The 144,179-nt window shown below is 42.0% G+C and overlaps 1 long non-coding RNA gene and 1 pseudogene across 1 annotated transcript; one reads left to right on the top strand and one right to left on the bottom strand.

The window, feature by feature from the left end:
* The first annotated feature begins 63,614 nt into the window (after window positions 1-63,614).
* On the top strand, window positions 63,615-66,972 carry LOC109433779 (eukaryotic translation initiation factor 2A pseudogene; annotated as a pseudogene).
* An 18,856-nt stretch (window positions 66,973-85,828) lies between these two features.
* LOC141572647 (uncharacterized) lies at window positions 85,829-128,710 on the bottom strand. Its single transcript, XR_012497952.2, has 3 exons — window positions 128,510-128,710; window positions 100,363-100,407; window positions 85,829-88,745 (listed from the first exon to the last, which is right to left on the bottom strand). It is a non-coding gene; the product is annotated as an uncharacterized LOC141572647 (long non-coding RNA).
* Between the last annotated feature and the right edge of the window lie 15,469 nt (window positions 128,711-144,179).

Genomic DNA, 144,179 nt, shown 5'->3' with positions numbered 1-144,179 from the left:
GGCTAGACTTACTAAGATAAAAAGAGAGAAGACACTGATTAACAAAATCAGAAACGTAAAAGGGGAAGTTATCACGGACACCACAGAAATACAAAGGATCATCCAAGAATACTATGAAGGACTATATGCCACCAAATTCAATAACCTAGAAGAAATGGACAAGTTCTTAGAAACATATAGCCTTCCAAGGCTGAACCATGAAGAACTGGAAAATCTAAACAGACCGATCACCAGTAATGAAATTGAATCAGTCATCCAAAACCTTCCCAAAAGCAAAAGTCCCGGACCAGATGGCTTCACTAGTGAATTCTACCAAACCTTCAAAGAGGATCTAATACCAATCCTGCACAAACTCTTCACAAAAATTGAAGAAGAGACAGTCCTCCCTAACTCATTCTATGAGTCCAACATCACCCTGATACCAAAACCTGGTAAGGACAGCACAAAAAAAGAAAACTACAGACCAATATCTCTGATGAATACCGATGCAAAAATCCTAAATAAAATTCTAGCAAATCGAATACAACAATGCATTAAAAAGATTATTCATCACGACCAAGTGGGGTTCATCCCCGGGGCACAAGGATGGTTCAACATACGCAAATCCATCAATGTGATACATCACATAAACAAAATAAAGGACAAAAATCATATGATTATATCAATTGATGCAGAAAAAGCATTTGACAAGATGCAACATCCATTTATGATTAAAACATTTAATAAAATGGGTATAGAAGGAAAATACCTTAACATAATAAAGGCCATATATGACAAGCCCTCTGCTAATCTCACAATTAATGGAGAAAAACTGAAGCCCTTTGCTCTACGTTCAGGAACACGACAGGGATGAACCCTATCACCTCTGCTTTTCAACATAGTGTTGGAAGTCCTTGCCAGAGCAATCAGGCAAGAGAAAGAAATAAAAGGCATCCAAATTGGGAATGAAGAAGTTAAATTATCACTCTTTGCAGATGACATGATGCTATATATAGAAAACCCTAAAGACTCCACCAAAAAGCTATTAGAAACAATCAACGAATACAGTAAAGTTGCCGGCTACAAAATCAACGCACGAAAGTCCATTGCCTTCCTATATACTAACAATGAAATCTCAGAAAAAGAAATACAAAAAACAATTCCTTTTGCAATTGCAGCAAAAAGAATAAAATACCTAGGAATAAACTTAACCAAGGATGTGAAAGACCTATATGCTGAAAACTATAAGACATTTTTGAAAGAAATTGAAGAAGACACAAAGAAATGGAAAGACATTCCGTGCTCATGGATTGGAAGAATCAACATAGTTAAAATGGCCATATTACCCAAAGCAATATACAGATTCAATGCAATCCCCATCAAAATCCCAATGGCATATTTTAAAGAAATAGAACAAAAAATCATCAGATTTGTTTGGAACCACAAAAGACCCCGAATAGCCAAAGCAATCTTAAGGAAAAAGAACAATAATGGAGGTATCACACTTCCTGACTTTGGCTTGTACTACAGGGCTACAATAATCAAAACAGCATGGTATTGGCAGAAAAACAGACACATAGACCAATGGAATAGAATTGAGAACCCAGAAATAAAACCACATAAATATGGACAGATAATTTTTGACAAAGAAGCTAAAAACATACAATGGAGCAAAGACAGCCTCTTCAATAAATGGTGCTGGGAGAATTGGAGAGCCACGTGCAAAAGAATGAAACTGGACTGCTATTTGTCACCATGTACCAAAGTTAATTCAAAATGGATCAAAGACTTAAGCATAAGACCTGACACAATAAACTGCATAGAAGAAAACATAGGTACTAAACTTATGGACCTTGGGTTCAAAGAGCATTTTATGAACTTGACTCCAAAGACAATGGAAGTAAAAGCTAAAATAAACAAATGGGACTATATGAAACTTAAAAGCTTCTGCACAGCAAAAGAAACCATTGACAAAATAAAGAGGCCACCAACTGAATGGGAGAAGATTTTTGCAAACAGTGCCTCCGATAAGGGGCTAGTATCCAGAATATACAAGGAACTCATGCAACTCAACAACAAAAAAACAAACAACCCAATTGAAAAATGGGCAGAGGACTTGAAGAGACATTTCTCCAAAGAGGACATACAAATGGCAAATAGACATATGAAAAAATGCTCAACATCACTAATCATCAGAGAAATGCAAATCAAAACCACAATGAGATATCACCTCACCCCGGTCAGAATGGCTATCATCAACAAGACAGACAATAACAAATGTTGGAGAGGCTGTGGAGAAAGAGGAACCCTCATACACTGTTGGTGGGAATGCAGACTGGTGCAGCCGTTATGGAAGGCAGTGTGGAGGTTTCTCAAAGAATTACGAATAGAATTGCCATATGACCCAGCAATCCCTCTTCTGGGTATCTACCCAAAAAATCTGAAAACATTTAGAGATAAAGACACGTGTGCTCCAATGTTCATTGCAGCTTTGTTTACGGTGGCCAAGACATGGAAACAACCAAAATGTCCTTCGATAGATGAATGGATAAAGAAGTTGTGGTATATATACACAATGGAATACTATTCGGCAGTAAGAAAAGATGATATAGGAACATTTGTGACAACATGGATGGATCTTGAGAGAGTAATGCTGAGCGAAACAAGTCAGACAGAAAAAGAAGAGAACCATGTGATTTCACTGATATGTGGTATATAAACCAAAAACAACAAAAGAACAAGACAAACAAATGAGAAACAGAAACTCATAGACACAGACAATAGTTTAGTGGTTGCCAGAGGGTAACGGGGGCGGGGGGTGGGGGGTGGGAGATGAGGGTAAGGGGGATCGAATATATGGTGATGGAAGGAGAACTGACTCTGGGTGGTGAACACACAATGGGATTTATAGATGATGTAATACAGAATTGTACACCTGAAATCTATGTAATTTTACTAACAATTGTCACCCCAATAAATTTAATTAAAAAAAAAAAAAAAAAAAAACCACAATGAAATATCACCTCACCCCAGTCAGAATGGCTATCATCAACAAGACAAATAGTAACAAATGTTGGAGAGGCTGAGGAGAAAAAGGAACCCTCATACACTGTTGGTGGGAATGCAGACTGGTGCAGCCCTTATGGAAGGCAGTGTGGAGGTTCCTCAAAGAATTACGAATAGAATTGCCATATGACCTAGCAATCCCTCTCCTGGGTATCTACCCAAAAAATCTGAAAACATTTAGAGATAAAGACATGTGTGCTCCAATATTCATTGCAGCTTTGTTTACTGTGGCCAAGACATGGAAACAACCAAAATGTCCTTCGATAGATGAATGGATAAAGAAGTTGTGGTATATATACACAATGGAATACTATTCAGCAGTAAGAAAAGATGATATTGGAACATTTGTGACAACATGGATGGATCTTGAGAGAGTAATGCTGAGCGAAACAAGTCAGACAGAAAAAGAAGAGAACCATGTGATTTCACTGATATGTGGTATATAAACCAAAAACAACAAAAGAACAAGACAAACAAATGAGAAACAGAAACTCATAGACACAGACAATAGTTTAGTGGTTGCCAGAGGGTAAGGGGGGCGGGGGGTGGGGGGTGGGAGATGAGGGTAAGGGGGATCGAATATATGGTGATGGTTGGAGAACTGACTCTGGGTGATGAACACACAATGGGATTTATAGATGATGTAATACAGAATTGTACACCTGAAATCTATGTAATTTTACTAACAATTGTCACCCCAATAAATTTAATTTTAAAAAAAAACACCTGCAGCTATTTTTATACCTAAAAAAAAAAAAAAAGGAAGAAATATTGGTGTAAAATTAGCTGTAGACTAACAAAATGTAAAGGCAAATCTCTAAAGGATCAAAATGTTTCCACATAACTGCATCCCAGGACAAAGCTCAAAGGAATTTTAATGAACTTCTTGTTTTGAAAAAATATAGATTCACGTACAGTTGTAAGAAATCAGATGAGAACCCTGGCACCTTCCCCCTGCAGTGCAGTATACTGACACAGCATATTGATAGCTGGAGCGTTGGCACTGATGGGAGCTACTGATCGCACTCTGAGGCTCGTTGTACTTGTATTCATTTCTCCACTTGTGTGTGTGTACTGAGTCCTGTGCAATTTTATCACAAGTATAGGTTTGTGTACTCACAACAGTTTACATATAAAACATTTATATCTCTACGAGAATCCCTTCGTGCACTTTTATAACAACATCAGCCTCCCTCCTGCTCTCTCCCTTCTCATTCCAAACTTCTGGCACACGCGAATTTGTTCTCCTTTTCTCTAATTTTGTCATTTCAAAATGTTACATAAATAGAACCATACAATATGGAATGTTTGGGATCAGCTTTCCTGTTCAGCATAGTTTCCTGGAGATTCATCCAAGTTGTAGCATGTACCAACAGCTTGCACGTGTATGTGTGTGCATGCATGTATGTGTGTGCATGCATGCATGTGTTTGGGGTGGTTTTTTGTTTTTTGTTTTTTTGCTTTAACTGACAAGTTATGTTGAGTGCTGTTTTCTTAGTCATCTTAGATGCTGTTTTCCCCTCTGTGAGTCAATACATAGTCCTGTTATGTGTGCATATTTGGTGTGTGTATTTGCTAATTTTTATTAAGTCTAGTTTTTCATTAAATGAATTTGATGTTCTTTTAGGTAATTCAAGCTTTTCCTCACTTTTTTTTTTGTAACTTTTTAAAGTTAGTGTCTTTTTGATATGCATAATTGTTTATGGTCATGTTTATATGTATGTATTTAATACGTATTTTCTTTTCCCCCATTAATCAGTTCATTAGAAATATTTTAAATTCAGCTATTTTGTGAAGATACGAGTTTCAGAAAGAAAGGTACCTTCGAAGTATTTTCAGAAGCTATTTAAAGCAGCTATAAGATTCTGTCTGTCTCTTCCTCTCTCTCCCTCTGTCTCTGTCTCTCCAGTTGTCATGCCTTCAAATTTATTTTTTGAAAGGTTAGAGATTATTGATTTCTTCAATACTGAAAAAAAATTAGACTTGTTTTTTACAAGTATCTTGGATGAATCACATATGTTTTAAATTTGTTATTGTATTAATTGGTTTTTCAAAAAAGGCATCATCTGACACAATATTTGTAATTGAAAGCAAATAATTTATTTTTAAAATGACTATTTGCAAAAAAAAGTGGTTTTGATGTCATAATTATCAATATTCTCTCTTATTGTTGAGGAGTACTCTATGGTATGGATATACCAATTTGTTTAACCATTCACCTATTGAAAGACATCCAGGTTGTTTCCAATTTATGAATAAAGCTGTTATGACTATTCCTGTAGAGTGCTTTTTGTGAGAACATAAATTTTCATATACCTGAGAGTCAATTGCTGCTGGGTTACATGTCAACTGGAGTTTTAATTTTATAAGAAACTGAGAAACTGTTTTCCAAAACCATTTCACATCCCTCCCAGCAATGTTAGGGTGATGCAGACACCCCTTATCCTTACCATCATTGGCTGTGCCACTACTTTTATTTTAGCTATTCTGTGGGTGTGTAGTGATATCTCACTGCGGTGATAATTTGCATATCCCTGATGGCCAAGTATGTTGAATCTTTTATTGTGTGCTTATTTGCCATCTGTGTATAAAAGATTATTCGGTGAAATCCATCTTTTCTCATTAGATTCTTTGATTTTTGTACTGTTTAATTTGAGAGTTCTTTATATATCCTAGATAATAATCCTTTGATGAATACATAGTTAACAAGTATTTTCTTCCATTCTGTAGCTTGCCTTTTCATCTTATTATCAGATTTTTGCGGAGCAAAGTTTTGAATTTTGATAAGGTCAAATATTCAACTTTTTCTTGCATGGATTGTGCTTCTAATCCCTACTCCCAAATCCCAAAGATTTTCTCCTGCATTTAATTTTTTAAATTTCATAGCTTTACATGTTTGATTTATGATCTATTTTGAGTTAATTTACTGTAAAAGATGTGAGCTTCAGGTCAAGATTCATTTTCTTTGCCTGTGAATGTCCAACTACTTCAGCACCCTTTATTGACAAAGTTATTCTTTGTGCATCGAATTGTTTTTTAATCTTTATCAAAAATCAGTTGGGCATATTTTTGTGGGGCTATTTCTGAGATCTGTATTCTGTTCCATTGATCTGTTCCCATCCCTCTGCTGATACCATTACCTTGATTACCGTAGCTACCCAGTAAGCCTGATTGAGATTTATACCTCAATCCTACATCTTTCTTGCTATTGTATTGATTTTTTAAAAATTCAAATTCCAATTGTTTGTTGCTATTCAAGAATTTTTGTCATAAATGAGTTTGAGATTTTGTTAAATGCTTTTCCTCAGTTAATTCATATAATTACATATTTTTTTTCTTAGGCTGTTGATATGGTGGATTACTGTGAATGAACTTTGAATGTTGTATACCTAGACTAAATCCCATTTGTTTGTGGTGTATACATTTTTATACATTGTTGTATTCAATATACCAGTAGTTTGTTGAAGATTTCTGCATTTATGTTAATGATAGATATTTGCCTGTAGTTTTCATCTCATATAGTATCTTAATTTCTTTTAGTATTATAGTAATGCTCATAGAATTAGTTAGGAAAGGCTCATTCTGATTATATTTTCTGGAAGAAATTGTGGAAAATTGGAACTGGTGCTTTGGCGGAAGGTTTTCGATAATTAATATGACTTATTTAATAGATACAGAGATATTCAAGTTACTTATTTCCCCTTACATGAGTTTTGGTAGTTACTCTTTATAAGGAATCAGTCCATTCCATCTAGGTTATCAAATTTGTGGGCACAGAGTTGTGTATAGTATTCCCATGCAATCAAAGGTTCTCTTTTCATTTCTAACACTGGCAATTTCTAACTTCTATCATCTTCATTAGCCTGCCTAGAAATTTATTAATTTCATTGATTTTTTGAGAATCAGAATTTGTTTTTGTGATTTTCTCTATTGTTTTCCTATTTTCAACTTCATTGAATTCTGTTCTAAGCTTTATTTTCTTCCTTCTGCTTACTTTAACCTTAAGTTGCTCTTCTTTCTCAGTTTCCTAAGATGGAAGCTTAGGTTATTAATTTTAGATCGTTCTTCTTTTGTATTTAATATTTGCTTTTAATACTATATATTTCCATTTAAACACTGCTTTAACTGCGTCCCATACATTTGATAAGTTTTATTGTCATTTTCATGTAGTTCAAAATACGTAGTGGATTTTAGGGCAATGAAACTAATTTTGCGTAAGTGTGGAAACATGCCTTTATACATTTATCAAAACCCATAACCAACAGTAAACCCCAATTTAAACTATGGACTTTAGTTAATAATTATGTATCAATGTTGGTTCCTCAGTTATAATTAATGTGTCACTCTGTGCGGATATTGATGGTGACAGAGGCTGTTTTTTGTGTGTGTGAGGAGGGGGATTTATTCGACAGCTCACTGTACTTTCTGCTCTATTTTACTGTGAACCTAAAACTGCTCTAAAAAATAAAGTATATTAGCTTTTAAAGGGTATAGAGAGAAAGCATTCCATCCACTTTTTTAAAAAAAGTCAAGAAATAACACAGCAGAAGCTACCTTATATACTCTTGACTCAACTCACTGAATTAACTGATGCTTCTCACTCCCTCTTTAAACATATTGACATATATGGCTGTACAGAATGCCTGGGACTAGCAAGCTATTCTTTAGCCTAAATTCAAATTTCTGCACTTTCTAAAACTGTTTATATCACTTATATTTGTTTTAAACTATAATCAAATATTATGAAACTGATACGCGTGAGTATGAAGAAAGAGCCACTGAGTATAATAAAATTAACTGGATATTTTTGAAGAACTCCCAAAAGTCATTTTAAAAAATTGCGAATGGGAGAAACAATTGCAAAGCACTGGAAATTTTTCATTTAAAAAAGTCTAGTGAAATTCTTCACTGAGATTGCTTTGCAAAACCTCTACTTAAATATCTGTAAATAATTACAGACATGGTTTATGTAAGAAAGGTGATAAGACACAGCTTGGTCCCATTCATGTGCTTGAAGTTGAAATAAAATAGTTAAAGTTAATGTCTGGAATCTTTAGAATTCCTGCATTACCAGTATGTTCTGACTAACCAGTCCTAGTCATGCTAACTATATGAGTTTGTACTTGGCACCCTCTACACAGTTCAGACAGATGAGAAGTATAATTGTGCTGAAATGTGGGTATGCCACACCCACAGAGGATGGATTTGGAAATCTGTCAAACTTGTATAAAGACATTGTTGAGAGAATCTGGAAAATGTCAGATGAACTTTGGGTAATTTACAGTCTATAAATTACAGACTATTTTTAGTTTAGTGGTTCCAAGAGAAAAGGAAGCATCAGGCAGGCCTCAAAATCATCTGTGAGATGGGTCCTATGGGATTTAACCCCATCTGCAGCACACAATTGAAAGATAAGATGGCATGTGCCTGTGCGTACATACATATGGAAGGGGTAGTCATCGAGGGGAGATAAAGGTTTATTTCATGGCATTATAACTAAGTCTTTTCAACAAAATCCTTACAGTTTTCAGAGCCATGGAAAAATTATCCATTGTTCTTTACAATGTGTTTTCCAAGGACTTTTTGTACTTCATCCACAACAGCAGGGTATGTGTTTTAAAGAGCTGGTAAAAAAAACAAACAAACAAACAAACAAAAACAACAACAACAACAACAACAAAATATATATATATATATATCATGTAACTTGTCCTTGCAGTTGGAGTTGAAAGCTGCTGTCAAAGAAAATGTTTAGATGACTCAGCCAAAGAGGTGGTTTATTGGTTTTGGCAACAGACAACAGGTGAATATTTCATGGAAGAGAGAGGTTTTAGTAGTTATTTATACAATCTGCCCGGCCACGGCCACAGTTATTTAGGTTGGTGAATTGGGCAATATTTCATTTCTCATGAGCCTGAGTTCTGTTGATGGGTTAATGTTGCCACTAATTGCTTAACATGATTGCAGTGAAGTTCTCACTTCACCAATATCTTTCCAGCTCCCCTGAGGAGCACCTCGGGTTTGGGCATCTGTATCAGACAAGCTCCTCTAGTCCTGTGCCAATTTGGCAGGAGCCTGCAGAAAATCCCTGCTGCACCTTTTTAATGAGCGTGGCAGTCTAAATGGGTGCAGGAACTCTGGCTGTAGAGTGCATTTTATGACCAGAGCTGGCCTGTGTTGTGAGTATATTGTAGCATGGCGAATGCCCAGGCTCTCAGGGATGCTAGACATGCTACATACGCATGCTAAGTAGGTCCATGTGCATTCTGACAGGACAGACAGGTGTGTCTGCATAACATGTACCCTTATGGTATGCAAAACACGCTCACATGCACACAAACACAGAACAAACCACGGGCCTGTTGCAGAAGCCATGAGGTACATTTAAAAGGCAATTCCATGAGACATGGACCATCTGGGTTCTGCTATCAATATTCACTAGCTTTGTGACTTTCAGTCTCCCCTTCCTATCCCTCTCCATGCCCCGTCTTTGTTCCTACAGCCATTCTCTAATATTTTCTAGTTTGCATTTATCTCTTCATCAATTTTAAAACATGAAAATATTTCCATTTCTTATTTTTCAACACTAGGCTAGTGTTCACAATGAATGTGATAAGTCACCTCCCCTAATACACACCTACTAACCTCTGCTCCCATCAGCCTTTTCCAGAACATGGTTTATTTACCAAGTACTTATGTCATACCTGCTATTGCCAGACACTGTCTAAGCACTTTACAAATATTAGCTCATTCCATCTTCATAACAATCTTGAGATAGACACTATTGTTAATTACATTTTACAGAAGAGGAAGAAAAGGTACAAAGAGCTTCACTAATTTTCTCAAGGTAATGAGGCAACTAGTGCCAGAGATGAGGTTTGAACCTAGGCTGGCTAACACCAGGATACAGACTTGAAACCACTCTTCCATACTGCCTGTCTTTGTTGGTATGTCTCTTCATTTGTTCATTTAAATGCCATGTGTATTTTTATTGCTTATCCTGGGTTTTCCTAATAAAATATCAAAATATTAGTTTTAGTCTCTCTCTCTCTCTCTCTCTCTCTCTCTCTCTCTCTCTCTCTCTCTCTCTCTCTCTCTCCCTCTTTCTCTCTCTCTCTCCTCTCCTCTCTCTCTCTCTCTCTCTCATTTCTACATTCTACCTTCTATCAATTTTATTTTTATATTGTCAAGGTTTTAACAATCTTAGTATGTTTTGTAATCATAATTATGTCTTCCATATTTTGTCTGTGGTTGAATGCAAAAGTTTAAAAGTTAAGGAATAATACTAACATTGTTATTTCTAAAAATATTGTGCATTTCATGGTAAAATGGACTGCAAGAATTATATCTCTGTATGGTTTCATGATATGATCCCTGGGCAGCAAATTTTCATAGATAGCATCAAGATAAGATATATTTGGTTTCCTATTTCTGCGTCAATTGCTTAAAACATGGCACATTTGACTTTGTTTCACATTTGGGCCGTAGTTTTCAGAGCTTTCTGATTTTTTTAGAGTTTCTAATTGTCTTTCTTATTTCTTTTGTAAGAAGAATAATGTGCCTTCAACATATCTTAAAGTTCATCCGACTCCTAAATTACAATGGCTATGGCATTGAATACTCTATTTTTCCCCCAGAGACATCCTTCCTGGAGTTTTCTGATTTTCTCCCACGATCTCAAAGGTTGTTCTCTTGGTAAGCTGCAGCTGTCATCCTGAGACTTCCATTTACTGTATCTCTGGGCCTCCAGCCCCTGTTCTCAGGATTTCATTTATTTTGTTTGCTTGTTTGTTTGTTTGTTTGCTTGTTGGTTTGTTTGTTTCCGGTTACCTATTTTGCTGCAGTATATCTTCAAGCAGTATTAGTGACCAAGTGTTTCCTCACCACTCTCTGTATGTGACTGTTGTTCAGATATTTTCCCTGTCTCATGCACTTTATCCATCTTTTCATCTTTTTTACTCTATATCTTGCAGTTAATTTACTTTATCTTCCATCACTATTTACATTTTTAAAAAAACTTTATTATTTTTGGATCATTGTAGATTCCCATGTAGTTGTAAGAAATAATAAGAGAGATACTGTGTACACTTTACCCAATTTCTCATGATGGTACTTTCGTGCATAATTATAGCATAACATCATAACGAGGAAATTGGCATTGATAGAAGCTATCAACCTCGTATAGATTTCACCAGTTAGATATTTACTCATTAGTATGTGAGTGCATGCAGTAGTTCTATACAGTTTTACTGCATGTGTTGGTTTACGTGACCACCACCACAGTCAAGATAACAAACAGTTCCATCCTAAAGATCCTTGGTTCTATCCCTTGCAGACACCTTCCCCTCCCCAATCAGCACCTGACATCCACTGATCTGTTCTCCATCACTACAATTTTCAATAGAGCATTTGAAGAAATGATACAGTATTTTTAAAATGCTATGTAACCTATGGTTGTCTTTTTCACTTAAGATCCATCCAAGTTGTGTGTATCAATAATAGTTCTTTCCTTTTTATTGCTTTTTTGCCCATAATATGGATGTACCACAGTTTGTTTAACTATGCATCCATTGAAGGACATTTGGGTTATTTCCAGTTTGGGGTATTACTAATAAAGTTTCTAAGAATATTCACAGACAGATTTTTGTTTGAGTATGTTTTCATTTCTTTGGGATAAATGCCTAAAAGGAAATTGCTAGGTCATGTGGTAGGTGCATTTTTTACTTTTGTTATAAACGTCCATATTTTTTCTCTATTTCATTTTATACCACCAGCAATGTGTGAGTGATCCAGTTTCTCTATATCCTCACCAGCATTTGTCATAGTCACTTTTCATTTTAGCTATTCTGATAGGTGTGTGGTGACATCTCATTGTGATTTTAATATACATTTCCCTTGTGGCTAATGATGTTAAACATTATTTCATGTGCTTATTTGTCATCTGTATATTCTTTGCAGTGAAATGTCTGTTTATGTCTTCTGCCTATTTTCTAATTTGATCTTTTTAAAAATTTTACTGGTGAGTTTTTGAGTTCTTTATACATTCTAGATATATCTTTGTTGGATATGTGGTTTTCAAGTACTTTCTCCCAGTTTTCAGCTTATCTTTCCATCCTCTTAACAGAGTCACAGAGCAAAAAGATTTTAGTTTTGATGAAGTCTAGTTTACCAGTTTTTCCTTTTATGGGTCATGCTTATGTTAAATCTAAAAATTCTTCAACTAGCCCTATGTCCATTCACCCAATGAAAGACATTTGGGTTGCTTCCAGTTCAGGGATATTACTAATAAAGCTTTATTAAAGCATTTTACATATAAATCAGTGATGCATTATGAGTTAATTTTTGCACAAGGTATGAGATTTAAGCCAAGTTAATTTTCTTGAGGGGGCCTGTGGTTCCCCAATTGCTCCCACATCATTTATGCATTTATTGAAAAGGCTATCCTTCCTATATTGAATTGCTTTTTCATCTTGGTCAGAAATCAATTGGGAATCTTTGCATGGGTTCTCTATTCTGTTTTACTGGTCTGTTTCATAGAGTGTATCTTCACTCATTGTCTGTGTTAGTCCCTCATATCAAGGTAAGGCAGGTGTTATGGTTCCAATTTCACTGACATAGTCACTGAGGCTCAGACAGTTTCAGTGATGTGTCCTTGACCACATGGCCAGTAAACAAAGGAAATTCTTTACTCATGCTCATTCTGCAGCCTGCAATCCCTGCTAGTCTCTGAAATTTCACTAAATCTTTCCTTTAATAATGATGGAATATTTCCAAACTGGTTTTATAATTTCAGCCTTACCTGTTACTAAACTCAGACAAGGACACTACAAGGAAAGAAAATTACAGCCCAATATCCCTTTTGTATATAGATGCAAAAATCCTCAGTAAAATACTAACAAACCAAATTCAACAGCAGATTAAAAGGACCATACACCATGATCAAGTGAGATTTATCTCTGGGATATTTTTCATATATGCAAATCAATAAATGTGATACAACACATTAATAGAATAAAGGATAAAATCATATGATAATCTCAACAGATGCAAAATTTTTTTAAAAACTCAACATCCTTTCATGATTAAACTCTCAACAGATTAGGTTAAAAAGAATGTACCTCAACATAATAGATGACAAGCCCACAGCTAACATCATACAAATGATGACAAGTTTTGAAAGCTTTTCCTCTAAGATTAAGAACACGACAAGGATGCCCATTTTCATACTATAGGATCTCATTTATATGTGGTATCTTAAAAAGTGAAACTCATAGAACCAGAGAGTAGAACAGTGGTTGTCATGGGCTGGGGGAAGTGGAAACGAGGAGATGTTGACCAAAGAGTACAAACTTAGTTGTATGATGACGAATTTCTGCGTATCTAATGTACAGCATGGCAATTATAGTTAATAATTCTACATTGTATAGTTAAAATTTGTTAAGAGAGTAGATCTTAAGTGTTCTCACTACAAAAATAGGGTAACTATGTAAGGTGATATATGTGTTGATTAACTTGATAGTGGTAGTCATTTCACGATGTATATGTATATTAAATCATTACACACTGTGCAACTTTTAAAAAATCACATCATATAACTGAAGTACAAAGGGTGCCAAAAAAATGTATACATATTTTAAGAAAGGAAAAAACTGTATTAATTGTAATACTTGACATATACCGATAACAAAAGATGAATACAATCACGTGTGACTTCTGCAATTACAAGAGGTGCTCAAAGTGGTTACCATCAGTGTCCAGACACTTCTGATTATGTGTGTGCATTTTTTTGGCACCCCCAGTATATACAATTTTTATTTGTTAGTCATACCTCACTAAAGCTGAGGAAAACGTAATGAGCTCATGACATCAAAAACTAGAACAAAAAATATAAACAAACAGACAAAGATAAGTTCACACAGTCAGCTTTGAACACTGAACCAGGAATGACTGCATATTTTTGCTACACTGTGTTTAAGCAGCAACAGCCACACAATTCTCAGACTGATTGCTGGTGACTCATCCAAAACATATTCAGCTATTTTGACTGAATCAGAGACCTCAGCATCCTCATTTTCACAAGCCTATATATTATCCAGGCTGCTCTTGTAAGCAGGCGCCTGTCGGTAAGTGGTGTAGAGGGGAAAAAGCACAATGTGCTCAGCCAGAGATCCTTTCCCAAGTTCCCAAGGAGAAGCTCTGGGAATCAAGGGAACTGTTCCAGCGACCACAGGTGCTATGTGGATAAGTCAACATGAACCACAGCTATTTCAGTGGTGATCAATACGGACTATGCAGACAGTTGGAAGGAAGAGGTCCTTTGGCTGTGATTTACTTTCTACTGTGTCTCCTTTGGTAAAGTCTAAAAACAAAGCATGGGGTATTTTCACTGCAGGGAAGAACAGTGAACACAGGAGAGCATTTTCTTTTTCATTGCTCAATTCCAGTGGCAGTTGGTTTAAATCATACTTTTCCTTTGATTAATGTTATTTTTCCATTTGAAAGTATTGGTTTAACTTTGTTCTCTTGATTAAATAGAAGATATGATTTAAACAATTACTAACATAGCTTTGAAATTATTTTATTAATAGGTACAGAATCTAAAACCAATAAACTTACTGCTAAGAAAAGAAACCTTGTCTTTTACCTGAATTATGGAAAAACAATCAGTGACTTACGGATTGTTTTACTCTAGACATTAGCCAGTGTTCTCTGGCTTATCTACACTTTTAAGTTTCTTGAAGCTGGACAAGAGAAATGAATGCTAGTCACATATTATGCATTCTAACCTTGGAATGTTTGTAAATTTGTGCAGAATGAAAGCCTTACATGTTTATTTTTGCAATCAGGAAAGGGTTAATATGTGAATTGTTTAATGCTAGTCTATATAGGAATCATGTAGGTATTACAATTCAGAGATTCCTGCAAGATTTCTTCTTGAATTACCTGACAGTCCCTAATTTATCCCCTGAGGCCAGATGCTTTCAAGCTGGGCAGGGGGGTGAATCTAGTGAATCCATCTCACTGTCATAAACAGCCAACCATGAGCTGTGGCTCAATATGATTCCTAAACTCTAGACCTTGATTTCTCATGCCACTTTGAAATTTTCTGCAAGTTTGACTTTATGATGAGAGATATAGTCCAGATTTTTGGTTTTGAAGTAAACTTCCTTGTAGATTTACAAAGAACATTGCCAAGAAACTGAGCTCTAATGAAATGTCATCCTTAGGGGCCAGTCTTGCTTTGGGAAATGTCCACTGAAAGGATGTGCTCAGAGGAATTCAGACATCTTTCGATCTCTGGATCCTATCCAACCTGTGCACAGGCCCATTTGGCACTGGTCACACTCCAGCTTTCCCACAAGGCTCTGGAAATGCTCCAGGAGCTCATTTAGGCTCTACCTCTACATATGGAGCTGACACCAGAGAGGAGTCATGGAGGAAACCAATTCAGGCACCCGGGTTGCAGAAGAGACCGCGAGTAGGTATAAGGGAAAAGTGTGTTTGCTGTGGAGTTTAACCAGCGATCTGAGTAGTCAAACCCACGGCAGGGACCTCTGTTCTGGATCCCAAGGAGGGACAGGTGTTCCAGAGCCAGGTGTTCTGCAGGGTCTCCCAGGTGCTGAAGTTCAGGGACCTCTGGCTGCTGGAGTGCTCCACAAACTGAACACAATTGCCAAAGAAAATGAGAGATAAAATGTGTGCATATATGTGCACATAACACAAAAAGAAATTCATAAAAAGAGGGTGTAATTGTCCTCCAAGAGTCTGTGAGGTAATGAGTGGGAGGAAACCTGTGTTCTGATTCTCTGATACCAAACTGTGGTTATGGCCTTTAACAAGTTTCTTACATGCCTCAATTTTCCCACCTGTACAATGAGGACACTGGATGAGATACTCCCTTAGGTCACTTCTACTTCTTTTTATATGGGCTTAAGAACAATGGGAGAGGGTCACACTTCCAATTTTCATTCCAACTAAAAGTTATCAAAGATGCAAATGGCCAATAAACATGTAAATATTTAATCTTAATAGCTATTGTGTAAATGCAAATTAATAAAATATTATATTCTTATTTGTCAGTGAAATTAATCAGCCAAATACCAGTAGGACTGTAAATGAATTGTTTTCTTTATTTTGAGAAAGAAATGGGCAATATAAAGCAAGAACTTTAAATGTAGTAAGTCCTTTGATTCAGAAATTCTGTTTCTCAAAATATATTCTGAGGAAGTAATCAGAAGTGTGCATAAAATCTAGGTAGTAATGTTCATTGCAGCACTGTTTACAATAATAAAATATTAAAAACAATTTAAATTGCTAAATTTATTTGACATAATTAAGGAGAACTGAATGGGTGGTGAACACACAGTGCAATATAATGATATATTATAGAACTGTACACTTGAAACCTATATAATTTTACTAACCAATGCCAATCCAATAAACTTAATATAATTTTTTTAAAAAGAAAGCACATCAGAAAAAGAAACCATTTAAAAATATTTAAAATGCTACAATGTAAACTGAAAACAGAAGAATATATAGCATGGTCCCAATTATAATTATAGAAATAAAGACTAATATATAGTTTCAGTTCCTTTTACTTTACTCTTTTTTCCAAATTTCCAACAATGGATATGCATAACTTTTATTATCATAAAAGTAAGTATCATTTAAAAATAAAACAACATTGAAAATCCCTTTGGTAATATCTACGCTATCTTAATATGCACCTACTCGACGACTGAGCAATTCCACTCCTAGGCATGTGCTCAAGAAAAATGCATACATGTGTTTGCCAAATTTCATATTCTAAATATTCCTACAGCACTATTTGTAAAAACCCAAAGCTGGAATCTGTCCAAATGCTCATTAGTAATAAAGTAAGAAATTGTGGTATTTTCCCACAACAGAGTACCATAAGCAATGAGAATGAATGATGCACAACTGCATATAATACAGATGAATCTCACAAATATTATGTTAAATTAAACAAAAGAAACCAGACAGTAAAGAGCACATGTTTTATGATTCCATTAAATGAAAAACAAAAACTGGCCAAATTAACTAAGCTGTTAGATACTCTAGGGAGATGTTTAAGGAAGAGAGTGGGAGGACGTCTGTGGTACTGTCATGTTTAGTGTCTCTGTCTGAATGTGTGCAGTTTATGAAAACCCATCCAGATGTGCATTCGTGTGTCCTTTCCTGTATATTTATTATGCTTCAGTAAAATTTTTAAAAATAGATTCATAAAATGTTCAGCTAATATGATGGGAAAGTGGTAAAGATGGGAGGAAGAATAAAGGAGAAAGATGAGACTCACACCCCTCCACTAGTCCCTGATCGCCCTTTATTGGACCTCATAAGACGTATCGCTATGTGTAATTAGAGTATACACACACACACACACACACACACACACACACACAAAATGTAGAGAAAATATACAGATAGATACAGATGTATAGGTTTAGGTGTAGGTATAGATGCAGATATAGACATTTGCTTGTTCCACTAGAATGGAAGCTTCATACAGACAGGCAGTTTATCTTATTCCATTTTTCTTTCTCTAATGCCTTGAATAGTTCCTGAAACATCAAAGTACTCAATAAATACATGTTGAAGGAATATGGTTCCCTTCAGTCTCATTTCTCATACAATGTGACCACACAGATAAATGTGCCAATGGCCCATAAATGGAAATGCCCCTTCTCAGTGATGGCTCCGTGTCTTTCTCTCCACAGCAGCCCAACAGTGTCCTGAGCAAAGGGTGAAACCAGGGTGCAGCTTCCCAGGATAATTGGAAACAGACTCAACACCTGCACACATTAAAGTTAGGAAACTGGTTGTGTGGAGAATAGTTGAGTACTAAGTACCTTTGTATTTCTGTTGAGCAATCTGAGCTGCTGGGCACATTTCATGCAAAGGGTCAACTCTACGCTTTCTGAGAAACCCACTTGGGAAATAGCAGATGAACAAAGGTCAAGACAATCTGAGTCCATACGGACGTCTTTAGCATAGAGAACTGGTGTAAAATGTGAAGTGTTCTCACAGGCTTGTGTGAAGTCAGTATTCAAAAATTCCCACAGTGTTCAGTTCACATATGATTTTCTTACTTTCATATTGAGTTACAGCGCTCAGAGGCAGCAATCTGAGGTCTTTTTTGCAGCTGGCTGAGCTCAACTGGTCTGTCCTAGTTTGGGGAGATAATCTTAAAAAATTTACCTATAGGCTGATTTTGTGGTTCGAGGCAGGCTTTATAACCATCACTTTGGGGATTAGACTTCAACATATGAATTTGGGGTGGGGGTCACAAACAGTCCACACCACATGATTTCCATTCCAGGCACTGGATGCTCCTCTAGGGTGTCAATAGGTCCTAGAAAACCACATCGGGGTAAGACTGCTGATCTAGCCATGTGGTCAGGGTGTCTCAGGTGGCTGAGTCCAGAAAACATTTACCACACACCTTGCTCTGCACCCATTTCTCACTGGGTCCTGGGAACACAGAAACGTATCTCACATGGTATCACAGTGACTGTAGGACACATAAGTAACACACCAGGATTCAATAGATGCAAAAATCGAGGAGGAACCTGGGTGGGAGGTGTTCGGGGCAGAAAGGAAGAACATTTAGCCCAGCCTGGAAGTTTGGGAATATTTTCTGAAAGAAGTCACACCAGAAGTGGGATTTTGCAGGTTGCTTAAAAGTTAAACAGAGAAACAAAAGTGAGAGGCACCCTGTAAGAAAAAAAGTTTCCAGGGTGTTACGGGTTGAATTGTGCTGTCAAAAAAAAGACAGGGAGTCCTAACCTAGTAGGTCAGAATGTGGCTGTGTGCAGAGATCCTGTCTTTACAAAGTAACCAAGTTGAAATGAGGTCATTAGGGTGGGCTCTAATCAGATATGACTAGTGTCCTTATAAGAAGAGGGAATTTGGGCACAGACAGCCATACACAAGGAGAATGCCATGTGAAACCTGAAAGTGCCCATCTTTTAGCCAAGGAGACCAGCCTGAAACACTGTCCCTCACAGCCTTCAGAAGGGACCAACCCCACCCTGCAGAGTTCTAGCCTCCAGAACTGAGAGACACTGCATTTTCATTGTTTAAGCCACTCCATTTCTGGCACCAGCAAACTAATGCACAGTGTGAGCAAAGCGGGATGACTACCAAAATTCAGCGCCTGATTCTAGGTCCCACATGTTTGGCCAGGCCCTGCTTGCCCCCTCATGCCAGTCAGCTTTGTTGCTCACCAGCCCCACCTCGGTCTGCGAGAGCCTCCTCTTCACCACTCTGCTCCTCTGAGGCTGTGTCCACGGCCTGCTCCAGGTGGCTTGGCCCTCCCCGTCTAACACACTGCCAGCTTGGTGTGGCCTGGTTCGGGCACATCCCCATTTGGATTCCATCTTGCCTCAGCCACTCTCTGCCTTCTACTGCTCTTTGTCCCAGGTCTTCTTCACCACAGCCTTATCTGTGTTTGCAGCACTCCGTAGTATAGTGCAGGGAGTCATGCAGACTGAGTACTTGTGGAAAAGTCACTGGGCTGAGCTGAATAATCAGTGGACACTGTCACACATGCAGCATTCAGTCATTCTTAATCAGAGTTTTTTCCTCATTATCATTTTTTTACTTGCATACATTGCAGCAGAGCAGTGAAAAGCACTTAGCACCTTGTACAAAATATTCTAATGAAGAATATACAGCTTCTAATGTTATTCTCTGAGGCCAGATCCTGTTCTTGAGAAAGACAATGAATTCAGGATGCTGTTATCTCTGGGTTTGGCTCACTAAGTCTGATGTTATCTTCAGGAAGCTGTAAATGAGTAAACAAACACGTCTGTTCCTCCTTAGAGCTGGATGGTTGGTCTCTATAAAACAGCTCATCAGCAATCGTCCTTCTACTTTGCAGTACTTAGGAAGCAGTGAGGCATTTCTCCATCATTAAATCCAATTGCCTGATTCCTCCCACTGGGTCTTCAGGGCACAACAATAGGGGCTCTTAAGAGAAGTCTCCTTTGGCCTGATTGTGTGCTTGATCCATCTCCACTGTGCTCATCAACAATTTGTCAACAAAGGACATAGTCTCTTGATGAAAAGGATGGACCTAAGGGATGCAACACATTTAAGTAAGTGCAATAAAAACAATGTCCATTTTGCCTCTGGGTGCTTTAGCCAGCATAGCTCATCCTCAAATTGAAACAGCCATGGGCTTTCAAGCAAGAAGATACCATTGGTGCACCGTGTGCCTCTGTTCTCCCAGCCCTCAACACTGGCTCACAGAGACTAGCCGAGTTACTTTGAGTTCCTGACCCTGCCTCACCCTTCTTACCATAAAGTTTCCAACTCTACCCCCACTCTTTCATTTAGCGGCTGACATAGGTCATTCCAGTTCAGGCGTAAGTCCTCAGAAGCATCTGCCCCTTCTGTTCTGCCCACCCAGAATGGGACCTCACCTCAGTGGCAACACCAGCCCTCTTTGGCCATGCCTTTTTCTAGGTAGGGTTGACCAATTGGCCACACTCTTATATTTCCAGGGGCATAAAATTACTAAGGAAATGCTGTTCAACCGGTAATTTTTTTTCAACAGATTTTGTACATCTTTTGTGAAGTGATTTTGCTCTTTAAACATTACTTTTCCAATAAAACAAGTAATACATATGCTGGTCTGCTGCATTTTAACACTGGAATACAATCCTCCATCAATGATTTATCATGCATACATGGGAATCTTTAGCTGTGTTGTCCAATATGGGAGCCATTAGGCACATACAGCTTTTAAATTTAAATGATTTAAAATTAAATAAAATTTGAAATTCAGCTCCTTAGTCACAGTTGTCATATTTCACATGTTCAAAGCCATATGTGACTAGTGACTACCATATTAGGAAGCAAAAATTATAGGAAATTTCCACCATAATAGAAAGTTTTATTGGGCAGTACTGATTTATAGAAATATACATCTCTGTGCTCATATGATATGTGACTCTTGTTTTAGATAAATTTACTAGACTGCACATATTGTGTTGTAACTTTTTTGTCACAAAGTAATATGTCTTGCAGATCTTATAATGCCACTGCATGTGTATCCCCATGTCTTTTAAGCACCTACCATTTCCAGACTGATGGAGTTTAAGTTGTTTCCATTTTCATATTATTTTATGTTTGCTATTACCAATTATGTTATAATTAACATCCCTGTACATTCCCTCTATCTGCCCGTTAACCAACCTGTGTGATTCCTTTTCTAGGAGAGTTAGCAAGAAGTAGAAGTTCTAAACCAAAGTGTATGTAGAGTTGCTGTAAAGTTGCCCTTGAAAGCAGGTATGCCAGTGTACAGTCCCAATAAACTTATCACCCTATCACCAATTTTATCAAACTTTAAAAATTTCACCATGCTTATGGTTTAAAATGATATCATTGCTGTTTTAAATGGCATTTTTTGGATGAGAACTTTATTGTCAGTCAATACAAATAACTGGCAATTTGTACTTCTTTTACTGTGAAAACCTCTTCAAATATTTTGATCATTTTTGTGTGTGTGTTTGTCCTTTATTAAATAAAAAAGGTCTTCATACATTTAGCATATTGGTCTTATGTCTATTACCTATGTTATTTAAACTTTTTTTTTTTTTAAGTGTGGTTTTCCAGAACCCATCAGCTCCAAGTCAAGCAGTTGTTTCAATCTAGTTGTGGAGGGCACAGCTCACACTGGTGCATGTGGGCATCAAAACAGCAACCTTGTTGTTAAGAGCACCCCCGCTCTAACCAACTGAGCTAACTGGCCGCCCCTATTGCATATGTTATTGATATTTACTTATTTGTTTTTTTTATTTTAAAGTAATGCCTATTACTTTTTTAACCTTTTAAAAATGTGTTTGATTTTATACTTTTAAATGTTGATATCTTATTTGTCATAAGCATTCTCCCTTCTACTATGTTTTAGTTATTATTATTATCATCATAATCATCATCATCATCATCATCATTATCATCATCATCAAACTCTGTAACTCATCTAAAACCTATTATTAAGAATGGTATGTAAGGTAGAGATCTAACTTTTATTTTTTTCAAAGTTTATAGCTAAAGTTCCACACAATTATATTAGATAGTCTATTTCTCCCCATTAATTTTAAAAACTATCATCATTTATTGACTACCCACATAAACTTTCTATTCCTTGATATATGTGTCTATTCTTGAACATTGTTTTACATTTCTTGTCTTTATAATAAATGATAATAGTCAATAAAGAAAACGGTTGCTTATTTTTTTTCAACTTGTCTTAGACATATGATTTTCCAAGTTAGAATTTTACACTCCACAAATAGCATTGTAATATTCTAATGAATATTGAATGAAAATTATAGATTACTTTATATCCAATCAGGATGACAGGGTAGGTAAATGCTGTACTTAGCTCCTCTCATGACCACATCAAAATTATAGCTAAACTACAGAACAACCATTATTGAGAATCACCTGAAGTCTTGATGAGCCAAAGTCCTACAACTAAGGACATACAGAAGAAACCACCTTGAGACTGGTAGGAGAGGCAGAGATGAGGAACGGGCTGGTCCCAAACCCACATTAAAAATTGGGAGGGATATCTTGGCTGCAGAGCCCCCCAGAGAGGAGCAAGGGGTTCCAGCCCCATACCAAGCTCCCCATCCCAGGGTTTCAGTGCAGGGAGAGAAGTCCCCATAACTTCTGGCTGTGAAAACCAGCAGAGATTGTGGCTGAGGGAGGCTAGGTTGGCTACAGTGCCAGGCGCTCCCCTTAAATGGCCACATACAGACTTATTCGCTGAAGGACTTACTCACTCTTAGCTTCAGCACTTGGGCTGCAGCTCAAAAGGTGCCAGGGACATACAGGGAGAAACTGAATTGTCTGGCGTCAGGGAGAGGGCTGAAGGGGCAACTTTCTCTCAGAGGCAGGAGTTGGCATGCCGTTGTTTCTTTGATTAATCCTCCCCTTCGCAGTGTGCAAACACAGACTGCCACCATATCTGAGTCTCCATCAAGCTGGCTAACACTGTTCCCCCACCCCTGGTGATTTCCTATAACCCTGCCCCATCCAACTTTCAGGCCCACCCAAACCTGTTCCATTGGCTTTTTAGTATAAATGGCCTGCCTTGTCTCATAATGCAGACTTCCCTAAAATCTCCCAAAGGTTCACAAAACCCAAAAAAGCAGCATCAGGCTTTGGTATGTCTCATGCTTCTGGCTGAGCATCCCTAAACATGGCACTAGTGACAGCTAGCCTTGGTTAGTGGCTTTGCCTCTCAAGGCACCTCCAAACCCAGCACAGGCAGCAACTATCTATGGATTGCTTTATGGCTTATGCCAGGTACTCCCAGGCTAGCATGCCTGATGGTCATCATTAAACACAGCCGAGGAATCACCTAGATGCCTCCCAGGATGACTCACCCAAAGGACACACTGGACAGGCACCAGATCCTTCTAAAGTGAACCCTCCTCTGTGGGTCCGTCCATGTACAACAGCTTGTCCACTGTAGTGGAGGCCAGTCCTCACAACCAATTAACATGTGGATCAGTATTTCCATTGATGAGAAAAGAGCAACCAAGTCTCAACTACAAAAGGAAGGCACACACAACCTACACAATGAACATACCTGGAGTACCCAGCTCAGGTGACCAGGAAGACTATGCAACTGAGCCCCACACACACCTACTACATAAGGACACTCTACTAAGACCAGAAGACATAGAAATCCTACCTAATACATAGAAAAAAAATACAGGGAGACAGTTAAAATGTAAAGACAAAAAAAAGTCACAAATAAAAGAACAGAACAAAACAAAGCTCCAGAAAAAGAACTAAACAAAATGGAGACAAGCAATCTACCAAACGCAGAGTTCAAAACACTGGTTATAAGGATACTCAATGATCTCAGGGAGGACTACAATAAAGAGATAGGAAACATAAAAATAGAGATAGAGAACATAACAAAGAACCAGTCACAAATGAGGAATACAATAACTAAACAACTAAACACAATAACTGAATAACTAAAATAAAGAATACATTAGATTAGGTGTAATGTATGGTTGGATAAATCAGTGAATAAAAAGTACAATGGGTAGACCATTTTCCAAAGTCCTCAAAAAAATAAATACATTAGAGAGAATCAAAAGTAGAATAGATGAAACAGAGAATCAAATCAGCAATTTAGAAGATAAGGCAGCATAAAACACCTAAACAGAATAGCAAAAAGAAAAAAAAAATGAGGATAATTTAAGGGGCCCCAGGGCAACATCAAGTGTACCAACGTTCACATCATAGGGGTACCAGAAGGAAAAGAGAGAGAACAAGGAATTGAAAACCTATTTGAAGAACTAATAATGGAAAACTTCACTAACCTAGTGAAGGAAATAAATGTACAAGCCCAGGAAGATAGACAGTCCCAAACAAGATGAATCCAAAGATATCCACACCAAGACACATCATAAATAAAATGTCAAAGGTTAAAAACAAAGAAAGAATCTTAAAAAGCAGCAAGAGAAAAGCAGTTATTTACCTACAAGGGAGCTCCCATAAGACTATCAGCTGATTTCTCAACAGAAACTTTGCAGGCCAGAAGGGATTGGCACAAAATATTCAACGTGATGAAAAGCAAGGATCTACAACCAAAACTACTCTACTGAGCAAGTCTATCATTTAAAATTGAAGGACAGATAAAGAGCTTTCAGACAAGGCAAAGGTAAAGGATTTCATCACCACCAAACCCGTATTACATGGAATCTTAGAGGGACTTCTTTAAGATGAAAAAATAAATAAATAAAACTATGAATAGTAAAATGGCAATAACTACATACCTATCAAAAATTGCTTTTAATGGAAATGGATTTAATGCTCCAATCAAAAGATAGGGGAACTGAATGGATAAGAAAACAAGGCCCTTATATATGTTGCCTAGAAGAGACTCCCTTAAGATCAAGACACACACAAACTGAAAGTAAAGGGATGGGGAAATGATATTTCATGAAAATGGAAACAAACAAAAAAAACTAGAGTAGCAATACTTATACCAGACAAAATGGACTTTAAAACAGACTATAACAAGAGACAAAGAAGGACATAGTAATCCCTCTTCCAGGTATTTATCCAAAGAAACCCAAAATACTATTTCTAGCAGGCATGCTCATCATCCATATGTTCATTGCAGCATTATTTACATAAGCCAAGATATGAATGCAACCTAGGTGTCCCTGAATGGATGAATAGGTAAAAAAGAGTAATACAATGGAATATTACTCAGCCATAAAAAGAACAAAATTTTGCCATCTTCAACAACATGGATGGACCTAGAGGGTATTGTGCTAAGTGTAATAAGTCAGACATCAAAAGACAAATGTCATATATGATTTCACTTATAAATAGAATCTAAACATTACATTTTAAAGAACAAAATAAACAAACAAAGCAGAAATAAGCTCAACGATACAGAGAACACTTTGATGGTTGCTAGATGGGAGGGGGATTGAGAGTAGGTGAAAAGGGGAAAAGATTAAGAATTACAAATTGGTTGTTACACAGTACTCATGGTGATGTAGTGTATAACATAAGGAATATAGTCAATAATAGGGCAATAACTATGAACAGTGTCAGATGGGTACTAGATCTACCAGGGTGGTAGATGGGAGGGAGGCTAAGGACAGGTTAAAAAGAGTGAAGGCATTAAGAAATACAAATTGGTAGTTACAAAATAGTCGTGGGGATGTAAGTATAGGGAATGTAATCAATAATATGGTAATAACTATGTATAGTGCCCAGTGGGTACCAGTTAGGGGGATCACTTCCTAAATTATATAAATGTCTAACCACTATGCTGTACACCTGAAACTAATATAAAATTATATTGAATGTCAACTCTAATTGAAAAATTAAAAAGGATGGGAAAGATAAAGAAGAATAAGAGGTTTAAATTTCCAGATATAAAAAGAAATTAGTTTGGGGGATGTAATATACAGCATATAAATACAGTCAATAATATTGTGATAGTGTGGTACAGTGCCAGATGTTCCTGGACTAATCATGGTGGTCACTTCTTTAGTATAGGTAATATAACAAATAATGTGGTAATAGCTCTGCATAGTGCCAGGTGGGCACTATTGAATAACTATGATATATACCTGAAACTAGTATAATATTGTATGTTAGCTATATTTTAATAAAAAATCTTTTTTAAAAAAGAAGACATAAAAAGAAAGTTTAAAAAAAAAGTTCCAAGAAAATGGACATACATAAGGAATCAAAAATATTGATGTAGTAAATACATTGATGCAATCCTCAAAGATATTAATAAGTAGTTTTAATGGTTCAAGCCAATTGTATTGTGTTGTGAAATGAAAGGAGGTTAAATTTCTCCTTTAGGAACTATATTTCTCTTTCTGGGAACTATACGAGTGTATATATGTAAGAGAAGAAGAGAAGTTATACAGCTAAATGAAATATTGTGGACAGGCTTAAATGAGTTCTAAAATATAGTTTAAGTATGGGAAATTATGAGTAAGCCCACTGGTTGACAAGAAGTATAAATTTTGTTATTTATTAAATTTATTGGGGTGACATTTGTTAGTACAATAACATAGGTTTCAAGTGTACATTTCCAAATATGTTATCTATATATATCACATTGTGTGTTCACCACCCAGAGTCAGTTCTCCTTCCATCACCATATATTTTAACCCTTTTTCCCTCTTCTAAGACCCCTCTCCCGCCCTAACTTCTCTGGTAACCACTAAACTGTTGTCTGTGTCTATGACTTTGTGTTTCTTTGTTTGTTTGTTGCTTTCAGTTTTATATCCCACATATGAGTGACATCCTATGGTTCTTGACTTTCTCTGATTTATGTCACTTAACATGATAATCTCAAGATCCACCCATGTTGTCACAAATTGCAGTGTTTCATCTTTTCTTACGGCCGAGTAATATTCCATTGTATATATGTACCACATCTTCTTTATCCAACCATCTATTGAAGGACACTTGTGTTGTTTCCATATCTTGGCCACCATGAATTATGCTGCAATGAACATATAGGTCTATCTCAGGAAACAAGAAAAATCCCAAATAAAAAACTTAGCATTACATTTAAAAAAACGAGAAAAAGAATAAATGAAGTATAAAATTTTAAAGTTTGCATTTAAAATTCATTTTCAATTCATTTCCTATTGTGAATTTAACTCTTGTAGTGAAATGGAATTCAAAGGAAATTTGGATTTTTTCCACATAAATTTGATAAGAACATTCTATACCTAATCTGTTTCTTAAAAGATCTCCATTTAAGCTAATTATAATAATAATTTTATAGCAATAATTATAATAATGCTAACATTTATTAAGCACTTGCTATATGTCAGCACTATGTTTAATACTTTTTCTTTTTTTAATTAAAATTTATTGGAGTGACAATGGTTAGTAAAATTACATAGGTTTCAAGTTTTATTTCATTATTTGACATAAATTAAGGAACTTGCAGAATGAAAGAGATACAATAGAACAAACAATTACCTCAGAACTGGCTTGACTATAAAGAGAAAATTTACTTCTGTAGCACTCAAATGAGTGGGAGATTAGAATAAGAACTCCATTAGAAAGCACAAATCGCATCTAGTAACGAGACCTTCTTAAGACCCGTGTACCCTGTAAGGCTGATTTCTTTCCATGTATGATATTAAGTACAGCTTTCCCTTTCAAAGAGGCCATGCAGGGAATCTGTACACATGAAATTTCTGTTTCCCTGTCCGCCTATTACAAGTAGTGCCTTAGGAAAACAGCCAGATTTCCTGATATGGGAAGGTATATGTCAGATGGTGTACCTAAATTTCACGTTAGCTTGCACAAATGAAATTCACTCTGAGGGGCTCTGGGTGCATTTCTAAAAGCTCAGTCAGCCATCAGAGCAACAAAAACAAAAGTAGAAGGGATCAAATATATGATGAAAGAAGGAGAACTGACTCTGGGTGGTCAACACACAATATGATATATAGATGATGTATTACAGAATTGTGCACCTGAAACCTATGCAACTTTACTAACCATTGTCACCCCAATAAACTTTAATTTAAAAAAAATAAAAAAGATCTGCAACAATAAAAAAAAAAAAGTACAAGGAGAAAACAGTGCAGAAGGGTGAGTAGCATAGTTTTCTCAATATTCGCTAATGCATGTCTTGAGCAATGCTAGGTAAACCAGTATTTGGGACACACAATTCTGGAATTATATTCCCATCTTGCTCTGTTCCTTCAAAATAAAGGAACTTTCAACTCCTGGAGAGAGTAAGATAAAGAAGCAATTTTCATACAACCCATCTTACATTGCTGCTGCCTAATTGGATGACAGAAATGCGGGTCTCTCTTTATTGGAGGTGGGCCATTTCAAAAAAGCCACGGAGCCACCTGGGGTTAAAAGCAAACTGAAAGACAACTGCATGCTGTGAGTTTTGGAATCCAAAAAGGAAATCAGTTAGAAGGAACATGATTCTGCAGCAAACAGAGGGAAATCTTTCACATTGGTAAGCAGAGCATGTGGGAGACCAGCCTGAACTGAAGGGTGACAGCGGTTCTATCTTACCTGTATTATATTTCTATGGCTTCCATAACAAATCACCACAACCTGGGTGGCTTCAAACAACATCAATGTGTGATCTTACAGTTCTGTAGATTGGAAGTCTGACATGTGCATCACTGGACGAAAATCAAGGTGTCAGCAGAGCTACATTCCTTCTGGAGGCTCTAGGGGAAGATCTGTTCCTTTGCTCAAATCCATTTTTCAGTTTCTAGAGGATTCCCTGGGCTGGTGGCCTTTCCTCTACCTTCAAAACTTGTAATGTTTCACCTTTGTCCCTGTTCCCCTGACACTGCTGCCATTGTCACATCTCTCTCTGTGACCACAGCCAGGAGCTACTCCCATTTTAGGAACCATGCGATGACCTTGGGTCCACCTAGGTAATCCAATTAATCTCCCCATCTCACCATTCTTAATTACTACAGGAAAGTCCCTTTGCCATGAAGACAATATATTTACAGGTTCCAAGGATTAGGACATAGACATCTTTGGGGAGTATAATTGTGCCTACCACATCACCTAATAGGATACTATAAGGAGTTAATGGTGAGAATTAAAAGTGATTTAATTATATCTTAGAACAAATAACTATGGGGCCTTGCTTTTGTTTACACTTGAACTAAAGGCATTTTCTGAGTGGTGGGGGTTCATGTAATATAGCTCTATAGCAGTACACTATCTAGATCCATCTGCCCATATGTTTCTCCTACAAGTGGGCCACTTAGAAATTGGGCAAAGTGGGAGCTGCAGCAAGAAGGAGAAAGGAGGGAGTGTCCTGAGGAGAGTGTTGGGTACGTTGGGGAACTTTAGCAGCATAAGATCCTGCTCATGGTGTGCACTAAGAGAGGGCAAGCAAGGCTGAGGAATCCTTGAGCAGTTCTGAGGCAGAGAAAAAGGCAAAGGAGATAGAGGGTGAGAAAGCTGGTGGATTTTTAGGACAGGTTTGTCTGAAAGATCTGAAGTATTAACCTTCTCTGAGGTGCTCTGAGATGAGGTTACTTTGATATGCCAGTTGCAAACAGAACAAAATGTGCCCACGTTGTTTTCTGTTAAAGTCTTTTTTACAAGCTATTTCTCCAATGAATGAAGAATTTGGGGCTGACTTGTCAGGGGTCACTTTGTCAGAGATAAGCCTTCTGGGTGATAGCCAAGGCCCACTGAGAACATGTCAACCCTTGCTGCTCGGTCAAGCAGTTTCTTGTTTGTGGTGCCTAGCTGACTGCAGGGATGAAAGCAAGGAATCATTTTACCTAAAGGCAAAATTGGAAGAGACACAAACAGATACCACTCAACTGAGCTGGACCACAGGAAGTGTGATTCTGTGATTGACACCTTCCACAAAAACAGTCCCCAAAGTACAAATTATGTTCAGAGTCTGCAAGTCTGTCTGAGGCTGGTGTTTCTGGGCCTTTGTGTAATTCTTTCCATGCCAAGATCTCATTAATCTGCCACAATGGTGAGTAGAGAGAAGTGAAGACGAGGAGGAAAACCAGATCCTAAGGACAGGCAAGTGAGCTCAGCTTCAGGGAAGAGAGCCTGTCTGCCCATAGATGGTGTCCTCTGAGCTCCAGGCTCCTCACAAGTAAGAGATAAAGGAGAATTATGACCAGAAAGGCCATGTTCCCCTGAGGGCACAAATCACAGAGAGGAACTACAGTAGGATGCAGGAAGTATATCAGAATAGAGCAGCTCTATTCTGCTCTATACTTCTCAGATGCCTGGGAAGGATGGGGCCAGACCCACCTATCCTGGCTCACTCCTGCCAAATTTCGTTAGTGTCTCTGGTGTGGGGCACAAGAAGAAGAGGAATTTGGACTGCTAAAGGCTGAGGCAACAGCTTGGAAGGGAAAGAACTTGGGCTTGGAATCAGTAGATGGGGTAATTGGAATCCCTCTCATCTCCAGCTGAAGGTCTTAGGTGCAGGCCACTGACTCTTCTAAGCTCTAGCTTCTTGTCTGCCTGCCCCATGGGGATACAATCAGCTTCAGTCAGCTGCCTGGGACTATAATGGCCACACTATAAATCTAGGTCCTCACCATGGGATGCAGTTCCAGAGGGGTCGGTGAACATCCCAGATTCCTTTTTTGGCCTTATCTTTCCCTGTGCCTCAACCCCAAGGATACACATGCACATACACATACATATCACATGCACACAGTTTACCTATGTTTGACTATCTCAGGGCATTTTGTAAAAGTGAAAAATGCAAACATTATGTCTAGTTGTGAATGAAAAATCAACATGTGTGTAGATATAAAGATAAGAAAGATGTTTTACAAAATAAGAAGGTAGTCAGAAGTAAATACTTTGGGCATGCATAACAAAAAAAATATAGTGCCAAAGTTTATTTTAATTGAATATATGTAACTCATTTCCCACTGGCAAAAAATGCCACAAATAAAGATATGAAAGGTAAAGAAAGCATGACTTTCCACTGGAATTGGATGACACCCACAAAATCTGTTTCTTATATACTCTCAAGCTATGATATTTAAGATCTCTACTTTTTGTTCTTGACATGTGGAAATGAATTGTCTATATATATGAAGGTTTGAAATGTTCATCATTTGAATTAATAACATGTGTTCCTTTTCAGAAGCGTCTCCACTGCTCCTCCATGATGGGCTTTGACTGAAAGTTTTCTCTGAGAGCCAACTAAGACCAAAGAGACAATATTTTCAATACTGACATTAACAAATAATTAAATGAAGGTATACTGAGATAGTACTAAATCCTGATAGCAGAATATAAGTTGGTCTAATCTTCTAGAAAATAACCTGAAATATACATAAAGAGCTTTAAAATCTCCATTCTTTTAACATATTACCCTACTTCTAGGAAACTTGGTCAAATATACGTGAATAATGCATTACATACTCATAGGATACAATACTAACCAGCTCATTAAAATCATGAATTATAGCTATACTTATTCAAAGAGATTGTGTCTGTGACATTTCAAAAAGGTGAAATAAACAAAAACAATTTAAATACTGCAAATACTGTACTCCTTATACCATACATAGGTATACGTGTGGATTTGTCTTTATAAGTAATCTCATTCATCTGTATGAGTACAATTAAAGAAAATTGTAATGATAAACAAAATCCGACTGAACGTGTATTGAAATTGCAGTGATTCCACTTATTTTGAGTGTTTCAATTATTTGATATTTGAGCATTTATTACAGTTACCTTTAGAACAAAACAAAGCTATTTTTATTTGACTGCACTAATTGAAAATTCAGAAAATAAATGAGAAATATAAAAAAAATCACCACTAGAGGGCCAAATTAGAGATAATATCTGTGTGGAGGATTCTAAGATCTTGGAATAGGTAAACGCTATGCCTGCTGCCTCCCATGAACACATTAAAAGTACAACTAAATTACAGAATAGTCAATCTCAAGAACCATCTGAACACTAGCTGAACAGAATCCCTAGGCTAAGACTATAAAGAGAAGGACAAGTTGAGACTGGTGGGAGGGGTGGAGATGCAAAATGGGCTGACACCACACCCACGGGTGGTGGTTGAACATTGGAAGGGATCTCTCAATACTGGAGGTCTCCCTTGAGGAGTAAATGGTCCCAGCCTCACACCAGGATCCCCAGCCCAGGGGGTCCAGTGCTAGGAGGAGGAGTCCACATATCTGGCTGTGAAAATCAGTGAGGATTCTGCCTGTCCTGGTGAGATGGAGGGTGGATGGAAACACACACATCCTCTTAAAGGGTCCATGCACAGACTCACTAGCTCTAAGGCACACTCACACTTGGGCTCCAGTGGAGGGGCAGCAACTCGAGAGTCACCAGAGACATACAGGGTGGGACTAACTTGTGTGGCTTTAGGGTCAGGGCTGGAGGGATAGCCTCCATTATCCCTGTATAGTGCCTGCATCACATGTAGCCTAAAGCTGGGCACCATCTTTCCTGTGTTGAGCCCTACCCCACACAGCCAAATCTGAGATCACATTTGCCTGGTGAACTCTGCATGCCCTATCCCAGTGATTGCTTGGGTCCCCACCCCGCCCAACTCACATGGCATTACCTGGGGCACTCTCAGTGCCTGGGTAGCCATCCCTACCCCTCACACTGTGGGAGACTTTTCCAGTAGCAGATTGCCTACAGTGGCTTGTTGCCACCTGGGACAGTGGTGGGCAGTCGGGCCCAGATTATGCTGTAGTCTTTATTGAACAGCTCAGAGTGGGGAGTGGGAATCTGTGGACCCAAGGTGAGAAATGGCTGGCCTTGGTGTCCTCTGAGCATTTTGCAAAGTGACCACAGGTTTGGCACTGGCACAAGAACTGAATCTGTATTAACATCATGAACACGACCCACCTCAGTGATTCCCTGGGACTCCTACCCCACCAAACTCTCACAGCACAACTACAGGCACTTTCAACAGTGGGACAACTAGCCTGGCCCCAAACACCTAAGGAGGCTCTTTCAGTGGCTGAGCCTTATGGACAGCCAGCAGGTGACAACAGGCTTAGGGGTTCCCTGAACATTTTGCTAAGCTTCCCCAGGCCTGATACTGGTGGCAGCCAACCACAGTTCTCAGCATGGCCACCCCCATATCCCTCCAGGTCCAGCACAGAAGTGACCAACCATATACAGCTTTGTAGGTCCTACAAGGTAGCCCTGAGCAGACACAGACAACAATTGAACTTTGCTTACATGGGAGCTCCTTCCAAGAGGCACCAAAAACAATACACTCAGAGGGCGGCTTCAGACCACAACAGAACCCTACCGCAATACCACACCAAAAGAGTAATCTTAACAGGCACAGGAGCCTGCTGGGACAAATCCCCCTCTGAGAGTTCAGCCCCCACACAGCAGCTCATGCACTGTGGACATGGCCAATCCTCACAGCTTGAGAGTCAATCCCATGCACTGACTTTCCATAAGCAATCAAGACTTAACTACAACAGGAGGGCACACAAGGGACACTCCTGGAACACACTGTGCACGTGATAAGGGAGAGGGTGCCACAGGACCACACAGGACACCTACTACATAAGGCCAGCCAGCAAAGACTGAGAGATATAGGAGATCAACCTAATGCATAGAAATGAACACAGAGAGGCAGACAAAATGAGGAAACAAAGAAACATGATAAAAGAACAGGAGAAAACTATAGAAAAAAATAACTAAATGAAATGGAGGTAACCAATCTACAAGAAACATAGTTCAAAACACTGGTAATAAGGATGCTTAAAGAACTTAGATTTTCAACAAAGAAGCATAAAGAAGGACTTAGAAAAATTAAAAAGAAACAATCAGGAATAAAGACTATAATAACTAAAATGAAGATATACGCTAGAAGGAGATATCAGATTAGATGAAGCAGAAGATTGAAATAATGATTTGGAAGATAAGGTAGCAGAAAACACCCAGGCAGAACAAAAAAGAAAGAAAGAAAGAAAGAAAGAAAGAAAGAAAGAAAGAAAGAAAGAAAGAAAGAAAGAAAGAAAGAAAGAAAGAAAGAAAGAAAGAAAGAAAGAAAGAAAGAAAGAAAGAAAGAAAGAAAAGGAAGAAAGGAAGGAAGGAAGAAAGAAAGATGAAGGAAGGAAGGAAGGAAGATGAAACAAAAAAGGAAGATAGATTAAGGAACTCCCTGGCCAAGGAAATAGACATATAAGGCCAGGAGTGAAGAGTCCCAAACAAGATCAATGCCAAGAGGCCCACGTCAAACACATCATAATTAAAATGCCAGAGGTTAAAGACAGAAAAAGAATCCTAAAAGTAGCAAGAGAAAGACAAGTAGTTACTTAGAAGGGAGCTCCCATTAGATTGTCAGCTGATTTCTCAACAGAAATTCTGCAGGCCCGAGGAAGTAACATGAAATATGCAAAGTGATGAAAAGCAAGGATTCGAAAACCATTACCTTGATTTCAAACCAGACAAAGACATTACAAAACAACAACAACAATAACAACTTAGGCTGATATCTCTGATGAACATAGATGCAAAACTCCTCAACAAAATATTAGCAAACCAAATTCAGCAATAAATTAAATAGATCCTACACCACGATCACTGAGGTGCGAGGTTGGTTCAATATCTGCAAATCAATTAATGTGATGCACCAAATAAACAAAATGAAAGCTAAAAATCATATGATCATATCAATAGATGCAGAAATAGTGTTTGAAAAACTCCAGCATCCATTTATGATAAAAACTCTCAACAAAGTGGGAATAGAGGGAACATACTTTAACATAATAAAGGCCATGACAAACCCACAGCTATCAACATACTCAATGGGGAAAAGCTAAAAAGCATTTTCCTTAAGATCAGAACAAGACAAGGATGTCTACTTTCACCACTTTGATGCAACATAGTATTGGAAGATTTAGCCATAGCAATCAGACAAAAAAAAAATAATAATAAATGAAAGGCATCCAAATTGGAACAGAAGAAGCAAACTGTCACTATTTGCATATGACATGATACTACATAGATACAAGCCCAAAGATTCCACCACCCCCTCACCCAAACCAAAACAAAAACAAAAACTATTAGAACAGGTAAATGAATTCAGTAAAGTAGCAGGCTACAAAATTAATATTCAGAAATCTGTTGTATTTTTATACACCAATAATGAACAATATAAAAGAGAAATTAAGAAAACAATCTCATTCACAGTTGCATCAAAAAAATAAAATACCTAGGAATAAATTTACCCAAGGAGGTAAAAGACGTGTACTCAGAAAATTATAAGACATTGAAGAAAGAAAGTGAAGAGGGCACAAATAAATGGAAGTACATATTGTGCTCATGGATAGGAAGAACTTACATTGTTAAAATGTCTAACTAAAGCAATCTATAGATTCAATGAAATCCTTATCAAAGCACCAATGGCATTTTTCACAGAACTAGAACAAATAATCCTAAAATTTATATGGAGCTATAAAAGACCATGTATAGCCACAGCAATCTTAAGAAGAAAAATGAAGTTGGAGGTGTCATGCTACTTGATATCAAGTTATACTACAAGGCCTTAGTAACCAAAACAAAATGGTATTGGCATAAAAACAAACATATAGATCAATGGAACAGAATAGAGAGCCCAGAAATAGACCCACACCTATGTAGTCATTTTATCTATGAGAAAAGGAATATAAAGTGAGATAAAGACAGTCTATTCAATAAATGGTGCTAGGAAAAATTGGACAGATGCATGCAAAAAAATGAAACGCGACCACCTTCTTAGTCCATATACAAGAATAAACTAAAAATGAATTAAAGACTTAAATTTAAGACCCAAACCCATGAAACTTCTAGAAGAAAACATCGTCAGTAAACTCTCTGTCATTGCTCTTAGCAATATTTTTTTTTTTTCTGATACATCACCTTGGGCAAGGGAAACAAAAGAAAAAAATAAACAAATGGGACTATGTCAAACTAAAAAGTTTTTGCACAGAAATGGAAACCATCAACACAATGAAAAGACATCCCACTGAATAAGAGAATATATTTGCCAATGATACATCTGATAAGGACTTAATATTCAACATTTATAAATAACTCATACAACTCAACACTAAAAAACACACAAACAATCCAATTTTTTTTTTAATTAAATTTATTGGGGTGACAATTGTTAGTAAAATTACATAGATTTCAGGTGTACAATTCTGTATTACATCATCTATAAATCCCATTGTGTGTTCATCACCCAGAGTCAGTTCTTCCATCACCATATATTCGATCCCCCTTACCCTCACCTCCCCCCCCACCCCCCTTAAACCAAAAACAACAAAAGAACAAGACAAACAAATGAGAAACAGAAACTCATACACACGGACAATAGTTTAGTGGTTGCCAAACAATCCAATTTTAAAAAATGGGCAGAGGATCTGAATAGACATTCCACCAAAGAGGACATACACATGACCGATACACATATGAAAAGATTCTCAATCATCAGAGAAATGCAAATTAAAACCACAATGAGATATCACCTCAGTGCTTTCAGAATGGCTATCATCAATAAATCAACAAATAATAAGTGTTCGCAAGAATGTGGAGAAAATGGAAACCTTGTGCACTGTTGGTGGGACTGTAAATTGGTATAGACACTATGGAAAATGGTTTGGAAGTTCCTCAATAAATTAAAATTATAACTACCTTAAGACACAGCAATTCCACCTCTGGGTATTTATCTGAAGAAATCCAAAACACTAATTCAAAAAGATATATGCACCCCTATGTTCACTGCAGTGCTTTTTATAATAGTCAAGATATGGAAACAACAAAAATTCCCATCAATAGAAAATTAGATAAAGAAGATGCGGTACACATATACAATAAAATATTATTCAGTCACACACACAAAACAAAGAAATCTTACCATTTGCGACAACATGGACAAATCTACAGGTTATTATGTTAAATGAAATAAGTCCAACAGAGAAAGACAAATACCATAAGATCTCACTTATATGTTGAATATATAGAACAAAATAAATGAACAAGCAAAACAGAAACAGGCTCACAGATACAGAGAACAAACTGATGGTTACCAAATGAGAGAGGGCTGGGGGACTTTGTGAAAAAGGTGAAAGGTTTAGAAGTACAAATTGGTAGTTACAAAATAGTCACAGGGATGTAAAGTACAGTATAGGGTATATAGACAATAACATCGTAATAACTAGTTATAGTGCCAGATGGGTACTAGTCTTATCAGGGGAATCACTGCATAACTTACATTAATGTCTAACCATTACACTTTATACCTGAAACTAAAATAAAATAATATTGAATGTCAACTATAATTGAAAATTTTTAAAAAGTCAAATAAATGAAAGAGATAATATGTGTGTATTTTCTGTTTTTCATTCCAGATGTAGATGGATTAGAAATAAAAACACACAATGTGATATATAGATGGTTTATTATAGAATTGTACACCTGAAACATATGTAATTTTACTGACCACTGTCACCGCAATAAATTTAATTTAAAAATAAATAAACAAATGTACATGAACATGTAGATAGATACAGATACATTTAAGGGTATATAATACTGTGATTTTCCATTTTTATTTTTATTTTTATTTTTTTATTTATTTTATTTTTTTGTCACCTTAGCATACCCTGGAGTTGCAGCTGGGCTCTGCATAGAGCAGATGCTGCATTTCCCATAGGTAGAAGAAAGCAGCTGGGGCCCATTGTGACTGACCAGTCCTCTCCTTGGCGATGTTTATTTCCAAGTTGACCTTCTCTCCGTTTCCTACATTCTTTGCACATTTGTTTCATATCATTTTCCCTTCACTGATCTATTTCAAATGAAAAAAAAAAAATACAGCCCATTTTGTTTTATACCAGTATCCCTATCATGTCTAGATTCTTTATTGTTATTTGTGAGTTCCCAGGAATACCCCACTAAGTGACCTAGAATGTACAGATGTTTTTAGAATTAGGTGTAGTGCTTTAGAAAAACAGTTTCTCTTGAAAATAGAATGAGAGGCTGATCCTAGATGGAGGAGTAGGTAAACACTGCATCTGCTTCCTTCAGTAAACACATTAAGATTACAACTAAATTATATAACAATCAACCTGGAGAACTATTTGAAGTCTAGCTGAACAAAAGTCCTATAACTAAAAACATAAAGAAGAAGCTATGTTGCGATTGGTAGGAGGGGCAGAGACACAGAATGGGTCCCAAACCTCCCTGAGGTGGTTGAGAATCAGGAAGAATATCTCATCCACGGTGGTTTTCCCAGAGTAGCGAGGTACCCCAGCCTCCCACACCAGGCTCCCCAGCCTGCACTACTGGTGCCAGGAAGAGGAAGCCTGCACAACATCTGACTGTGAAAAACAGTGGGGATTCTGACCATTTGGGTGGGACAGAAGGCTACGGGAAACCTAGCCGTCCTCTTAAACAGCCCTTGCACAGACTCACTCACTCACAGGCACTCACCTTGGACTCCACTGAAGGGATGATGACTCAGGGGGCCTCAGAGACATACAGGGGACAGGCTGAGGTGTGTGGCTTCAGAGGGAGAACTGGAGGACAGTTGGCAATTTACTGATAAGGGGTCCTTCTCACATCAACCAGCAAATGCCATATTTCCTATGCTGAGCCTGCCCCCCATAGGCCAAATCTGAATCTGATTCCCCTGGTGAGCTCTGCAGCTTCACTCTGCTGACTCAGCTGGAACCCTGCCCCACCCAATTCCCCCACTTCCAGATGCATTTTCTCTGTGAGCACCAGCCCCTCCCACTTTGTACACTTTTTTGGAAAACTATCAGAGTCCATGGGCCCCAGGCGGGCAGCAATTGGCCTCGGTGTGCTCTGAGACTTTTGCTGAGCCACTCCAGTCTCAGCAATGGCACCAAACCAGAGTCTATATTAACCTGGTGTACACAACTCTTCCCACTCTAGTGACTCCCTGAAACCCTACATCACTAACTCACATACTGCATGAGGCTTTATCAATGGCTGAACCTTAAGGGAGCTGGTAGGTGTCAGGTCTCGAGGTGTTCTGTTTTTTTGCAGAGTTACCCCAGGCCTGGTACTGATGGCAACTGTCCTCAGATTGTAGCGTGGCCTCTCCCACACAACTCCAAGTTTCACACAGGCAGCAAACAACTGCAGATCACTTTGTAGCTCCTACCAGGTAGCCCCCAGGCAGTCACAGGCAGTGGTTGACCTGGGCCAGCACCAGAGCACCTCCCAAGTGGCCCCAGAATCCATATACTTGGAGGTTGCCTTCAGACCAGAGCAGAGCACTACCCAATTAGTGGCACACACAAAGGGTGGTCTCAGTAGGCACTAGAGCTTGCTGGGGCAAATCCCACTCAGTGGGGTAAGCCTCAAACACAGGAGCCTATAAGCTGTAGATGAAGCTACACCTCACAGCCGGTCATCCTGAGGGTCAATTCCACCCACTGATGTGCCAATAGCAACCAAGTCTCAAAAATAACAGGAGGGCACACACTGCCCACACAATGGACACTCCTGGAGCACCTGGCTCAGGTGACCAGGAAGACTGTGCCACTGGGCCCCACAGGACACCTACTACATAAGGCCACCTGGTCAAGACTGGGAGATATAGCAGATCTACCTAATACATAGAAACAAATACAGAGGGGCAGCCAAAATGAGGAAACAAAGAAATGCATCCCAAATGAAAGAACAGGAGAAAAATCCAGAAAAAGAACTAAATAAAATGGAGGCAAACAACCTACCAGAGACAGAGTTCAAAACAATGGTTATAAGGATGCTCAAGGAACTTAGTGAGAACTTCAACAAAGAGAGCGCAAGCATTAAAAAGGACATAGAATCCATAAAAAAGAACCAATCAGAAGTGAAGAATGCAATAACTGAAATGAAGAATGCACTAGAAGGAATCACCAGCACATTTGATGAAGCAGAGGATCAAATCAGCTATGTGGAAGACAAGGTAGGAGAAAACACCCAATTAGAACAGCAAAAAGAAAAGAGAATTTTAAAAATGAGGATAGTTTAAGAGACCTCTGGGACAACATCCAGTGTAACAATATTCACATAATAGGGGTATCAGAAGGAAAAGAGAGAACCAAAGGATTGAGAAACCTCTTTGAAGAAATAATGACTGAAAACTTTCTTAACCTGGTGAAACAAATAGACATACAAGTCCAGGAAGTGCCAAGATTCCAAAACAGAATAAAACCAAACAGGACCACCCCTAGACACATTATAATTGAAATGGCAAAGGTTAAAGAACAAGAGAGAATCCCAAAAGCAGCAAGAGAAAGGCAACTAGTAACTTATAAGGGAGCACCCATAAGATGGTCAGCTGATTTCTCAACAGAAATTTTGCAGACCAGAAGGGAGAGGCAGGAAATATTCAAAGTGATGAAAAGCAAGGACCAACAACCAAGATTACTCTACCCAGCAAGTCTGTCATTTAAAGTCAAAGGACAGATAAACTGCTTCCTAGACAGAAAAGCTAAAGAAGTTCATCACCACCAAACCAGTATTACAAGGAATGTTAGAGGGATTTCTTTAAGATGGGAAAAAAAAATCAAAATTATAAATAATAAAATGGCAATAGCTCCATATCTATCAATAATTACTTTTAAATGTAAATGATTAAATATTCCAACCAAAATACATAGGAGGGCTAAATGGATAGAGGGAAATAAAGCGCTTGCAAATGCTCCCTACAAGGGACTCACTTCAGATTGAAAGACACGCAGACAGAAAGTAAAGGAATGGAAAAAAGTTATTTCATGAAAATGGAAACAAAGAAACAAACAAAAAAGCTGGGGTAGCAAGACCAGGGCAGTGAGTGGGTGGACAGAAGCATGGGGTGGAGAAGCTGAGAACAGAGGTGGGTGGAGCATCCTGCAGATGAGCCTGGAGAAAGTCATTGGATCAGAAACTAGTGGAGCTCCCATCACATCATTTATTCTTTGTGACTTCCAGGGTGCCTGGAGTCACCTTGCCCTGTTCCTCAGTTCTCTATTAGTCCAGAGCCTCTGAACTTTTCACAAACAGAGTCACTCTCTCTCTGGTCCAGTGCACTATTATGCTTGCTTGTGTGGTTATTTCAGAGATGTCAGTCTCTCTCACAGGACTCAGAGTTGCACGAGCAAAGAGACGGTGTCTGTACTGACTTACCACCGTATCCCAGTGTAGACCACACAGTAGGTACTTAATCACTATTTGTTAAATTAATGTCTAAGAGAGGAAAAATCAATTTAATATCTTATACTCCATCCTCACAAGTCAGGGAGGTAGTCATTACTGCGCCCGGCTCACACTTGAGAAATCTCACACTAACAAAGTGATGTCACTGACCCAAGGGCATGTGAACTTGACCCAGATCTGTCCTCACGTATTCTACAGCCTCTTGCCAGCCTGTGCACCGAGATGGAACGCAATGCCAGGACTTGTAGTACCACCATTTTCTACCCCTTTGACTTTGAGGAAGTCACTCTCCCTCTCTTGTTCTAATCTACAGCCGAGAAATTCAGGCTGAAGCAAGGGTGAGGCTGGTGGCAGGTGCTGCCCACAGGCCTATTTTGTCTGACCAGCACATTGTTTTAATTGAATTTGAATGCCCTTGGGCAAGAGCTCAACAGTTTTCAAGTTGTTTATCCCACCCAACCCTTCATTTTTAATTCTCAGAACACAATTCAAGCCTTATTGTTAACCTGCTTGGAGTTTGTAAGCTTTTGAGCCATGAACTCCTGGACTAGCTGCCTCTGCACTCTAATTACTCTCAGCTCCACAGATGGTCTTGTCCCTTCCCTCCTCCATGCACATTTCTTGATGTACCCAGGGGTCTGCTAGGATCTGGGCCCCCAGGCCTATGGAAAAGACAATGTTACCCGTGCATCTGTCTCCTTCACTCTGTTGTCAGTATATCTAAAGAATATTTTTAGTATTTTTAGGATAAGCACTCAAAGATGTGTTGAGACCTTCAGAAAGAAAAAAGACATCTACAAAAGTACCTCATATTATTCAGAGGAATTTAAACCATATGTTTCTTCTTCTTTTATTGATTCTTTTACAAGTAAACCATTAAAAAGCACTCCTCTAAGAGCTGTTTGATGTCCCAAGAGCTCCCAAACATTTTACAAGCTGTTTTCCTTAGAACAAAAGGATATGTTCAACTTACCTAAAAGATGTGGAAGGCACCCAAATCTGAATGATTCTTTCACAAGCTTTAAATTGGATGCAATAAATTGCCTGCCTCTAACTCTCCATGATGGGTGAAATTTGTAATTGTCCTTGTGAAACCAGTCTGATTTGGTTTCTAGTGCACTGGAAAGAATGTCCGTGGAGGGTGCCAGGACCTTAGGAGACCTGTGAAGCTCCTAAATGTGGCTTTTCTGATATTGGGTCCCATTCGCTCAGCTGGAAGTTGCTATGGAGTAGGAAGAAAACAAACGAAGACCAACGTTAATAGGTTGTTCATCCCAAGGATCACACTCTCATATTTTCCTTTACAAGTTTGTTTTCACAAACAAATGACATTTCTTTTTCTGTTCTAATCAGCAGGGAATAATCATCTTGTCTCACCGAGTGGATTTATGGCCAGCAGAGAGCAAAGGCATTTTATGTCTTCATTAGCCTGCTCTATCTTGTTGAGCCTCAATGCATGACTTCAGCTTGGCTCCTGAAAAGAGCTTGTGAGTCTCCCACCTCCAGTTTCTGGGGCTCCTAATAGGCATGTTTCCCTCCTAAATATTATTTTTTATTCGGTAAAGAGACAAACGTAGCTTAAACATCTCAATTTGTACAGAGGATTAGTCTTTGCAAATTCCCCATGAATTCTCACTTTTTCAATGTTTATTGAGGTATAATTTACATATAACATTACATTAGTTTCAGGTGTACAACATAATGATTTCATGTATGTATATATTGTGAAATGATCCCACAATAAGCCTAGTTAACATCCATCACCAACATAGTTACAAATTTTGTTTCTTTCTAATGAGAACTTTTAAGACCTATTCTCAGCAACTTTCAAATATACGATACAGTGTTCTTAAATATAGTCACCATGCTGTGCATTACATCCCTATGACTTATTTATTTTATAATAGAAACTCATGAATTCTCTTGTCTTATTATTATTACAATAGCCCTAGAACAACCTTCTCCCCATCCCATCATCCAGAGAAGGTAAATGATGCCCCAGGTGAGAAGTTAGTAAGGACAAAGCCAAGACTCAGTTTCCTCAATTTAAAAAATCATTGCACTCTCTGTGGTTTTCAACCACGAAATACTTAGTGGGGCACCGCAGCCCAGTGACTCTACCCCATGAATATCCGTCTTTGATTCAGTGGATGAATGAGCGTGCCTCCAGCACTAAGGAAGCCGAGATGAGGTGGGGGCTACCTGAGAGCTGGGCATCCACCAGCCTATTGAAAGGTGAGTCCGACGGGAGAACTACCTTTCCGGTGAATTGATAAGAACGCATAAGGCTGAAGGGAGAATACAGGTAAGGCTGATTGGGTTTGTTATACTTCAAAAAAATACAAACTAGTCAAATTAGGAGATTTCTAGAACTGTTAAATGTGTACAGTAAAAATAGCCTAGGGCACCTGGTTCTTTGCACAGTGAAAGAACTGTTTAGAGAGGAGCCAGTGTTTTACAGTAATTACTGGTTATCCAACACTTTGTGAAAGTTTCCGTGTTTGCAGTGCCAGGGTGATTCAGAGTGGAATATAATAGGTGGAACTTCGGTGCAGGATGACAAGGAACACTAACGCTCACTCTGGCTCGGCAACACTCCTGCCCTCCTCGTGTCCAAGGTGCAGGAAGAGGGCGACTCCGTGGACTCAGGTCCTCCTGGGCCCAGGGACAAACATTTCCAGAGGCCAACACTGAGACCTTTCACAGAGCTCCACCAGCTTGAGCTTTAGTTTAATACTCATCTCGCCCTTTTCAGCCTAATGTCTCCTGACAAAGGAGAAGCACTACAGGAGGTGAACAGTTCTGCTTTCTGTCTGTTCTCTATTAAAATTGCCCTCTTCACCTCCAGCAACAGGCCTATACTTTTCTTGAAATTCTTATGTGAAACGTCACTTTAAAAAAATGAAAAGGCATTCTAACTGGTGTGAGGTGATATCTCATTGTGGTTTTTATTTGTATTTTTCTGATGATTAGAGATGTTGAGCATCTTTTCATACGTCTATTGGCCATTTGTATGTCCTCTTTGGAGAAATGTCTCTTCAGGTCCTCTGCCCATTTTTCAATTGGGTTGTTTGTTTTTTTGTTGTTGAGTTTCATGAGTTCCTTGTATATTTTGGATATTAGCCCCTTATCAGAGGCGTTATTTGCCAATATCTTCTCCCATTTGGTTGGTTGCCTCTTTATTTTGTTTATTGTTTCTTTTGCTGTGCAGAAGCTTTTTAGTTTGATATAGTCCCATTCACTTATTTTAGATTTTATTTCCCTTGCCTTTGAAGTCAAATTCATAAAACCCTCTTTGAACCCGAGATCCATAAGTTTAGCACCTATGTTTTCTTCTATGAAGTTTATTGTTTCAGGTCTTATGTTTAGGTCTTTGATCCATTTTGAGTTAATGTTGGTACATGGTGACAGATAGCAGTCCAGTTTCATTCTTTTGCACGTGGCTATCCAATTTTCCCAGCACCATTTATTGAAGAGGCTGTCTTTTCTCCACTGTATTTTTTTTGGCTTCTTTGTAAAACATTATCACCTCACATCAGTTAGAATGGCTATCATCAAAAAGACAAATAATAACAAGTATTGGAGAGGCTGTGCAGAAAAAGGAACTGTTGATGGGAATGCAGACTGGTGCAGCCATTATGGAAGGCAGTGGGAAGTTCCTCAAAAAATTAAGAATAGAATTACCATATGACCCAGCAATCCCCCTCCTGGGTATCTATCCAAAAAAATCTGAAAACATTTATCCGTAAAGTTATATGTGCTCCAATGTTTATTGCAGCTTTATTTTCGGTGACAGAGACATGGAAACAACCAAAGTGTCCTCCAATAGATGAATGGATAAAGAAGATGTGGTATATATACATAATGAAATACTATTCTGCCATAAGAAAATGTGAAATAGTGCCACATGGATGGATCTTGAGATTATAATGCTAAGCGAAATAAGTCAGACAGAAAAAGTAGAGAACCATATGATTTCACTGATGTGTGGGATATAAAACTGAAAACAACAAAGGAACAAGACAAACAAACAAATAAAGAAACAAAAACTCATAGACATAGACAATAGTTTAGTGGTTACCAGAGGGTAAGGGGAGTGGGGGGTGATAAGTGAGGGTAAAGGGGATCAAATATACGGTAATGGAAAGAGAACTGACTCTGGGTGGTGAACAAATAATGTGATATATAGATGATGTAATACAGAATTGTACACCTGAAATCTATGTAACTTTACTAACCATTGTCACCCCAATAAACTTTAATTTAGAAAATGAAAAGGACTTTATGACATCCTTAACATGGTCACAGTCTCAGATTATCAGAGTTTCAGTATTGCCCATGCCATTCTGGTGGGTCATCCACTTAATGGTCAGCTTCTTATGTAAGACAGTTTCAGAAGCTCTTTTTTTGTCCACAGCCTCAGCTTTAAGTTCCCAGCCTACTGCATCTGACACCATACTTCTCAACCAGCTCCCATTCACTTATTTCTCTTATCATTCGGCCTTATCATAATTTTCTTGTGTAAAACCTTACTTTTTCCTTCCGACCTGACACCCCCTACACACAGACACATACACACAGAGACAGAGACAGAGACAGAAACAGAGAGATGCATGCACACACATGCTTTTGTGGATCCATGCTTTGTGTATTTTATGGTGATGCTTGTTGCTCAGACAAAGCTGTCACTATTTCATCCTAGTATCAGAAACAAACTTTTTGCGAAGGCCTCTTTATTTCAGGTGGTGCTCTGAGTTGTGTTTTCCCACCTGTGACTAGAGAGTCCTAAACTCTCCAGCATTGCACACTATTCACGAGCACAGGTTTAGGAGTCAGAGAAGCCTGTCTCCCATCATGTCTGCACTGCATCATGTCTGTGAGACCTTAGACAATGTCCTGTCCTCTGGCCCAATTTTTATTTCACACAGAGACCGTTGCTTATCTCTAAGGTGGTTGACAGGGTTAAAGGAAATTATCCATGCCAGAACCTGATGTTTTTGTACATACTGAGCATAGGTTTTTGTTGTTTTTGTCCTGTAATCGTGGACTTGGCTTCCTATCTCACTAGAAGGCATTTCAAATATCAGGACTGTGGCTTCTCTGGATTCTCACAGACAAGGCAATTACTTGTAATGTTGAACACACCCCTTTTAGAGCTCTGTCCTGCAGAACCAAGGACAAACACCCCTTGTCATATCTGAGGCACAAGGAACCAGGTAGGGCTTCCTCAGCCTGACTGGCTGGACATGAGGGCTCCTTGACCGCTTAGGGCAGGTTACCTCTCCTGTGTCAGTTCTCCCAATCCACCCTCCACTCTCCACCCAGTGCTGTCAGTCTTAACTATTACATTTGGGGATACAGAAAGTATCATCTCCTGAGTGGCTGAAAAAGAGGCTCAAATTAATGGTATGCAGGACAAGCAAAATATATGAGTGAATCCTCTCGTTTTATTCAACTCTATATCCTCTAAGAAACCAGGGGGAGGGAGCCTGCATTTTCGTTACCAAATTTGTTACTGTCCCCCAATCCTCACCTGTTTGTATTCATATTCTAGTACTGCAGATGGGGCAACTTAAGCAACAGAAATGTATTGTTTTAGTTCAGGAGGCTGGAAGTCTACAATCAAGGTGTTGGCCGGGTGGAGTCCTTCTGAGGCCTTTCTCCTTGGCCTACAGGTGGTCATCTTATCTCTGTGTCCTCACATGGTCTTCCATCTGTGTTTGTCTGTGTCCAAATTTCATCTTCTTATAAGGACACCAGTCCTATTAGATTAGGACCCACCCTAATGACCTCATTTTAACTTGAGTTCCTCTGTAACGATCCTGTTTTCAAATAAGGCCACACTGTGTGGTCCTCGGGTTTAGGACTCCAGCGTATCTGTATCAGCGATGTGATTCTACTCATGACACCGTCCTTCACAGTGGTAAGCCTCTACCACACTTGATCCTCACTTCATCACTTATACATTGTTCCTAATCCCTATCCCATTTCCTACTCCCACCTTTTATATTTCTTCAGAATGTCTCCTAATCCAAAATTTTAATTCTCCAAGTAACCTGTTTAACCTTTCATGGGCTGAAACAAATCCTTGCCGTACCAGTCTGAGGCACAGCAGTACTAGGGTCTGGTCTCTGCGCTAGGTACTCACACCCCATGTGACTGAGAAGGAAGGGCCAGGGGCAAGCCTTTAGCTGGTACTGTTGGTCAAAGCATGGATGTGGACAGCAGCAGCAGGCACTAAATTGGAAGAACCCCCCTGGGGCACTGAGCTTGACAGATGCAGGGTGTGTCCCTTAAAAGGTCTGAAGGTTTGTGGCTGGTAACCAGGAAATACAGGATGAGGAGAGATGTGACACTGCAGTGTGTTGGCCCCTCTACTCCCTTTGCTGTGAAACATCACGGTGTATCACACACGACCCATGTAGACTACAGTCTTCTGCACATTTTTTCTGTCATGTGAGGACAAGGCATCAGAACTATTGCCTCTTTATCTTAGCAAAATCCTAAATGCCCAGAACCAAGCAAGCACACAGAAAGGCCGCCTATCTAAGAGAACTGAATTCGCAGGGCCCTTCCAAAGTCAGCAATGGCTTTCCTCCTGATGATTGTGTAAACCACAGGCTTGGGCCCTCTCTAATACTTCTCCCCTTGCTTTTGAATGCTGCCTTCTTCTCCTGATCTGCAGAGAATATTGGAGCCCTTGAGAGGGAATATGGATATCTTATTTATCTATAACAATGAGCCTTTCAACCTCTGTGCCCATCTATGGCCCCCTTCCACCTGACTAAAGCCTCCCTCACCCCAACTTGCAATCCCTTCCCTACATTTCCTCAGAAACAATTCCTTAATAATTATCCTTTCTATCACTTAACTTAAACTTCTGCTCAACTAAATCCTTCCAATTAATTGGCTATTAAACATTCTCATATCTATCCCTAAACAAACTACAACCAGAACCCCCCAACAATTACCCTAAACCCTCCGACTACCCCTCTCCATTTTTCTCTTTCCAGTCAAACATCTGCAGGGTGTCCATCCTTTCTTTCTCCCTGTGGCTGTCCCCTCACTTCTTACTAACAGGCCCATTCCAGTTTGGTTTCTCGCCTCATTCATTCATTCAAATATCACCTGCCATGTCCCACCGCTTTTCTAGGCACTAAGGGTACATCGATAATAAAACAGACAAACCTCCCACCCTTGAGGAATTTACATTCTAGTGATGACAGAGCAACAAAAAAATGAGAAAATGTCATAGTTTATCAGAAGGTGAAAGGCTATGACAAGCATTAGCAGAGCCAGGCAGACCAGGAGTGCTGAGGAGAAGTATGTGGGTTACAGTGGCCAATAGAATGGTCAGGGAAGGCTCCTCAGAGAAGGTGACATCCGAACCAGGCTTGCTGTCAAAGATTGTCAAATGACCTTGGCCTTGTGTCTCTCTCTGGGTCTTCTCTACTTTCTTCTGTGCAGTCTCAGCCTCCTCTGCCCACAGTCAACGTGGGAACTCCTCACAATGTGGGAACTGCTCACAATCAATGTGTACTTACCCTTCTCACTCTTGTCATGATTGATGCCATCCAACCACACCTGTCACTTACAACCCACAACCAGATGATGCTCAGATGTGTCCCTCCAGCCAGGCCCCTTCACTGAGCACTGGATCTGGACCTCTCACTGTCTCCTTGATATCTCCTCTTCGATGACCAGGAACTCTCAAGTCAACAGTTCAAAGATTGAAAGTGCCACCCACTCCCACCAACCTGCTCATCTTTCTCTCCATGAATGGCAGCACCACGCACCCACTTCTTCAAGGCACAACCCTTACCACATCCTCTGCTTCACTCACTACCTCTACAGACACAGCTGTCACCAACAACTGCCACCTACCTGCAACAGTGAAGGGAATCCTCATGCCCTGTAGTGGCATCCAGCTGCCCATGTTTTTATTGATTTATTGATTCACTTCATTCACTCATTCTTTCGATAAATATTTGAGTGCTTACTAGTACACTGTTTTTTTAAAAGAAGTGCAGTTGTGTTTTTGTCATGTTGATTCTAAGTAATTTTAAACACTTAATTTAAACACAAAGTATATTTAGATAACATTTTATTGTCTCCAAAGACTTTTCTCATTTCTTATAACAACATGGTGGAGTAGAAAAGCAAGGATTAATATAATCATTTTTCACATGAGTCAGTTGAATCCCACTTACCAAAGTTGCACCACAAATTCCCTTCAGAGCCGGGAGGAAACTCGGATGGCAGGTCTCTATGTTCACTGTTCTTTCAGCTCCACTGTGCTCCCTCCACCAACTCACTAAGTCTCAAGTTAATTGATCCTTCCTCCGTAACAGAGTGCTGGGTCTGTCTGCGTAGTTTCTGACTCAGCAGGTCTGGTGTGGGCCCCAAAACCTGCATTTCTAACAAGTTCCTTGTGATCAAGGGACCACATTAAAAACTATTGATGTAGGCTAACCCTTTCACCAGTGCTCTTGTCCCCAGTTCTTTTCACCTCCTTTGAGGAGAAACTTGACCCTCCCGATGCTTTTTCCCTTGACTTACCTTTGAGCAGAGGGGGGCACCTTTCTTCCCTACAAGGGCTGTCATTCATATCCTGGATGTTGGTGATAAGCAATTGTGCCCACAAAGATGCTGCTTGGTTCTCAGTTTCTACTGACCAACCAGAAAGTCTTGTTGCATTGGGCACATGTCAAATCCCACTGCCATAACCACACTACCTCTCAGACTTGCTCAAAATGTGACTGAGGTAAACAAAGTTTATGGCAATTCAGAGACTCTTGTCCATCCATTTCTCCAGATACCCTAAAAGATTAATTCCTGGATTGAGCCGAACCAGCTGAGAGCCCCCACCTGATCCCCGTCTTCACTGTGTGTCTTCCTCTGCACAAGGCTCTAGGAGGCACTGGTTTAGCGACCTGAGCATTGGGCTGGGCCATCAGTGCCTACAGGGGGCCTGAGCGGAAACCACCTCCGAGAACCCTGCTGTACATGCTGATGGATGCGCCCATCACACAACATGGCAGCCTTATCACTAGTACCACAGGGAAAGTCTCTCCTGATTGGTGCTCAGCATTGGTGTGCTTTCCTGGTGAAGATGCCTTGGCTTTGCCTCATGGACACTGCAGCTCTTGTCACCAGTTGTGATTGTCCCTCCTCTTTGGTCAGTGGGGACCTCGGCACCACCTCTATGTCCTTCCCTGAGGTCTGTGGCTGTGAAGACTCTAAATGGTCCTGACCCTCCTACCTTTATTGTTCCCTCGTTTCATTAATACACTTACTTGGAATGTGTGGTGTTTCATTATGCTATATGACAGCACTCAGCCATTCACAAAGCATGAGAGATATGTGGAAATAGGTGGCAAGGTTGACAGACAGTTGAATGGGCCGAGATGAGTACACTGGCGGGTGCTGTGGTAGCCAGTGGCAGATATTCTCCCAGCACACAAGCTGCAGCTCAGCACAGTGACAATGAGGGTCCATGGTCCACCCTCTGATTCTGTTTCTGACCTTAAGATGTCATGTTGGATGTCCAATGTTACAGACACCGGATGTGCGATTTTTTCTAGTTAAATTAACTTAATAAGTGAATTCATTTAAAAAAAATTCCAAACAAGCTACGAGCTTTGTATAGTCATATTTCTTGGCAGTCTTGTACTTGGTACAATCTTTTTGCAAAGAAATTTGTCAATATACAGTAAAGTAAATATAAGTGTCTTTACTGGTCTTCATATCTATAGTAAATAGAAAACCTCAAATTCTCATGATGCTGCTCATCATAGCAGCATTATCGTTACACAATGAAAAAGCTGGGTAAATAATGACACATACTTATACGTAATGTTACAAAGTAATTAAAAGTATTGGTCAACAAAACTATAGAGCTACATGGAAAACATAATTTAATATTAGATAAAATCAAGTACATAAAAATAATTGTGTGACATGAGAACAACTATGATAAGAAAAATGACTGGAAGAAGTAATAATAGTGTTTATGTGGTGCTGAGATTTGCAATAATTATTTCATCTTGCGTTTTTTTCAAAAACATTTTATCACATGGTCACATTATTTTACTGTGGAAAAGCACATTAAATAGATTTTAAAATGTTGCCATTGAGAGCATGAACTCAAACTATCCGACAGGATTAGTAGGCAGTCCCCAGGCCCGGGGTCAGGGCAGGTGCAGAGAGGCCAGAGGCAGAGAGAAGGAAACAAGAGCACAACCCCGGCTCCTGCGTGGGCACTTCCTGCTGGGTCCACAGGGGTCGGGAAAATGAATGTCCTGTGTGCTGGAATCTCCATGTGTCCATAGGTTAAATCTGACACACCAGCTGCAGGTCTGAAGCTTATTGAACACGTGGCCCTGTCCTCTAGGCTGCAGTCTGGACTTTTCAAGCAATCACAGAAACCAGCCGGCAAATACAGCTGAATCATATATTTGAAAATAGGGTGCAACACGTGTCAATCCAGGTGGCTTTGATTTTCAGAATCTGGGGAAATAAATATGACTGCATAGGAAACATTGTCTGTGTGAAGATCACAGAGAGACTGTAGAGAACCACCCCAACCTTCAGGCCCAGGTCCAGGGAGATGGGCAGCGAGCATCTTTCCCCCTTAGTTTCTTCTGAATGTGACATTGTGAGACCCAGTGGCCCTGAGAGGATTCTATACTACGTGGAACACAGACATGCTTAGGTTCTTTGTGAGGTTCAGGGCCTCTCTCTGAATATTTTCTCCTACTCCTTACCAGTGGGGTAGCTTCTGATATGTCTTGTTTTAAAGGGAAGCTTTCTGCTTCTGGAACTCAAAGTTGTCAACTGGCTTTCCTGGACAATCCTAAGTAGGCTGGATGCTGCAGAATCGCCTGGCCCCAGCAAAATGAATCATGGTGAGGAGCATCAGAGACTTGGGAGCTCTAGGAAGCCCAGGCCAAAGATGAGCTCTTAGCAGTGGCTGCATTTTCCAAGGGGAGCTCCATCCTCTGAGAAAAGAATTAGAGGCTCCCTCAATAAACATGGTCCTGGTGCTGCCTGACCTTGAGAAGGAATGGAGAGAATATAGCCACCATGACCTTTGCAGCCACGACCAGGCCCCATGAACCTATTTAATTCAGTATTTACTCAAGTCCTTTGCAACCAGAGTCTTATGCTCCAAGGGGCTTCTGAAAGCAAATGTCACAAACATTTGGCATCGCCTTCTTTTCCCAACTGTGCTCCTTAAACCGCCACCCCCCAAAGTCAGGCATCAGCTACCCTGTCAGGCGGGAGACCCTGCTCGGTGCGCCATTTGTCATGCAGGGAAGCCTGTGAGGCCTCTGCTCCCGCTCCCCATACAAGAACGCAGGACATGGTGAGGCCAAAAAGGAACACCCACGGAGCCATAGGTAGGGGAGTCATACCACTATATTCTCTCTGGCGGCACTATACTCTCATTGGAGGCTGGATCCACACTGTCCGCAAACCGCCATCCATGCTTGCCAGCCCAGCCGCCATCTTCTTGCTAGCCCCCATTCTTTCTCTCTTCTTCTCTCTGCTAGCACAGCCACAGCAGTTACATTGTGGCCAATGGCTCACTGGTTACAGCTGATGGCCAACTAGCCACAGCTGATGGCCATGCAATCACAGTTGGCCATTTACTACCTGAGCCAGCACCTGTCTATGTGAGGCCGAGAGCCTGGAAACTACTTTCTGGGGCTCTGCCCCCACATACCCACATTGCCCCTAAGTGGCCAATACTTACACCAGGTTAAAGGATGGATGTCGGCCCTGGCTTTAACAACCTGCAGGATTTGACCTGACATCCTGCCTGCTTGCCAAGGTTTCCTACATCTCCAACCAAACCACCAAACCACGCCGCTCTTAATGAAATCTCTGGACAGCAGGAACACTTGTTGTAACTCTGAATTTCCTTGAGGGCAGAAGATGACTTTCCTCACTGTCCCCAGTTAAGTCCTCCAAACTTTCTTGCCTTTTTTTCCCCTAGGTTCAATCTTTTCAGCCTCTTAATCATTTCTGGGACCATTCCCAAGACTTTCTCTAGTTTTCTAAATCTCTCCTAAAAGCCTTCCTTTCATACTAAATAAAATCAAGCTGAAACATTCCTTGGACCCAGAAGTCTCTAGCTTTGCATGGCCTGCAATCTTTCAAAAACAAAACAAAACAAAAAAATCCTTTGAGGAATGAGTCAGAGGCATTAAAGTAACTCACTGGGCAGTGGATTGTCTCCACAGGCTTGATTCCTTGGCCCTGCTCTAGACATTTCACATACTGGGGAAAGGGCTGAAATGTTAATGCCTTGGGAACCTGCCACAGTTTACAGAAAGCACCTTCACCTTCAAAAGCTTCTGTGTTAATCGGAAGTGATTAAAACCAGGTCCTCGCCAAAGGCGTTCTTTCACAGCTCTGAACAAGTAAGGAAAAGCAGAGATAATTATCTAGCCAGCTCAGCTGAGATTTGCTTCTTTCTATAAAAATATACATGCTGACAAAACAACAGCTGTAGATTTACAATTTGTCTGATTTGATCACCTTTCAACACATGAAAACCTGGCTTATATACTCCATTAGAAGGGATGCTATGGGAATTGTCATTGAAGACCAGACCCAGCCTGGGATCAAGATCAGAAACCAAGCTTGGATGTCACCTTGAACACCACCGCCAAGATTCACCTTGAATGTTCTAGCCCCCAGGCAGAAGCAGCCCCCTAGTCTCTGCATTCCCGCAACCCCTTGGTTGACTCTTTCACAGCACATCGTGGAGTATGTTGCGATGTGTGAATCTGTGTACTTCACCCAATCATCCATGATTTTCTTGTATTTCAGTGAGAGTTCATTAAACCTTCCTGAATCACTAAGGGCTTCTCCTTGGAAAACCAGGAGAGATTCTCTTTCTTTTAAAGAGACACGCAAAAGGAAGAGTTGGCCACTTCTTTTCCATCTAGACACAGCAGTGCTCATCCAGGCAACTGACAAGGCAAGTAATTGTAAGACAGATCAAAAGGCAACTCTCTTCATGGGCAGAGTTCAACCCAAGAAGTCCCAACTTCTTTATGCCAGATGAAGTGAGAAGATGCTCCTGACCAGTACCTTCAGTCATCCAGTAGCACCCACCCTCTTTCCAGACAGACTTTAGGAAAGGACATTTTCAACCTTATTAGAAATTTAAAAACAAACAAACAAAAGAAAAAGCAGAATAAAAGTCAAAGTCATTACAGTTTCCTATACAGTTGACATGACCAGCCTGCCCTTGCCACTTCCCTCCCAAGCTCCCATCCCATCACCTCTCTCCTTCATTTCCTAACACTCTGCTCCTTGCACACTTTGCTCTACTCATGGTGGTCTCCTTGCTGACATCCCAGCTCAGCGAGATGGTGCATGCTGTTTCTCCTGCCAGAGATACTCTGCCCTGCTATCCATAGGATGTCCCCCCTCATCTCCTTCAGTTCTTTGTTTAAATGTTGGCTTTCTCCACGAGGACTTCTCTCAGCAACTTATTTAAAACTGCATCTCTCCCCCGACCCTTCCCAGCTCCCCTCATCTCCTTTCCCTGATTTATTTTTCTCCATAACACTTATCACCACCTGACTTACTTTGTACTTTCCTTTCTTTGTATGTCTCCCAAAACGAGAATGCAAGGCTTCAGGGGAAAAAAAAAAAAGAATTTTTGTCTGTGTTGTTATTGCTTCATTTCCAGCATAAATACATATTTGTGGAAGAGAGGGAGGAGAATAAATGAGCAAATTTTCAACAAAGGTGGTTTGAATCACTAAATGAGAACTCATAAAGTGGTGCAAAGAATAAAGTTCTGGTCATAGACAAAGCATATTGTGAGACAGCTCAAAGGGAAAGAAACAGGAGAGGGAAAATGGCACTTTTCTTGGTATGAAACAGCCCTGTTCTCATCCCTCCATGTGAGTGTCCCCTGCCACAGCTCTGTGATGAGCTGAGTAGCACCAAAAGGCCAGTGATCTGAGCGTGGAGGAAAGCACTCTGGGCAGGGCCAGGATCTAAGATTTTCCTACTGTGAAATAAGAGGGCTGATACCATTAAGATTTCAAACGTTTTCAGGAACTGAGTTTTATATGTACAAGTATGATATTTTTATTTGGAAAAGGGACTTCATGAATATTAAATAGTTTAATTGTGTTTAAGACACACCTCAGTAGCACTCTCTTGTGTATTAGCATACAACAGGAGAATGATCACCATGTCGGATTAGGACAGATTCATGAATCCTTTGTTGATTCTGGGATACATTTCCGTGTAATTTCTTAGCTAACCAGGGATTGCTGACAACAAATTCTCGAGGGGGTCATGGAAGCACAGAAAGGCTAAGCAAGTGTTCAGAGTCAGATGGGGAAAACACACAGTTAGTATTCAATCTCCTGTATCCTGATCTAACTTGAGTAAATACTTGGACTTGTAAAGCATAGCCTTTCAGGAAGTGATGTTGCTTCAGAAAAAAACAAAATAAAATGAAAATTGCCACAACTCTGCTTTTCTTCACCAAATGTGGCCTAAATATAAGGGGTCTCTAAAAGACAACAGGAATGACAGACAAGTACCAGGCAGAAACCATTAACCCAATGCCCTATCAGCCCAGGTGGCTCCAGGCTCAGACACTCCATCTCCATCCACCAAACCATTATGATGGATAAGAAAGGCCTGTCCCCAAAAGACAGACATTTGAGATTCTAGGTCATGCCCTCATGTCACCCTTTAAGAAGAACCAACTTGAGGCCAGAGGACCATCTTTGAGATTGTTTCCTATCCAAAGGGGACTTGCCAGCCTCATGTTGTTCTGTGACTAGTGGGCTCATTTAATATGCAACAAAATCAGAGGACAATGATATGAGGTTGTAGTGTTGTCATTGTCTTAACTTACAGGAATTATCATCACTCCCAGAAAAGACAACTATATTCAGATATCCCTAGGTTCAATGCTATCCACTTCCTCTGCTTCCTGCCTTCACAACTTACCTTTCTGATGTTCTTTAAGAGAGGCCTAAGCATATGCCTTGCTCCAACTAACTGATTGAGAAGCCACAGTTTTTATGTTCCTAGATAAAAACTGCCCAGTATCTGAAAATACTCACAGAGGATCAAAAACTCTGCACTTATTATCAGTGAACCACTTAATATAAGAAGCCACTCTGAGTGCAATGGAGATGCATAATAGAATATCTAAGTTCTTTTGAATGAGAGACCAGGACACAGGGAAGAGAAATAATATTTTACCTGATTAAATCAACTAAGGAAAGAAACAAATCACTACAAAGTAAAAAAAAATAAATAAATAAAAAATAAAAGTCATAAATAAAATGAAGAAAATAATTGCTCTGCATCAGTATTTGAAATCAATGTAAATGGGCTGAATTTTATTATCCAAATGTAAAGCTATTCAGATAGGGCAAAATTAAAATTAATCAGTTTCTTCTAGACAGAAGAAACACAGTAAAAACAAAATGATGGAAGGACTTCTACCTCCACAATGATGCAGTAAATATACGTATTTCTATTCCTCCTGCTGAATACCGCTGGAAACTGGACATTACACAACAAATATAAAAAGACTGAAAAGTAGAGAGAAAAACGCATACTGGTTATGGACCTCAGAAGCCAAAGTGAATTTCTTGGGTTTTCTTTTGGCTTCGCATATCCTAGACTGGGTAGTAGAGGAGATAGCAACCTTGAAGTGCCAAGAGGTACAGAAAGAAATAGCCCCCCCCCCCCCAAGAAAAGGCTGTTTTCCGTAGCCAAAGGAGAAGAATTGGGATGGCTTCAAAAGACAGAAAAGGTTTTGACAATAACAGTTCTGCTCCAGCCAAACACCAGAGGAAAAATTTAAAAAGCAGTCCCACTAAATCTTAATTACAAAAAGAAAATACATAGAAGAAATATGAAAAGAGACTTCAGGAACATGTGGGACTATAACTAAAGAGCTAATGCTTATGTCAGAAGAGTCCCAGAAGGAGAGGAGAAAGGGGATGAGACTAAAAAAGTATTAAAAAAAATAATGGCAGAAAATTTCACAACTGTGGAAAAATATATAAACTTACATTTTCAAGAAGCTGAACAAACTCCAAACAGAATGAAACCAAAGGACACTCATATCAAAATACATTATAGGCAATTTTCTGAAAAATGAGAGATAAAGAGAGAGTCTTAAAAGCAGCCAGAGGGTAAGAATAAGTTTTCCCCATACTTGGGAAAAACAATTCAAATGAAAATGGATCTCTCATCAGAAACCATTGAAGTCAGAAGGAAGTCACACATATATGATATAATACCTAAGAAGGACTAAAAAACTATATATAATATAAGAAAACAAACTGGAAAACACTATAGATAAGTGAAAATGGAATTCTAAAAAATGTCAAATCACCCACAGGAAGTGAATAACAAGAAAACAGAAAAATAAAATGTAGAACAATCAGAAACCAAAAATTAAATGGCAGGCTTAAGCTCTAACATATGAACAATTATTGTAAATATAAATTATCTAAATACATCAATTTTTTAAAAACACAGAGATTTGCAAGGTGGATTAAGCCAAAAATATTATCTAACTGTACATCATCTATAAAATAACTCGCTCGCTTCAGATACAAACATACAGGTAGGTTGAAAGTAAATGATGGAAAAAGTGTACTTTGCGTGTAATTAATCAAAAATAAATCAGTAGTGATTACATTAATATCAAACAAAGTAGACTTCAGAGAAAGAAAATTATCAGGGACAGAGAGATACATTACATAATGATAAAATGGTCAATACGCCAAGAAGACATAACAATCCTAACCTGTAGACACCAAACAACAGAGCTGCAAAATATACGAAAGAAAGGCTGATATAACTCAAAGGAGAAATAGACACTTCTACAATTATAGTTACAGGCTTCCACACCCCTCTCTCAACAATCAATAGAAAAATTGGGTAGAAAATCAGCAGAATATAGAAGTCAACAGCATGAGCAATTAACAGGACCTATTTGAGATATATAGAACACCACCCCAAAACAGCAGAATACATCCTTTTCAAGAATTTGCAGAACATATACCAAGATGACCATACCTGACCCATAAAACAAACTTAACAAACAAATCTTAAAGATTTACATTATGCAGATTATTCTCTGACTCCAGTGGAATCAAACTAGAATTCAATAAATGAAAGATAATAGAAAAATCTCCAAACACTTGGAAATTAAACAACACACTTCTAAATAACCCAAGGGTCAAACAAAACAAAACATAATTCTAGAATAAATGAGTTAGTTCAGCAAGGTCACAGAATAAAAGATCAGCACACAAAAATCAATCATATTTCTATATATTAGCAATGAACTCATAGAAACCAAACTTACAAATACAATGCAATTTACAATAGCTCTCTCCAAAGTGAAATAGTTAGATATGGAAATCTAACAAATAATGTACAGGACTTGCATACTGAAAACTACAAAACACTAATGATAAAACGAAACATGATCTCAATAAATGGAGAGACTCAATGTGTTTATGGATTGAAAGATTCAACACAGTAAAAATATCAATTCTCCCCAAATTCAAAAACAAGGTTAATGAAACTCCTATCAAAACTCCAGCAATAACTTTTGTAGATATAGACAGACATATTCAAAAGTTTATATAAAATGCAAAGGAACTAGAACAAATAAAGCAATTTTGAAAAAGAAGAATCAGGTGGGAAAACTTACATACTATATAGCTTTATTACTCAAGGGTATTTTGCATTTTCAGAGGGATAAACACATAGATCGATGGAACAGGACAAAAAGCCAAAAAAGAGTCTCATAAAGTGCAGCCAATACTTTTTTGTTTGTTTGTTTTACAAATTGAAAATTTATAAAGAACTCTGAAAACTCAACAGTTAAAAAAAAACATTCCAATTAGAAAATGAGGAAAGACAAGACAAGAGATTTCATCAAAAGCAAACAAGTGCACAAACAAATGTTCAACATCAGTAGCCACTAGGGAAATGCAAATTAATATCAGTGAAATATACTGCACATCTATGAGGATAGCTAAAATTTTAAAAATAGTAACAATCTAAAATTGTGGCAAGGATGTGGAGAAACTATGTATCTCATACATTGCTAGTGGAAATGTAAAATGTTACAGCCACTCTGGAAAACAGTTTAGTAGGTTTTTAGAAAAATAAATAAATATACTCTTACTATATAACCTAGCAACTGTTCTCCCAGTCATTTATCCCATTGAAATGAAAACTTATGTCCACACAAAAACTTATGTGGTTGTTTTCAGATGCTTTATTTGTAATAGCCAAAAACTGGAGAGAACTTAAATATTCTTCAACGGGTAAATAGTCAAACAAACTGTGGAATACCCATACCATGGAATCCTACTCAGCAAAAAAAAAGAGAGAGAGATGAACTATTAACACATTAACACATACAACTCAAATGGATCTCAAAAACCCTGAGGGAAAAAAAAAGACCAAACAAGAAAGCTCATATACTATATGATTCCATGTATATAAAATTCTCAAAATAACAAAATTATAGAAATGACAGATTAGTGGTTGCCAGCACTCAAGGATGATGAGGCAGAGGGGAGTAGAGATGAGTACAAAGATTTAACATGAAGGTAATGTTTGTGATGATGAACCAGTTCAGTACCCTGAATGATATGGTGTTTATACAAATATATACCAGTGATAAAACAACATATCACTACACATAAATGTGTAGCAGTGTCAATTTCCCTATTCTGATTAGGTAAGATGTAACCATATGGGAAACTTGATGAAGGGAACAAAGAATCTCACTGTGTTATCTTTGCAACTTCCAGTGAAATTATCATTATTTCAAACTAAAAAGTTTTTAAAAATGCAAAAAAAAACAAAAACCCACAATGACAAAAATGAGATATGGGCAAAGATATAATAAGTAGACTATAACACAAAAGAAATAGGATTAGTCAAAATGAAAATCAGATTAGGTAGAATTTATGGGCAAAAAAAATTAAATTGAGACAATAGCACCAATAACAAAAGATATGATCCATAAAATATAGTCATTAACCATAAAACAAAACTTGATGGAAATACTTTTAAAACCTTTCAAAAGAAGCTGAATCATAGCAGAACATTTTGATATATTTCCTTCAGTTCAGGTATAGAAGATTATACCAGACATAAAAACATTAGATCAAGGTAATAATACAATCAGGGAACTTGATTTCATGAATACATAGAAAGGTGTCTGCTACAGCCCTATGAAGAATGTTTTCTTGTCTTCATGAAACATTTACAAAAGCAAACCATGCAATTGATCGCAAATAAAATCTCAATTAATCTCCAGAAGAGGGAATTGCACAAGTTGTGTTTGTAACCATTATTCAATAAAACCAAATACAACAACAAAAAATAACTGAAATATCCATTTGGAAATATCCATTTGGAATCTATCCCCTGGGTCAAATAAGAAATTACATATAGAAGATTACTTATAATTTAATGAAAAGGAGACACTTTCATATCAATATCTATGTTCTACAACTAAAACTGCATTCAACGACAATGTTTGGCTTTAAGTGTTTTTATACTTTTAAAAGGCCAACTAAAAATAATTAAACCAACCACAAAATAACATCCTGTATTTCTATGAAAACATGTGGAAGGGAACACAGAAAATTCTAACGGTCATCCCTGTAAAGGAAGCTGGGATTGAAACTGATGGTTGAAGAAGACTTTAGTTAATCTATAATGCTTGAAGTTCAACCCTGAGTACACTCACTATTTATGCAACAAATCCATAGGTTTTTAAAATAAGAAAGAAAAAAAAAAAGAAAAAAAGAAAAAAAAAAAAAGTATATATATATATATATATATATATATATATATTCTAGTAAAGACAGCAGAGTAGGTAAGTGCTGTGCTTGCCTCCTCTCACAACCACCTCAAAATTACAACTAAACTACAGAACAACCATCATTGAGAATCACCTCAAGTACAGCTGAACAGAAATCCTGTAACTAAGGACATACAGAAGAAGCCAAGTTGAGACTAGTAGGAGGGTTGTAGACATGGAACAGGGTGGTCTACAACCCATGTGTAGCAGTTAAAAATAGGGAGGGATGTCCCTGCAGAGGTCTCCCTGAGGATCAAGGAACCCCAGCCTCACACCAGACTCCCCAACCCAGGGCTCCAATGCCAGAAAGAGGTCGCCATAACTCAGAAGTGCTCAGCTTTAAATCCCAGCTCCATCACTTAGTTGTTTTGTGGCCTGCACAACTGAATCTCACTTAGATTAAATTTGCTCCTTCTAAAATTAGGATAAAAATAAAAACACCTCTCAGAGTGGCTATGAAGATGAACCATTTATATGAAATCATAGGGTATATGTTTGTACACACACACATACACACGTGTATTCGTAAAAATAGACATGAAAGATTGGCTCTAGACTATTAAAAGTGATTATCTTAGGACACTGTGAATTCAGATAGTGTGAATTTCTTCTTCATAGAAAGCAGAACCAGGGTCACTCTCTGGTTGTCCCTTGTCCTCTGGGCAGTAGTTCCTGGTCCCCAGAAGTCTCCTGAGAAATGATGCCTGCAGTTGTTCTACAGGCAGTTGAGGATGGAGGATGCTCTAGGGACAGGCAAGCACGTTTTTTTTGTTGGGAACACCTGAGTGACATGAACTTGCTACCGAGAATTGTCCCTGAGAAATGGTGCATTTTGTTTTCCCATGTCTGGGGCCATGTCAAAAGCATTCATGCTGCACTTTCTAAATACCTTGAAGGAAGACTGGGTCTTCAGCCAAGTCAGCCAATGACTGGCTGGGTGAGAGTCCCCGCAGGGTATTTCTGGAACCTCCGGCTGAATCCTCAGAACCTAGTATTCCCTGTGGCCCAGAACCAGGAGGCACGACTGCCTTTCCACCCTGTGCCAGTACTGCCCAGTAGTTATGCAGAAGCCAAAGAAGGCCAGGGACGTGGGAGCTGAACTAGGGTTCCATTCAACCTTAAAAGAAAATCCAAGTTTTTCTGCATGCCCCTAAGAAGTGGGGAAACCTTTGCAGCCTCTATTGACACAATGAATGCATTACTTAAAAGTTGGTTGTCAATCAAAGGTTCTCACATCAAACCATATTCAATGGGATGTAAATATCCCCCAAAGACTCTATTGACTCTCTTGGGAGACCATAGTCAACCTAAAGATTGGCTGCAGAGCAGAAATGGAGCTGCACTGGAAGGAAAATGGGGATATGAAATGTGCTGGTGGGACGAGGGGCTGGCTCCCAGAACATGGACCACCAGCGCAACCCTAATCAGCCACCACGCCATCATATGGAACAAGGAATCAGAAAACATCCATAAGAGAATATCTATTTAAAAGTCTGAACCCAGTGTTAGTGTGGTGGTAATTATTCTCCCAGGAGTGTGCATGTGTTGTATGTATATACATATAATTTTTGTGTCTGGTCACTTTTCACTTAATAGTTAACTTTGATCATTCTCCCTTCTGTATAGATATCAACTTAGCTTATCCTGCCTCAGCTGCCAGGAGAATTAGGAGTTCACTGCAGAGTTATTAGGTTGGTGTTTCCTGATTTATGGTCCATTTTCAGCTGAGGTTCCCTGTACCCCGGCCCACTCAGGCTCAGAGACTGTAGACATATCTTCCTTCTCCTCCACACACAGAATGGGCAAAGGAAAGCTACATAGAACTCAGCAGAGTCCCCACGGCCCTTCCCTCCAAGCCTTCTGTGTGGTCCACTTCTCCCAGCCCTGCGCTCTGAGCTTGGGGGTTCAGGAGCTCTCTGGGGAAACTTGTCCCTTCCCTCTGGGCTGAATCCTAGAAACTGCTGCTGCAATGCCTCCTATCATCCAGAACTGCCTTTATGTCTCAGCACTGTTTAGGGCATCATTTTCAGTTTTCCAACCCCTTTACAGATCTTTTTCAATTTCTTCATTTCAAAGATAAATACATGGACGCAATTTACCATTGTGAAACTGGAAAATGTGAGTTCTTAAAGCAAGGTGGAAAGACAAAAGGGTTTGTTCATAGACTCAGATCCATGAAAGATCATAATTTAACTGGAGAATCTTAAGAACTTGGGCAGCAGAAAGAACAGAGGTTAGAGGCAGGAACATTCACTCAACAAGCATTTACACAGTACCTTCTGGGCACCAGGCTTCTGTCAAGAGGCAGGGATGAAGTGAAAGGGACAGAAGGTGCAGGACTTTGCGTCTCCCGCACGATATTTCTCCTGCGGTGTAAAGGTCTCCTGGATAACTGTATTTGAGTGGCCAATACACGTGACAGTTGATGGCCCTGACCAGAGGCGCCATCCTGGCCCAGATTCACAGACAAGGAGAAGCAGCCATAGAGGTCAGAAGAAAGAGCTCAGACAACTGTGAAATTTCAATAAAACTCAATTTTTAAATAAATTTATCAGATCAGAAACTCAAACAGAGAGCACTTAAGAGCAAGGAAGTGCATAAAACAAGAAAGTACTGCACTCAGCGTGTTCTGGATGGGGAGAGTTACGGCCGAGTTACGGCACAATCAAAGTGCTTTGATTGTGCTTTTAGTGCCTGGGAAAGGTTATAAATAGCCAAGGAAAGGGATTCTCCCATCTGCTGTTACACACACACAATTTTAACACTGTCTTAATTTTTCAGATGTTTCCAAAGTTTAAAACAAATGAGTTACTCAGATGCAGATGTGGAGTGTGCCAAGTTTTCACCAGCAGTGAGCTAAACACCAAAGGACTAAAAGCATGAATGTGTGAAGCAGCTTCAGGACACAAACCAGGACTCTGGCCCTTGGTGGAAAAGAGAGGGTCTCCCACTCAGACAGGCGCCTGGGAGGACAGGCACGTGAGGGAGGGTTCCCGTGGAGGAGCCTTGTTTCACTACTTGAACAGAGCACCTGGACATATGATTTTGAATATCCACTCCTCCTGGTGTGCCCAAACAGCTTCTTCCATGTGCGGGGCCCAGCAGTGAGGAGAGGGAACTCTGGCAAGTCAGGACAGCATCCTTTGTTTCTCATCCAGGCTTATCTTTCGGACCTGAGGGGTGGCAGTCAGATCTGGAGGGATGCATTCCACTTTACACTCAGTCTTAAGAGGCGCGTTCTCCAAAGGGGAGGGTCAGGGTTTAACACCTCTGCCCTGTAAGGAAAGACAGCAGGCGTGTTTGGAGGCAGGTCTTGGTGGCTGCTGTGGCAAGTTCTCTTGCTTCTCTTCCAACCATTTCCACTGCTGCTCGTACCTTCCCTGGTTGACCACTTGACAAGCTTCCAGGCAGCTCTGGCCCCAGACACTGGCTGGCTTGTGACCCACTGATTCACAGAGTTCTGCAACTGCTGTGCCCTTCCTGGCATGGCCTCCCCTTTTGCACAGGAGTAAGAGACCTGGTCAGAGGGAAGACCAGGTCAGGGACTTGCTTTTGTTTCAATCTAAATCACAAACAAGGAAAATCAGAACTTTCTCTCTCATTCAGGGCTCACCATCCCCAGGCTCTTCTTTGTCAGTGAAAAAGTCAAGCCGAGAGAGATATTTCAGGATTCCACAGTCATGCTGTCTTCCACCTAGACGTGATTCATTCTTGTTCTGGAATTGATCAAAGGAAACCTAGTTATAAACAATGCTGTCATGTGAACAGGACCAGGAGGGAAGATGGAGAAGAGATGTTCTGTGGTCAGGCGCTGCTACACCATGTCTGGGGGGAACTTGCAGCAGGATTAACAATAGAAATATGCATTTACTGATTCATTCACCTATTTATTTTTCATTCAGTAGCTATTTACTGAGCACACTGGGCACTAAGAGCTAGGGAAGGGACAAAAGTCCATTCATTTGACAAATATATACTGAGCACCTACGATGTGCCAGGCTCTGTGCTACAGGCTGGGGATCAGTGGTGAGTGAGACCAGGAAGCTCCCTTCCTTCACAGAGCCTACATTCTTCTGGGGAAGTGTTTCCAAGACCCGACCGTCAGTGTATGAACCCATCTGAGGGTCCAAATGACGCTCTATATTGAATGGATCACCATATTTTACACAAAGCACAATGTTTCCAAGGGAATCTCGGGGAAATTGCAAAATCTATACCTTTAGTAAGTGTAGGACCTTGTTTGCTAAGGCAACGAAAAAACAATAAATATTATCAATTCACTAATACTGGATTACTACACTCCTCTGACCTCCAAAGGCAGTTTGACTTATCAAAACAAACAAAAACGTGGCCTGGCAACAGAGAAGCCTTACCCTCCCACATGCATGTACCCCTGGGAGACTCAAAATGTAGTTCTGTAATGTGAACATTGGGATGTACTTGAAGTCTTTCAACCAGAAAAAAAATGCAAAATTGGTATCCATCCTGCTCAGATGGTGAAACTATTTGTGCCTGAAATGTTAGCAATGAAGCTCACTTCTTTAAAGACAGTTTTGATAAAATTGCAAGTAATTTGCATTTCCAAGAAATTAATTATTGTCTATTATCACTTGGATACAAGGGGACTCTATGCTCCAAAGAGTAAGAGTGTTCTTCCATTTGTTAGATTTTATCTGTACCCCAACTTTAGTGGACCTCACGCCGCTGCCGACAACAACCGTTCCTCTAATGTTGATAAGGTTATGATGCTACCGAATGAAAAAGATATTGCTGCATTGTAATAGCTAGAAGAGATTTGACAAGACAGGAACTTCCTACTACGTGTACAAATGATGCATTAGCTGGCAGCAAGTAGACAAAGTGCTGAATCCATTCAATTACCAAAACATAGCCCCATTTATGATATAATTTGCAATTCTAGTTCTACTTAGTTTTATGGTATTTATGGTTTTATGTCTGCCAAAGTAACAATTTCAACTTGAAATGTGGTACTGTGTTTGACTTTGGAACTGGTGTTCTAAATGCAATTTATTTAGCCCTCATAACCCCATATTAATGTTAGCTGGATTTAGAAATCTGAGGGACAAATATAATCAAGGGATGTTTAAAAATACAAACTTATTTCTAAACCAGTAACCTCTGATCCTACATATTTAGCTTGGTACCCAGATGGGTAACACATTTTGACTACCATGCATGTTCCCAGGTTGTATGTTAATATTGGGTACAAGGTCTGACATGCCAGCTCTGTCATAGCAGCCATTTATGTATGAACTGTAATATTTCCAGCAAAAACAATAGCTTACCAAGGGGTTCCAAGTGAAGTACCCAATAAGGAACATAAATTTGCAATGGTTAATAGACTCCCAGATGTAAGAAAGAAACCAGTCACCAATTCCAAGCTGGCCTGAGGAGAAACTACCCCCAAATAAGAATAGCAGGAAATGATAAGCCATTATCAAAAGCAGCCCTTAAAAATCAAAGGAAATATGAGGCTAAGAAAGCTGCAAAGCAGAAAATAGTAAGTGACAAGAACCAAGACATGGCACCTACCCTTGCGCCACAGAGTACACCATGAAATACTGTCTCTGTTAACATCTGGAGACCCTGAGACAGATGAAAACTTCAAGAGCCTAAGAAGATCTAAAAGCAATTGAACCTTGAAAGAACAAGCAGAAATTAAAACAGCTAGAAAAAACAATGAGTTGGAGAAAATTTTAAAAGACACCATCCTTCTCCAGGAGCTGGAAGCTTTGGAATTAGTTCACAGAGATTCACATTAGATTCACAGAGAACAAATTGTTAGCTTCAATCAGTGGAAACACATTTTCTGTGTTAGACCCTGTAGAGCACCCTGAATGTCATCTGCTCATCACATACCCACACTTACTGCTCATCTGTCACTCACCATTCATCCAAGCTTTGGCATATATGTCAAATTAGTTAATAATGTCCATCAATTAAATTGAATTTTCCTACCTTTCAATATATGTTATAGAAGAGAGATGTGAATTTCATAGCTAAGCTCAACAGACTAAAAGCCAAATATCATTCTTATTCAGTACTATTTTTCATGTAAATTAATAATGGCATTTTAAATTAAAATAAATAAATACATTTCATTTTCTTCCTGTATATCTTTCCTTAGAATAGCCCATTAGACTGGTTAAAAGAAGTCAGCGCAAAATAAGCGTAGAGAACAAGTTTGTTTCTGTGACTTTAGAATGAGTATTAGTCTCTTCCTTTTGAACTTGTACTAAGCTGTTCAATAGAAATTCAATACAGTAATTTTGTGCAAAACTGAATTGCTTTATCGTCCACTTCCTTCAGGAGTCTATCGTAAACCAAGACTTAGTCTCTGCTCTACCCATTGAGGAGTCCCCAGAACAGTCTGAATATGTGCTTGGGTGTCATTTCTCCTTACAGAAAGGTCACCTCTTTGGTGGCCTGGGGTAGTCAGTGATGGAGCTGGACACAGATTCTGCTGTGCTGAGGTCTCATTTATTTCTGTATGTGTGTTTTGTGCCTCCCACAAGCTAAGCTTTGTCTAAATATCGTAAAATATAGTAAAAAATAAATCCTATTTGGAGTTGTCAGGAAGAACATTATTAATACATGTGAAAGTTTCCAGCAGGTAACAGAACTGATGATGATGATGTTAAAGTGGTAGAACGTGGAGAAGAGAACACAACGTGGCAGGAAAGGGGTCCAGAGAAGCTGCTTTGAGAAACCAGGGAGGCGGCTACTTCAGCTCCTGACCGGCGGTGCCACTTGGAGAAGAAGCCCGGAAGCTTCTGCTTAGAAGAGTCCAGCGGAGACAGAGGATGGTTGAAATCTATGGGGAGGGCACTGCGTGCCACAGAGTGGTAGGTCTCCAGTGGTTTTCTGCTTTCGGTTTTTATCTTGAATGCAAACTTGAGTTGTTGGCACTCAAGTTGTTGGATGGCACTTGAGTTGTTGCAGGACACACATGTCTCTTTTAAACTTTATGTATTGAGCCTAGGGACGCCCACGATCCATGCTCGCTACTTGTTCTAAATAACTATGGTGGCTCCCCCTGTGGGCCTTGGCGTTGTGCGGGAGGCTGGCAGTGACTGCGGCGTGCTCCTTAATGCATCATCGGTGACCAGGGACAAGGCAAACAGGCCTGTGACGCCTCAGGACACCTTCGGACAGAGGTCGTTGGGAAGAAAATGGTGCTTAAAGCAACAGCTGGGGAGGTGGGACTCTCTTCCGAAGGGAAAGGGCAGTTCTCAGGGATGGAAAAAAGGCTCTAAAGTCAACATGGAAAGACAAGGGCGGCTTCTGCGCGAAGGAAGCTGGTCTCCCCGCCGGTCCTAGAGGAAGCCCTGGAATTCCTACTCACAAAGTTGTAGCTCCGTGACCCATAGCCTCTCCTTAATTCCTTGGCTCGAGGAACTGCAGGAAAAGCCTTTACTTTCCTGGGCTCCTGGAAAACTCTTTGAAGTCTGGTTCCTGTCATTCCTGCAGCCAGGTCCTTTGTAAGTACCTGATTGAAGAGTTTGACCAAGAAATTTATTCTCAGGGCTCAAACCAGAGATAACAGAAGGGTAGAAGGGTACAGAAATGCAACGGAGAATGAGAATCCTGAGGATCAAACCAAACTTCATGTGGGGTGGGGAGGGGGAAGAGTAAAGAAGGGTATTTCCATCTTTGTTTCTGCTCCCCTCCAGCTAAGAAACCATGCAGTCATGCATCCTGCCTGACTCCCAGGATGCCCGTGGGGGGATGGGGACCCAGGTAGCATACTTATCATTCATGCTCTTAGAATCAGCATTATACAACCACAGGCCCCGTTGAAATCTGCTCTCCATCCATTCTATAGTAAGAAGCTGTCATTTTGTTCACATAACTGTATGGTTAGTAAGTCCTTTCATGTTTGTTCATCCAACTCAGTTTACCAAAACAAACTGGGGAAAGTACTGTGTGAGATTCTGGGGAGGAAACCATGAATAACACTGGGGTGGCTCTTCTCCTCAGGGAGCTTGCAGCCTGGTAGGGAGACAGACAAGCAGGAAAAAGTTCGTAAGTCAATGATAGTGAAGTAATTGTATGTTGTGATAAATGTTGAGAAAAAAACAAATAGAACTCGAGATGCAATACATTAGCAATTATATTAAATGAAAATGAATGCAATTCCCAAATTTAAAGTCAGGAGGGGAAGTGGGAGTGACTGCATTAAGCCCTGGACCCCAGTCTCCTTTGGAGGTGATGAAATGGTTTGGAACTAGTGTGTGTGCATGGAAGAGCTTACGTATTGGAGAGTTTCACTGCAGGTTGATGGAATGCCCACCAACAATGACATTAGTGACCTTTAAATGTCAAGGTATGCAGGCCTTTTTCCATGAGTGGTTCAATTGTTCCAGGAAAAGACCCTACAATCCCCCACCTTGGTAGTGGAGGTCTGAAGTTTCTCTAAATCAGTTAATAACTAAATTATTTCTCGTTTTTTTCACCCAATTTTCTAATGTGCATGATGTCTCCAAATATGGATCCTCTTTGTTCCAGTTTCTTCAGAAAAAGAAATCTCAAGTCTTCTGTGTGTGAGTGACAGAGGTGGCTATATAAGCTGCTGTGCCTAGTGCAAAATGAAAATGTGAGTCCCTTTGTTCAAAAGCTGGAAAAGTGCTGTTAAAAGTTCTCAAATATAAAGTTTTTCCTTTGTTCTATGATCTGAACTATTCTGAAACCATTTAGGATTATGGATTCAAGTTTTTATTAATTATCATTAAATATTTTTAAAATAATATTTAGAATTCATAATTAACTGTTTCTTTTGACTAAGCACTACTCTCCATATTTCAGGTCTTCCTCAATTTAATTATCAATATTTTTGTTTTAGTTTGCTGGAATAGATTCCCCAGAAATTTCTGATTGGGCTTCTAATTGGTAAACTCTTTGAGTCCTTAAAGAGCTTTTAAAAGAAAAACTATTTTTACCTTGTATTTATTTAATTTTTTTCTTGGAATAGATTCTAGTTCAAAATCACAGTCCAACAATTTTGATGATAGTGCTGTACTGCTTTCAGAAATCCTTTCTTTCTTTTTGAGAAATATGATTCCAATCTGATACTCATTCCTTTATAGAGAAACTACATTCTCTTTTGTTTTGCTTTGTTAGCCTTCAGGACACTTTTTGCATCACTGATTTTTCTGAAATGTCACCACAGTGTGTAGGTATGACTTCTCTGCTGTCCTACCTAACACCCAGTGGGCTGCCTCAATATGAGAGCTTATCTCTTCCTTTCTAAAAATTTTATCATCTGTTATTTATTGCCTCCCTTCAACTCTTGTCTTGTTTGGTTTCCTTTTTTGTTTTTCTTTTTGTTTTTTGCAAGTTAAATTAGGCAAAGGCTGGAACTCTTTAATAAACCCACTCTGTCTCCCAGTGCTCCTTTAGTCCTCCGATTTCTTTGTCTTTTGGAATGCCATTTTGAAAGAATTATTTGTTGCCATCTTCCTGCTTACAAATTCAATTTTCAGCTATTTTAATTCTGCTCTTTAACCTGTTCTTTTATTTTGCTGATATTTTTTCTCCATATCTTTAAGGTTTTCTTGTTTTGTTTTGTTTTTCATCCTTTTTTTCTTTTTTTTCTTTTTTTATAAGTCAGATGGAGAAAGACAAATACCATATGATCTCACTTATATGTGGAATCTAAAGAACAGAATAAATGAGCAAACTAAACAGAAATAGTCTCAGAGATATAGAGAAAAAACTGATAGTTGCTAGATGGAAGGGGGATGGGGATGAGGGATTAGAAAGCACAAATTTGTAGCCACATATTACCATAGAGATATAAAAGTTTTGTTTTTAGTTATATATAAAATGCTTTCATCTATTTCTGCAATGTTATATCATATATTAACATTAATTATACTTATTAGAAAGAATATCCTGGCACACTAAACTTTGTTTCTTTTTTTTCCATATTACATTAAGTAAATTTTATTTAATTGTTTGGATTTTAACTCATTTATTTAACTTTTTGTTTAGAAAGCAAATGGGAGAATAAAAAATATATAATTTACATTTCAATTACCAACAGAATATATGTTATACAACTAAGCTAATTAATAGAATACTAATAACTATTCTGCTTTGTAGTGTTTTTTTTATTATTAGTTTCAGGTGCACAAGACAAAGTAATTCTTAGACGTTTATCATTTATATCCCTCACACTGTGTGAACCCCCCTCCCCCCATCCACTACCCCTCTGACATCGCACAGAGCCATTACATTTCCAATGTCTCTATTCCTAATGCTGTACTCCGTTTCTTGTAAGTATATACATATACATACACACACACACACACACACACACACACACATTTATATATATATATATATATATAGGTGTGTGTGTGTGTGTGTATAAACTTGCAGTTGATATTCATTATTGTTCACCTATATATACATATATATATAGGTGTGTGTGTGTGTGTGTGTGTGTGTGTGTGTGTATAAACTTGCAGTTGATATTCATTATTGTTCAGCTTCAGCTTCAGGTGTATAATGCAGTGATCAGGCATCTACATCATCCCTGAGGTGGTCTCCCTAATGAGACAAGTGTCCATCGGATACCCTACAAAATCTTTACATTATTGATTACCTTCCCCAAATTAATTTTCAAAACCCATGGCCATCTTGTGGTTACTGACTGTTTTCTAATCCCCTCACCTTCCCCCTTATCCCCAACCCCCTCCCATCTAGCAACCCTCAGTTTTTCCTCTATGTCTCCAAAACTGTTTCTGATTAGTTCATTCACTTACTCTTTTCTTTAGATTCCACATATAAGTGAGATCATATGGTATTTGTCTTTCTCTGTCTGACTTATTTCACTTAACATAATGTTCTCTAGGTCCATCCATGTGGATGCAAATAGTAAGATTTCTTCTTTATGGCTGCATAATACTCCATTGTATAAATGTACCACAGTTTCTTAATCCAGTCATCTACCGATGGGCATTTCGGTTGTTTCCATGTCTTGGCTATTGTGTATAGTGCTGCAATAAACATAGGAGTGCATAAAGTTTTTTGAATTAGACTTTTGGATTCCTCCAGATAGATACCTAAGAGTGGAATTGCTGGATCACAAGGTAGTTCCATTTTCAGATTTTTGAGATACCTCCATACTGTTTTCCATAGTGGCTACACCAATCTGCAATCCCACCAACAGTGCACCTTTTCTCCACATATTCGCCAGCACTTGTTGTTTGTTGATTTATTGATGATAGCCATTTTGACTGGGGTGAGGTGGTATCTCATTGTGGTTTTTATTTGCATTTCTCTGATGGTTAGTGAGGTTGAGCATTTTTTCATATGTATGTTTGCCATCTGTATGTCCTTTTTAGAAAAAATGTCTCTTCATGTCCTCTGCCCATTTTTAAATTGGGTTATTTGGTTTTTTGGAGTTGAGTTGAGTGAGTATTTATAAATTTGTGATATTTAACCCCTTATCAGATATATCATTGGCAAATATCTTTTCCCATTCAGTAGGATCCCTTTTTGTTTTATTGATGGTTTCCTTTGCTGTGAAAAAGCTTTTTAGTTTGATGTAATGCCACATGTTTATTTTTCCTCTTACTTCCCTTGCGCAAGGGGATATATCAGTAAAAATCTTACTCCAGGTAATGTCTGTGAAGTTTCTTCCTATATTTTCTTCTAGGAATTTTATGGTTTCAGATCTTACATATAAGTCTTTAAGCCATTTTGAATTTATTTTTGTATATGGTGTAAGGAGGTGGTTCAGCTTCACTTTTTTGCATGTGTCTGTCCAGGTTTCCCAGCACCATTTATTGAAGAGACTGTCTTTACCCCACCATACATTCTTGTTTCCATTGTCGTAGATTAAATGGGCATATAGGCATGAATTTATTTCTGGGCTCTCTATTCTGTTCCATTGATCTATGTGTCCGTTTTTATGCCAGTACCATGCTGTTTTGATTACTGTAGACTTGTAGTATAATTTGATGTCAGGTATCGTTATACCTCCCACTTTGTTCTTATTTCTCAAGATTGCTGAGGCTATCCAGGATCTTTTATGGTCCCATATAAATTTTAGGATTATGTGTTCTATTTCTGTGAAAAACGTCATGGGTAGTTTGATAGGAATTGTGTTGAATATGTATATTGCCTTAGGCAGTATGGACATTTTAACTATATTAATTCTTCCTATCCATGAACATGGGATGTGTTTCCATCCAGTTGTATCTTCTTTCATTTCTTTCTTCAGTGTCTTATAATTTTCTAAGTACAGATCTTTTACTTATTTGGTTAAATTTATTTCCAGGTATTTTATAGTCTTTGAAGCAATTGTAAATGGGATTTTTTTTTTTAAATTTCTCCTTCTGATGTTTTATTATTGGTATATACAAATGCAACTGATTTCTGAATATTAATTTTGTATCCTGCTACTTTGCTAAATTCATCTATCAGCTCTAATAGTTTCTTGGTGGAGTCTTTAGGGTTCTGTCTCTATAGTATCATGTCATCTGCATATGATGACAATTTTACTTCCTCCTTACCAATTTGGATGCCTTTTATTTCTTTTTCTTGTCTGATTGCTGTGGCTAGAACTTCCAGCACTATGTTGAATAGACGTGGAGAAAGTGTGCAACCTTGCCTTGTTCCTGATCTTAAGGGGAATGGTTTTAGCTTTTCCCCATTGAGTATAATGTTAGCTGTGGGTTTATCATATATGGACTTTATTGTGTTGAGATATGATCCCTCTATTCCCACTTTCTTAAGGGTTTTTATCATAAATCACTGCTGGATTTTATCAAATGCTTTTTCTGCATCTATTGATATGATCATGTGATTTTTATTTTTCATTTTGTTAATGTGGTGTATCACATTAATTGATTTACGGATGTTGAACCACCGTTGCATACCAGGGATGAATCCCACTTGATCATGGTGTATGATCTTTTTAATGTATTGCTGAATTCTGTTCGCTAATATTTTGTTGAGGATTTTTGCATCTATGTTCATTAGAGATATCAGCCTGTAGTTTTCTTTTTTTGTGGTGTCTTTGTCTGATTTTGGGATCCGGGTGATAGTGGCTTCGTAAAAAGTGTTTGGGAGCTAACATCATACTCAATGGGGAAAAGCTCTCTTTTTCATCATTTAGTAACATGTTATTCAGGCTCCGTGAATTGGTGTGTCTTCCGGGTTTTTTCCTGTAGTTCATTTCTAATTTCATAGCACTGTGGTCAGAGAAAACAATTGGTATGATTTCAATTTTCTTAAATTTATCAAGACTTGTTTTGTGGCCTAACATATGGTCTATCTTGGAAAATGTTCCATGTGCGCTGGAGAAGAACGTGTATTCTGCAGCTTTGGGGTGAAATGCTCTGAAAATATCGAAAATAACTTGTACTCCCTTCTGGACTTTTTGGAAGAGCTTGAAGAGAATATGTGATAATTCTTTTTCGAACGTTTTGTAAAATTCACCTGTAAAGCCATCTGCTCCAGGGCTTTTGTTTGTTGGGAGACTGTCGATTCCTGATTCAATTTCCCTGGTGGTAATCAGTCTATTCAAGTTTTCTGTTTATCTTGAGTTAGCCTTGGAAGGTTGTACACCTCTAGAAAATTGTCCATTTCTTCCAGTTTGTCAAATTTGTTGGCATATATTTGCTCATAGTAATTTCTTAAAATTTTTTATATTTCTGCAGTGTCTTTTGTCATTTCTCCTCTTTCATTTCTGATTTTATTAATTTGAGTCCTCTCTCTGTTTTTTTTAATGAGTCTGGCTAAAAGTTTGTCGATTTTGTTTATCTTCTCTAAGAACCAACTTTTGGATTCATTGACCTTTTGTATTGTTTTTCTGGTTTCTATTTCATTTATTTCCGCTCTGATCTTTATTATCTCCTTCCTTGTACTCCCTTTGGGCTTATTTTGCTGTTCTTTTTCCAGATCCCTTAAGTGTGAAGATAAGCTATTGATTAGTGGTTTTTCTTGTTTGTTTAGGTAGGCCTGCAATGCTATGAATTTCCCTCTTAGGACTGCTTTCACGGCATCCCATAGATTTTGGGTCATCGTGTTTTCATTTTCGTGTGTCTCAAGATATCTTTTGATTTCTTCCTTGATCTCTTGGTTGACTCATTCATTATTTAGTAACATGCTATTCAGCCTCCATGAATTGGTGTGTCTTCCAGTTTTTTTCCTGTAGTTCATCTCTAATTTCATAGCATTGTGGTCAGACAATTGGTATGATTTCAATTTTCTTAAATTTATCAAGACTTGTTTTGTGGCCTAACATATGGTCTATCTTGGAAAAATGTTCCATGTGTGCTTGAGAAGAACGTGTATTCTGCAGCATTGGGGTGAAATGCTCTGAAAATATCAATTAAATCCAAGTGATCCAATGTGGCATTTAAGGCTGTTGTTTCCATATTCATTTTCTGTCTAGAAGACCTGTCCCTTGTTGTCAGAGTTGTGTTGAAGTCCCCTACTATGATAGTGTTACTGTTGATCTCTGTCTTTATGTCAGTCAATATCTGTTTGATATATTTAGGTGCTCCTATGTTGTGTGCATAGATGTTTACTAGGGTTATGTCCTCTTGTCGGATCGATCCCTTTATTATTATATAGTGCCCATCTTTGTCTTTTAATATGTTCTTCATTTTAAAGTCTATTTTGTCAGATATAAGTATTGCAACTCCAGCTTTTTTCTCATTTCCGTTTGCATGAAATATCTTACTCCAACCCTTCACTTTCAGCTTGTGTGTGTCTTTTGATCTGAGGTGAGTCTCTTGTATACAGCATATACAAGGGTCTTGCTTTCTTATCCACTGAGCCACCCTATGTCTCTTGATTGGAGCATTTAAGACGTTTACATTTAAAGTGATTATTGATAGGTACATAGTTATTGCCATTTTTAAATTTGTAGTTAGATTGTTTTCATCTTTCTTCTATTTACAGAAGCCCTTTTAGTATTTCTTGCAATGTTGGCTTGGTGGTAATAAATTCCTTTAGCTTATTCTTTTCTGGGAAGCTCTTTATCTCTCCTTCAATTTTAAATGATAGCCTTGCTGGCTAAAGCAACCTAGGTTATAGGCCTTTGTTTTCCATCACTTTCAGTATCTCCTGCCACTCCCTCTGGGCCTTCAATGTTTCTGTAGAAAAGTCATTTGATAGTCTTATGGGAGTCCCCTTGTATGTAACCCTCTGTCTTTCTCTTGCTGCTTTTAGGATTCTCTCTTTGTCTTTAACCTTTGCCATTTTAACTATAATGTCTTGGTGTGGGCCTATTTGGGTTTATCCTGGTTGGAACTGTCTGCACTCCCTGGGCTTGTATGTTGGTTTCCTTCATCAGGTTAGGGAAGTTTTCGGACATTATTACTTCAAATATGTTCTCAATCCCTTGCTTCCTCTCTTCACCTTCTGGTTTTCTTATGATGCGCATGTTGTTGCGCTTGATGTTATCCCAGAGGTCTCTTAAACCATCTTCATTCTTTTTTATTCTTTTTTCTTTCTGTTGTTCTGTTTGGGTGATCTCTGCTAACTTGTCTTCTAAGTTGCTGATTCGATCCTCTGCTTCATCTAACCTGCTGTTAATTCCTTCAAGTGAGTTCTTTATTTTGGTAATTGTGTTCTTTAGTTCTAACTGGTTGTTCATTATGATTTCTGTATCCTTCTTTATGTTGTCTCTAAGCTCCTTAAACATTCTTATCATCAGTGTTCTGAACTCTGTCTCTAATAGGTTGGTTACCCCTGTTTTATTTGGTTCCATTTCTGGAGGTTTCTTCTGTTCTTTTGTTTGGGACATGTTTCTTTGTTTCCCCATTCTGGCTGACTCTCTGTGTTTGCTTCGATGTATTAAGTAGATCCCCTAGAGTTCTTAGTTCTTGCTGGGTTATCTTATGTAGTATGTGTCCTTTATATTTGACTTGCACTACTTTGTTCTTCTCTGCGTGTGCTTCAAAGGTGACTCTTGTGTTGTGTATATTGTCCTGTTAAAGAAGATCTTTAATTGCTTTTCGCTTGTGAGTAGGTGGGGTTAACTCCTAGGCTGACTAGTTGTGAGACTTGGCTCTGCCCACTGCAGGGTTTTCTGCTGCGTGAGGGTTGACCACTTAAATGTGTTTTGGCCTCTATGGGCTCTTGTGCCTGTAGAGAATTCCCTCTGGGTATGTCACTTGTAGGTCAAACTCGGTAGTACTCTGGTTTGGTCTGGAGTTGGCCTCTGGGTATGTTGAATCTTGTGCCTCTTAAGCTGGGTCCTGGTAGGGCAATTTCAGAACAAAGCAAATCACCAAGCACAACAACAACAACAACAACAAAGGAAAAATCAAATACATTCACATGTAAAAACAACCGACACCCCACACTCAACACAATCAAAGATGTCAAAGATATAAAGACAAAACAAAACAAACAAACAAAAAAGCAGCACCAGTCTTGGCTTAAGCCCACCATGTAATCTCCAGGTTGTCCTCTGCTGTACCAAAGAGTCCTCTGCATATTGTGCAGGCAGAGCTGGTCACCTGGTGCCCAGAGTGACATTGGGACTGCAGATTTAGATGAGTGGGGCTGAAGGGTCTGGATGTAGTTTCTACAAAGTCAGTGCAGTTTCTGCTCTTGCCTGCACATATGCACACTGAGAGTGGCACCACCAGCCCTGTGTCCAGTTCTCCTGAGTCTTAGGGCACTTCTTCCGTGCGTGTGTCTGTGTGTGTGTGTGTGTGTGTGTGGTGGGTGGGAGATTTCTGAGCTGCTGAAAGCCCAGAGCTTGTCTGCAGTCTACTGCTGATCCCTGGGAGTGCTTCTGCAGATGTAATTGCCCTGCCCTAGGCAGGCCAGAAAGGGTGGGGCCTGGGGATGGAGAAATCGTCCCTCTCCCAGCCCAGCCTTGTCACACTCTTCCCGAAGACCAGAAAAGGTGGTGGCTGGGGGCGGAGGAGTCTCTTCTCTCCTAGCCCAGCAGTATCACTCTCTTCCCAGCCTCTTCCCTGGGTCAGAGTTGCACACCGGTCTTCCCAGAGCCTGAGCACTAAGGCTCCTCTGTAATCTGACACTGCTCCTCAGTTAAGGGGCCAGTTTAAGTCTCTGGAAGGGCGGGGGTAGGGTTGGAAGAGTGGGGGGAGGGGCCCAGGTATGGAGTTTGTGTCCTTTGTCCTACCTAGGGCCCAGCTGGAGGTCTCAGCTGAGGTTATTGCCTCAAATGCTGGATATGCTGCCCCCTCAGGAGAGATCAGCTGTGGGACGCAGGGAAAGAGCCCACGTCCTGGTTTTTGTGTTCTCTGTTCCGTCCTGGGATCCCCTGCATCTCTGCAGCTGCGGATGCCGGCCACGTTTCCACAGCCGCAGATGTGGGCCGCGTCTCCGCAGCCACAGGTGCGGGCCGCGTCCCCACAGCCACAGGTGCGGGCCGCATCTCCTAAACTTTGTTTCTTAAGGCAGTATCTTCTTCATGTAAATTGTAGATACTTGGTGTGTGGCCATCTTTGCATTATTTCCCTTGACTGCAGAGTAAATGGACATATATTGCTGCTGTGTTAGGTTTGATATTTCTACTTACATTTATATGTATTGAATGAATGACATCAGTCTTCCCAGGTAGGCAGTCTATCCTGATATTTAAGTATTTTTGGTGGTGGACTAACCAGCAATGTCAATCCAATTACTAACTCTCTGATTTTGCATAAATTATTTGACTTCTTTGAGCCTCAGCTTTCTAATCAGTACAATGGGTACAGCACAAGAATAGGATGAGGATTTAAAGCAACCTGCAAATCTGTACACTAGTGCCTGACACATAGAAACCAGTAATACATATATTAAGTGCTGTTTCAGTTGGTTCAGATCAGAACTTAGTATTGGAGAAACTGACACCCACAGGAATGAGTCATTTATGGTAGAATTGGTAATGTGATGATTGGTGAAGAATTTTGATCCAAGAAATTTCCCAGTGCCTTGCTCACTCTCCCCTCATAGTAATCTGCCACTTTACCTAATTCTCCTACTTTGAAGGTCAGATGGGAGGAGCCCTGAGGACACCACGCAGCCCTGCCGTGTAGAGGTGAGCACACTTGGCCAGGCCTAGGCAGGAGGAGAACTCCTTAAGGGTAGAATATTCACAGCTTTCTGTTACGGATGGGAACCCACAACGCCCCTTGGGGTTTTCATCCTCCAGGCCCATCTGTTCTGTGTTTTTTATTTTGATTTCCACTGGTAGCTTTTGAGGGCAGCTGAGCATCTTCTTTCCTCCCAAGAACTCAACACGGCAAACTGTAGCCAAAATCAGCAGCTGTTGGTTTGCTTAATAGGGAAAATATCTCCCAGGGCTGCCAAGAATACATGATAGAAGGGGACTGAAGAAGCTTGAGGTTCTTTTCCCAAGATATAAATCAAATTTTAGCACACACAAAAAAATCTTCACATGGCTCACTTCCTCCCTCAGATTCTGCAGGGGAGACCCCTGTGTTGTTTTTCAGAGGCACAGCCCAGCTACATGTGGTACACTGACTTGGTCCATAAATACATTTGTGGTGGACTGAGTTGGTCCATAAGTACAAGTAGTTGCCTCTGCTTGTCTCTGCTCTTTCTACACAGCCAAAAAGCTCCTTCGAACTGTATTCCCAGGGTATATTGACAGCAGAAGAAACCCTGTACCCAGCTAGGAGTAAGTCCCTTTCTACATTAGCCATCAATCCTGCTTCTCAGATCTACAATCAGCCTGTGAGTGCAGAGGGGGCACAGTGATGAGAAGATGTGACTGTGGATGTCAATTAACGCTACCTGATAGCAGCCAGCTCCTCAGTTACAATCCTGGCAGATGAGAAACTGGGGCAGGGCAAGTCATTCTCCTAGTCCTCTCATCCCAGTGCTGTTCTCTTTCCTGTTCTTAGTGCCCCACCCTGGAGGATTTACTTGTGCCAAATTGCCCCAAGATGCCTGGACTTCTCCCTCCAGCTGAGCTGCTGAGAGGCGTACAGACAGTTGGGCGGGAGCAAACGTCTGTCTATCCGATGCTGTAAGGAAAGGAAGAGTCCAGCTGAGCCGTGTTCTTCTTAAGTGCTTCCAGCCAGCCAGTCTGGAGAGAGCAGGCCTACAAACTGGGGTGAATGCACGTCAGAAGGGAAGAGACAGTCTCTGTAAACATTAGCAAAAGCCCCTGGAGCTGCGGCTTGAGCTGGAGCATCACCACGTCTAGACCGGCTTTTACCCAAGGCTAGCTTTGCAGTGGATCAAGAACCAGATCCTGAATCAGAAACGAAGAAGGAGCATTGGGATTGAGCCTCACTCACCCCAGATGGGCCAGCCTGACTAATCACGGCCCTGGCTGGACGCTGCTTGCCGAAAGCCAGCCTGTTCCCAATCTAGTGCTGTGTGACCTCTCTCCCTGCTATACTGTCAACCGCATTCCCAGAATTAGGCCTTATCTAGGTCTCTCTCCTCTTAGGGAAGGACTTCCCTGACGAGCCCAGGGCTTTGCATGGTACCAATGACTACTTCAGATGAGAACTGTAAACTTCCTCTCTGTTCCTTCCATCCAGGCATCACCCACCGGCCCACACCTGGACAATTTGGACAGTTGCTTAGACTGGACCTGAATTTCCACTTGATATCAGAAGGCATAGAGCACAGGAGAGAGCTTTAGAGTCAGCTTTTTGTCCAAGTCTTGGCTCTACACGTGCTATCTCTGTGACCTTGGGCAGATCACTTAACTTCTCAGAGCCCTGCCTTCCTCAGCAGTAAAATGGCAGAATTGAAACTGTCACAGTGGCTTCCAAGGAGAAGCTCTATGCTGACTCATTCCCTTGTCCCTGCCAGCCTTTCTTTGACAGGTTAGAGGAAAGGGTGCCCCCAGCACTACTCCCTGGCATTTTCCTGGGTCCTGTTCTGGCCTGGCCTTCTGCTCCATCTGCTCTCAGCAAACCACCCTGCAGTGTCGGGACAACTCCCCTCATCTAAGGCGCCAGTCTGACCCCATCTCCATGGGATCCAATCTGTCCAGTCTCTCCTACCTTGTGGAATCACCACAAGGAGGCTTGGGCCTCCTTGTACCGCCTGCCCATCTGGCCAACACTGGGGTGGCCCCAGGCTATGAATTCCCCGGGAAGAAGGACCAGGCCACAGGGCCTGCTTCTCAGAAGTTCCTGTCTTGATGTTTTACACCTCATGGCTTGCTGGATGAAGAGTTAGGAGGTAAGCCATAAAGTCAACAGCCCTGGACTTGAGAGTCAAGAGAACCTCAGCTTCACACTCCAATTTACACACATTACCCGAACACTTTAGCATAAAAACATCCTCAGAACTCTTCCTTCTCTTGTCTTCTACCTTAGAGGATGTCTCCAACTTCCATTCAGTGCCAAAGCCAGAAGCCTGTCTTCATCTTTCACCACCACCTCCCCCTCCTCTTCTCCATCCAACCAATCTCCATGTTTTGTCAGTTCTACTTCTTCCAAATCTCGGATTTGTTCACATCTCTCCATGCCCACTGTTTCACCTTGGTTCAGGCCAACATCATTTCTTCTCTTTTTAAAACACAATCCAATCACACTCCTGTACAAAACATTTTTCAATGTCTCCATTGCTCTATGGTTGACAATAAACTCTTAATATGACTTCCAAGCCTTTGCACAATCTGGCCACTCCATGCCTCTCCAGCCCCATCATGTCCAGACTCTGGAATGCATTTCAGTTCAGTGATTAGAGCAGATGGCTTGTGCCACGGGGCTTTCACCACTGCCATTGCCACTGCCTGTACAATCTCACGCCAGCAGTGTCCTTCTCCCAGCCTGAATACCTCCTAGTCATTTCAAGGACTCACCTTCAATATCATCTCTTCCAGGAATCCTTTCCTTCCTCTACCAAACTTGGTTTAGTTGTCTACCCTCCCAGCTTGTATACTCCCTTCGTTTTCTCTTACAGTAATTGCCATCCTGCATGGAAACTTCTAGTTTTCTTGTGTGTGTTCAACACTAGACTGAGAGCCCTTGGTTGGCAGGGATGGTCTCTGTCCTTTTCAGTGTGGCATTCCTTCATTCCTAGCAGAGCACAGCACAAGGCAAGCAGACACTCAGTATTTCTCAAATGGATACATTCTCATTTAGACTTGAATTTGCTAAAGGTATAGGTGAGACTATTCCAGCTTGAAGGAGACTAAGGAGCTAGAACAACTAAATCCAACATACAACACTGGTTTGGAACCTGGACCAGGAAAAGGACATTTTGGGGATAATTGGTGAAACCTGCATAGTCTATAAATTAGACAAGTGTCATATCAAGTTAACCTCCTGGTTTTGATCATTGCATATAAGACACTAGCATCTGGAAAATTTTGGCAAAAGGTATACAGGAATCCTTTGTACTGTTTTTGCTCCCTTTAAAAGTATAAAATCATATTAAAATGTATGTTTTAAAATGTAAGCAAAATAAAGGTATAGATTAATTGGAAATAATGAGAACCAACTTCAGGATTCCCTTGGAACTTGATTTTGTTAGTAAATTCAACACCAATTTTCCTTTGCTTCGGCTTTTGTCTGTCATATATAGCCAGTAGAATCTGCCTGTTAAGACGTAGGGAAGGATTCTTATTCCTGAGTGGCCACATGGAAAGGCTGTAGGTATGCAGAATGTTGTGGTGTCAGGGTCAGCCTTCAGAGCCCTGCTCAGTGCCATCAAACTTGTCCGCCAGTGTACTGAGGAGTGTACCATCAGTAAAGGCAGACAAGGGCCAACTCAAGCCCACTGGCCCAAGTGCCCTTCAGCTGGACGGGCGCAGGGCAGACAACTCCACTGGATCTGAATAAACACTAGAGCTGCTTCCTACAGAGCCAGCTTAGCTTTTAACCTTCCAGGAAGGACAGTACCTAAATTGTTCATGGGAATGGGTCTCACAAACAGGGAAGAACCCCAGGAGAGAGAAAGCCCCACACAGCATGTCTGCAGCCCAGCCCTCACCCCAGAGCTCCAGCCCCTGCCTTTCATCCTCAGGCCAATGTGAATCACCCTCCACCTTGATCTTGGTACAGATGGACTGAGTTGGAGTTTGGAGCCTTCCCTTCAGCTGTTAGGAGTGCAGGAGGGGCTGCAGGTGAAAGCCCAGGCCTGGTTCATCAGCTCAAGACTTAAAGCTGAACAAACATCCCTGCCGCTGTGTCAGGCCGGCGCCCTCCATGTGGTCCTGCTGCTTGCTTTCCGAACCTCAGGAGCCGTAAGGGGGATGCTGTCACCTCTGGCTCCTCGAATGTAGAATCACCTATGCTCAGAGGCAAGAAGCCTGCAGCATACACACCCGAGTTCCTGGAGAAAAAGAGCCAGTTTGGAGTGACATGGCAACCACTTTCCCACAAGAGCTTCCCTTGGGGTTGTTAAAAATAGAATGAAATTAAATCCATCCCTGATTATTTCCACCTACAGATCAAAGTTCTACCCTATGGTGACTACACAGAATCAGTTTATTTTCTCTACCACGTTGTATTTCTTTAAAACATCTGGAGACAACAACCTTTTACCCCGAAGCCATCGCTTTTTTTTTTTTTCAGATTAGACAGCTCTTTTTGATTAGACAGTTCTTTCACTCCTCTCCACACAACATATTTTCTACTTCCCTCAAGATGTTAATTACTCTTTCCAATATTCATTTTCAAGGTTCTTTCTATTATGCAACAGTTGAAATATGAAGCTCCAGGCAAAATAGCCAGCACAAAGGACAGAAGAACTGTCTCCTCCTCTTATCCACACCCCATTCTCCATTAGTACAGGCCAAGGTTGCCTTTTTAGCAAAGTGTGATGATGTCGGTTCCCACTGAAGCTACAAGACACCCAAACTCCAAAACATTCACTGTCTGATACTCACACAATTAGCTTCTGTGTAAAAAATATTTTATGTTAATAACTTTTAATTTTGTCTTTACAGTTAACCCAAATGTAACTCCTATATATACTCTTGGCCTCCCAAAGGCATTGGACCCATGTAAGTGCAGGCATATTGCCTAAGATGGGAGAACACACAAGAAGGCAGAGCCTTAGCCTGGCCCAGCTCACGGGACAAGGCCTCATTTATTCCTAGTGAAACTGAGTGGAGAAGACCCCAAAGCATTGGAATGTGGAGCTGAGGTAATGGGAAGCCAGTCTGTCCCAGAGAGGATGGGAGGGGATGTGAAGACTCTGGAGTTAAGGAGCCGCCCTGGATGTGTGGGCACTTGGAAGCCAAGTGGGAGCCAGCAGGTCTGCAGGCCTGGAGGAGGGGCCTTGGTGGGGAGCACCTACATCCCCAGTAGCTAAGACAACAGCATCACTCTGGCCTGGCCACTTCTAGAAGAAAGGCAGGTAAGGAGATTGACCTCACAAAAGACCTGACCGCCTCTGAAAGAAATGCCGAAACTTTTGTATCCAATCTCCCAGAGGGGCATCAGTTGACTTCAGGGGAAGACAATAACATCTCTGCTCTAGAAGCCGCAGTCTGCAAGAAGGAGCTCCACCTAGGAAGGCTGCACCAGGAAAATGTTTCCTGCCAAGACAAAGAGCAGGAATTGATCTCATGCAAACCATCTCACTGAGGTTATTTCTGCCACAGTGAACTGTCAAAACAAAGGCAATGTGTTGGATTTTCTTTCATCACATAAAGGAAGTCAATAAAGTAGAGCACAAGCATTTTACTAGCTAATGCATCGGCAGCAGGGAACGTGAGGTAATCTCACGCAGGATTCCACAGATTTCGAAGTGTCTGTGAAGGTAAGTCGTGTTGGCTGTGGCCAAGTGGTTCCATAGTTAAGCCATCCGTGGATTAGACCATGGCTATTCTAAGGTTAAAGGCAATTTCTAGGTGGTAATAACCATTGGAAGGTTTTGTGCATGGCCTGTGGTCCCAGGCGCTGAAGGTAAGCTCATTTTCTATTGGCTGAACGGCATGACATTTGCAGATGTTTTACCTCATTTCTGGTTTGAAGTTGTGGCAGTTTGCTGTTTCACTTAAATTGCTCGTTTTCTCTCCTTTTTCTTTTAGGTTTTGTTGTTGTTTTCAGTAGTATTCAAAGCATCTTTAAACCATACATCTCAGTGTCTTGAGATTAATTACTCTTTAATTAACAGGAAAATTTACAACATAGTATAAAGCAAATATATGTTAATTAAAATGGGCAGCCTTAGTAAAAGGTAGGACTTTTAAATCAAACCGATCTGAGAGGGCAAAAATAACCAGCCAAAAATTAAGAAATATTGCAAACTTGAGAGTAAAACAAGTAGAGGATTTGCTTTGTGCCAAGTACTATTTTAAATACTTTATAAATATTCAACCACATTTTTTATCAATTCTGGGTTATGAGTCTTAAAGAAGAGAAACTTTAGATGCAGAAAGAACCAGTAGCTTGCTTATGGTGGTTCTTCTAGTAGCTTTGAGAGCCAGAATTTAAATCCAGAGCCCACATCCTTACTACTATGCTGCTTCTCCTTTGAGATAGTCTATTAAATGGAAGTCATAAAATTAGATTGCATAAATAACATCAAGTATGTCACTGCTTCTAATGACTGTTAGTGGGTTAAATTCCCCTTTTGAAAGACAAAGACTCTCAAATTACATCAAATCAGATATTTATTTATACAAAATTTCCCACACACACAAGATTAAGACAAGGGTATGGAAGCAGTTACAGAGGCCTGCCTGCTGCTTCTCTCATTTCTAGAGAGGTAAGGCTCCCTGGCTGTTTCTCTTTCACTCCCTCCTTTGCAGGTCTCTCTTCAGGAAGGAATTCTCTGACCAGTGGATCAGAGAAAGTGATTTCTAATGCGTCCCAGTGACCACATTCAAGTAACCCACATTAAAAAGTAAAAAGAAATGGCACGTTCTACTTTCTCTTGCAGTCGCTAGGACCTATCTGTGCTTTATCACTGCAGGACTTCGCACATTTCGGCCGTTGGGAGGCCACAGCGACACTCTGCTCTTCTGTCCCTAGCGCCTCAGTTTTTGGCTGACAGGGGACTTGGTCATTCCCACCTGCACAAACCCCCGTGCTTGCCCCTCCTGGAAGAAGTCCCTGTCCTGAGTGCTGAGTTCAAGGAGAACATCTGGCCTCCTTCCCTGAGAGGAAGAGGCAGGAGGGAGGCAGGAATGGACAAGGGGCCAGGCCTGCATCTCCAGAAGACCAGGTCTTCAGAGGAAAGGGAGACTGGCCAAACTCTGGTCATTAGGGAAGAGGGAAAACAAACAAACAAACAAACAAGCAAACAAAAAACAACTTCCTCTATTGGAATATCCAGAGGTTTTCTTTTCTATGAATTAAAACAAAAAAAGAAAGAAAGATAGCTCATAGGACCCATCCCCTCTCAAAGGCAGCAAAAACATAAATATAAATGTTGACATAACTGCTGTGTAGCAAGTTGAAAACTATTTCATACATGATAGAATGTCAGATGCAAAAAGAATGGTAAAGGCCATCATGTGCACCCCTTTATTTGATACCTAAAGCCTGAGTGGGAGAGGAGAAGGCCTGAGCTAAGGTGATGTCACACAGGTGAAACCAGCAGGCTACCTTTTCAGGAAGAGCCGTGTCTTCCCACGCGTGTGCAGGGGCAGAGGCCACGGGGTCCATGTGGAAGTTCCCTCCATGATCTGTGCTTTGCAAGACCAACAGCATCTGCCTGAGTCTTCCGTAGGCCTGTGTGCCTGACAGGGCATGGCTCCCTGGGAAAGTGGCCCTTCAGCACAAGAGCAAGACGAGGCAAGTAGGAAACCAGAGGAAGCCCTGTTCTGATTAGTCTTTCAGCTCAGAATTGGGGGACCCTCCCGTCATGGGTAGCAGAGGAGCACGATGCCATCCCCCACCAGAGCTCAGGCTCTGTCCCCTGCTGCCTGGCCCAGGTGCTGATCTCTTTGTTGCTGATCAAATGACTCTTTCACAAAGTTAGTAGAATCTTCATTTGTAGTGGTCAAATGAATTTCCATCAGCCTCGGCAAGTCACTTCATCTATGAGAAACTTCCATTTCTTATCTCATTCAGCAAATGAGATTATTATTAAATGAGCAATTATTTGATGGTAAGTCTTGCTGAACATTCCGATTATACAACAGGAAACAGATAGTGTTCCTTTGCAACTGCAGTCCATCTTACATGTATATAAAAATATCTCAACCAGATGGGTGAATGTTAACATTCAAATATCTGGAAATACACGCAGATATTGTCCTGGGAGGTGGGGGAGTCAGATTGAGAGGATGGATGGAAGCCAGAGCTTGGGTTCCACAATCAGATTAACAAAGTACTTTCGTCCCTGGAAGAGAGGGCTGGGTGCCCTGATGTTGAGGCCTCCGGGGCTGTGAGTCTATGCTTCCTGGCTGTGACCCTGAACCCCACCTGCTCAACAGCGCTACAGACAACATGAAGGGAAACTCAGACCTCAGTGAATATTTGTGCTCTCTCTGCTCACTGTCTCCACAGTGACCTGCAAAAGCCTCTTCCTCTATGAGCTGACTACTAAGAGTGGGAGTCCAGCCAGATAAATAAACAAGCTGCCAAGACCCGCGCCAGCTTCCATAGACAAGGGAGTTTCCCATGGATGGACAGCCACACCGGGTAGCTGACGGGCCTCCTCACATTGCAGCGCTTGGGAGAGGTGGCCATGAAGGACAAAGGATAATCAGCCCTGTAAAATATCCCAAATCGCCATTTCTCACTGTGCTAAAACCACAGGAAGCCGGGGGTTCTTTTGCAGAGAAGGAGAGTGTTTGCTCATAGCTGGCTGGATCCTGGAAAATGGGGAAAGGGCAGAGGACCCATACAGAGATCCTAAGAGGCCCTCAGAGGAGGCCACAGGGAGGCCAATGCCTGTCTGTTATTAATGTGCACACAGAGCCAGTGGGGCCAGACAGGCCTGTCTAGGGAGAGCGATGGCTCAGGAGAAGAGGCAGCACGGCGTCTGTCCAGGCTCCCGGCTGTCTGCTGAGGGAGAGAGGCTGTGAAGGCAAGGGTCAAGGTGATATATGGATGTAGAGTGATGGCCAAGTAGCTTTGTCAGACACCTATGTCATTGTCTCCTAAGACATTTGTACTAGGGGAACAGGTGGCAAGACAAGAGTCATTTAACAATGAATTGCAACCCATGTTCTTACTGTGTTCTGCAAAGGGGACATGCCCTCCATCCAGAGGCCGGTCCTGATGGTTGAGCTATGGACCTGCCAGAAGGAGGAAATCTCCAGACATGTGAGGATCAAGAGAAACCCCAAATATCAGGCCATCACACCGTCCCCAGGACTGTGGTTGGTACTACTCGTTTGGAAATATTATTAAGAATGGAGGGCAGAAAAAAGTAAAAAGGGAGCCTTGGGAGCAACAAAGGATCAGTTCATAAATGAGAGCAGTTTACAAACCCCTTTCACATGCGTGCTTGCATTGACACTTGCGTCCTGGCTGTCTTTGGTCACAGTGGCTGTCTCTCTGCATTTCTGATGAGCTGGCCTCTTCCTCCACTGGATCTTCAGACCATGCATCAGCACAGCCGGGGTTCCCAGCCAGGCATGTATTTCATACACATCAGTGCTGCAGTCAGTTCCATGCGTGAAGACTGGGCCTTCCCACAGCTTTCACAGTGCCTGGAACACAGGGAGCCCCCGTGCAAACCAGTCGAGTGGATTAATCCAAACAATCATCATTTGGACAAGAATAGCATTCCCTCTTGGGCACATAAACTGAAAATGTTTTTGTTTTATTTTTCCTAATCCCTTAGTGTAAGAACTGGGAGTTTGTGCCAAAGCTTCTGATTCTAAGTTCCTTTCCTATGCTGCATTCTCAAAGTTATGTCAGATCCTAGATTGGGTGGGACTGCCCTGGCCATTTTTGATTGACCCTCACCAAAAGTTCCCATGAAGGTGTCTTCCGGTGCTGCCCTGGGAAGGAGACAGTGGGAGTCAGTGCCAGGCTGTGGGCACTTCAGAGGGGTGTGTGCAGCCCCAGTCCCCCTGCTCCGCCCTAGCACAGGGTTCCAGCACTTGTGAATGTCAGCTGGGAGCCACAAGGCTCTGTTGCACTTGGGCAGCATCAGATAAGAACCACTAATCACTGCATTCACTGTGTGCCAACCACCCTCCAGACACTTCAGAGTGCAGTGGCTGCCTCCAAGATGGCCCTCCGGTTGTAAGACAGTGTGTGGCTTCTGAGGCTATACTTTAAAGGCATTCCTGCTTCCCCTGGTTTTTTGGGTTGTGCACTCTGGAGGAAGCAGATGCTATGCTGGGAGGCCCATGAGCAACCTGCCAGGCATGTGAATGAGTCACTGAAAGAGGATTCCCTCAGTCGAGCCATAGGACTATTGCAGCCCAGGCTGACGTGACTGCAACTGCACAAGACACACCAGAAGAACTGCACAGCCAAGCCTTGCCCAAATCTCTGACCAACAGAAACCAGGAAGACAACAAATAATTGTATTTTAAGCCACTAAATTTGGGGTGATTTTTTATGCAGCAATAGATAACTAACACATTAATAACTAACTTTATCATTGCAAAAAATAAGGAGTAAGTATACTATTATCTTTATTTAATAAGTGAGGAAATAAGGGCAAATAGCCAGTGTATACTTAGCAGAGGTATTGGTTTTGAGTCCGTGTGGTTTGTGTATCACTGTACTGTCCCACACAGTAGCCAAAAATTAATGAAGTTTTTTGAAAAACGAGAAGGTCAGTATCTCAGTTGCACTAGTTACGTTTCAAGTGCTCAGTGTGGAAAGAGGCTGCCATATTGGGTAGGGTGAGCATAGAACACTCTGTCATTGCAGAAAGTTTGATTGGGCAGTGCTGGCATAGAGCACGTGATATGAATCACTAAATAATCTGCTAGCTAGAAATAAATTGGAGACCCTTGTTTGAATTCACTAAGAGGTTTACTATCTTGTTAGCTAGTCCTGGAGTGTAAATGATTAGATGGTACAGACAGAGAATTCTGAGCTTTCGAACATTCATTCCCTGCTCTGCATGTACCAGGACAGAAAAGACTCGTACCTTAAGGAGACCCTGTACCCCTTTCCCATCTTCCCTCAAATTCCCCTGGCATTCTTCTTGTTCAGCCCATGAAAGCTCAGTGTGCCCAGGTACCACCCTTGGCATGGGGTCCTATTCTCTCAGGCCCATCACTTTGGTTGTCTGTCCACTGAGAACAAACCCTCCACATGGAGCAGTGACTCAGCCCAGGCCCGGTGCTGGGCCATAGAGACACCAAGGAAAGTAAGACACACCCTCCTGCTTCATGGAACTCACATTCCATTGGGAGGTTCACTGCGCGGGGGTGTCAGGCCCTGTAATAGAAGAATCTCTGAGGAGCTATGAAAAGACAGAGACTGGAACACGAAACCGGTCTGCCTGGAGGTGTTTGGGAAGGACACAGATGGCATTTAAACTGCTCTAGGCAGGCAAAGAGGCCCTGGCAAACAGTGAAGAAATACAGGGGCATTTCAGACACAGGCAATGACATCAGAGAGAATGATTTGCTCCAGAAGCAATGCAGTCTGAGGACCGTAATGATGAGATGAAAAAGGAGACTGATGCCAGGCTATGTAGGGCCTCATGTGCATGCTAAGAAATGTGGACTTTGTGAAGAAAATAGGACATGTTGCCTTTGCATCTGCATTTTGGGGACTGCTTTCCAGGTCTAGAGCTTGCTGGTAATTGATGCACACTGGAGGGTGCTGGGGGAGGAGGAGCAGTGACATTTTGGATGTGATTCTGCCACCTCCCCAGCGACTCCCAGCTGGGCTCAGGTGGGTGGTAAAGAGCATACAGGAATATGGCACACTGATAGCCTGGATGTAAGGGGACCCTGATTAACCTACAGAAAGGCTATGGACCAATTCACTGAAAGTCAATTTGCGAAAAGCCAATTCACAATGTCCATCAGATGAGTATCTTCAACATGGTAAGATAGGCTGCTACAGCTGCTTTGCTGACAGAAGCAGAGGCAGGGGCCAAGGCAGTGCCAAACACAGGATGAGGGCACAAATCCACAGGGGGCCACCACAGTGAACTGCATTTAAGAAGAAGCCCTCCCAATAAACATAGGGGTGCATATATTTTTTTGAATTAGTGTTTTGGATTTATCTGGATAGATACCCAGGAATGGAATTGCTGGATCATAAGGTAGTTCCATTTTCAGTTTTTTGAGCTACCTCCTAACAGTTTTCCATAGTGGCTGCACCAATCTGCAATCTCACCAACAGTGCACGAGGGTTCCCTTTGCTCCACATCCTCGCCAACACTTGTCGTTTATTGATTTATTGATGATAGCCATTCTTACTGGTGTGAGGTAATATCTCATTGTGGTTTTTATTTGCATTTTTCTAATGATTAGTGACGTTGAGCATCTTTTCATGTCTGTTGGCCTCTTTAGAGAAATGTCTCTTCAAGTCCTCTGCCCATTTATTAATTGGGTTGTTTGTTTTTGATGTTGAGTTGTATGAGTTTTTTATAAATTTTGGATATTAACCCCTTATCAGATGTATCATTGACAAAATCTTCTCCCATTTAGTAGGATGCCTTTTTGTTTTATTGATGGTTTCCTTTGCTGTGAAAAAACTTTTTAGTTTGATGTAATCCCACTGTGTTTATTTTTTCTTTTGCTTCCCTTGCCTTACGGGATATATCAGTAATATTACTGAGGGTAATGTCTGCAGATTTACTTCCTATATTTTCTTCTAGGAGTTTTATGGTTTCGGGTCTTTAATCCATTTTGGATTTATTTTTCTATATGGCATAGGGAATAGAGTCAATGGAATTGTAACAGCTATACACGAGTTCAGAGGGGATAGTAGATTGGGGAAGGGAAGTTAGCACTTTGTGAAGGGTATAAATGTCTATTGTACATGTGTATGTACACCTGAAACTAATAAAAAAATTTTAAGGGTAATTTTATGCATAATGTATACCATATGTAATTTCAGTTATTCAAGCCAAAAAGAAAAAGAAAGAAAGAAAAAGCCATCCCATTCACAGGTCAATGGTATATGCAAATGAACAGTAAACTAAACCTTGGAATGAAATCCTCAATAAATCAGGGAGCATGTCTATGATTTGGAATTTGGTCACTTGATTCTCAACGAAGTAGCCCTTAGCATATTATTTTTTAGTGACTTTATCCGCTTCCCAGGAAAAGACACTAAACAGAGGCCTACACCTTTGGCTTCCTGAGCATTCACTCTGGTCACCTACCCAGGTGTAAGTAAGAAATATAAAGAAAAGTGAACTTAACCCTCCACAGTTCCTCTCTTTCTTCACCTCACAGCTCAATTCCTCTGCTAAAAGACTGATGTCATCTTCAGTCTTTTGACATGGTTTGTTTACATCCCTTTCTATCTCCACTAAAATGTCCTTTCTTCAGGGTCTTTCTCATTCTCCTGCTCTCACTCTCACTCTCCTGCTCACTCTTGTTCTGTCTTCCTATAAACAATGATATAAATTACCACTTAGCTTGAGCTGCTTAGCGTGTTCCTGGTCTTTATGGAGACAGCACACTGCATAATGGATCGCCTTTGTGGGAATGCGCGATCCCTGTAATTAGGAACACTTGGAGGGAGACCACGCTCTATCACTCAGGAGATCATAAGCATTTCTACTCTGGTTAAGTTCAGTTTAATGCAAAAGAAACATGTGTTTCCTGTCCCTTATTCTAAATCGATTGGACCATTTGTCTAATTTAAACACTCTATAAATTACATACATCCTCCAAAGATAGGGATGAGGTCAAGGTACGTGATATATGTTTTTTTCACATGGCTTGAATCCATCACTGTCTTCCAAAAGGCCCCGTAGCCTTCTCTTGAGTGGATGGAGGCCCCATAACTCTCTGATCTACTCCATTTTCTTTGACACTCTTTAGGATCCTTGTTCAGACAATTTGTCTGAAGAATTTTGCGTGGACTGAAGGCTAAACTAGCACTGCATCCCACACTATCCCATGTTTTGTTAGCACAACCATCAAATACTCTCCAATTTTTCTTTCCACTTTGTCCGTTATTATCAGAGTCTTGACAAAAGAAAAATCAAGGGAGGTAGATGGGGTATGGTTGTTTGTGGTGATTAATTGTTAATCATTATTGGCTGATTTAGCACACTGAATTTTTAGAAAGAAAAAAAAATGTTTTTCCAATCATTCAGTTTCTCTGGTATATGAGACTTCAAGAAGGGTAAAAACCTCTCTTGGGGATTTAGCATCTCCAACTGGCAGGTTCCCTTGACTTCTTAAATTTTGTTAGGGAAATGAGAATCTAGTTATCAAATAGACTCCATTTTATTATAATCAATGAGACTTCATTGCATTCTCATTTTTGGTTTCAGAAGCTGATTTTTTTTTTTCATGTCCAGCCATTAAATCCCATGTTAAAATAATATATGAACTGGAAGGGAAATAAGATCTCAAAGAATTCAAGCCCTTTGTTTTATAAATGGATTGAAAATAGGCAACGGGTAGCAACTAAGATGGAAATAGAATTAAAATTATTGAATATTGGTTCATTTTCTAGGTGTTAGAAGATATAACAAAATCAGAAATGAGACAAGGCTGTAATCACTGCCACTACATTGCATTCCACAGAGGTTTTAGTTAATGCGATCAGTCAAGAAAAATAATGCTGTAATTTTTAAAAAAAAAAAAACAGAGAGAAAACTTTATCTATATTTGCAGATTTAAATGATCATGGAACTAGAATACCAATAAAAATAACTAAATATTAAAACTAAAATACAATTCTGTGAAGTGGGTGATTGATAAGAAGAAGACCATGTGGAAATCAATACCTTTTTTAAAAATAATAGAAAGAACTCTCTTTTAAAAAATTCACTAAACTATTGTCTGTGTCCAAGGGTAAAGTGGATCAAATATGTTGATGGAAGGAGAACTGACTCTGGGTGGTGAACACACAATGGGATTTATAGATGATGTAATACAGAATTGTACACCTGAAATCTATGTAACTTTACTAACAATTGTCACCCCAATAAACTTTAATTTAAAAAAATTCACAAGCCAATTAGATTTCTAAAAATGACTAATCAGAAATGTACATGGCATATATAAATAAAACAATCATACATTATTGAAGAACATAAAAGACTGGATCAATGAAAGACAGACCATGTTTCTGGGTGACAACTCTTCATACCAAAAAATTATTAATTCTACCAAATCAATTAGTAGATTCGATACACTCATCAAGATTTTCACAGGATGTTTTATGAAACTTGACAAGCAGATTTTAAAGCTCCTCTAGAATAAAAAACGTAAGTACAACCAATACAAATAAATACGAGATTCATAGCAAAAGGTATCAATGGCCAAAAAACATATAGTACTTGAGTAAATTTTAAAACAAATCATGATGTGGAGGGAGAAAACAAGAGAAGAACTGGTTACCATTGAGACAAAGAAGCATCCACTAATTTGAGGAAAATTGGTATCGTCAATATTAAGTCTTCTCATTCAAGGACATAATTGGTCTCTCCATTTATTCAGGTCTTGTTGCATCCTTCAGTAACGTAATTGCTTCATTTATGTAGAAGTACATTTTTTTGTTAAATTTGTTTTCTAATTCCCTTTCAGTTTTCTCATTTCCAGGTCATTCCCTGTTCCTGAGTCTTCTATTGCCCTCATAATAATATGTTCTGTTATTACATCACGTTAAATAAGAAATAAACAAGAACTCTAGTAAAGGTTCAAAGAACATTCTCTGAGAACCTGGGAGGAACATAAGTATCTTGTAGAAGGGAGTATTGAAATTGATCTTTAAAAAGTGAGTCCATTTTGACACATGGCCACGATGAGAAATCATGGAGATGGGAGAACAAGGGGACAATGATAATTGGTGCATGAGGAACCAGCCTGGGTCCTAGTGCAGAGGACACTGGGACCTACACAGCAGAGCACAGAGGTGACCTCACTCCAAGTGAGAGGACATTCCAGGACAGGACAGGGCTAAGAGTGCTTTCTGCACACACCATCTCTCTCCTCTTTCTCACTTGCCTCCACCCGAAGCCCAGAGCCCTTGAGCTTCTCCCTTATCTTTTCTACACCCTTCTGCTTCCCCCAGGTTTACATGTGTGACCTCTGGGCCTCTGAACTGGAATAAAAGCCTTGAACCAAACTGCCCTGTTCAGGCACACACACTGTTACCTCATGTCTGTATTTAGGTCCCATTGGCTTTACTGGGATGGATGTGTGGGCTCTACCTTTGACATTTTCTCACATTGGTAACTAAATTCTAACTCTGTTTCTCCAGCTTCACCCTGGCCACTTTATATAACTTTGGACTCCACTAGCTGATTCTCCAGCTTTCCTGTGGTTTTCCTGGCTGTCCCACCTATCTATTTAGGTACCTCGTCCAGGTCTTCCCAGCTTTCAAGACAAATGATGCCTCTACAGATGCATACTTACACTGCTGTCCTCCAGAAAGAGAGATGATTGGCCCTTCAGGTCCGTGTGCATCAATTCCATTTAAACCTGTCATTAGCATGATGAAGCCAAACCCCTGCAGAATATTTGAAGTAGTAAATGTGATCTGATGGATGCTTCCCATGCTTCTTTTCCTTTACCTCAGAGAAGTAGCAAATTGAGAACTTGAAGAAGGCTAACATATCAACCCACCAACCCAGGTCAGGGGATACTTAACAGAATAGCTTCAATGTTTTAAACAGTAGCAAAGTTCACATAAGAAGACCACTGGAAAGAAAGCCACGTTTAAATAAGGAGGCTCATCTTGAATTCACCACACTCCTCTCATTCCCAGAAGGTAGGCTGTGACTAGCACCTGAGAATGAGAATAGCAATTCCAGGAACTGGGGAAGTCCAGGGGTCTCTGAGAAATGAGCAGACGCCTCGCTCAACTTCTGTTGTAACTTCTCATGTGTCTGCCTTGAAAACAGAGTTTGTAAAGTTAAAAGCAGCTTTCCTAAACTCCCTACCGGATAGGATCCTGGATGATTTAATTTTTGCCAATCAAATGAGCTTTCACAACTCTTTAATTTGGAATAGAATTAAGTAAATTCTGTAAATGGACTAAATACACCAATTAAAAGACAGAGACTGACAGAGTACATTTAAAAATATGACCCAAATAGATGTTGTCTATAAAAAATTCATTTCAAGTATAACAATATAGGCAGATTGAAAGTAAAGGTATAGAAAAAGATATACCATGCAACCATTAATTAGAGTAAGCAGGAGTAACTCTATATTAATATTGGATGAGGTAAATATGAGAGCAAAAATAATTCCCAAAGACAGAGAGAGGCATTATTTAATGATAAAAGAGTCAATCTACTAAGGAGACATAGTAATACAAAATGTGTTCTCCAAAACAAAAGAGCTTCAAAATATGCAAAGCAAAACTGAAGGGAGAAAAAGACAAATCAACAATTATAATTGAAAAGTTCAACACCCCTTTCAACCATCGATAAAATAACTAGGAAGAAAATGGGCAAGGATACCATGAACCAACTAGCCAACATTTATAGAACACTCATTAGCAGAGAACACATTCTTTTCCAGTGCCCACAGAAGATATGACAATATAGACACTATCTTAGTCTATAAAACTAGCCTCAACACACTTAAACGAATTGAAATCACAATGTATTCTCTGACCACAACAAAATCAAACTAGAAATCAATAACAAAAGGATAACAGAAAAATCTCCAAATACTTGGAAACAAAACAGCATACTTCTAAATAATGTATGCGTCAAAGACAATGACTCAATGGAAATTAAAAATACATTCAACTAAATAATAATGAAAATATAACATCACACCTTATGTGACACAGCTATACCAACAGGGAAACATATAGCAATAAATGCATACATTTGAAAAGAGGAAAAGTCCCCATCCCTCAAGAGCCTGGAAAAAAAAGAACAAAATAAATCCAAAGCAAGTTTCTGGAAATAATAAAGATAAGAACAAAAATAAGTGAAATTGAAAACAGACAATCAATTGGAAACTCAATGAAATGAAGAGCTTTGGAAAGATGATGAAATTGACAAGCCTCTAGCAAGATGAACAAATTAAAAAGACAGATGACATAAGTTACCAGTATCAGAAATGTAACAGGGGACATCAAAAGGATTAAAAGGGAATACTATGAACAACTCAACACACGTAAATTTGAAAACTTAGATTAAATGGACCAATTCCTTGAGAAAGACAAATTACCACATCTTACCCGGTATAAATAGTTTGAATAGCCCATAACTATTGATGAATTTGAATTTGTAATTTTAAAATCCCCAAAAAGAAATTTTGGGGCCCAAGTAATTTCACTGGAGAATTTTACCAGATGTTTAAAGAAGTAACACTAATCTACACATCTTTTTCAGAAAGTATAAGAGGAGGGAATACTTAATCAAAATTATAAACTTTTGTTAAGAGAATGCTAAGACAAACTATGATGTGTGAGAAAATGTTAGTAAACCATATATCAAACAATGAACTAATATCTAGAATTTATAAAGAAGCCTCAAAACTCAACAGCAAAAATAAATTATAATCAAATTAGGAAATGCACAAAAGACACAGAGGCATTTTAACAAAACAGAAATACAAATGGCAAGTAAGCCATGATATTCAACATTAGCTTTTAGGGAAATGCAAATTAAAGCCACAATGAGATCATATAGTCTTTGTCTTTCTCAGTCTGACTTATTTCACTTAGAATGATATCCTCTAGGTCCATACATGTTGTTGCCAATGGTAATATTTCATTCTTTTTTATTGGCAGAGTAATATTCCATTGTATATATGTAGCACATCTTCTTTATCCAATTGTGTATTGATGGGCAATTTGGTTGCTTCTATATCTTGGCCATTGTAAATAACACTGTAATGAACATAGGTGATAAGGTGAAGGGATTAAGAAGTACAAATTGGTAGTTACAAAAAATTAATGGGGTTGTAAAGTACAATATAGGGAATACAGTCAATAATATCATAAAAATTATATATAGTGTCAGGTGGGTACTAGACTTATCAGGAGATCACTTCATGAATTATATAAATTTCTATGCTATACACCTGAAACTGATATAAAAAATATTAAATGTCAACTGTAAATGAAAAATAAGTCACAGGGATATAAAGTACAGCATAGGGAATATAGCTGATAATATTGTAATAACTATGTATGTATTATCAGATGGGTAATAGATTTATTGGGGTTATCACTTTGTGAGACATAGAAATGTCTAGTCACTATGCTGTTTTGTATGCCTGAAACTAATATAATATTGTATGTCAATAGTAATTGAAAAATAATATTTTAACTAAAAAATAAAACCACAATGAGATATCACTATATACCTATTAGAATGGCTAAAATAAATAATAGTAACAACACCAAATGCTGGCATGTATACAGAGAAACTGGATCACTCATATATTGCTGGTAGGAATGTACAATGGTATAGCTACTCTAGAGAATAATTTGGCCATTTCTTTAAAAAAACTAAATGTGCAATTAGTACAATATGACCCAGTAATAAGTGGCATGAAACCTAGAGCTGAATTAATTAATTAAGGTCTGAAACCTGAAGTAATGAGGACTTATGTTGATATCAAAACTTATTCACAAATATTTATAGCGGCTTTATTCATAAGTTAAAAACTAGAAACAACCCAGGTATCCATTAACGGGCAAATGGTCAAATAAGTTGGGTATTATAGCTCCATGGTATGGATGCATTACAACTTGTTTTTCCATTGTAGAAAACTCAATAAAGCATGCACCATGTATTATTCCTTACAACTTCATGTGATTCTATTATTGTTTCCAAAGAAAAGGTTAATTTTTTTAAACAAAAACAAATTAATACTGTAGGCAAATAGAAACAGAAAAAATGAATTAATAAATAAATACTCTGTTAATTCTTTCAACTGTAAATTTTCTCACAAACTCTTCAGAGTCTGTCTAAAAAGAGACTTCTAATTCCAGCCAAACAAGCTACTTGTCCTGAAAATGAAATCAAAAGTGGAGCAATCACCATCCATCTCCATAATCTGTACATTTCAGCTAAGCACCTCGTCTTTTGTCAAGGCTTCACCAATTTGTTAACTCAAAAATTCTACACCAGCTTAAGGCCTGAAGCAAAGAGTCTTTAAACATAATCATTTCACTATGGATCACTAAAATAATCTACTTAAATTCCATAAAAACTTAATTGGAAACAAGATTGATTGTTTACAAATGTTTGTTGACAAAAGGAAAGTGGGAAGTCTCTCAACAGCTCAGTTTCCAAACCTAAACTCAAGAATATTCCCCTTCACTTTCACTTATGTCAAAATAACTTGATTCAGGTTTTAGACAAACAGCATGTGTGCACATATGCCACAGCACACAGGAAAATGGGCCCCTGCACAGCCCTCTGCTAATGACAAGTTTTACTGTAGTGAGGCAGGAGCAACCTTCAGAAACAGCTGACCCTCTGCACTAATTACGCTTAGAAAGAAAGGTGAAACATTAACTTGGCTGAAGGGCCACTGTCGTTCTTGGTGGATATTCCACACCATTCTATTCAGTGCATCAGTGGACTCCATCACATTGGCTTGGTGTACATTTTGTAGTCCATATATCCTGTCAATCTCAGACAGAGACAAAATCAGAAATTCTACGAGAGCTGGCCAGCTAATGAAACCAAAGCTTCAAACTTCAGGCTGATACTATGCCTTCTGTGTTCTGTGGCTCTAAAGCCTTAATCCCCAACCAAGTACTTTCCAGCCACTTAACTTCAGAGATTTTCCCCCAGGAACCATCTTTAATCTACCTTCTACCATGCAGGCGTGGGATAGCTCTCCATTTGGAGATGAACCCATCAAGCTTCATAATTTCCATAACTGAGAATTAGATCAGGCTGAGCCTACTGTGTCCCAAGCCAGTGAAACCTGTGCAGAGCAGGTACTAGAGTGCCATCCCTGCCAAGTGACAGCATGCTACCCTAAGCCTTAGCATCGTATGCCCTCCTCAGTAAAACACCCAGCCATTGCCTCGCTCCCAGTCCCTACCAAATACATATGTCCAACCTCTGAGACTGGGTTTCTGCTCTGTCTCTAACTATATTCCAACTCCCATCTGGCTATGACCCAAATGTTTCTGGCTTTCCAGGCCTCCCTTTCTTCAAGGGCTGAAACCTGAATCCTTTACCTCCCATCCCAGCTACTGACAACTTAAGATGTTATCACTCACCTGACTGTGAGTTCTGCCAATTCTCAAGGATTCCAGATCATGTTTCTAGAATGCAATGAAACAGAAATTCTTGTTGATTTTTCTACATTCACATAACCAGATCCACCCCCAAAAAGAGAGAATCTAATCCTGATTCAGACTCATCTTGGACAAACCTGGACAACTGGGATATTCAATTTAATTTAATTCAATAAAAATGTCTTGAGTTCTCACATGTATCTGGTATTTTCCCCACTGGGATTTATAGATGATGTAATACAGAATTGTACACCTGAAATCTATGTAATTTTACTAACAATTGTCACCCCGATAAATTTAATAAAATAAAAATAAATAAAAAAATAAAATAAATAAATATTTTAAAATAAAATAAAAAAAAGATTAATATGACAGAGCTCACACCCTCCTGAAGCTTGTTGCTAATTGGGAAAACATATGTATAACCATAGATCTTCAAGTCTTCAATCTAATAAGGTAAACGATATAATAAGACATGAATTTGTGGCTCATTAAAAGTAGTGCGTGGATCATCACAGAGGAGGAGGAGAGAAGGTGAGTAGATGGGAAAAAGGATGCACAAGGGCAAGAAAGGGAGAAAGAGATTCCCCGCACTGGAAAGGGCACATCAGATGGGACTGTGTAAGCGGCAGGCACCTGTGCTAAACCACTTGGAGCACCCCAGCGAGGCGGGAGGACTGTGGGTGCAGTAGTGTCAGGAAGACTGGCCCCGGGGCCCCAGGGCTCTCAGCCTCAGCAAAGAGCTCCCCACTCAAGCCTGGGCTGGAAGCCTCAATGTGTCTGTCCACAGGGAGGCCAGCAGCGACCATGTGGACTCGGACAAGGACCGAATCAAAGGTGGCTGGTGCAGCTGAGGAGTGGGAGTCACCCAGGAACCCTGTTGGAAGTAAGACCCCCCTAAGCCTTCTTAGAATTTGGGGGTGAATGGGAAAAAAACCAATTGTCAACACGATGGATTTTTATGCAGGCACTAGCAGAAATGAAGCTAGGCTGATTGTGGGGACAGAGCCCCAGAGAGCAGTTTCCAGGCTCTTGGCCTTATGTGGAAAGGTGCTGGCTCGGGTAGTAAATGGTCATCAGCTGTGACTAGTTGGTCATCGGCTGTTACCAGTTAGCCATTAGCCACTGATATAGCTGCCGTGGCTAAGCTAGCAAAGGGTGGTGGAGTGGTGGAGTGTGGATTGCAGAATGCAGAGACGCGGATTGCAGTTAACAAGTGAGGTGGGTTGGCAGAGACAAGCGGACGGCAGGTTGCAGGTCGTGTGACACCTGCCTCCTGTGTTTCCAACCCAGCCGCCAGTGAGAATATAGTGGTATGACTCCCCTATCTGTGGCTCCGTGGGTGTTCCTTTTTGACCTCACCATATCCTGCGTTCTTGTGTGGGGAGTGGGACCAGAGACCCCACCTGTCACCCTGCATGACACTGATTATCACTGATTTTATAAAAACAAAGCACTATAGCCGTTGTGTGTGTGTGTGAAAGATAAAAACTCTCTACAGTGATAAGCAGAGTCCAGAAGAAATACAGAGGAGGGCAGGTGACAGATATAAAATGCAGTGAAATCCTCATGGAGAAGCTGATGGGTAAACTGAGTCTTGAAGAGTGGGTTGGAGGTAAGCAGGTAAAGAGGGAGCGTACTGGGGATCAAGTGAAATGAGCTCTATGGGAGGTGGGCACTGGACAGAAGCTCAGCAGAGAGCCACCAGCAGATCTGCGCCTGGGCCCAGGCCCACAGTTTGGCCTGATGCTCTTACCCAGTTTCTATCAGCAAACAGCTGCTGATACCTTGCAACATGTCTGTGGAGCCTACTCTGGCCCTCTGTCTTCTCTTCAGGAACTACCCCAGAGCCACAGCCAAAAGAAGGTCTAATCTACTTTGTCATTAATTGGGCATTCATAATCTTTCATCACAACTAGAATGATACAACATTCAGACTGACGGTGGTTTAGCAATAACTTTGTCCCAAATTGTCCTTGTGCAGATGGGGAAATTGAAGGCCAGAAAAGGGAAATGACCCATCAGTTGTCACACATCTAGATAGGGGTGGAGCTGTATGGGGACAGAGCCAGAAGTGGTTTCCAGGCTCTCGGCCTCACGTGGAAAGGTGCTGGCTCAGGTAGTAAATGGCCATCAACTGTGATTGGATGGCCATCAGCTGTGGCTAGTTGGCCATCAGCTGTAACCAGTGAGCCATTGGCCACTAATATAACTTCTGTGGCTATGCTAACAGCAAATGGGGGCTAGCAAGTGTGGAGTGTGGATTATGGATAGTGTGGCTCCTGCCTCCTGTGTTTCCAACCCAGCCGCCAATGAGAATATAGTGGTATGACTCCCCTATCTGTGTCTCCATGGGTGTTTCTTTTTGGCCTCACCATGTCCTGCGTTCTTATGTGGGGAGCAGGACCAGAGACCCCATCTGTCACCCTGTATGACAAGCTGAAACCTGCATCCATATCCCCTAATGGCTAATGCCCTGCTCAGGGGTTAGCAGCTGCTTTGCACAACTTGTTCACCTGGTTCTATGGGGGTGGGTCCCCAGGTGCCCCTCAGCATTGTGTGGTATGCTTGCTGCACTACACCTCACAAAGCAGACACAGGCCCTGGGTCTACAGGGTCTTCTTGTGGGTACTGTACCTGCCGTATGGGAGTTCATGATAACGTGGAGAAATGGCTGAACATGGCACCAGAGTTCTCCCACCTCAAGGGATGAAAGCGCTAGTGTCAGGGGAAGAGAACTGTGTCTTCTTCAGCAACAGACAAGAGCTTGGTAAGAAGAAGACTAAGGGGTGACCCTGCTGTTTCCCTTGTTCTAACAACCTCCCACTCTTGCTCCACCCACCCTCCCGCTTCCAATTCTCTGCTACTGCCATCTAGAGGCCATGGGACAGGAAAAGCATATGAAAAACACAGCCAGAAAATGCAACACTTACCACTGAAGCAGCTTGGGCTGAATGAGGCCCTCTAACTGACCCCTCCAGGCATGGTTGGCAGCCACCAATCCCTGGACACCAGATCCCATCCCCAGGTGGCATCCATCATGACTGTGCAGTGGTTGACTGAAAACCCATCATTAGAAATGCCTTTTCCTGAGGGGGAACTTGAGAGGCTCAGACCATTGGAAAGCAATGAAAACCTTATTGATTGAGAAGTTGACAAAAAGGAGAAGAAAGACATATGGACAGTGTGGAGGAGTCCAGTCATAGCGCCCAGGCCAGGCATGAGTTCTCAGCCAAAGGTGACTGCTGGCTGAGCTGAGGAAGCCAGCTAGGGGGACACTGGGGGAGGCGACTTAACTTTGGGCTACAAACACTCTGGGGAGTCTTCAAAAAAAAAGGGAGACATGGGCTGGCTGGCACTTTGCCAACTGGAGATTTCCATAAATGGGCCTTTCAGATGTTCCCCAATTCAGATCTTTATGCACTGAACTAGTTTCATATTCGTGTTACCAAAAAAGAGATACTAGGCTATGCTCTAGATGGTTAACGATTTGCTCTTCAATCTAGTGTATAGATTCAGTTGAGAGGGGGAGGGAAATTTAGGAAACAGAACTGTCAGAGTGTGGCTATGAGCAGGTGGAAGCCTGGCCCTCAGGGTGCTGTCACACACCAAGTGATACCCATAACCTCCTTAGAGGGGGAAGGGGTTTGGAAAGTGGGGTAGTATTGAAACGTGCACAAATCCACAAATTCTTTGACACTCCTGCTATCGAAGAGTGGAGTAAATTCTCCTGCCTTTTAAATATAGGCCAGACATAACGACTTGCTCCTAACAAATAGAAGACACAGAAGTAACTTGTAACTTGCAAGATCATAAAAGGTGATGATACAGCTTCTACCTATTTCTTCTCTCTGTCTGTCTATCTCCCTCTCTGTCTCCTTCTCCCTCTCTATCAGGATGCTGGCACTTGGCACCCAGCCACCATCTTGTTACCATGTTTCCCCGAAAATAAGACTTACCCTGAAAATAAGCCCCAGTTAAGATCGTCAGCCAGACAGGCGCATTTAGTAGGTTATGATGATGTTCCAGAAGAAGATGACATGACTATATTTGAATAAATGTAGATTGTTGTACATGAAAAAATAAGACATCCCCTGAAAATACACCCTAATGCGTCTTTTGGAGCAAAAATTAATATAAGACCTGGTCTTATTTTCAGGGAAACATGGTAGGAAGCGAGATAGCCACATGGAAAAGCCCATGTGGGTGTGAGGGAGTAAGCCCCCTGACAACTGCAGCCCTGGACTGCCGAGCTGTCCCAGATGGCACCAAGTGGGGCTGAGATAAGCTGAACTCACTGAGTCAGGCCCAAATTTCAGATTCGTGAGCAAAGTAAATGTTGTTGTTGATTTAAGCTACTAAAGTTTGAGGTGTTTTATTACATGTCAATAGATAACCAGACCAGAAAGTGTCTTGTTCAACTTTCTCATTTTTGTATTTGTAAACTGAGGCCCCCAGGGGCAATGCATGGCCAAGTTTGCTCTGAGATGGGATAGAGCTGCTGCTCAGACTCTAGCTTTTGGCCTTTGCAGCCAGTGCCATGTCCTTTGCCCCTCGGAGGCTGCACAGTGTGTTTACTGGCTGAGCACTCCCGAGAGGAGTGGGAGATGGGGAAGAAGAAGTGTCTAATCCCACCACACAGCCTCAGCTGAACAGCCTGTGCCTTCTTGTACAGATGTCAGACGCTGGGATGGGCCTGACTTCCTGCCACCAAGGTTCTTGGGAATAGGACCTCCTTGCATTCCACCTGTTCCTGTGTGTATGAAGGGTCGTGGGCACCCAGCAGGGACTTGAGAGACAATGGTGGTGCCTTCACCAGGTCTCTGCACACCAGGAGATAACCCTATACAGAAATAGGGAGGGTGAGGCTGTCCCCAGCCCTGGAGTGGCTGTCTGGATACACCAAGGGCCTCGTCTAAGGTGGGAGATCCAGGGGGCAAGGACTCAGCACTGGAGCCCAGATCCAGGGGTGACCCAGTCATGAGGGTAGCCTCTAGTTCCCCACAAATAAAGAACAAACCATCTCACAGAGACCTTGTCATCAAAAGAAAGAAGTGCTGTGCTCCTTGGTGGATGCAGGTGGAATTCACTGCCTGTGAGGGATGGGGTGCGCTCAGTGGGGCAGCGACATGTCAGAGCAACTAGGTGGGAGCCAGAAGAAAGGCCTCAGACGGCGTGACATGACAACTCTCGGGTTTCTTGTTTTGTTTTTTATTTATGTATGTACTTTCATTTGCATCTTGTTGGCTGACATCAGCCAATCAGTCAGAAAAGCTATGCTGAATACTGACTGCGAGCCCAGAACACTCTCCAGCATTCTCCAGCACCAAGAGCGCTAGGCAGGGCTCTGTCCTTGAGGAACCACAGCCCTGCCCCTGCAGGTCCCCCAAAGGAGAGCTAAAGGCACACTCAGTGTGGTGAGGGCTGACCGCATGCTGCTGATACAAGCAGGGAAATGGGGCCTGAGCTCACAGGGGTACTTGAGCTTGTAGAGGTCGACAGGAGGGGCAGGGTCTGTGGGTGACGTGGGGGTTAAGTCCCAAAAGTGAGGCCTCAGGAACTCAGCAACAAGTTATCAGACATCCTGTGTGCGTGGCCCTGGACTAGACCCACTACTCTCCACAGACCGAGCACAATTCACCTGAAAAGGAATCTAAGCCCCAGATCTAATCCCAACACTCTCCAGTCCCAGCACTCTGTCCTCCCCACAGCCCTGCCCTGGCTCCTCCCACCCACTAGGCTAGCCTCCCCAACGACCCGCCTCCCTTCGCCCCACCTCCCTGTTTCCCCTTCTGTTGATGAAACCCTGCCTGTTCACCCACTCTGTGAGGGTCCTCATCCCATCCGTCGTGGCAGCGGCAGCTTGTTCAGGTCAGGCACACAGTAAGTTCTCCATAAATCCTGGGTGACTGAAAGGCTCAGAGACCCCTAGGGAGCTCCCAGGCTAATGAAGTAATACACACCCACAGCACACGGCAATGAGGGGCACAGTATAACCACGCAGTAAATGAAGGCCACATGCAAATGTTGTTTCAGCCCAAGGTGGTGAAGGATCAGTGCTCAGGAGACTCCCAGAAGACTTCCCTCAGGAAGGAGCGTGTGCCGTGTCCCCTGAAGGATCTATAGGTCCCAAGGGTCAATACACGAGAGTAGGTTGGAGAGGAGGGTGGAAGTCTAGGCAACGAGAACACCTCTAAGAAAGATTTGGCTATGAGACACCCTTTATTAAACTGAGGAGAGCTTCCCTAACCGGGGCACAGGGCGTCCGTGCTGCCATGAAGCCCCACACAGTGGGCTTGACTGGGTCACAGGGGCCTGGAGAAGGGCCGATCCTGAGCAGGGAGAATGAGCTGGGCCCAGCCTGATACACATGCAAACCAGAGGGGGGAAAGTCAGTCGTCCCGTCCCCACGGAGGCACCCTTGAGCACCAGGCATGACAGATAGGGACCCAGGGACCGCAACATCAGGGGAAGTCCGGGGAGGGCATTTCCCTGAGCCTGGCCCTGCCTCCCACCTGTGCTGTGGTGATCAGCACCGGTAGAGGCTGGGGGCTGACCCTGCCCAGAGAGCTGCACCTCATCTTTGTAGGGTTCCCTGGATGCAGCCCCCAAGACAACAATCCCATACACAGGTGAATTAGTAAGGATGTGCTCCAGGAGGCTGAGGAGTCAGCGGGAGCTAGGGTGTTAACTCAGCTCCAAATGCCCAGGAGTCCTCCAAGGAGGAGCCCCAGGCTGGGGGTGCTGAAATCACATTACGGTGAGGGTAGAGGTGGGGTGGGGATGGGGCGTATGGAGAGAAACAATAATAAGAAATCTGAGGAATTCTAAGCCAAGCACCAAGATTATCTGTTACATACCTGAAAAGAGGCTGTATCTGTGGATGCTTTCAGTAGCACAAACACAAAACCTAACTACAGTGGCTTAAATAATGTGGGCATTTATTACCGTACATAAGAAGAAGTCTGAGGTACAGTGGCTGCAAGATTGGCTCAAAGGTGTCATGGAGAAGTCAGGTTATATCCGCTTTGCCAGCCTGTTGCCTTAGTCCTTAAAATTGTTGCCACGTGATCACAGAACATCCACTATAGTCCTAGATATCCTAGGCAGATACAAAATTCAGCAAGAGCAGAAATGGAATTCTTGCCATTTGAGAGTACTCCAAGTAAACTCCTCCTCACACCTCACTGACCAGGGTTCTGTTCCTGCCCTGTAGTAAACCAGTCAATCACTAGCCACAAAAACAATGGAATTGCATTATTATTAGTCTACAGTCAGTCCTTGAGCATTGGAGGGGCCCAGCATCCCCCATGCACATTGAGGTCTGAGGTCCCTATGCTGGAAAAAAGCAAATCATAGCTCAATTAACAAGCAAGGAGCAGGGAATGGCCTTTAGCAGGATCTGCCTTAAGAGGTGATACCTTAAGTTGAAAGAAAGCAGCTACTACAATGAAATTATAGGTGTCTGTGGCCCTGGGGGTGGGGAGGTGTTTGTGGCCTCCCGGCCTTCCTAGAGATCCTGAGATCGCACCATGCTTCTGGCATTCTGCTTGCGCTGGCAGGCCTTCTCTGCCCCCCTTCCAACACGCCTCACAGGAGTCTGCAGTGGGGGACAGCCCCTGAGAGGTGAAGCAGTTTACCTTCTGCTGCATGGCACTTGCCAAAGCCAGGGGTGTCCAGCTCAAGGTGCAGACCATCCTGCTTCTGTGTGTCTGCACACAGTTATCAACTTCACGTTCAACCCCGTTACCCTAACCCTGCACCCTGCATCACACTTCCTCCAGAGCCAAGGGCTGGGAGGGCCCAAGACCCCCAGCCATCCGTGGCTCCTCAGTGACTGCTCACCGCACGTGGGTGTTGGGTACGTGGGCCTCCGTCACCAACCTTGTCCCTGGACATCATAAGAGTGAGGAGCGAGGAGCGGCAGGGCCTTCTGCTAGATTCCTCCTCGGCAGCACAAGGCCTTCTCAAGGACTCCTTTGGGAGGACAGACTGACATGAGGTAGTATTCAGTAGGTTCATAGGACTGGACAGGCTCCTGGTTACCCACAGCTGCAGTAGGACCCTGAGACCAGAGAGGCTCAGTGTGGGTGTGGCTTTGTGCATTAGGCTCTCTTCACAGGGAGTGAGGGCAGCACACGGCTCTCTAGGGTGCTAGTATCCATATGCCTCATCAAGGTGCTGACTCCCCAGGGAGCTGTCAGCTCACAAGACAACGCACAGTCACCAGGCAGTGAGGAGCAAGCTTGTGGGTGTGGAGGGGGACCAAGAGCTGGACTTGGCCAGCTCGGGCTCCTGCTCTAGGCCTCTCCAGGAGCTCCTCCTCATGCCTGATGCCTGACGGGAGGGGTTCTGGGGGACACAGCCTTGCTCGGCTGTGCGCTGCAGCCTGGGGCTCCAAACTCCCCAGTGAGGCCCCAACCCTCCTCCACACACCCACTGCCTCCAGGAGTTTGGTGGCAGCTCAGAGCAGGGACAAAGAGCAAACCCTCTTTCCAACATGGTGAGCCATGCACTGGGTTAGCCTGTCTGGGTGGCTGGCTGGGAGCACTTACAGGGCTGCCAGGGCTTGAGGCAGCCCTCACCAGTTCAAGTGCCCAGTTCTTTGTGAAATTGTCTTTTTTTAATTTGTTTTATCCTGCTTTGTCACCTATCACATAAGCTTACACTTAACGGCACTATGATGGAAGGCAGGGAGTGCCGGGTGGAGAGACCTATACTGAATATGCTCTGCATGGTCCGTCATTCATTCGGAATTTGTTCCTAGGTATCCTGGAATCCCTCATCCCACAGAGGCATTAGTGGTCTGACACGGTTAGAAGATAAGGAAATCAAGGCCAGAAAAGAGAAGAGTTGTAAGTCAATGGCTTATCCGCTCAAATGAGATGACTCCACAGTAAGATTTTACCTGGATCGGTGTAGCCCATCTGGAGAACAAAAATAATAGAGAAAAAAGTTATTTTCCTCTCTCTCTCTCTCTCTCTCTCTCTCTCTCTCTCTCTCTCTCTCTCTCTCTCTCCCCAAAAGCTGTGATCACAAGCATAGCACTCTCCTTCAGGGACTATCCTCTAATGTGTATACTGCAAAAAACCAAGATCTACACAGGCAAGCAGCCTCTATGGAGGGGGAGCAGTTAGATCCTGGTGGCCCCAAGTGTCCACCTGTTGGAGAAATAGATTTTCTGCCTCACTCACAGCATCCTTTCAGAAAAGGCAGGAGAAGGAAGAAGCCCACTGGCAGCCACCTTCCAGGATGGAAGGAAGAACCAGAAACTGCAATCAGGGCCCAGGGATACAGAACTCAGGAAGAGGCAGCCCCGCTCTCAGCACACAGTGCAAGCTTCTCCCGGGGGATGGCGGGAAGCCAGGAAGAGGGGAGAAAGAACCAGGGCCCCCATGCTGCGGCTGCTGCCACAATGGAGGCATTGATGCTGCTGTGGGCAGAAGCTGGGAGGAACAGCACAGAAGGAGGGGGCCACCAGGAAAGCCCCACATGAGAGGGGCCAATGTCCGAGGAGCTGTGAGGAAGGCACTGCAGTCTGGGGGAAGAGGCCTCCTGACCTTTAAGTCTGCCCTCAGTGCCAGGAAGGGGGGCAGGCTGGACTGCACACAGAACCCTGGGCTATGCCTGCATCTCATTATCTGCCCTGTTCCCAGAGGCATCAAATGCCCGCTGTTCTCAGACTCACTGCCTTTTCCGTCCTTGGCTGAAACATGTGTTGAAGTCACAGTGACAATGGAAAAGGGACTGAATGAAAACCCTTCATGCCCTGTCCCCCTTCTCTACCCTTCCTTACCTCCCCAGATCCCTTCATAATCAGAGCCCCAGGTCCTCGTTGGCCCTGGAGACTGGAGACTGGGGTCCTCTCCTCCCTTTGGAGCAAGTCTCAGGACCCCTGAGGAGGTGCCTGGTCCATAGATGGGTGGTGTTGTGAGGCCCCGGTGTGCTTCTCCTGAGTTTGCACAGGCTCTGCATGTAATTTGCTGTGTACCTCACATAAGTCCCCTTACCCTGGGACCTGCAGGTCTATGTCTCGTACACTGAAAAGGTTGGAATGGATGATCCCAGGACCGGGATTCATGTCTTTAGTTGGCTATTAACACTTGGTTGAACAGATCTTCTGGCATGGGCAGGCTTGTGTTTTTAACTTAAACATCCCTCAAATCTATCCACTTTTTCCATCTCCATCCTTACCACCTTAATCCCAGCTGCCATCCTCTCTGCCTGGACCACAGCAATATTCTCCAGGCCTCCCTTCCCAATCTCCTCCCATTCATTCACTTAATAAATAAATAAATAAATAAATAAATAAATAAATAAATAAATAAAACCACAAAACTGATTGCATCACTCACCCCCTAAAATCCCTTCAAAAATGTCCCATTATTTTTGAGCCGAAGACCCAAATCCTGTCCCATGGCCCAGAAGGCCTTGCATGGTCTAGTAATGCCTGTCAACCTTCTATTACCTTCTCCACTTCCCCACTTTCCCGTCAGACAATAAAGTTCCCAAGGTCAGGAGCCACGTCTGGTTTTGCTCTTTAGACTATTTCCAGCTTGTGATTTCATCCAGGGCTCAATCGATAGTAGTAACTGCACAAAGGAATGAATAAATGAATGAATGAGTGAATTCATGATCAAAGGAGGTGATTGTCTCTCTGGGAGGTAAAGAGGACGGCTTCCCAAGCCTAAAGCACAGCCTGTTAGTCTGATGCCTGAAAATCCATATGAAGCTGAATTAGATTCCTCCCTGGTCCTTTCCAACTCTACAGTCTTTGCTTCAAGAGATTCGATGTAGATTTATAAAACATATGTGACCCGTTCATGCTGGCACCATGATATGGCTTCCTTTCGTGGAGCAGCTATACGTGAAAAGCACCTGTGTGGGCCAGAGCTCCTAGATGAGCCGTGCTCTGGTTCAGACATGAGGAACAAAGCAGTTCCCTGCTCACTGCAGCCACTGTAACCAGCACAGAGCCAGCTGCGTGTCTTTCTGCCCCGAGATAATTAAGATACAGGGCTCACAGGTGCCCCAGGAAAGACAGGCAAGGAAGCTAAACAGGCCAAGAAGACTGTCAGCAGCACAGGTGTGCTGGAGGGGTCAGTGATGCTCTCCGTGTATGTGGTTGGGGTCCATAGGAGGCCTCCTTCCCTTAGCCCACATCAGCCATAGGCATTACCAAGCAGCCACAAGCTCTTAAGTGGCCCCATGGGACAGCAGTTCTGTGGCCAAAACTTCACAGTGGGGCTGGGGGAGCTCTGCCAGCTCTAGCTCTGGGTTGAGGATACAGACTGAGGCTAAAGATTCAAGATCAGATTTAGAGGAACTGAGGGTGAGAGGAGAGGAGGCATGGTAAGTCCTAGAGAGGTGACAGCACATTTCCTGAGCATTTCGTCTGTGGGAGCTGAGATGGCATATTCATGTGCAGAAACCCATCTCCTTCTCCCCAGCCAGGGAGCAGGCCAGGTGGTTCTTGTAACCTCCCTGACAGAAGGCCCAGGGAGACAGATGCAGCCTCTGAAGCCAAGCATTCCTTGTGTCTGCTTCTTACCTACTCCTTGCCAAATATTTGCCCAAAGAATAAATCTATAAGTAAGCAGACCTGGTCTCATCTTGAAATCAACTGTGCAGCATTGGGCAAGCATTTTTCTGTCTCTGAGATCTATTTTTCTCATCTGTAAAATGGGCAATGCTTCCCTTCCCTAGACTGCTAGGGAGATCAAGTGAGCCTCACGCAGGGCTCACACACAAGAGGTCGCCGAGAAATGTCCATTCTCCTCCTGCCCCTTCCTTTTTCCAACACAACTCACTCCTTTACAAACAGAGCCCATTAAACTAGATGCTCTGCCTGGGCCCTTTTGATTCTGACATTTTCCGAGTCTGTAAAGACCCGGTGTCTGGCCAGGCCGCCTCACATTGGGCTGCATGGACACAGAAGAGTCATTATTCTGATAGACTCTTGATCCCTCAATCTGACTAAGCCCATTAGTGCATGGGGGGCCGGGGGGAGAGAATTAGAAGAAAGGTCTTGAGGAATGCTGGGGAAGGAAGAGAAGCCAAGTGTCTGGACTGTGTGCCCCCAGGCTTCAGTGCTAGATAACTCTCAAAACATTCCCCTTTATCAGGAAGTGGAATGTGAGTCACACTCCCGCACTCCCCCCAAGGGTTTCTTTGCTGAGCAGGACCGCAAATTGTTCAACTAATTAGGCTGCATACTGAACTCAGCTTCAGTCCAGAGCAGGCCTCTGTCACAGGGCACCCCCAGGACTGACCGTAGGTGGGGCTGTGCCCCTGTGGTCAGGAGAGTGAGCTGGGGCCAGGTGCTGGGTTAAGGAGAGGAGGGCTCCTGCACTTACCACTGCAGCCAGATCATGCATAAAAGGACAAGTGGCCCAGCATGGTTCAGTTGACAGAGAACTTTCCCTCTACGATGGCTGGATTCTTAAAACAACACTGAATCCAGCAAGGCCAGATTGTACCATCAATGCTTTGTGTGGAAAGGTGCTGAGGCTCAGAGTGCCTGCAGCTTGCATGGCTGCAGAGGGGTGTGGGGGATCTGATGCGGCCAGCGGCTCCCCAGGTGGTGCTGTCCCCACTTCACCACACTGCCTTCTCTGGACTTACTAACTCTGCAGTTGAGGTTACAGGTCGATTGTGGGAATTCTTCACGAGATTTTTAAAAAGCTATCACTGCTCTGAGTCGGTTCATAAACATTCCTGGCAACAATGTAGAGAGTTAGATGTGCCCTGGGGTACTGGCAGTTGCCCGGCTCACACCACTGTCTGCCGGGAGATGGCTGAAAACCCTCCTACCGCAAGGTGTTGGCCAGCCCAGCTAACAGACACGGGCATTTTTGGTCTAAAAGGTGTAAATGATAGACAAACATGTTATTTCTGTGTGTTTATGTCCCACCATTTCTTCTCCACTAGCCTTCTTCCAATCTGTTTGCCAGAAGGAGAATCAGGAGCCATGGTGCAAGAACACAGGGAATAAGTAATTCAAAATGCAGTTTTTGGAACTCCCAAACTAGGTCTCAAAACTCACATATTGCACAATAGTGAGAAAAGCCAAAACTTCCCATTTGCACTAGCCAAATTATGGTGAGGCAATTTGGGACTTTAAAGGGAAGCCCCTCACGAGTAACTTTTTCTCAGAACAATGGATTAAAGAGAGAAAAGAGGTGGGCCTGGCCTGGGCGGTGTAAGTGAGAACCTGCCCCTGGGCTAGGGAAAGGAAGGAGCTTGGGGCCTGAGGACAGAGAGAGAAGGGGTCTGCATTGAAAGAAACTTCCAACCAGCACCAGGGAGCCGCTAACTGGATGGTCACTTTCTGAGTGGCCCTGTGTGTCACCCCTGTTGGAAGGCTGGGCAAGCTGTTACTTCCTCAACTACCAAGTGAGGTCCACTCAGCTACCGCTGTGTGCGTACCACACAGAAGTACATGCAGAAATGATTTCTGCCAACATTTGAAAGCTTCGCAGAGCCTCATCCAGACAGTTCCATCTACCTTTTTCAGAAGTCCCCTAGGACAGAAGCTGCCACCCCGACACCCAGAGGGGCAGCAGTGGGGTACGATGGAAATCCCCCAGCCCCCGAGCTTGGTGGAACTGGATAGCAGTGATCTTCAATGCTGTCACTTTACAATAACATTTTATCAACTCCACAGCAGAGTGGAGGTCGCAATGATTAGGTCCCAGTGTGCTCATCTTCAAAACAAAATTCAGTCATCAGACTGTGTCATGTTCAGCTAGAGATGTCCAGTACCTGCCACATGGACAGTCCGAGGAAAACTGCCCTGTGCATAGCCCTTCTAGGGTTCAGGGGCCTGTTCATACCATAGAAACTCAAGTCCCAGTGCCAGGTATTGATAGGCTAGACTTCAGGAAACAAACGGAGGTAGCCGTGGTCTGACTGGCCCGGCAGACCTCTCCCTGAGCGGTTTCTTCCCTGTGGCTGGGATGAGAAGAAGTGATAGGCTGCACTGTACCCTTTTGTTCATCTTTTCGGACACCCTTGGCAACATCCTGGAATGAGGTTATAAATTCAAGCCAAATAGGTCTTTCCTTGGAACAGAAGCCCTGCTGCACAGGCAAATTTCCTTGAAAATTGCCCTGTGCATAGCCCTTCTAGGGGTCAGGGCTATCTATCTAAAAGCTAGATAGCAGAAGGCATGAACCACTCTTAATTGGAAAACACTATCAGGGTGCCTGTACATACATTGGGCTGGGTTATCCTTGGAAAAAGAAAATTAGAAGGAGTACTGAAATTTGGGAGTCCAGGGCAGGAGACACTGAGGGAGCAAAAGGGAGGCCAGCCCTCCCCCACCTCACCCCAGCAGCCTCTGTGTGATTGGACAGGTGGCCCAACTTGCTCTTTTTTCCCACCTGTGGGACCCCTGCTGGGTCAGGACACTGCAGCCAGGGCTGGAGTCTGGGATAGAGGGGCAAGAAGGAAGGGTGTCGAGCCAATTTCTCCTGATGGCTAGGCTTTCACCCTCTCACTTCGGAGCAGGCAGTCCCAGCGCTGAGTTGGTGAGGGAACCGGGATAGGGACATCAAAAGAAAGAGCCTGGTAGTCACCCCGAGTCCCTCTGCTAAAGCCTGGGGGAGCCCGTTACTTCTGTAAGAAAAACAATACCCTAGTTACCAGGGCATTCACCCTTTATAGGCTGCTCACAGCACCCAAGGAGAGAGACATGCACACTGTCAGGCAGTGGGGTGGGCACTAGAAAAGCGTAAGGGGAGCCAGCGTCTGTGGGCCACCAAGCCCAGTGACTGTTCTCTATGCATGCTCCTGCACTCAGCTCTCAGACACCGCTGAGAAGTCAGTTTTCAGATGAGGAAGCAAAGGCTTGGAGCCAGGATCCAGGCCTAATACATGGGCAGTTCAGGAAAACAGTGAAGCTCCTTGAGAGGAAAAGTCAATCAGGTCCTTTGCAAGTTTGAAATTCTGTGATTTGAAATTTGTGACACTGCGTGTGTGTGTTTGTGTGTGTGTGTGTGTGTGTGTGTGTGTGTGTGCGCGCGCGCGCGCGCGTACACGTGCGCATGCAAGAATAGTACCAGGAACAGTACTTTTCTGGTTACTAAATGCTAATAAAATCACAAAACAGAGAGGCTTCATTTCTGAACGTATTCCCTCAGGGACAACGTTGCCTCCATTTAAGTGCTAAAGAACAAATGAATCAGCAGAAAACATTCGTTTTGTCCAAAGGCATTTGTAGCTTCCAGCGTCTGCCACAACTGGAGCTTGCCTCTTCCTGAGCTTGCACACATGCACACGCACACACACACACACACAGGGTATCAGGATGCTGTACTAGGCTGCTTCTAGGCCTGCCTTAGTCAGTCTTCTCTACAGAACACCTCCCTGCCTTGCAAGGCTGATTATTTTTTATGATTAATGAATGGTTTGAAGGCCCAAGAAACCCACAGATGGGCCTTTGAAGGGTGCTGAACAATCTCCCAGCTGGCCTCAGGATGAGCTTTAGAGCATGCAGAGGGGAAAGTTTGCAGACACATCTTCAGAGGAGTCTGTGCCAATGTGTCCTTAAGGGCCAGGCTACCAGGGACTCAACCATCCACTCACCAGCTGTGTGACCTGAGGCAGGTGCTATACCCTCTCTGAACCTGTTTCTTCATTTGTAGCTGGAGATAATAATAGTAACACCTGCTTCCTAGAGGTGATGTGGAGATTAAATGGTTATAACAGAACAGTGTTTAGAACAATGTCTTTCACATAGTAAGGAAACAACCCCAGACCCTCCTCCTGTAGGCTCAGACCCCCAGGACCTGGAAACCCACCAGCAGCCACACTCCAGATTGAGTCTGGAGCCTTCCATTGTTTTGGCCTTTAGATTCTGTGGAGATGGGCCTCTCAATGCTGGATCCTTTTCTCAGTGTTCCGAGGTAAATTCCGCTGTTAGGCCTGTGAAGCTTGCCCTTGGATCCCTGCTCACCTGGCTCAGCCCTGACTCCACATCCGACCTGTTCAGGGCTTTTGTTCCCATCCTTGTTCAGGAGCTGTTTCCACAAGACAGATCCTCCCAGAATTGTATCAGTACCATCCCCCAGACGGGGAGTGCAAACCCTGTTCAGAGGCTCCTGTGGCCCCGTGCCACCAAGCCCCACTCCCGATGGAGAAGCCAGGGCAATCTCCTGAAATGGTTCAGAGACTAAGCAAACCACACCATTTGAACTGCACTGGACAGAGTTTCAGACACAGTGGACCCTGGAGAAAGGCAAATTCTCAATGGGCCAAAGGGGAGAAACTGTCCCACCCACCCAAATGCATCATGCACATGGCTCATTGGAAAAAGTGCTGGATTCACAATCATTTCATGAAGATGTGGGAGTTGACTGGCTTAGTAGAATGTGCTCTGAGCCTCATCCTGGTGATCTTGGCCACAGAGCCAGTTAGCTCTGCACACATACTGTCATTCCTGGTGACACCCTAAATCTACTGCAACTTTTTCAAAAGATGAGCATATTTCTGCTCTGTTTTGAAAATCCTGCGATCACTTTAAACTTTATTTTCAATATATAATATCAAAAAACATTAGCAATAATAATAAAACCACAAATAATTGACACCTGCATGCTAAGAATTCTAGTTATGTTACCTTGTCTATTGTTTTATATGAGGAAACTGAGACTTGGAGACAGACACACAGCCAGTAATTGATAGAGACAGGACCCAAACCAAGTTCCTTCCCCAAAATCAATTTTTTTCTGACTTGTCTGTTGTTATCAGCTTCTACTTGTTCCTGCTACACTGTCCTCCGCTTCTTAGGGATACACCTGGAGCCACAGAGTCACTGTCCCACCTGGGTCCAGGTTAGATTCAGTCCGAGAGCACTGGCATTGCGAACTGGAGTGTGGAGGAAGAGAAAGCATGTTTCTCTGTCCTGCAACTTCAGTCATTGGCAGGGCTTTCTCTGGCCTCCAGGGCTTCTCTTGAGAATCACCCTCTGAACACTTCAGACAGGTGACCCCCAGGGACAAGCAGCCCTCAGGTCTCCAGGTGTCCTCCTGAAAATCCCTTCTTTAGTACTACGGTCCCTGGGGTCCCTGGTGAGACTTCCCTTCAATTTCTATTCTGCAAGCCCTGAGGGTGTCTTCCTGACCTCCACTCATTCCCGTCTCTCTCACTTCCCTGTATTCAATCTCTCTCTACTTGAAATACCTGGTACAGGTCTGCTTCCCCCTGAAACCCTGAGCAAAGCCCCTCAGCTACAGCCCTCAAGGTCCTAGGCACTGCAGACTCTCCGAGGTTATCCACTCTCCTTCCCGCACACCCTCTGCAGGAGCTGTCTGATCTAACTAGCCTTCTCCCCACCACCCCAGGGGAGCCCTGTCCTTCTGGCCTGCAGACCTTGAGCTCATTTCTCCAGAAAGTCTTTGGTGACCCCAGGACCCAGTCAGATCTCCTAGCTTCAGGCCCCTGGCACCCAGTGCATGGATCCTCCTGCTTGATGTCAAGCTGTACCAACACGGCAATTGTCAGTTTTGCACACCATTGTACCAGCACAGGCTCTATAACCGTATTTTACATTAGTGAATAAATAACAAATAAAATGTTGAAAAGGATTGGAGATCATGAATACATGCAGCTTGAATCCATTAAATCTGACTTAAAAGGCATATTGTCACTGACGCTGAGCAGGGTGGGCTCCATGGGGTACAAAGGTGCGCCCACCAGGAGCCCAGACCCAAGAGGTATAAATGTGGATGTATGGGAGCCTGGTGGGCTCCGTGCAACTGCATTCTGTTATGGTTTCTGGTGACGTCTGCCTCCTATTGTCCTTTTAGGGCCTGTATTTGTGCTTGGAGAAAGGAGACTATTCCAAGATGTCAGAAAGGCTGCTTTTGAACTCAGTGGGTGGCTTATCTTAGTTCCAGAATTTTCTTTTGTTTTAAAAAAAAAAAAAAGAATTTTATTTTATTTTTTTTTTTTGGGGGGGGAAGGGGAACAGGACGTACTTCCAGGACTTTTCCAAGTCAAGTTGTTGTCCTTTCAATCTTAGTTGTGGAGGGCGCAGCTCAGCTCCAGGTCCAGTTGCTATTGTTAGTTGCGGGGGGTGCAGCCCACCATCTCTTGTGGAAGTCAAACCAGCAACCTTGTGGTTGAGAGGACGCACACCAACCAACTGAGCCATCAGGCCACCTGGGAGCTGAGCAGCAGCTCATCAACTTCATTCTAGTTGCAGAGGGCACAGCTTGCTGACTCGTGTGGGAATTGAACCGGCAGCCCCATTACCCAGAGCTCATGCTCTAACCAACTGAGCCACCCGTCCACCCTAATTCCAGAATTTTCAACAAGAGTAATTCATATCACTTCCTCAAACAGCCTACTTAAAGACTGAGTTTAAGAATGGCACTTAACTATTTTTTATACATTTCACTGAAATCTAGGAAAGCAAACTTTTTTTTTAAATAAGCAGAGTAATTGCCCCACCTTGTCATCACTGGGAGTGTGGGGTGGGTTGAGCCAGAGAAGCACTAGACCATTAAGCCCGACTGAAGCTGTGAGCAGGTTTAAGCTTGTGAAAGTCTGTAGACATGTTTTTAAACCTTACATAGTTTTGTATAAATTACACTGGAGAACAAGGGGAAATCTGCTTTTCCACAGCGCGTGTCATGTGTGGTTGGCTTATTACAGCTGCCTCTCGCTCCCTGGCCCAGGGCTCTGTAATCTGCTGCCCTCAGGAGAGTGTTTCTGGGGCTTTGTCTCAGCCCACCATCCAAAAAACAAAATTGTGGGGCAACAAAGTTTAAAGCTAAGAAATCACCAGAGTGGACATAAAAGCGGTGACAGGATAGGGACCAGAAACAAAAACCCAGTGAAAGAAGCCACAGGGGAGAAGCCACCGGGTTTATCCAAACAACAGTGGACCTCTGTCGCCCTCTAGCAGACACTGGCAGAAACACCTCCTCTGCTGCCGGAACCGAGGAATGGAGCACACCCTGAGGCTGAGATCCCCCTCAGACACTGCCACTTTCAGTGGGTGACCTTGGGAACTTATTTAAGGTAGCCATGCAATGTTTTCTTATTTGTAAAGTCAGGGTAATAATAATCCTGACCTGTAAGATTGTGAAGAGGTTTAAATAGCCAAGATGGAGTGACAGGAACCAGGTTTAGCCTCTCACCTGAAAGAAACAGGGGGAACCTGACAGAATCTCTGAAATAACAGTTTTCAAGACACAAAGGAGAGTTATCTCTAAGAATCAGAAAACCAACAATCCATATGATTGCCCACATCACTTCCCAGAGAGTTTCCAGGCCACAGCACAGAGAGGGGACCCTGGAACAGCTCATAGACTCCATGAGTTGAGGAGACAAAGCAGAAGGTCCAAAGAAACCAAGGCAGACACAGAGTTCCCAAAGGAAGAGGAGGCTTCACAGAGAAACAACTCCAGAAAACTGTAAAGCATGCAGCAGAGAGCTGGTCAGCACATGCATGTGGGGAATTACCAGGACTTGGAAAGAACGCCCTGACAGGATCAGAGGGAAGAATATACAGCATCTACACAGGACCGAACACTGTCTCTTCCCACCAGCCAGAATGCACACCTCACAAACCACAAGGCCTTAGGCAGAGTCTTGTTTCAGAGTGGGGAATGATTACCCCTAGAGTAAACATAGCCCCAATTCCCCCTTAAAAAAATGTGTAAAGGCATGACCTGAAAGGATCAAACTGCTTCTAGGTAATTTAACTGTGTTCCAGACAAAGCTTAAAAATACATACAGGAAAACAAAAATATCCAGCACACAAGAAAAAAGTAATAATGCATGTCATACAATAAAAATTTTTAGAAAATGACCCATGTGCAAAAAGGCAGGGGAAATGACCCATACTGAGAAAAAAAAACAAAAAACAGCGATTTGAGTGCCAAAACATGACACATAAAAATTGGTGGGATGTGGATAAAGCAGTACTTCAAGGGAAATTTGTAGCACTACACTAGGTTAGAAAGAAAGAAAAAACTCAAATCTGTGATCTCAGCTTTCACCTTAAAAAAAACTAGAAAAAAAGAGCAAATTAACCCAACGTAAGCAAAAGAAAGGAAATAATAAAGATCAGAGCATAAGTCAATGGAGTAGAAAAAAGAAAAACGAGAGAAAAATCAATGAAATTATGAGGTAGAGGTATTTTTTTAGAAGTTCAATAAATTAATAAACCCCTAGTCAGATTGATCACACAAAAAAAGAAAAGAAAGAAGAATCAAATTACTAATATCAGGAATGGGAATTATGATATAATCATAGATTTTACAAATGTTAAAAGTAAAGTAAAAGAATAGTGGGAAAACTTGAGGCCAATATATTTCACAAGTTAGATGAAATACACAAATTCCAAGGCTCACTCAACAGTAAACAGATAACCTGAAAGAACCATATGACTATTTTTTAATTGAATTTTTACTTGAAAGTCTTCCTAAAAAGAAAACTCCTGATCTAGATGGCTTCATTACCTAACATTTAAGGGAAAAACTAATACCAATTCTACATAAACTCTTCCAGGAACTGTAAAGAAGGAAATACTTCCCAACCCATTCTAAGAGACCAGTATTACTCTGATACCAAAACCAGACAAAGACATGACAAGTAAAGAAAACTATAGACCAATATCCCCATGAAAATAGAGGTTGAAAAAAACAAGAAAGCCAAAAAAAAATTTTAGGAAATCAAATCCAATAATATAAAAAGACAATAAGGCAATACACCATGACCAAGTGATGTCAGGTCCCAGGAATGCAGGATTGGTTTGTAATTTGAAAGTCAATCAATGTAATTCACCATATTTGTAAATTAAAAAAGTAAAACCATGTAGGCTTCTCAATAGACATAGTAAAACATTTTCAAAAATCTAACATCCATTCAATATAAAAACTCTCAGAAAACTAGAAATAGAGGGAACATCCTTAACCTGATAAAGGACCTTTATGACAAATCTACTGTTCACATTACAATTAATAGTGACAGAGTGAATGTTTTCCCCTAAGATCAAAATCAAGACAACGATGTCCATTCTTACAACTTCTACTCAATATTTTGCTTTAGGTTCTGGCAAACACAACAAGGCAAGAGAAAGAAATAAAAGACATTGAGATTGTAAGGAAGAAGTAAAACTATCTTTATTCACAGATGACCTGCTAATCTATGTCAAAATTCCAGTGCATGCTACAAAAAATAAAAAATGAATAAATAAACAAACAAAAATACTAGAATTAATAAGAAAGTTTAGCAAGGTTTCAGGATACAGAATCAACATACAAAAATAAATTGTGTTTCATATATTCTAGCAGAGAACAATCAGGAAATTTAAATACTGAGGACAGAAGAGGGACCACAGGTTAAACCTGACAAGCTGTATAAGATGGCATGAACATAAAAAAATTCATAACTAAGGTGAGCCATGGCAGGAAATCACATCTTTAGCCTGAAGCTTCCTTCATAAAGTCAATCTTCACCTTAAGTGAGGCTGTCTATTGTCTCTTTGCACCTAAAATGACATTCTTGGAATGTCAGTAATCCCTTCTCCCCCCACACCAGAGCAGGAAACTACAGAATCCCTCATTATTATTCTTGTCCCTTGATTAACATTTCTATGTGCTATAAAAAGTGAACTATTACCTATACTGTACCCACCTATGTAAAAGAAGTGCCTGTCTCTCCAATTGACTTTTATCCAATCCCAGAGAGTTCCCAGCTTTGCTTTCTCCCACACCCTTAATCTATCACGAATGGATTTCATGTAACCCTCCTCCTTTGATTCTATGTATAAAATAGGCTGCAAACTGCCATTCTTCAGAGCATTTTCTCAATCCATTGAGACTTTGCTTCCCGGCAGTTGTCATCAGTTTGGCTCAAATAAACTCTTATAAGCTTTCTCTTAGACTGGATGTTTTTTTGTTGACAACACAATACCATTTACAATAGCATCAAAAATATGAAATACTTAGGAATTAATCTGACAATATATTTTTAAGGCATATATACACTAAACACCACAAAATATTGCTGAGAAAAATATTAAAAGACCTCAAAAAATAGAGACATACATTGTATTCATGGATCAGAAAACATCAGACCACTATGATCTCAATTCTCTGCAAATTCATCTATAGATTCAATGTAATCCCAATCCCGATGTAAACCCAAAAAGCAGAGCTTTCTTTTTTGTCAAAACTGACACATTTCTTCTAAAATTCAGATTTATCTAAATAAAAATTTGAAAAAAATTTAAAGAACTCACAAACACTATCTGATTTCAAGTATTATTATAAATCTACAGGAATCAAAATAATGAGGTATTTGGGGGTGGAATATACAAATAGATAAATGGAAGAGAATGAAGAGTCCAAAAATAGATCTACACAGAAGAGCTGAGATTTGACAAAGGTACAAAGGCATTTGAATGTCAGAAAATAGTCTATCAAATGATGCTCAAACAAGTTGATATCCATATGAATAAAAATAAATTCTAATCCATACTTTGCACCATCTACCAAAATTAGCTCACAATAAAACTTCTAGAAGAAAACATAGGAGAAACTATTTGTGACCTTTGGGTTAGGCAAAAATTTCTTAACCATGACACCAAAAGCATAATTCACCAAAAGAACAAAATTAGATAAATGATAAATGAGACTTCATCAAGTTTAAAACTTCTCTTCTTCAAAAGACACTATGATGAGAATGAAAAGACAAGCCACAGAATGGGAGAAAATATTTTCAAATTATATATCTAACAAGGGCTTGTATCCAGAATTTATAAAAAACTCTTAAAACTCAATAATGGGCAAAAGATTTGTAAAACACCTCATTAAAGACAATATGCAGATGAAAAATAAGCACATAAAAAGCTATTCAACATCATTAGTCATTATGGAAATGCAAATTAAACCATGAGACATCATTATGCACCTATTAGAATCACTAAAATGGAAAAAGTTAATCACTCTGAATGTGAGAGAGTGTGTGGAGGAACTGAAACTCTCATACACTGTTAGTGGGAATGCAAAAGGATACAATCACATTGGAAACAGTTTTGCAGTATTTTAAAAAGTTAAACATATGCTTATCATACGATTCAGCCATTCTGATTCTAAGTATTTACTCAAGAGAAATGAAAGTATATGTCTACACAAAGACTTGTGCATAAATGCAGTAAATGAGGTACACCTACAAATAGTAAGCTCTTCTTAATATTGTAGATCCTGGGTAGCTGTTAAGTTTCATGCAGTATTAACTCCTGCCTAATGAAAGTAGCTTTCTGTATATAGTAGTCTTGCACTGAGAAAGACTGCAGCTAAACTTGGGCTAAGTGAGAGATTGTAGAGATTGGATTCTAACACTGCGTTGTCCAGAGAAACAGAGCCAACAAGATGGAGAGAGCCAGACAGAAAGAAAGAGAAAGAGAATTTAAGGAATCGGTTCACACAATTGTGGGGGCTGGCAAGTCCAAAATTTGGAGAGCGGGCTGGCAGACAGGAGATTCTAGCAGGAGATGATATTTTGTTCTTGAGTTCTAGGACAGTCTGGAGGCAGAATTTCTTTCTCTGCAGGGGAACTCAGTCTCTTCTTTTAATCTCTTCAACTAATTGGATGAGGCCCACACGCAATATAAAGGGTAATCTGCTTTACCCAAAATCCACTTATTTAAATCTAAAAAAAAAGTGCCTTCAAAGCAACATCTACACTGGTGTTTAAGCAATAACCTGGACAATGGGCCTAGCCAAGTGGACATACAAAATTAACTGTCACACAGCCACATAAACCAGGAAGACAATATTCTGTACAGCAGTGTGTCTCAAACATAAGCATGTGTGAAATCCCCTGGTGGGCTGATGAAAACACAGGTGGTAGGGCGTCCCCTCCCTGAGCTTTTGAAGCGGGAGGCTAGGGCTGCCTTTGCAGCAAGTTCTCTGTGATACTCACGTGTAAATCCAGGGACCACTCTGAGAATCCCCGCTGTGCAGTGCGATGGCTAATTTGCTCTAAGTGACCACATTAAAGTATCATGAACAATCATCCCAGAAACCTGTGTTCCTTATCGGCAGTCTCTGTATAATGATTTGAAATGTTTTCCAACATTTCAGTTTTTAATAAAAGGGACTTTCTTTTCAACCCCAGAAAAATGGCCACCCAGCCCTAGGCCTTCTTAAGATTAGATTAAAAAGCTGTAATCACATATCTTTAATAAATTTGTTCAAATTAATAATTTAACCAATTTAAATTGATTTACTTAATATTTCAAAGTAATAGAGGCATGGCAGTGTTGGTCAGCCTGGACAGGGCTGCAGTGAAATGGAAGGGTACTAGCAGTCGGCCCGGTGAGTGGGGGAAGGTCATAGATCTCACTGTTTGTAGAACGGATCAAAGCCAGAGCTTCTGATTCCTAGTATTTCCATCCCTCAGGCCTCAGTTTTCACACTCATAAAATGAAGGAATTGGCTCAAGTCCCTCCCAGACCTAATAACCCTTCTTCTACCCAGGTTTTATGGGTCTTGATTCAGTTCAATACAGACATTCAGACAGGTAGTGCTGTTGGCAGGGAAACGGGCTGCTCTGCAAGGTAGGTAGTTCTCCGTGGGTGAGGGAGTCCAAGCTGGAGGAAGCTTAGTGGAAATTTCACAGAGAAGATTCAGAGAGACACTTCCACTCCTCTCACACTGAAGCTCTACAAATCCTTAAGTTCCAGCCCAAATTCCTGGGATGAAGCTTAAAAGAAGAAACAAAGCTTGAATAAGCATAAAAATGTGACGTTGCATTATAATTATTATGGATATCTATTATAAAAATAAAACTAATTGGGTGGGCCCAGTGGCTCAGGTGGTTGGAGCACTGTGCTCCTAATAGCGAGGTCGCAGGTTCGATTCCCACATGGGCCAGTGAGCTGCGAACAACGGCTCTCCCTGGAGCTGGGCTGCTGTGGGCTACCGTGTGCTGCCACGAGCAGCCTGTGGCCAGAGTGAGTGGCCGGCAGCCAGTGTGAGCGACCGGCAGCCAGCAAGAGCTGCAGTGGGCTGCTGTAAGAGGCTGACCAACGACGGGGGACCAACTACCTCAGCCTAGGGTAGTGCAAGGCAAAGCTGAAAACTACCAGCATGGGCCAGGGAGCTGTGTCCTACACAACTAGACTGAGAAACGACAGCTTGAACCGAAGCTGGGGTGGGGGTGAGGAGGAAGAAGGGGAATAAATAAACAAACAAATAAATAAATACAACTAATCGTGCTCATGTATCTGATGTGCAAAAATTCAAAACCATGTCCTTAAAGCTGTTTCAGGGTTTCAGAAAATTAAATAAAATAAATAGTCTCTACACCTTAAGCAAACTGTTTCAACATGGATTAATCTGGAACTGAATGCCACATTTAATCCTGCCAAGGCTTGGCAGGGCCCCAGGCAGGGAATGGTTTGCATTCCATCAAGAAAAGCAGCTTTGGGGCTGAGGAACCAGAAGTCTTAGGGGGACCCCACCTCGGCGGCTAGACATAGCGCTACTCTGGGTGGGCTCATGGAGCACAGGTGAGGTGAGGGTCCCCAGTCTGAGTCCCAAAGGCTGCTCCCCTCCCCACACTCTCAACCTGCCTCATCATCCATCATCCAGTGTTACTGCTAGAAACACAACCAGCTTGTGCAGCCAAAACGCAACTCCACTTATGCCCCCATGAAGCTGTGATTCCTTCTGTACACACACAGGACCCAAAGATAAAACTCTGAGACTCAGTCTCTGCTTTCTGAGAGTTGGTGGGCATGGCCTTAAACTTAGAGTCAGAAGACCTGGGTTTAAGACCAGGCTCTGCCTTTGGAGGCTCCATGATTTGGGCAAGTCTTTGCTTCCTCATCAGTAAATGAGGCTGACATTCCTGTCCTGTGTATCCCAGAGGGGACCCATTGTAAGTGGTCACCAAAGTGGGACCTCCCACACTGTTTGATACCTACAGGAGATGCAGTCCGAAGACAGATTCACATGCAACTTGAGTGGGTTTTCTAATATATCCCAAGATAAAACTATGGCATAAAGTAACCTTCATAAGCTTCCCCTCCATCACCTAGGAAGCATGAGTGGAGGCAGGATTCTGGATCATTTTTGGCGGTCAGCCAGGGACCAGGAGAATAGCTGTAAGAGGTAGGAAATGGACCTGAGGCAGGGGGGTGGGGAGACTGGCCAGAGATTTGGGGAGAGACCAGAAGGGGGATAGTGACCTGCTAAAGGCTGTAAGGGAGGAGGCCATGACCACAGGACAGTGGTGACACAGTCCTGAGGACTCTGTGAGACCTTTCTGTGTGCTGTTCCCCATGTTGGCCCTCCAAAAGACTTAAAGTCATATGTTAATCTGAAGTGCTTTGGGGTTGAAACTGCATTGCTTTTGATTCATCACAGTGTTAAGACTGGACCTCACACCAAGGCAAGCAAGACCCGAGAACTTTTGGTTGGATGTATCTAAAGTAAGAACCAGTGCATTTACGGGTGAGAGCGAGGGCTCCTATACACATACATGTAGGTACAGCAATAATACTAGTAAAAACAATTCCTGACATTTCTATACACTCTATCATTTCCAAAACATGTTCGTCTATCCAGTACATTTCATTCTAAGTGTTAAGCAAAGTGCAGACTTTGTTCCCCCCTTAGAGTTCAATACTGAACAGAGAGGTCACTTTTCCTAAGAGAAGTAGCTATGAGAATTCCATGTCCATTTAGAGCAGATGAGGGGAGCTGTGAGGTGCGTTATTCTCCTGCGCATGTGAGATAAGTATGACTCTGACTTCAGAATCTGCACCGCGGTCATGTGTGTGCAGTAACAGGGTCCCACACAGACATAAATGTATGTGTATCGTTGTACATGAACACACACACACACACACACACACACACACACTTCAATTAACTAGATACAGCCTTGTCTTGCTAGAGAGAGCGGCTTTGTCTTGTGAGCTCTTGCTCTTCCAGCATCCAGGGACAAACAGTAAATGTTGATCAATGAAGAGAATGCCCCTGAGAAGAATGGTGGGTTTCTCCCACGTTTGTTCTTGTTTGCAGATGGTTAGATGAAAACAAAAGCCATCCTTTGATTAGCTGCACCTTCATAATGAGGTGAATGAGCTGGGGGAGGGTGGGGGACTAGCCCTGTAGCTAACCAGAGCTTTCATCCAGCCTTAAGCACAAGGCCTGACCCTACCCCTGGTTCCCAGCCACGTCTGGGCCTCTGTAACTGGGCTCTAGCCAGCATCGCCCTCCTCACTCTCTAGGGAATGAGTTCCTCTCATTACCTGAAGCTGCCGTCCCCCTTCCCATACACACCTACTTACAACACAGTCATGTCTCAGCTCTGGACCTCACTCCGTCCACATCAGACTAGTGTCTGTCAGTCACCCTTTTTGGTTTCTCATTGTGCCCTGAGAGAGCACAACAGCAGAGGCCAGTGTTTGTAAAGGCAGTACAGTTACTGTGAGGGAAAAGAGGGGGAGACTTGGGGTATGAAAGTGGGTTGGAAGCTGGGAACACTGGCTGTAGGCTGTGGGCCCTAGAATGTAGAGGAACAAACATCACAGTCCCTGCTGACAGGCCGGGAAGGGAAATATAGGAGCAGTGGATGATGCGCCAGGGCCACAGCCTGGAAATGGAACCTAAAACCTCACCCATGTGAAAGGTGGCCTAACCTCCCAGCCAGGATGGTGCCTGATAAACACCCACTATCTGTGACCAGTTCTCGTCACTGCCGTAAAGTAAGGTGATTGTGAAACAAGAGCAAGAGAATCAACTGCGCAGAAGTGATACCACACACTGGCTGGGACCAGGTACCAAATGTGGATGAGTATAAAATACAAGCAATGACTCTTTTGTGGAGATGCTGTGACAGTTTGGACCAGTGGAACAAGCAACCTTACAAAGGCGTGGGGAGACCCTTAGCCCCTGCGCCTGCTGAGGTGCTGCTTCCTTCTTCTCCCAAGTCCCCACCCCACCAGTGCAGCACAAGATCCGAAAGCTCAGTCCCAGCCCCGCCCCCTGCAGCTCACAGGCATCTTCCAAGTTCAGATTTCTGCTTCAGATTGGCCCCCACAAGTGTATGACCATGAGGGTCACTGCCCCTCCCTCTAATCCCCAAAGCTACATACACACTCCTGCAGGGAGCAGGGACCACAGGAGACGTGTTCTCCACCAGCAGTAGGAGTGACGATCCTCTGGGCCGCTGTGTCCAGTATCATTTTATACACAAAGGCACATGGGAAGCTGGCATTTCCAAGGCTCCTTCCAAAAGGAAGGAAAAGCTAGCAGTTCTCTTATTAATCAGAGCAACAGGCAGATCAGAGAATTCACCGAAACCACCCTGAGGCCTGAATGTCATTTGTGAGAGACTGGTAATCCATGTGACCACATCAAACAAAGTAACTGGATAACTTTCAAATGTTTATTTGCAGGGCTGGGCCAAGATCTAGAAAATATATAAATGAAAACACAGATCCACCTGAACTTGGTATTTTCCGTTGATCTAATGGTTTGTTTGTATTTAATTCACTAATTAAGAGACAGCAAAGAATTCCAAGCAGCAGGTTCCTTATCTTTCGGAATGGTTACAGAATTTCCAGATGACATGTTGAAAACTATGACAAATGGAGGCAGGCCTGGAAATGAGATAAAACAAGAGTGCTTGAAGGCCCAAATTAGATGCTACACGGCAAGGTTCGGGTTAATAGCAGTGGTGGAAAACAAAACAGACTCTCGTGACCCTGCTGCATTGAGAAAACAGCCAAGTCATAGGACCTATTCCCGCAGGCCCTGTCTGGAAAGGTGCTGGAAGCCAGAGGGAGCAGCCTGGTGACATTGAAAGACCAGTGTAGGAGAGGTGGGGAGGGCCCCTGTGCTGCCCCTCCGGCTGCAGGGATGGGCTGTCCAACGAGGGGCCCCGGTATGCCAGGCCCAGGTGGAAAAGTCACCTTGATGCAGCGGTGCCTCTGCCCACCACAAAGTCCCCCTTACCCGGGAGCCCCAAGCCCTGTGCCTTCCCCAGCTTCCCTGAGCCTCAAGTCTGGGAGCCACATGCAAAGAGGCTAAGTATGGAGTATGCAGGAAAGCAGACAGCCCTGTGTTCACATCCCAGTGGTGCCTCTTCCCAGCTGTGCCACTTTCTTTCTAGCTGTGATGTTGATGAATCCTCTCAAACTCTCCAAGTCTGACTGTCCTCATCTGTGAGGGGCCAGCGACATCACCTTGCAGAGGACCTGGAAAAACCTAACGGCCTTAGCTGGTGGCATCCTCTCCTGTGCCTGGTTGCTCTCAAATCTCCTAACCTGTCACCCTGTGGGCACTGAGGACAGGTCTGCGGCACATTTCACTTGCTCCCCTTATGCCCAGCATGGCTCTGGGTGGGTGTCCTTATAAAATCACCTTCTATTCACACTCGCCTAAAATCCCACACACAAAGCTCCAGAGGCCACTGGCACAGCTCAGGGAATGTCCCCAGCAGCCACCTCCCACCCTCTGCTTCAAACCTTCTGACTGATGTCTGTCTGGGTTTCCTGGGTTCTGCCCCATCTCAAATCTCAGGTCTCCTCTTTCCTCCCTCCATCTTCCTGCATTATCTTCCTTGCTTCCTTCTTTGTTTCCTTCCTTGCCCCTCTTTTTCTCCCTCCCTCTCTTTCTCCTTCTTTCCCTCTCCCTCCCTCTCTCTCCTTGTCTTGTTTCTTCCTTTGCATGTCCTCCCAAGCTGTGATTTTATTTTACACCCAAAGACACTGTCATCACCTAATTACCTTACTCCCAAATTTTTCGCTCAGACCCCTGGGTGTCTTGCCCTCAGCCAGATCCTACTCCCTTGCCTCTAGATGCTATCAGTTGACAACTGTAGTGACATTTGATTTACAAAAGTAAAGTGGGAGAGGTGGGTCTATTCTCTCAGTGAGACCCTGCCTGCTCCAGTCCTGCCTGGTTCGCCAGCCCTCCCTTCAATCCCATGGGCCAACTCACATCCCTCCAATGCATCCCCTTCTGTTTAAGTTGCCAGAATGGGTCCCTGTTGCTTCCAAACAAAGAACTCCTACTGCATGGGCTAGAGAGTACAAGGCACCCGGGCCGACAGGGAGCAGGGGACAGCAGTCGCAGGGGAAACCTGTCTGAGATTATTCCAGTTGTCACAGTGAGAAATGATTCATGCCTCAGCCGAGGCAGGAACAGTGAGTATGCAGAGGAGATGGATTCAAGTGGGAGGGCAAGGACCGTAGGTTGGGATGTGGAACATGAGCCAACCACCAGGCTCCTGGCGGGAGTATTGGGCAGAAGGTGGGGCTCTAGCAAAGGGAGCAGGTGTGGGAGAGGGAGATGATATGATCTGCTATCGGCACGGGAGGGCTGATATACATACCTGTGGAAAACACAGGCAAGGGCATCCAGGTGGAGGGGGGTCAAAGAGTTCTGGATGTTAAGGAGATGTTCCTGCCTGGTCTTCTGGCAGGAGAACTGCCAGTGGGGAACTTTGGGGCTAAGGCTAGATGAGGAGTCAGAGTGAGAAGGCAGAAACCCGAGAGAACACTGAAGGCCTAGCCTCAGTCAGGCTCTGCGCCAGCCTGTGTCCTCAAAGGCAAGCCACTTGACTGCTTCTAGGTGTCAGTCTGCCCATCTGTAGAATGCAGGGAGAACACCTTCCTCACACCCCCATCATCCCATCAGGGGAATCATGAGTATGAGAGGGTTTATTGGCCACTCATGGTACTGTAGGCAAGACAGGTGGTGGGTGAGGACGGCCACTTCAGGTCAGGATCGGGGCTGCAGGGATGAAGAGCGGGAGGCTGAGGCCCTGACACAGGCTGCCGTCTACCATTTTACTGAGTGTGGCCTACCTTGAGCAACCTAGCACAGACTACTTCTTTCTCTTCTCAACCAAGTGTGAAAACCTCGGACCTCCACGTCCTTGTGGATCCACTATTTTCCTTTCCAGATTCTCAGATTTCAATCCAAGCTGAGGAAAGTCTTGTTAAAGGCAGGTTTGTGCCAGTGCCTGGGGTGGGACTGGGAACCAGAAGAGTTCAGGACAATAGCAAGGGTCAGAGAGGACCAGGGATGTCCCCCTGAGGCTAGCCACCTGAGGCTGAAAGGCTTCTCTGTGTCTGGGGGACTATGCAGATCCCAGACCCACACGGCACGAGGACTCTGTGGAAGACGCAGAACACACAGTAAAACAGATGGCACCTGTTCCTTCCACCACTGGAAAACAGAGCCATTGACCAGACCAAGGTGGAGCTGCACACACTCCAGGTGAACCGAAGGCATGATTGAACGCTATCACCCCTGGAACAGTAGTGTTTCGTGTGTGGTGTCCCATTTTCAGAACTGAAGGGAAGACCTGAAAAAACGGATGCGTGTAATCAGGGCCAGCCTGAGCATCCCCCACAAGGACAATGGGGACTTGGTCCTCGGGTGATCAGGGACCAGTCTCAGGAGCACTGACAGCCTAAGAGCTGCCAATGGATTCTGGAATACCGAGACTGAGAAGACCCCAACTCACACATCATCTGCACAACAAGGAAAGTGATGCTCTCTGAACCAGAGGGAGGGCAGCGTTTATGACACTGGGCTGCTGCACAGTCAGAGCCTGGTTCCCATGGCCAATGCCCCATGCTTGGCCTTTGACCTTGGAGAACTGACTCTGTCTTTCCCGGGCTCAGTTTCCTTCCCCACTTAGGGCTGAGATGGCCATAAAGCATTGACAAATTGCTGACACATGGTAAATGCTCAATAAATTGTAGCTTTTATTTTCCTAACACATTATATTCTCTTCCTTTCCTTTGTCTCTAGAGGTGAGCCATTGCCTCACAACCTGCATCCCGCATAGCAGCCAAAGCTCAAACAGATGGGGTTCCCCTCCCTCCGCTCTGAGTGACCAGTTGGACTTACATAAGAACTTTATCTCTCCAGGGTTGAGCTTTCATCTGCCAGCAAGTGGTGGAAACATGATGTAAAGGGCTGCTTCTTACAAAAATCTACTGAGCTGCAAGTCCAGCATTGCATGAGTCTCAGTATGTGCTCATGTGCTCTTGTGTGGTCTTAAGGCACCAGGAGTTCGCCAGCTGCTTTCATGGGCAGATAACGAGAATAGCTGTCTTAGCAGCTGGTATGATTACATAGATATCCTCATGACAAAGTCAGCTTCAGAATCTAAAATGCAATGAACTCTAGGCTCAACAACTCAGTATGAGAGAGGAAGTCTTAGACACTCTGGGGAAACATTACTTCTGAAAAAAATAAAACTAGCAAATAGTTCAAATAACATTGATGGATATTTTATTATGTATAAATAATAATGAGTGTCCCTCTTTCCTGTTATTAGTACTTTAAAATGCACAAAATAGAACAAAACTCATAAAACATCCCTAAGTATCCCATGGCAATGGCCATTTAGTCTTGCTCATCGATGACATTCACATTCCCATTAAAGTATTCTTGCAAGACTCCTGCAGGTCATCTCCCTAAACTCACATTTGGCAGTTTATGTTGTCTGCTTCCACTCTGACTCTGTGACACATTCTGGAATTCAGTCTTTGCAAGAGTGTGACTTAAGAAGCTTGATAAATAATGTCAAGCAAATCCATGGAGATACATGCTCACATCATGAGACTGCTGGGAAGTTTTTCTTTTTTTTACTTTTTTTTAAATTTATTTTTCAATTACAATCAACATACTATATTATATTGGTTTCAGGTGTACACATATAGTGATTAGACATTATATAACTTAAAAAGTGATCACCCCAATAAGTCTAGTACCCATCTGATACCATATATAGTTATTATAATATTATTGACTACATTCCCTATGCTGTACTTTACATCCCTGTGACTATAACTGGTAGTTTGTACTTCTTAATCCTTTTCACCTTTTTCACCATGTCCATGCTACCCAAGGCAATCTACAGATTCAATGCAATCCCTATCAAAATACCAATGGCATTTTTCACAGAACTGGAACAAATAATCCTAAAATTTATATGGAACCACAACAGACCCTGAATAGCCACAGCAATCTTGTGAGAGAAGAACAAAATTGGAGGTATCATGCTACCTGGTATCAAACTATACTACAAGTCTATAGTAATCAAAACAGCATGATATTGGCATAAAAACAGACCCATAGATCAATGGAACACAATAGAGAGCCCAGAAATAAATCCATGCCTATATGGTCATTTAATTTATGACAAAGGACACAAGAACATACAGTGGGGTAAAGACAGTCTGTTCAATAAATGGTTGGGAAAACTGGACAGATATATGCAAGAAAGTGAAACTAGACCATTCTCTTACACCACATATAAAAATAAACTCAAAATGGATTAAAGACTTAAATGTAAGACCTGAAACTATAAAACACCTAAAAGAAAACATAGGCAGTAAACTCTTCGACGTCAGTCTTAGCAATATTTGTTTTGGACATGTTCCCTGAGGCAAGAAAAACTAACAAAAAAATTAACAATGAGACTGCTGTTTTAACAAAAGCATCAGCACATTTCACATGGCTCAGAGGAGGGCTCTTTTGTCACTCTTCAGTCCTAACATTGGCAGTTCCTGCCATTTAAAGGACAACTTAGAATTAGGTACCCACAGAAAACAGAGAGGTAGTGGGAGAAGGTAACTAAGAATCAGCCCCTGTGGTTTTTACTGGTATCACATACATAGTTCCAACTTAAGTTCTCCAATTCTCTAACAACTTGGGATCCAACAGCTCAATTCAATTCTGACACTAACTACCCAGAGCTAGCACAGATCCCACAAGTTAAGGGCTCAGTCCCATAAAACTGTCCCCACTTCAGATGCCAGCTGCAAATGGAGCCCCCAGACAAGCTTCACTTCTGCCCAGCCAACTAAAACTTCTGAGTTCCCATGACCCCCCCTCAGGTTTGATAGTAGTTGCTAAAAAGATTCACAAAACTCAGGAAAGCAACTCTACTTGCCAGTACAGTTTTATTATAAAGGCTACAAATGAATAGCCAGATAGAAAAGATGCACAGGGCAAGGTGTAGGGTGGGGTGTGCAGAGCTTCCATCTCCTTTCTCAGTGCACCCCCTTCCCTGCACCCGGATGTGTTCACCAACCTGGAAGCTCTTATAGCATTGTCATTTCAGAGATTTTATCCAAGTTTTCTTTTCTTTTTTTCTTAAGGTAGGCATGATTTATTAAATCATGGTCATTGGGGACTGAAGTCAACCTTCAGCCCCTCTCTCCTCCCAGAAGGTCAGGGGGTAGAGCTGAAAATCCTAGTCCTCTAATCCTGTGGTTGGTTCTTCTGGCTACTAACCTCATCCTGTAGCTCTCCAGGGGCCTGCCAAGAGTCCCCTCATTAGCATAAACTCAGGGATAGTCTAAAGGGGCTCCTTATGAGTAATAAGAGACACTCTCACCACTCAGGAAATTCCAAGAATTTTAGGACCCCTGTGCCAGGAACCAGGGACAAAGATCAAATATGTATTTTTTTTCATTATACCACAGCCTGAGCCAGGCTGGAATGCTGACATCCCCCGTGTACCACCTGGGTGACTGAGTGAGGCACTCACGCTTCCTGGTCTGTGAACACCCCACCATATTCCCCAATCTACTAACAGGTAGGCTTTGAGCATCCAGGAGAGTGTGAAAGGTGTCAACCAAGCAAGCATAAGGTAAAGCTCTCCATACATACTGAGGTTCTATTTCACAGCCACTAGTGTTGCTAAAATCAGAACCAGCCAGCTCTCTTCTCACAGGTCAGGGTTGTAGAGATTGGCACACCCACCAATGAGAATCGTTTGTTAGTTTCTATGAAGTTAAACATACATCTACCCTATCTCTCCGCCATTCCACTTCTAGGGATTTACCACAAGAAATAAAAACCTATGTCTACAAAAAAAAAAAAAAAATGAACTTGAATATTCATATTCAGAGCAGCTTTTTCCTTAATCCAAAAAAAAAAAAACTGGAAACAACAGTTGAATGGATAAATGAATTGTGGTATAATAAAAAGGAATGAGCTGATATAAAAATCCAAATGGATAAATCTTAAAATTTTAAGAAACCAGATAGATACAAAGGGTACATACTTTATGGCTTCATTTATATTAAATCCAGAATAGTGAAAACTAATCTAGAGAGCGAGACACAAGTTAGAAGATGATTGTTAGGTGGTTGATTGGAGAGGGGTATGAGGAAGTTCTCTTAGAGACTGAAAATGTTCTATATTTTGTTTTCAACATGGTGGTTACAAGGTGTATCATTGTTGGCGTAAGAAACTCCCAAACCTATAGAGAATTTTTATGAGTTTATTTGAGCCAAATTGACAACAATTGACGAGAAGTAAAATCTCAATGGATTGAGAAAATGCACCGCAGAATGGCAGTTTTGCAGCTTATTTTATACATCAAAGGAGCAAATGTAAGGAGGGTTACATGAAATCCATTGCTGGTAGATTAAGGGGGCAGGAGAAAACAAAGTGGAGAAATCTCTGGGATGGGATAAAAAGTAAAATGGAGAGACACATAATTATTTTTCACTGGTGGGTACAGGATAGTTAACAATTAACATTTATGGCACATCAGTGAAAGGTTGTACACTGAGGGATCTAGAAAAAGAGACTACTGTGACATTTCAAAAGATGCAAAAAAACCTTAGATACAAAAAGATAGATAATAGACAGACTCACTTAAGGTAAAGATTGACCTTTGTCAAGGAAGCTACAGGCCAAGGATGTAACTATCTACCAGGACCAACTCGCTTTTAATTAGAAATTTTTATGTTCAGACCATCCTACGTGGTTTATTTTGGTCTCTGAGTTTATAAGCCCTGCCATGCAGGCGTCCCCTGAGCTTGTCAGGTTCAGTACGGGGCCCTTTTTTCATCCACAATATGATATCAAAATTCTCCAAACTGAGGGCTTAAAATCTCCCACGTTACTGGTTGTGCCCCAATTAAAACAAGTTTTAAAAGTCCTCTCCATAAGGATCATGGGCCTGAGAACTGCATGGAGGTCTCTGGGTGGGAAGAGGACCTCTGGGCTATACATGACAAATCCTGTCTAATCCTACAGGCCCAACCCTGAATTCCAGAGTTGAATTAGTTGTGGGGACTTGCTAAAGGAGGGTTCTGATGCCTACAGAAACACTGGGCTAACCTTACCCCTCCCGGAATCCTACAGAGCCAGTGTCTATAAAATTCATTCCCTTGTCACAATCCTTGCCCACCTCCCCCACTTCTGAGCTTCAAAACCAGAACCTCTTGGGACACAGCAAGTCACGTCATTCATCTCTGTCCTCCATGCCTGGCAGGGCAAGCAGACCGTGGGTACTCTATAAATTCTAAATTGCACTAAATTGCTAAATACTATGGTCAGATATGGATCACTCAGAAAACCCAACCTTAGATGCTGAAGTATTCAGTTTGTCAATATGCGTTGACTATATTCACCACATAATTATGCAATTTCTACAATTCAGTGGTGGGGGGTGGGGGAGGTGGGAAATCTTTCTCCTCATGCCATTCACCAGAGACAGCAAGCGCAGACCACCTACTTAGAAGCTACGTTCTAGGGGAGTGGAGAAATGGGTCTCTCGTCTCTTCCTCTCTCTCTCTCTCTCTCTCTCTCTCTCTCTGTCTCTCTCTCTCTCTGATGGGAACAATCACATATGTATTTTGTGAAGAGATCTATTAAGGAAAAAAAAAAGCCGCACGAGGTGCTTCACTTCATCCACCTAACTTCTGCTTTCTCCAACTGTCTTTTGCACTGAAGTGCAGGCAGGAGATAGAAAGGGGTGTTATAACTCCTGCTTCAGACCCATGGGTCCAAGACAGACCCCTTAGATAAATCAGATTGAAGCACCTGCATCTGTCCCAGCATCATCATGGAAACATCTCCACCTCTAGGAAATAGTGAAAATTGCTGGTGTACAGTGAACTAGATTTTTAAAAAGACAGTTACTTAGGGCTGAAAGAGGAGTGATAAAAGTGTGATTCTAGTTAAGAAGTAAGAGGTCATACCATCCACCAAGGTTATAGGGAGGCAACAGAAGCAACCATTTATAAATCTAATATTGGAGTTTGAGGCCGACAGTTTGGAGTACCTACTAAAGCCACTCCATGACATACACTTACGTGATGTACATATATTGCATTTTAATTATCCAAGTTTAACCCTTCACCCACATGAGGGAGACCAAAAGGGGGCTGCAGAAACACAGTAAGGGGGCATGCTTCACAGTAGCAAGAACAAGATCAGGGTGACCACATTTCACAGGAAACAGCTTCTGGTCCCAGCCACAGAGTCCTCCAGTCTCAGCCCCAGTAGGCAGGGAAGAGAAGCTGGGCTGAGCTTGTGGACCTGACTAAGCATCCTGCAAATGTATTACATTTATTACAGGAGGGTGGACCTTGAGAGGACAGAAGGACCTTCTTGCAAAATACAGATGACTAACGCCATTTCATTAGAATACAAAATAGAAATGAGTTTGATATTAAGGGACATAGTTACAAATTGATTCATGCCACTTCCTTTATCAAATATTTATAGGATGCTACTATAAGTCCAGCCTTGTGTTAAGCACTGGACCAAGGCAACTATGATGTCTTACGTGGTCCCTGCCTCCCAGGAACTCAGAGAACAAGCGGATTGGGCACAGACACCTAAACAACCCAAACTGCTCAGGCCTGTGCTTAGCCCCTTATAAGTATGCAGAAATCACAGTGGCTATGATAATGATAATGATCTGCGGGAGGTAAGGGCAAATAGAAGTACAAATGAGGTTTCCTGGCAGCACAGATGAATGACAAGCCAGTGTTCGTGGTTGGGGAAGGTCCCATAGGATGACGGGGTGCTCAAGCTGGTGAGCAGAGAGAGACAAGATGTAGAGGGTCAGGGAAACGTCTGGGCCGGCTGCAAAGAGCTTATGAAAATGCCTGAGGTTTCAGAGCCCCTTCTGGAGGACTGAGGGGAGGGGCCAAGAACCCAGAATCCTAGCCCAAGGATCAGACCGGTTCACATTTGAGCTTACGCCAGCATCACTGCTATGAGCAGTCTTCAAGGAAAGCTGTTTTTGTTTTTGTTTTGTTTTGTTTCCCTCCCAGAAAGTGACTTCTTTCCATTTCAATGTCACGTATTTGAAATGAATATTAGAGATATAAGACAACTAATTGCAAAGAAAAATTCTTCTACAGTGATCTGTACAATGCCAGCCATAAATCTTACCAATTCCTTGGACTTCTCATAATGTAAAACCACAAAATTATTTCAAATGGCATTTCATCAAATTCCAGGGGCTTTCCAAAGCCACCTGTATTTTGTTGTCCATAAATGAAAAGGACTCATGAATTAAAAATTGCATATTAAGTATACGATGCTTTGTATTTCAATTCCATGGATAGCTTTTTCCATCCTGACATTTCAGGATGGTCTCTCCTTCAGGTTCCCAGACGCTGGAATATGCCTCTAGCACTTACTTCCATCTGGACCCAAATCAGACTGCAGCTTTCCCAAGTATGCACAAGCCCTCCTTGTGAGATAAGGAAGTGATTTCTATTTGGAGGGTCTATTCTACCAGAGCTCCTTTGTTGGGTGTGACGGTCTCTGGGGCCTGTTCTGACTCTATGAACAGCACAGCAATCCTCCAGGAGACTGACTTCACAAGAGGATGGGGGTGGGGGAGGCACAGACCTCTCCCTTTCCCTTCTTTTGTCTCTGCTCACTCATCTCCCCAGACTCTTCCAACTTCCTGCAGTCTCGAAACACAATGCCTCCTGATGTGTACACCATGCTGATGTGCCCAGGACTTCTTTTGTTTTTATCTTTAATATGCTTTCCTCTTACAGGAGGAGATCTGGAGTCCCTGTCTGCTTCTGAGAAGCAGTCTAGTGAAATCCGATGATGTGTATGCTGTACAGCAAGAGGGTTCAGACAGAGTCTGGGCCACAGGCTGTCCATGCCACTCCAGCAGGGGGACACAGAACACAGTCCCTGCCTTCATGCTCTCCAAATGAGGGTGCAAAGGAGATTGGTAGTCAGGCAAAGCAGAACCCCACACAGAGAGTGTCCCCGGACTGCACGCCTTGCACTGGCCCACAGCAGGGGCCTAGCATTGGCTGCTGCAAATACACAACTGGGAGGAGATCATTGGAGTTAGAGGGAATTAGAGAACTGCAAGGCAGGGCCACTTTTGGGGGGACCGGAGGTTCTGAGCAGGAAACCGGAGCAGGACCAGACCTGCCAGGCGGGACTTGCTCATCAGAAACCAGAGAAGGACCCATGTGCAAGCTGATGAGGTTCAACTCCCAAGGCAATGGCCCTTTGTTACACCCTGAGAAAGACAGAGACCAGCTGGGTTATAGGCTGGCATTGACTCGTGTTGTCCTGCAAGAGCTGATTGTTAAATTTTCAGGTATTTTAAGAGCTGGTTGTTAAACAAAGCCATCATTAAAACTTAACTTATATTCAAATAAATAAATTACACAAAATGTAATTAGTATTCAAAACTCATCATGGTCTAATTAGTTTATTATGTTTTACTCTTATCTCTGCTGTTGAGGTCATTTAGCGCCCATTGGATCTGTAGGAAGGAAACACCACGTAACAGTGTGCTGCTTACTGCATGTCTCTTCCCGTCTGTGCACTCAGTAACATCATGTGGCAGCTCGAAATCAGCCGTGCTGGGGGAATTCACACCACAAACATTGGCAAACACTATAAATAAGGGCCTTTTTCCTGGACAGCGCTGTTAAACATTTCCCAACCAGCAGACTATTGTCTCAGAGCTGGGTGAGGGCTATATATGTATCCTTCAGGAACTGTTGAAATGTGTGGGAAAGTATATGGCTAATTCTGTATCTCCAAATGACCCCTCTGGCTATACTGTGGCATCTGGAAGAAAGAGGAGCAGTTGAGCATGGTGGTACATATCACAGGATCAACAGACAGGCCCTGGGGGTGGCCACAGCCATAGGGGTTGTAAGAAGGAGGCAGATGAGTGAAAGCAAGTCAGGGCATAGGAACAGCAGGGCTCATGCTGACTGGGAAGGGCTGAAGGGAAACTAGAAGCAAACATTGACTCTGAGATATTAAGCCTGAGGGGTTGGTAGAGGATGATGTCATCAGCCTCATTAGGAGCCTCAGAAGGAAGCTGTGCTGAGGACCAGCATTGAGAGGAGTCCCTTTGAGCTATTGTGAAGTAGAAGTAACTGATGACCCTGAATAGTTTTCAGCTAAGCAGCGATTAGAAGAAAGATGTCTGTGTCCTTGGCTAGCAGCTCATTCCCTGTTCAGCAAGTTCTCACCTTGTTTTTCAGTCTCAGGGTGTCAGAGCTGAAGGGATGTTTGTGACCCTCAGGCCCTCTTACCTCATTGTACAGATGAAATAATCACGGCCAGGGGCTGATGGGAAGTAGGTAAGCCCCACAACACTGACACCCCAAAAGACAGGTGTAAGGCCAGGATCTATTAGGGGCAACACCTTCCAGTTCAGCAGGAGCAGCATGATTTGTGGTCAGCATTGACAGGACAGTTGTGCTGGAGACTGGGTGACACATGAAGGTGAATTGGCAGCACCAGGGCAGTCTGGGGGTGGGGAGAAAGCCCAGGTAGCTCTGGGGTGGGGAGGAAGCTCAGGGAGCTCTGGGGTGGGGAGGAAGCTCCAGCTTACTCTGAGGTGGGGAGGAAGCCCAGGGTGCTCTGGGGTGGGGAGGAAGCTCAGGGTGCTCTGGGGTGGGGAGGAAGCTCCAGCTTACTCTGAGGTGGGGAGGAAGCCCAGGGTGCTCTGGGGTGGGGAGGAAGCCCAGGGAACTGTGGGGTGGGGAGGAAGCTCCAGCTTACTCTGAGGTGGGGAGGAAGCTCAGGGTGCTCTGAGGTGGGGAGGAAGCCCAGGGTGCTCTGGGGTGGGGAGGAAGCTCAGGGTGCTCTGGGGTGGGGAGGAAGCCCAGGTAGCTCTGGGGTGGGGAGGAAGCTCCAGCTTACTCTGACGTGGGGAGGAAACCCAGGGTGCTCTGGGGTGGGGAGGAAGCCCAGGGTGCTCTGGGGTGGGGAGGAAGCTCCAGCTTACTCTGAGGTGGGGAGGAAGCCCAGGGTGCTCTGGGGTGGGGAGGAAGCTCAGGGAGCTCTGGGGTGGGGAGGAAGCCCAGGGTGCTCTGGGGTGGGGAGGAAGCTCAGGGAGCTCTGGGGTGGGGAGGAAGCCCAGGGTGCTCTGGGGTGGGGAGGAAGCTCAGGGTGCTCTGGGGTGGGGAGGAAGCCCAGGGTGCTCTGGGGTGGGGAGGAAGCACTAAAGGGAGAAGAAGCTGCCTCAGGGGGGCTGTGGTTCAGCCTGACATCAGCTTTCACCTCCTTCCTGAATGCATGGGCCCTGGCTCTCAGCTACTCTGACAGAGATAGGACAGACTTTCCACTGTGGCCCAGGACCAGGGAAGTAGAGCATCCTGAGTCCACGGGGAATGAAGGAAGAGAAGAGAGTACACCTGTCCAGGTACTGGGGTGTGCAGGGACAAGTTCAAGGTAGGGTAAGAAAGAGTCCCAGATGAGGAAATGGATGAGTCTAGGAGGGAGGCCCCACAGCCATCAAGAGAGGCTCCTGTTGTCCACAGTGGAGCTCTTCCGAGGCCACTATTCCAGTTTGGACCATGCAGGCCTTCCACATACATCGGGTCCCCACTTGCCTGTCCAGAGAGCCTGGATCCTGGAGAACACGGGGAGCCGGAGCCAGGAGGACAAGGACACATTGTGTCTGCTCCCTGCCAGCTCAGGACTAGCCTCAGACCAATAGTATCTTCCATATAAATGTCTTCGTGTGCCAGGCACTGGGGATACTGAGGTGAACGACCCCACAAAGTCCCTCCCTGAGAGAACGCGTATGCCCGTGAGTGGTAAGCAGGCATACAAATGAGAATACACGTATAGATGTGCTAGTAAGAAACAAGAAAACGAAAGGAAGGAAACCCTGGGCAAATTCTCCATGTCATTGTTTCCTCGTCCGTAAAACGGGACTGATGTCACCCCAAGCTCTGTCCCCAACAGGACCATGGTGAAGCACAGATGGGACCTGCTAGAGGCCAGAGAAGGGCAGAGTGAGTGAGCTGAACTCAACTACAAGTGCTTCTGCTACCTTTTTAAATTGTGGTAAAATATACATAAAGTTTATCATTTTAAGTGGCGTTCATTACATTCACAATGCTGTACAATCATCATCTCCCTCCCGCTCTAGAAATTTCTCATCCTCCCAAACAGAAACTCTGTACCCATTAAACAGTAACTCCCCATTCCCCCTGCCCCAGCCCCGGTAATCTCTACTTTAGTTTTGTCTCCATTAATTTGCCTATTCTGGATGCCTCATATGAATGGAATCATACAGTGTTTATCCTTCTGTGTCTGCCTTTTTTCACTTAGCTTTACCTAAAGGTGGAGTTACTGGGTCATATGGTAATTCTATGGTTTATCTTTCTGAGGGACTGCCAAGCTGCCTTCCAAAGTGACTGCACCATTTTTCATTCCCACCAGCAACTGCACAGGATTCCAATTTCTCCACATCCTTACCAATACCCACTATTTTCTATTTTTCTAGTAATAGCCATCCAAATGTGTATGAAGTGGGCTTTTGCCCTCTTTGATACAGTCATAGTGAAATATTGTCAGGTTGCATCCTGTGTATATGTTCATTATATGCCTACATGGCTCTACATACACCAGCCTATTACTCAGTACCATACAGGCAAATTAAGGCATTGTCAAAGGTAATCTCAACAAATTGATAATTGTCTCTGTGCTTCTTTCCATAGAAATAGAGACGACGGGGGACTGGCAGCCTGTCTAGAAAGCTTGGTATTGTGTCACGCAGACCCAGGTCATCTGAGTCAAACCCTGCATTTTCCTTCCCCCTTCCACCTGCCACTCCTTGCAGGCCACAGTCCAGTCTCAGAGAGGACGGCAAGGACAAGGCCAGCTCACCCAGTCTGCATGCTCATACTTATGGGCCATTGCTCGTTTTCAAGATGGGTGGAACTAACGGGGTGGATAAAGAACACTAGAGGAGAATACAGGACCTGTAAACTGTCCCTAGCCAGACTCGCCGAGTTTCCCACATCTGATCCTCAGTGCATTTCAACCTCAAACAATAAATAACGTGTATCCTGGAGCAGGAAACACTTGCAGGCATAATTTATATCTCAAAATCCAAGCAGTGCCAAAGAGCGGTCAATACCACAGATACAAGTCCCAGCTCATTAATACACTGACACCCCGCGGTCTGAAAAATCAATGCGCAAGAAGGTGCTTTCCTGGCTAAGAGTTACCCATGGTTGGATTTGAAACTCTTATACAGGAACACTTTTAGGGACTTCAGCAAGAGCTAAATGGAGACAGGAGCAATGACGTCTCTGTCCTCAGCTAGCTGACCATGCCCCTGCTCAGCAAGTTTGCACCTTGCTTTGCAGTCCCAGGGTGTCAGAGCTGGAAGGATGTTTGTGACCCTCACACCCTCTCACCTCACCATGTAGATGAGATCAGCAAGGCCCAGGGTTTGTACAAGGTAAGCTGGCCCAAGCCTGTCACTTTAGTTGGCCCAGTGGCACTTACACTTCCGTGAAGATCTTTTTAAAGGAGTATCTGCTGCTCTTCAAATAAGTGACTTTATTCTGAGATTGTTGACAAATCTGTTCAAAGAAGCTCATATTTGAGTCCCATCTGACTCGGTCAGCGAGAACAGAATGTTTTCATGCCCATGTGTGGGCTCATACCCTGCTTCAGTGGGGGATGAAATATATCACTATGCCATCATGGTCCCAAAAGGAGGGAATACAAGTATGCTGA

The sequence above is a fragment of the Rhinolophus sinicus genome, chromosome 15, assembly GCF_057876585.1.
Source record: "Rhinolophus sinicus isolate RSI-liver-muscle chromosome 15, RSI-T2T, whole genome shotgun sequence".
NCBI classification, from domain to species: Eukaryota; Metazoa; Chordata; class Mammalia; order Chiroptera; family Rhinolophidae; genus Rhinolophus; species Rhinolophus sinicus.
Note: the sequence above shows the minus strand (reverse complement) of the source record. Positions and strands in the feature narration are given on the sequence as shown.